This window comes from Rhamphochromis longiceps, linkage group LG7 (genome assembly GCF_057381845.1).
Source record: "Rhamphochromis longiceps isolate RC_006_pf linkage group LG7, R_longiceps_female_GT1.1, whole genome shotgun sequence".
NCBI lineage: Eukaryota > Metazoa > Chordata > Actinopteri > Cichliformes > Cichlidae > Rhamphochromis > Rhamphochromis longiceps.
The window spans coordinates 11,406,173-11,550,351 of record NC_140563.1 but is presented as its reverse complement, the minus strand read 5'-3'; the positions used below and the strand labels follow the sequence as shown (position 1 = coordinate 11,550,351).

Here is a 144,179-nt window from a genome sequence, read left to right as displayed (position 1 = left end):
ACATGTATGATACAGTAGGTGCTATAAAGAGAAAAGCAGTCAAAACACAGCTCATATCTTAAAACTTTATTAGTGGTAAATGTTGCAAATTGATATTATACACAATACTATTTAATTAACTTCTTGACTAACATATAAAACATTAATGCTTAACTGGTTATCTCATAACTTTACGTGGTAGACCATCACATAAAAACTGTGTATTTCCGAGATCTCACAAATGCGAGACCTCATGCTACAAACAGTAAAGTTATTCAGGAAGGAAGGAACACGAAAATCACTAAACTGGAGATACAAGGCTTTTAAAACAGAAGCAGTTTGAAATAATTGGTTAATCAAATACTGGCTGATTATCACTTGAGAACGTAAGCTGCTGTTATAGCTATAAATGACTGTAAATGACCTTCAAGAACAGAAACAACACACTTTAACACTGAATAGCTGTAACGGTAAGCTGAAGCTGAAGTAAGCCTCCACTACATCCGTTTGTGTAGTTTTTACATATCCCCCACTGCTACCACATTACACCTTGAGTTACAGTAATTCAATACACTGTCTGCTGCCTTTGGGGCCACATGTGAGCCACGTCTGGCTCGAGACTGAATGCTGCTACGACTTTCTCTCTTCTTTCTTCTCCCAAACTTTTTCTCTCTGAGTGCATGAAAAAAAAAGTGTGAAGCAAGCGGACTGCCCACTCTTCTCTTTCAAAAGGAAAAGTGAGGGGCTCAAAGAGACACATATCACAAGTGCCTGGTACAACTGCACTGTTGTACTGATGGTCACCGTACAGCTCCACTGGGACAGATGGGATTTAATCTGCTTGGCCGATGGGCACTTCAGCAGCAGTTTCTGGGGGTTAGAGAGCACTTATCACACAATTCCCCTACCCAGACTTTCCCAGCGAGTCCTTGGAGTTAAACCATTGACCCTCTGGTCATTGCTGCTACAATGCTGCTGCCTGAAGTAATCATCATGCATGCTCCATCTATGCAGTCTTTAGCAGCCAAAACAACTCATCTTTCTCTCTCTACAGTTTTGATCACTTTAAACCTAACAGCAATGATTCAAACCAAAAGCATTTACAAATACATTAAGAGCATGCTGGCAGTCAGCCTAAAGAATTCATTGAGACAAATTGATCCCTATCTGTTTAAACTGGCACTATAATCTGTCATTGGCAAATTGAACACAGTGAGCTATCTGGGATCTATTGCCTTTTTAGATAGTGGCCCTTGGGGCAAGCAGACAGAGAGAAAGTGATCCACGCCGCTGAATGAACTCTATGTAAGGTTTTCAATTGAAACATGCATGGCTGCTTATACGAACACACTTTAAAACACACCTTTTTTCCTCACACTCCACATAGCTAAATGCTTTTATACTGCCTGCACGCGTATGCCGTCAACTTGCTTGCACACATACCACATTTATAATAAAGCGCTGTTACTGGAGGTAGTGGAATGCTGTTTTTTGTGACTAAATTAAAATTACATTTACATCAGAAAAACAAGCACAGTAGTCTTTAAACCTTACAAAATCCCTGTTTAGAGCAATATAACCATTAAAATATTCATATCAAAATAAACTACAGTGTACGTCTGGTCAGGATAAAAGCCAAAAAATAAAATAAAATAAAACAAATTCTATATTAATGATATAATTAAGTTAAGTTTGTTTATTTATCATAAAAATGTAAACTTTAAAATATCCCTACATCATGCTACTTTTCTTATGCTGCCTTTTTGTTCTTTGGTCCTGTAATAATGTTGGTAAAAAAAAATAAAAAATTTGAATATTTGGTTTGTTTCTTTTTCCCCTACCCATAATATCACAAAGACCTACCATTCCAAAGAGTCAACCTTTACCGGAGGTAAAAGGTACTGATTGATATTCAGTGCAACAGATGAAAGTCCCATGAAATATGGGACACATCCACCATAATCAAATGAAGGAGAAACAATTTGGAGGTGTTAAGTTTTTTTGGCTCTTTGTTTTGTTTTTATACTAATGTGTGTGTTATGCTTGTAATCTTTTTTTGACGTGCTGCCTTTTTAACTAGAAAATAATCAGCTTATAAGTTATCTGAAATTCTTTCTTCATTTACGATATTTTGATTTAGATTGCGTCAGTGGGCAAAAATATGACCAATATCTCTCTTCGGGGTGTTTTTTAAGTGGCACAGTTTAGTTTCTGTCTTGATTCCACACTGTCATCTAATTCAATCAGACTCTTGAAGTTGATTAGCCTGGTTAACCTTTGCTCCTGCTTGGGTCTGGAAGGGTTAATCAGGCCGGGAACTTGGAGACCTCCGGGTCAGTATCCCTCTATCTGCATGAAGGACTTGGTGGAGGAAGATTAAAGTCAACTTCTTCTTTTTTTTTTTTTTTTTTTTTCATTTTTGACATTTAGCACAAGTGTGAGAGAGCTCTTTGGCCGTCAGCAGTTCAATTTTCTTTTTTTAGATCTTGGTGCGTTTTAAAAGCATTTTTGTAGGAATTTAAAAAAATTTTTTTAACTACATTCGGTTTTTAGTATATGTCTATAACGTTTTGCAGAATATAATCACGTCGGAGCGCACTTCCCAGTTTAACCTGATATTGGAGGGAAAGCTTTTCCTTCGCACGCCCGTAAATCTCAAGAATTGTCTATCTCGCTATCGATTAATTTAACTGCAATCATTCCAATCAGCACATCTCCAGTCCCGTGTTCCAGAGACTGTGCTTTGTTTTACTAACAATAATAAAGTGATTTAGTCCTTTCTCCCTGTCAGAGCATGGGAAATCGTTAAAGATCTAGCTATTTGTCTGTGATCAGTAAATATTTAGTGCAGGCGACATCCTCTGTCTCCTCTTAATCGATACTGATCCCGTTGGGCAGCGCAATTGTTATGTGCATGCAGGCTTGCTGAGCATACACTGCTTTTATCCTCTGCTTGAAAAGGAGAACCAGTACAAATCACACAGGAAACTTTTAAATCCGCGAATTAAGAAAAACTGCAGGACAAGAGTTTTGAAGTGGGGGGTCTAATAGTTAAGCAGTTGTGCTGCTGTGGGAACGTTTATGCGTTAAGAAAATAGTGCGCAAATTTCTGTGCATATTTACGCGTGGTTCATTGGGCAGTCATAATTTATATATAGGCTTTCCTACTATCTGCCTGATGCATACATGCTAAAGGAGTATCTGCTAAAAGGTTAATTACCCTCTTATGTCATTACTGATATTTCTTAATAATAATAATAATAATAATAATAACTCATGTATTAGCATTTTGTAGGATAAAGTTAGAGCATTTATTAAATTATTTATGCTAAATTAATTTTTACGTGTTTAATAATAGCTTGGCTGATATTGCGTCTTGGCTTGCTTTCTCCATATATTTCCTAATATGCAAAATCTCATAAAGATTGCTCGCCATACTTAAAGACAGGTGTCTGTTCTGACTTCACCCCCTCCCTCTCGCCTCAATAGCCCACACAAAGCAGCCGCGTACGAGCGCGTTTTGGCCATATTACTGTAGGAGAGAAAAAGGCGCACAGGATCTCTCTCTCTCTCTCTCTGCCTGCTGTAAAGCTTACTTATCATTTCCAGAGGCAATCAAATGATATTCTGCTCGGACGACACGTCAACTTATATTTCCAGTCTCTCGCCTAACAACACATGACGTGAATCAGTTGTTTGTTTTGGCTCTCCAAAGTTTTTGCATGATCAGACATTGCAATTTTCCAATAAACAGCGTGCTTTTTGTGTCTGATCCCGTCTGTTGGAGAGGAAGCTTTGCCAGCTTCAGTCTGAGCACTGTGTCGAAAAAGAGAAGACTAAATATATTCTGAATAAGAGAGAAGATGCATCCCGCTACGGACGAATCAGCAACATATGCATTTGGTAGGTTTGTTACTATAAGAATACAGCCTCCTGCCTCACTATCACTATCGGGTAACTTTATGAATGGGTGTTTGCAAACTAGTTGGGCTTGATGCGATTCGTCATATAAATTAACGCTGCGATAATAGGCAGAGATGACTGACGGAGTCGTCCGTAGTCAGTGCGCATTGTAGAAGCATCGTATATATGTAGTCTACGTTATGCTCCGTCTGCAGCACACGTCTTTTATTTGAAGAGATGAGCCTATTTAATATGAGATTTAATTGTGAGCAGAAGGATAAAGCATTGCAACATTGCTGATTTATCATAATAAAGCATACAAATCGCATACTTACCATTTGAAGCAAAACTGGGTCCTCGATAAGCCAGTACCTTGCGGGGTATTTTATTTACAGACGTTCCATGTTCACGGGATCTGTAAACAAAACCGACAAAATAGTAATGCAGACAAAATATAATCGGCTAATTTGTTCTAGAATAAAGACACAATTGGTCTATATACCACCGCTGGGACTGCCTGAAGTGGCAAAAAGTAAATCCAACTTTGGCAACTCTCAAAGGTTTGCCGTCCAAGTCATGTAAAACAGAATTTAAACAAACAGTCATCAGTTTAAAATGGTGCTCGTTAGTTTGGTCGATGGGAGAGAGCAGACTGAATCGGTTTCCGTGTCCGACGGCTCCTCTAAATTGAATCTTATTTGAAGCAAAAAGAATTCATACGCTAGGGGGCACCCATATACTGTAATAGATCCTGGGACAATGCATGCATGCTGCTGCTCTCTCTACAGGCTAACACAGTGACCGGGCTGTAGGTTCATCTGGAGGGCTCTGTAAAGTTTTACCTGCAGTTCAAGTTTGATAGCCTCAGGCCACGGTGAAAGTAAATCAGCCCCGTTCAAATACACACAAATATCAATATAATATATTATTATTATTATTATTATTATTAACCATGTGGGCACAGCCATTCTCCCCCTTGTTACAAACACAGCATCGTTTACTTTGTTTCTTATCGTCATTAAAATAAGATGTTTTTATTTTATTTATTTTAGTGAGCAAAAATCCGACAAGTATTAAGGTATCGTTTTTGTGTGGTGTGTCAATACGGGGACTCTGCTTTCACCCTAGCCTTAAAGTGAAGGGCATGGCCTTTGACCTCGAGTGACATTTTAATTGTGCTCCGCATTTAAAGCTGTAGTCGTCTCAAGCTCTGACCACATATACAGACAAAACTGTCTTTGGAGAAATCATGCTTTTGGACCTCCTGACCATGCAGATGATTAATATTTGTGGCTTGCGGGATTTTTTTGTTAGGCAACGGCGAGCTGTGGGATGATTTCACCAGGCGATAGCGACAATTTCACGAGACATGTGGATTGTGATGTGTAGCACCTGGTACGATTGGAAAGCACTAATATGTACTATTAGCCTCGTAGAAATATAGAGGTTTGTTTAAAATGAGAAATAAAGAAATCCAGGTGGCGTTTTCTTCTCTTCTTCTTTAAATGGGGAGCGACCTTATTCAGTGTCTGGTTTTACAGTGTGCATGGAAAGACAAATCGAAGCCTACACTTGTTTTGATTTTTTTATATGCATTTATTATCAATAATAATAAACATGTTATTTGGTCTAGGTAACAGCATCACCAGTCTTAAATTAACGTAGCCCATCACACAGCCTTTTTTTTGTTTCTTTTGTGTGTTGTTTTTTCATTCATTCAGCAGTGGAGTCTGTCTTTATATCCACATACCTAAAGGATCAAGACTGTAATGAACACAGGTCATGCCAAGAAGGTGCATCTGTGTCTCAGGGATAAGAAAAAAAAGAAAAGAGAAAAAAATCCTATCTTCTTTTATATTTCAGCTTGTTATAGGGTTACCGGATATACTGTAGCGCGACATGATGCACTGCATTGAATTATTGATATTTTCCTTTTTTCCCCACTTGAAATTGCTAAAGCTTTACCAGGCTGCATGTGAGTATACCTTATAGTCTGGGTGATTTGAGTGACTATCAGTGAATACTCTCTCCGAAAAGCGTCTCTTTTTAGGACCAAGCGGCCCTCTCGACCTCCATGCTGGCTCTGGCAAGGTACCAAGTAGCACAAGTGCCGACTAGCCAATGGGGTTCAGGGGGAGGTCCCTGAGCTCTGACCAGTCAAACACACTCTCCTTCCTTATATGGCAGCAGATCTCCATGGTAACGTGTGCTAAGTTGCAGCAGTCGTGTCAAAGTTCACTATATAGAGAGCTCAGTGAGCTGATCAGAGAGAAAGCATTCTGCCAGCCCGGCTCCTACCAATCGCAAATCACTTCCTAACCTCCGCCTTTTTAACATATTTGATCACTTTGATTCTCTTCTCCTTTTTCCTATTATTTTTCAGTGCACGGAGGAGGTTTGTAGGTTGTGATCCTTGTTTTTTTTATGTTTTTTGTTTTAGTGCTTTCGCTTTTTTGGGGAAGAGTTGTCTTCATATTCCAAGCTCTCAAAACATTGGCTTCAGCTGCGCGCTTGCTGGCGCTACCTCACAAGGAGAAAAGGAAGAAGACGCAGTTTTTTTCTTTTCTGTTTTTTTACCCAGTTGGTGATTTTCTCCAAGACTTGTGCTGGAACTTGATAGTAGCTGCTACAGTGTGCTCACTAATTGTTTTATGCTGCTGCGAGCACGGTCTTATCAACCTGCTCCATCATCCACTGACTAGCCCATGCTACCTCGGTTGGTTATTTTTGAATATTTAACCCACCTTTTCCCATTGATGGGTGTACTGGATGGCTGACTGTAAGCGCCCCTGGACTTGGCCTTTAAGCGCAAGGCAGCGACTCAGCTCGCCATCGCATCAGTTTTGAAAACGTGCTTCGGCAACGTCTCCAACAGCAATAAATCGACAGTTTTCGGGAGATTCAGACTGGATTCAGCGTAGGCTAGATCTGGCATTTTGTGTGTCCGACTGTTAATCACAGTTTACCGCGTTTCCTTGAGACATTATTCACCGCGACACCAAAACGGCAGACAAAAAGTTTCTTTACGTTGACTGATAGATATGGCAATGGTAGTGTGGAGAGGCTCCCAGGACGATGTGGCTGACACCCAAGGCACCCTTTCCTCGCAAACCCAAGGAGGACTATCTCTTCCCACACCTCAAGCAGGCCAGTTGAATTTGACAGCCTCTCAGGTCGCCCCTCCGACCCCTCAGACTCCGGTCCAAGGACCCCCGAACAACACACAGTCCACGCCGACGAACCAGACGTCGCAGCAGTCGGAGAAACAGCCACAGCACATTGAATGCGTGGTCTGTGGGGATAAATCTAGTGGCAAACACTATGGCCAGTTTACTTGCGAGGGGTGCAAGAGCTTCTTCAAACGGAGCGTACGACGGAACCTCACTTACACATGCCGTGCCAACAGGAATTGTCCAATCGACCAACACCACCGCAATCAGTGTCAGTACTGCCGCCTCAAAAAATGCCTTAAAGTCGGCATGAGACGGGAAGGTATTGGGATTTTTTGTTCTCTTATCCATGTGTGTGTTTGTGCGTTTGTAGGTTTTAGACATCGAACCATATCATGTCGCTCCCACAGCATGTTTCCTTTCCCGACTATTCCCTCCAAGGCTGTGCGGCTGGAGCACGCAATGGAGCCGCTCTCTGCCTGTGGTCGAGACGGGGCTCTCCGGATGTTCCTTTTAGCCATGCATTACAGTGTCTAGCGCCAGTGCGTTATAGCTCTGCATTTGACAAATACGAGCCCACCCGTGGCCAAACTGAAGCTGCCGAATATAATGTGATACCGTGACTGCCGTAGAGATACATCTGTGTTGAATTTATGATACAATAGCCCTCTGCGCTATTATGGCGAGTGGCGAATTAAGAGATAGCGTGTTCTGGCTACATCTCCACATCTTGCCGCTTGCCTTGTTCTCTGTGTCTTAAGCTGGACATTAGCGTGACACTGTGCGTTTAAAAAAAGAACGATCGTGCTCCGTCTAACCCGGAGAAATTATCTGAATTTTAGTCTAAAATAGGCCTTCGTGTATGGGGTAAAACGAGATGAATTGCTAAGTAGGTTAAGGGTTAAACATGCAAGGTCTCCCTTGCCCTCTTTGTGTTCCTTCACAGCCAGCTCATGTTGCTGTTGCTGAATAACAACAATTTAAAGCTAGACATGTGCGAGGCTTGTCTTAATTGTGTTTAAAGCGCATCCCTGTTTGTTTGTTTTTTAAATTTATATATATATATGTATATTCAGTGTACGGTTTCTCACACTACAGCCTCTTTATTATCAAGGCACTGTGTCTTATCTCTTTTTAAACTCGGGTAATAATATGTGTGTGTGTGCGTGTGTGTGCGCGCGCGTGCGTGTGTGTGTTTTGATCCTGCACAGGCTAGTAAACATTTACAGCTTGGCGTTCAGATTTCAGTTTTCTGCACTTTAAAATACTGTACTGTTTAACAGCCACCCTTAATGCTCAGAATGTCTGTGATCATTTGTAGAATTCAGGCTTCAATATCTGTAGTTTCTCTTTTTACTGCAGCCGTGCAAAGGGGACGGGTGCCACCCACACAGCCACACCACGGTCAGTTCGCCTTGACAAATGGAGACCCACTCCACTGCCATTCCTACTTATCCGGATATATCTCTCTTCTGTTGAGAGCGGAGCCCTACCCGACGTCCCGGTATGGCAGTCAGTGCATGCAACCCAACAACATAATGGGTATCGAGAACATTTGTGAACTAGCAGCCAGGATGCTCTTCAGTGCCGTGGAGTGGGCCAGGAATATTCCCTTCTTTCCAGACCTTCAGATCACAGACCAGGTGGCTCTGCTGAGGTTGACGTGGAGTGAGTTATTTGTGCTCAACGCCGCGCAGTGCTCCATGCCCCTGCATGTGGCTCCTCTCCTAGCGGCGGCTGGCCTTCACGCCTCCCCCATGTCTGCGGACAGAGTGGTGGCCTTTATGGACCACATTAGGATCTTCCAAGAACAAGTGGAAAAGCTCAAAGCTTTGCACGTTGACTCTGCTGAATATAGCTGCTTAAAGGCAATTGTGCTCTTCACCACAGGTAAGACAATAGACTGCTCACTCAAGTTCAGTGTGTGTGAATGTCACTAACCTGCACACTGACATCAGCTAAATCAACGCTGACCTAAATATATCAGCACTGGCCAGAGGCTGTTGCTTGTATTAGATGAACGCTGTACTTAAACGTTCACCTATGCTGCCTTCATGGCCAAGGGCTTTCAGACAGACCCTAGGCTACTCAATTATAAAATCACTCGATTGATCAACTGATTTATCAGTCACATGCGCAAGGATAAAATGAAAATGGTGGAATGACCACACCAGATCTATCTTGGTTTAAATGAACAACAAAGCAGAGCAAAGTATGCCCAGACACACACATACACACACACAAAACCCACCGCAAATTAAGCTCGAGTTAAATAAAACTGATAACTCCGCAATAATTGCTCCAGGCATCATAAAATCGAGATATTAGAACTCTTTTGGAGATTCAAATAGCCTGCAGATGAATTTCTACACTTGGGCTTTTCGGCCATTTATCATTGTGTGTATACCCCACGTCTTGTTTGTAGGAAATGACAGATATAAATGATGTCAGGCTACGAGGGGGATGGGAATAGAAAAAGAAAGACAAGCCTAATGTCCCATTTGCACACAGTAAAAGCACTGCCCAGGTTTCAACGCTTCCTTGTCATTTAGGTGGCATACATGTGCTACCATAAAAAAATACATAAATAAATAAATACATAAAAAACACGGACACCCCTATATTTGCAAAAATGAGAGAGTCTAACAGCATTGTGTGATATTGCGCAGTGACAAGAGGGGCGGCTTTAATTTTTATTTGCAGAAATATTCTCTCCGCCTAAGATTCAGGGCGTCTCTGGACTCGCTCGAGAACTGGGTCATGACCTAAACATAACCCAAACTTCCCGGCTATTTTGTTACATTAGCTACACCGTTAAAGGAGAAGAAGAAGAAAAAAAAACACGTAGGGAAGAGATTTACAAGGTTTCACCGACGACTGAATGCATGTCTTTGAAATGATACCATACCTGCAAGCCATCAGTCTTTTTATTTCATTTAGCTGTGGCAATCTTCAAGTGAGCTCATGGTGGCTGGTTAGTTAGCCCTTTCTGAAATAAAATCATAGTTCATGTCATTGAATTTTACTGTCAAGGCTTTATACATCCACGATGGCTTAATTTGTCTCCTCCATACCTGAGTCCCGGAGGCTTGAACGTGAGCTGTGTGTTGTAGCCTGAGTGACACGCCTTTGCTACTTTGGCGGTTTGGTTGTTGTCATGCATCAACTTTACAAACTTACCCAATGTGCGTACAAGCGTTTTTGGCACATCATCAGCTGCCGCCCACATGCAGCAGCATAGATAGTGATTCTGCGTCTCCGATGGTATAGTATGACGGCAGCTCCGTAGGCTATGGGCCCTTTTTTTTTTCTCTCGAGCTAAATCTCTGCTCACTAAAGGTCAGTAGGTCTCCCTGTCTTTCCCTCTCTCCTCCCTCACCCCCACCCCTCTCTACCTCGCACTGCCTCTGACTGTGAAAGACACAGGCCCATCTGAAACACAGTCTTTAACTATGAATATGCTTAATTATTTAGTTCACTTTTAAATGGCTTTATCGGGGAAAATATAGATAATAATAGCGACGAAAGGAGAAACACAGAATTAATATGACGAGGGAAGCAAGGCTCTCATTTTTACCTGCCCCTGTAAGATGGCAAGTCCCCCCCCCCATCCCCTTTTTCATAAATTAAACACACACGCAGATAAGAAAATAAAAATCAAAGTAAATAGTTTAAACAAAATAAACTGGCATGCATGTGGAAGCGTATTTTGGTTAATGGTGCCTTACATTATTTGTTTAGCGTAATGCTATGGTTATTGTATTATTGTCATATAATAATTTGTTATTATTTTTTTTAAATCGATATTTATTAAATCAAGCCTTGAGACCATTCAGCTACACTTTTACATGTAATGTTGAGATTTTAATTCTGCAAATAATTGATTTTTTATTTTTATTTTTTATGTGACAGGCTATCAATTTTCGCTGTAGTGTATCACCACAGTGGGAAAAAGCTCCTAGTGAGAGAAACACTTTAGGTTACACTTTATTAATGTTTATTTGTTTTTCCCCCTCTCAGATGCTTGTGGCCTCTCAGATGTGGCCCATGTGGAAAGTTTGCAGGAGAAGTCCCAGTGCGCCCTGGAGGAATATGTCCGGAGCCAGTATCCCAACCAGCCAACACGGTTTGGGAAGTTGTTACTCCGCTTGCCTTCCCTCCGCACAGTCTCTTCCTCGGTCATAGAACAATTATTTTTCGTCCGATTGGTAGGTAAAACCCCCATTGAAACTCTCATCAGGGATATGTTGCTTTCGGGGAGCAGTTTTAACTGGCCTTACATGCCAATTCAGTAAACCAAGAAGGCGACGAACAAACAAAAGGTAGGGTTGGGGGGCTGCGAGACTACAATGATTATAGCTGCTTTTGTGGAAGGAATAAAAAAAAACCCGGCTGTTACACGGGGCTGGCTTTCATGAAGAAAGACATTGACGTAAATGACTGTGAATTCCCCCCCTACTCAAAAAAAAAAAAAAAAAAAATTGAGACATCCATTGAACTTTCAAAATGGCAGATACATGCTCCCAGTGTTCATGCAGAACAACCTGCTTCGATCCTTTTTTTTAATGAAAGAAAAAAATGAGGGAAAAAAGGGAAAGGGGATTCTGTTGATCCGTGTGAGGAAATTTGAAGTATTAAGTGCATTTAAAAATGAAAATTTGGGTTAAAAGAGAAACTGGAGAAAGGGAAAATACGAAACGTGAATTTTCTTTTCTCAGATGACTTGTCCTGTGTCCATGTATAGCTGTGTTTTGTACTTTCTTTGTTCCTCCTTTCTGGTTCCAAACCGGCCTATGTGATTTCTGTAGTACAGGTGGTGTTATTTTCTAAGACAATGGTTTATTTTGAAAAAGGTGAAATAATGAAAAAAAAGAAAAAAAAAAGTTCTAAAAAGAATTAAAACCACAGCAATAGGAAAATAGGCTTATGATGTAGGCTTAATGCTGCAAACGCACTTATGTTGTTAGGATGACCAATCTGGACAAAAGGGAGTTTTTTTTCTTCTTCTTTTTCTTTTTTGGAGTTCATGTTAAACTTTATGACCCAGCGGAAACACTTCGCTCTTTATTACTATGAAGTTACAGGATCCACTTTTGTTTTCCACTCCTGCTTTTAACTAAAGCTGCATAAGCTCTCTTAAATTTTTAAATTAATTAGTTTGACGCTGACAGACATGAGGGCTTTACACGATTTTAATTATTTGGCGAATAATCTTCCCAGTTTCATCCAGCTCTGAATATTTGGCTTCAGTTCCCCAATTGGATACAATAATAATAATATTTTTTCTTAAAAAGGAAATTTTTAGAAGTTGCCTAGACCTGCTGTTATAAAAGGTATGTAAAATAGGTTGCTCTAAATGCAGTACATGCGCATTTAAGAGCTTTTGCAGAAGCTGAAAACTGTACTGAAAGCATAGTTGGCTTGCTTGAAGAAAAAAAAAGTTGGAGAGGTCAAGGGTCATAAAAGTTTGAAGCCTAGCCAGAGTAGTGTTTAATAGCAGTATTATTACAGCGTCCCTGAAATGTCACCCTTTATTCACTTCAAGCATTAAGTGCCTGACAAGCATGGTGTGATTTCTTATCAAAACGATGTTAAAGTAGGCCTACAACATTTTTTTTTTTTGGGGGGGGGACGACACAATTAGATATGAAACTCCAGTCATGTATTTCACTTGAAAAAACTGATTAGAGGCAGTATTCTTGTAAATATAGGTCAATTCATTTCAACAAGTTTTTTCCTTCATACAAAGTATATGTGATTAAGAAAAATCTGTGGTTGCCATTTTTTTTTCCTTCTCGGTAATACAACGTCTTCAAAATTGAGTGGCAGACTTAGCTAGTAGCACTGAAGGTTATGTTTTTAATGTATATACATATTACTACAAATGTTTTCTTTTTCATGTATATTTAGACTGTGAATGCATGGCCACAGGTCGCTAACCTATTTTACCTTTGATATATAAATGTAAATGTTTTTTCTCTCTTTCTTTCACTCTTTTTTTGGACTGTATAGATATAATCTGTGCATTCAGTACACTAGCCCTTGTATTTAAAGCAACAGAAAAAGAAAAAGAAAAGAAACGACGTTCATTATTAGGCTACAGACTTAAACAGGGTGAGCAGGTTTGGGGACAAAAAAATTTAGAAAAAACCTAAAAAAAAAAAAAAAAAAAAAAAAAAAAAAGGAGCTGATATTTTAACTTTAGTGTTATGGCTCCTTTTGGTCTCTGACAGGTGCCGTGGTGTGCATGCGCGTGTGCGAGAACGTGTGTGTGCGTGCGTGCGCGTGTGTGTGCGTTTGGAAGCTAGCAATTTTGTCCTTGTTTTGAGGCTTTTCTTCAACACACACATACAAAAAAAACACAAAAAAAAAACACCATGTTGTGGTTGAATTAAAAGGGATCACTGATTGAACACTGATCTTTGGCTGTTCGGAGCCACATATGGACCAGAGAATGATACATGATTGTAATTATGAACAGTTTAAACTGACCCACGTTTTTATATAAATATATAAAAATATATGACTGCAGGGTATTGATAACGTATAGATACTTTTTTTATCATTATTATTATTATTATTATTAATTGCAAGTGATATATGTGAGTGTGTGTGAAAGTTTATAGTTGAACACAATTCTTGTTTGTTTGTGTTAGCTTATTGTAAACAAGCATTCTGCTGTAAATTTGTTCTTGGTATTAAATTATAATTTATGAATTTGAAAACACCAGTTTTTCATGGTTTCTTTTTTTAACTTCCCAAACTTTATGTGTGAACTTGTCCTTGTATGGGTGTGCGTGCGCGCGCGCGCGCGCGGGGTGTGTGTGTGGTCGGTTGAAGGTGGTGCTGGTGGTGGTGGACGGGGAAGGGAGGGGGGGGTGACTGGAGTCAATTTGCTGTAGCAGGATGTTGCCCTTTTGCCCTTTGAAAGTGATTAATGAATTACAAAATAATTAATCAATCCGGCAACAGGCCCGCTCAGTACCTTAACCCCCCCCCCCCCCCCCCCCCCCCTTTTTTTTTTTTTTTTTTAATTTCCCTATAAGGTTATACTTCCTAAATCCTGATCTCTAAATTACCAAACTGTTTGGGAAATGATGGATTCAAGGTTGCTGTCTGTTAAAGCCCAGAAATGGAATACCACTTGTAATAAGGCGCAGTGCCTCAACAGATAATAACATTTCATAACAGTAGCCCGCCCTCACACGGGACTGCGACCATAGTGCAGGAAATACCAAACCCTGCCTTCCCACCGCTTTATCTGCGGAATAAAGTTTCACCTTTGTACGCTCGCATAAATATTAATGGGCGGAATTTATATAGGAGCCTGTACATTATGCATAGTATCAAAATAAGATAAATCGTATTGAAAGGGAAACCGCTTTGAATGATTTCATGAATATAGAATTGCTCTCTATCGCTGGCAGTGGTTTAGGTTGTTATGCTCTGCTTTTTATTTTTACTTCCAACCGATTCACCGGGCTTCATCAACACTACCAGAACTTCCTGAACTATAGGCGGCATAATGCACATCATCGTTATCGTTGCTGTTATGTGTGTGAGAAACTCGAGAAGTGGATGTAAAGGTTTACAGTGCCAGCTATTTACACGCACTCTACTCTGACGCTAAAACTGTTTGCCCTATAATTATTATTAATATTGGCTTAGTTGGAAGTTAAATCTGAAGTAGAATTAGCCTTGTTGTGCAGAAGCTTTATCAGGATCGGTATGAAAGCCAACTTCACCACATTTTTTTCCCTGCCGCTGCTGCTGGTGTGTATCTGTGAGTGCGCCTGTGTGGTTGTGTTGCTGTTGATAATGAAGAAAATGATGATTATAATGTGGCGCTGATGGTCTTTTATCACTGGCTTCTTGCTGAAAGCGCTATTTATCCATACAGTGGTGCTTCCCCTGTTTGTCCAACCAAGCTGTCCCTGAGGTATAGCCTACACTGGGGCCAAACTAAGCCCATATTGATAATTAAAGGTGGACATCTCGCTACACGCGATCATCAGTTAATTGGACAGAGTGTTTAAAGTAGAGCAACCCCGGCCACTCAAAAAAAAAAGAAAAAAAACTTTTACCATTCACAGTGTTAGCAGGGGGTGAACACTTTGAGGGATGCAGAATTCACCCACGTATGTCAAAGTAAAGCTTTCGAGTGGGTCTTGACCGGTTGGATTTCGACACTGACCGGATTGATTTGAGGTGACAGAATTTTTTTTTCATGACATATTGGATCTATTGGACTCCATAATTTCTACTTCTGTCCATTTATTAGCATTATGCAGGGGGAAAAAACCAACAAGGTGTAACTTGCTGCGACGTCACTTTTATTTACGTCTGCTTGACGTGCCAACTGTTTGACACGCGAGCTGGTTTTGCCTATAAGCAAAAGTTTAAAGAAAAATCCTGCAGCCTGCTGACGATGCTACGAGGCTGTGGCATGTATACAGAGTCTTTAATGCTCGGTTAGTTTGTTGGGGTTTTACACACAGAAGCTTAGAACTTATTTAGGGCTCACGGGCTATTAGTGGCGCTATTTGTTTAATAAGATAAGGATATGGTTTGCATTCCCTTGCTCTTCCGCTGTCTACTTCACACGAAAGCACACAAGTACATGTCTGCGCAGTTAAGCCACAAATGCACATATGCACATTATTTGTACCTTGGCACTATCACTATGACAAATTATCCCATACTGCATGCGCTTTATTCCATATAGTTTCAGGCACCGCAGCTCATTTACAATGTAGCCTACAAGTCAAAGGCTTAGCAGCTTGGGGCACCTGCCTCATATGTTAACGCACGGGCTTTGAAGACAGAGGAAAAAATAATTAATATTATTATTACTATTAATATTATTAATGTTATTATTAATATTACACATTGACTATAAAGTGGTGATGAAAGCTCAATCAGCAGATGCAAGACTGTTTTTTCCCATTCTGTAGCAGTTTTCTTTATTTTAAATGTTTTATTTTGCGATCATTTCTCCACTTTGTCTTTCGCCATTAAAATAAATTGCCTTTCACTTCTCCTTAAAGCAAACGCCTTCCCTGCACTCTGTCCATAAATGTAAGAAAATTGTGCCATCTACCCGCTGTCCCTGGAACTGTAGCTTCCCAAGACCTCGGAGACCTCGGCTCACTTTAACGCAAACGGAAAGGCGGTCGGCGCTGCACATGCAGGCGCCTCCTCGCGCGTCCATGACAGCAGCTGCCGGCTGCTATTAGGCTGTAACTTTACAAGTAATGTGTGTTTTAAGCACCTGTCATCCACTCTGTATCCCACTGCGTCAGTCTGTGTGAATGGAGCAGATAGTATACGGCCACTGGGCATCTCTTTGCCGGAGAGTCCAAATTCACATGATCCTGAGCGCAGGAGCAGGCACACACACAAACTATTTGGGGGGGGGTCGAAGGTAAAATGTCATAGTTGGGGGATAAGCCTTTTTTTTTCTTTTTGGAAATTCGTGAGACCCACGACTATAATTTACGCCTATAAAGAACCGCGTTCTGCTGTTGACTACATCAGCGAATTTTGTTCCTGGTTATTTAGCATCTATAGAACATGTTATAGAACATGTAGAACATATTTCCCGCACAACTGTAGACCTCCTGGGTTTATTTACTTTTATGAAGATTTGTTTGCAGCACGCCGTTTTTATATTTACGCCGATATTAATCGATAGTACTGAGTTTTGTTCCGCTTAACTTAAACAGAGCGGTTCCTTTCATGAAGTTTTCATAAGTGTTCGGACCGAAAGGAGAGAGAGAAGGGGACGTGCAGAAAGAAGGGCCAGGCAACACTACCAAGACAAAGTTCACTTGAAAAAAAAGAAAGGGGGGGGGAAGGGAAGGGGGGGGGGGGGAGAAAACACTGCTAGACTTTCAAAAGGGGTGCAGCGCTTTGTGGCCGTTAAATAGGGGAGGTAAAGACAATTGCAGCTGATGTAGTCCAGGAGTATGAATATACCCCGTGCTGAATTTATGCCCGTTTCGAGAAGGCTATTTGAGTTTTCTTTTAGCCCAAACACGCTCACAGCTAGTCCATCTCGGTGCCAGCGAAACATTCCCTGCGGTAGTTTGAATATTTACGTGCCAAATGGATCAGAATGCAAACTGATATTTGGCCACCGAGTTTAGCATGAAGACCGTTTACAATATTAAAATGTATTTACGGCCGAGAGAGAACAAACCTTTTCGTTCTTTTTTAAGAGGAGCATGCTGCTGGGTTTCTGTCACACTACTGTGCGCCCGAAACTACAAAGCGGGGAGACCGGCACCTTTTTAAAGCGCACGTTGTAATTTGTCTTAATATAGACGATCACACACAGAGGGGAGGACTTAGAAGAGCGGTGAGCCAGAGGGATGATTTGAAGAGACCGCAAACACTCTGCTGGATATTAGACAGCCCCCCTCAGCCTCCCCAAACCCTAACGCATTACTTCATCATGAGTACTTCATAGGTATTGATCGATATAGGCCTACATCTTGCATTGATTTGTTACTCGGGGTACATAGATACTTTATTAAGATTCCCATTAGGTGCACCGCAGCGGTTGTCAGTCTTCCAGGGGTCGCAGTATTAATGTTACACACTCTTCACTCTGAAATCGTTTGGCGCGGGACCCTGAATGTGCCTACAGCCCACACGTTAACCTGGGGGTTCCCGTGCGTGCGTTTTGGAGGTCCTTGGAGGTGCGCGTGCTTGTGCGTGTAACTACAAAGTGGCTGATTAGGCCTGCGTAATTGGCGATGTCAGTTAACCAGGTTTGTTGACTTAAATCGCACTATTGCGCAAACAGTGGTGTCCGACTTAAGCCAAAAGACGATGAGGAGGAGGAGGATGGCGATACCTGCCGCAGTGATTAGCGTGTATGGAAGACGCTGGACGTAAAATTTTGCATAAATTGCTCAGATAGAAGCTAAATGTTTAATCAATTCTGCATTAATTTGACGGACAGGCCTGCCATGCCTCGCTCGTGTCACTCCACACGCAGCTCTGCCTGTCTTACCCGTCGGTTATGGGGATGTTTTCTGTTTTCCTCCCTGTAAACCTCCCTCACCACGGAACTGTGTGTGTGTGTGTGTGTGTGTGTGTGTGTGTGTGTGTGTGTGTGTGTGTGTGTGTGTGTGTGTGTGTGTGTGTGTGTGTGTGTGTGTGAGAGAGAGAGAGAGAGTGAGCGTCTATGAGTGAGCGTCTATCCCTCTGTGTGTGGATGCGTGTGTTTGCCGAAACTTCAAACGCGCACTTGGCAAAGCTCTCTCAAACTGTGAAATTAATTTGGCGTAATTCTGGTCGATGCTGGTGGTAGACTGAAGGTGCTTTAACAATAAATCTCACACCCTGGGCGTTATCTCTTGTCCAGCCTTCATCTTCATCATCGTCATCATTATCACTGTTATTATCATCACCATTTCCACCACCAACACAGTGATCAGCAGCCTACACGTTCACAAATTCCACAGGTGAAAAAAATAAGCCAAACAAAAATCCTCCAAAAATGTAAATTTGTAGACTCACCTCTGCTGTGGAAATCCTCGAGAACTTCAGCTTCAAGAACGTGAATTCTACTTTTTTGTACCCATTTAACCTAAAACAGGGACTGCTAACATTTTCTATTATTCTTTTATTTTACTTTATGACATTTCTTTCATCGTCCAGGCTATATGTTGCTCTGTCCCTCTCTGTAAACAGCCACGGGAAAGCGGTCGTTGAAAGTGTTTCTGTAGGACGGACTTTGCGTATTTCAACTCGTGTTTAAAAAAAAACAACATAAAAAATACAAATAAAAAATAATAAAATTAAACACCAAGCTCTAAACGGCCAAACATCTACTCGTATATTAGACTGAGTCTCCCGCGGCATTTATTTGACCCGTAGGCCATAATAGCGGCAGATATCGGATTCTTTCTTATTCAAGTGTTTCTTAAAAAACATGAATATAGAAACAAAATAAAATTAAAGTGAATGGTTAAATAAATAAACAAACAAATAAACGATGTTATGTTTACGTCCACGTACCGATGGTTTCTCAGATCCTCAAGAAATCCTTAAGGATTTGTGACTCCTTCCCATTCCCCTTTTTTTTTAAATCATCCTATATTTTCAAAGCTGTTGCGCTTAAATTTAAAGTCGCCTCTTTTTACCTTAACTTTTTAAAGTAGCATTCTCTTTATTCTCAGCTCACCCAAACAATATTGCGACATAAACACTGCGCGTGTGTGAACAAGTCTTCTCTTCGGGCTCTTTCGCTACCAATTCATGGGCTCCCACACCTTTTCGTGTCACGAACACCAGACGCAGTTACGACTTACAGCCCCCGGATCCCCGCTTGATAAGATGTTGTCACGGGGACCCACGTCTGACATTTTCTGAGGCTTGATAGGATTTTTTTTTTTTTTTTTTTAACACAGTCTCCATGTGCTGCAGACTAGCAGATAGCAGCAGGGAAGCTGAAATCCAGGATCAACATCCACGCAGGATGTATACATACATCCTGTAAATGTGCAACTAGAAGCTGAACGTGAATCACGAGAGGAATTAAATTATTTCTCTGATTTCCGAGGACCCCATTTTATCTCCCTCGGCGAACCAGTATAGCTCACGGGACCCCAGTTTGGGAACCAGTGTATATGTCGGACTGTGATCATTTTTTGTTGAATTAGATTACAGTGAAATGACAGCACTTCTCAGATTGCTGAGGACGACTTCACCCCCTCCTTCGGTGACCCCCGCTGGTCCCGGGACGCGCTCCGGGACCCCCTGCACTAATGAACAGCGATAACAGTATAACTGGTGGCCGCCAAAAGACAGCAGCATGCAGGCTGTTGTCATAGCTGGCTATGCACACAGAAATCGGTCAACCTTATGAGGGGACAAACCTTCACCGAGGGTCTCCGCGGAAAGGGGGGGAAATGTGAAGGAGTATCTGCTTGCAACAGCGAGATGGCGCTATTCTGCATGTTTAACATCAGCTGCGCTCCAGTTCTCTCTGTGCCTGTGAAATGCTCCATGTCTACCTGACCACCTTTGATTTCTCTGCAAAATACGCCGAATGAAACTAAATACAGATATCAAAGGGTAAATAATCGGCAGACTCCAGTCGGACAGGTTAAGCATGGAATTCCAGATGTTTTGTTCACATTTATGCTGAAATGTATGCAAATTTCTGAAGAAAAAAAATTCTTATTATTAACTAAATGTCTACTTAAGGGGGAAAAGAAGTATAGAAAGCACAGTAGGTAACAAACCCAGCTACTGTTTGTCAAAGAAACAGTGAAGATCAGGTTTCACATAGTGTTGCGCTATAAGCTCATTACGCCTCTTCCCCGCAGGCTCCAAATTCGCGATGATCGGTGCAGTTTCGATATTTTGTGTTCATTTATTGACAACTGCTTTATGTTGAAATCTGATCTGCATTATGCTTTTTGTGTCCCGTTTATCGAACATTGTGTTACATTTCAAATAAATCTGCTTTAAGTGTCCAGAACACATTTGAAATTTCTAAAAGAAAATAATTGATAATATAATATATAATCTATATATGGCCTTATTTTTTCTACACTCTGGATTTTTTTAAATTTTATGTTATTTATTTACTTATTTTGAACCTTTTTCAATTTGAACTTCAAAGCGCTCTGGGCCTGCTGGCACTAGTCTCTTGTATCTCTCTCTGTTGTTCATTTGCTTCGTAATTATTATTATTATTACAATTTATGGTAAAATATTTATTATGATTTTTATTATTGCGATCCTGTTTGTTTGTTGGATCGGAGGTGCTTCCAGCGGCCTGTGAACGAGCGGCGCTCCTGATATAACAAAGTGTAAAATAACACCATGTGATAGTTCATTCGATATCATTTCTCATCCGGTTGTATTCTCTCTGTTTGAATGACTGAAAACAGGTATATTTTCGCTTAAGCTTCCTTCAGCTTTTTATTTATTTATTTAATTATATTTTTTTTTTCAGTTTTTCCTCCTCTGCACTTCAAAGAGCGGTGGGAGCTGAACTATTTCGATTTTATGAAATTTTGTCTTTTAGCTGATTTTACTTTTAAATTATGAATTGAAACCTTGACCTAAAAACGGTAAACTCCAGCGTCAACACACTGAAATGAAAGATAGTGAAACAAATGCCCCCCGCAGCCTCAAGTAGTCTCAGTAATGAATAACAGTATTAGTTATCATTACTAAAGCCACTGCATTGTACGTACGCACACGTGTAATTTACTTGTGTATCTGCGAAAAATTGGATACAATTAACAAAATAAATAAATAAATCACACTTTCTACTTCTTTAAATTGTTTTAAAAAGTTCGCTTTTGCATCTGAATGTAGGTAAGGCGATAACTGAACGACCTAAATTGAGCCATTTCGTGATGCTGACGTTGTGGACTCAGTCATCAAGCTCCCTGAAGCTTTGGCCAGTCCTCTGAACTCTACAACTACATGTAAACAAGGTGTCAGTTTGGGAATAATCTTTCTTACTTTTTATTGGAAGGAAAATTCAATCTCCCAAGCTTAGATTAAGCAGTTTTTTCCTTTTACTCTCACCCTCTTCTTCTTCTTCGTCCCTTGTCATTGCTGGGGCTGGACTTTGGTGGACAATAATGCGGGAATTGTTGATGCTTTGTGACCCATAAAATTTGAGGGTGGCTATTCTGGCTTTGGTATGTAATTATGCAAAACACTTTGCATAAAGACTTGCTATCCGATCTAATGATAGAGCCTGCAGTCTCATTTCCAGAGAGGGAGACACCAGCAAACCCTACACTCCGAGTGACGGTGGAAAAGCTGCCATAATAAAACCAAGACAAGTGCACATAAGAACACATGCTATTGTTCAGGTAATTTTGTTTTGGTATGGATATTTATAATCTAGCAAAATAGAAGACTGTATTTAAATGTAACTGCCACTTACAGTATGTGTTTCTTTCACATTCATCTCTTTTTCCTTTTTTTTTTTTGCCTTTTGTTTCTTTTTGAGTCCACTGTTCTGTTTTTTATGAAGCTCTTTTAATGTGTGAAATCTTTTGGTTTTTGACTTTTAAAATGTCTTTAAAAGAAAGAATAAAGAAAAGGCAGACAGGAGGAGAAAGTCAAACCCTTTGCAGAATGTGTCTGCTCTGAAGAGCAGGTTCATTGTGATATTGTTCAGCACACTGGTTTTCTTCACACCAGGGGTCTAAAAAAATATCTAAATACAACCTATGTTTCTATAAACACAAATCATGGCAACACTTATTTACTTTTTTTTTTAGATTATTCCCAATAAATATGTAAAACAAAAGAATGAAATAAAATAAAATTTAAAAAATGGATGCAATATTTACATGGATATATTTTTTGTCACAATTTTCAGCCTGTTTATTAAAAGACTGCATACTGCATGTCTTTGAGGTGTGCAGTATACGGGATATTCTGTGTGTATGCACATAATAAACACTTGTGCTGCCTGACAGAGGTGTGAATCTGAGAGCTTTTCTACCAAATGAAGTGCCAGCAGAGAGAGAAATAAAGAGATCTGCAGCTGTCAGGGGTCAGTCAGGCAGAGATTGCTTCTAGAGATCTTTTGAAAAAATCACACGTTTGAAGGCTTAGTACTTTGCTGTCTTCGCATTTCAAGCTCAGATCAGTGGAATCAGAAAAAAAGGGAGAACATGGGTTGGAGAATTCTGATGTTGGGATGGACACCGGACGAGTGCTTTTGGAAGGCAGGAGACAAGTCTTTTACCTGATCCTTTAGAGAGAAGAGGAGAACCCATGTTTTTTTTCTTTCTTTTTTTTGTTCTGACATTAAAACATGTATTCCTCAGTTAAAGCAACAGCGTCTTTAATGTCTGTGGGCGTGCATGTGTGTGTGTGTTTGTGCAAAGGAAATGTAATGTACAAAACGTGCTCTACACACTCCTCTAATTTGCTGTGTGTGTGTCGACAAAGAAGGAGTTACGGAAAACAACTCTGAACTCTGAAGTGTTTTATAATTCACTCACATATTCAGTTTGTTGCTGCTTGAGAACCTTTATAGTTAAAATGTGGAGCACCCCCCTTTTCCAATGTAGAATCTTTTTGGCACTGTTCAGGAACAAGAAACCAAATAAATTACACTGAGATTGTTTCACACATTATTCATTATTTCAAGGATATAATGCGCCACATTTACTGTTACTTTGTTGTGCTTTTTGAGCAACTTTTCTAAATCCTGAGCCAAGCAGGAGCCTTTTTTGCTCTTTCCTGGCTGATATTTTGTGGCGATCACTTACTAATTTTAGGTCTTTTCTTGAATGATCAAACTTTTTTTTTTCCTACAAGAGTTCAGAGGATTCCACAGACACAAAACACATTCTGGAGAGATGAAGTTAAGCGTTTAAGGAAAGAAGGTGAGTTTTTATGATATTAAGAAGTCATTAAAAAAAAAACAGAGAATCGTTATTCCCCATGTGTTTCCTAATAGAGTGGAGGTGGAGCAGTGTCTCGACAACTGTGAAGCCAAGAAAATGTAACTGAATACACACAATTTAATTTCAGGACTTTGAGGTCCGGGTTGCAAATAAAATTTAAAAGAAAATATGTCATGAAGGTTATTGATTATGACTTTTAACGTACTTTTAAGCAGCATTTATCTCTCTCTGTGTCTCTTAGACAAACACACACACACACATATGCACACAAAGCGAGCGTGCTCTGCATCAGAGCAGAGTGTGCTCCAAAGCAAACCCCAGTAGGCAGTTGTAGTAAATTTTGCCAAAGTGTTGAGTCAAGCTATTTCAGCCAATCACTACTCTCACTGCAAAATCCAACAGTGTGAATTTTCCTTTCGCCTCAGACTCCTGCACAGAGCAATGTTCTTAAATAAGGGCAACGTTTTTATTTACAACATAACTTTTGACATAAAGCCCCGTTGAAAGCTGTTGACCTTTTAGAGAGTTTTGTTTAGTGACAAGATTTTAAAAGATCTCTAAACTACTATATTTGGATTTATATCTTTTTAAAGTTTCTGCTATGTTTCTATGATACAACACTAATATCCTGTTTAATACTAGCATCAGAAATCTGACAAATATGCCAACTTGTTCTTTAAACATGTGACAAACTCACCAGCCTGTTGTTTAAACTCGTCAAATAGCGGAGAAGACGAGATTTAGCACTTTGATTCTTACATTGTATGACACTGCTCCCTAAGCAAGGACTAACATTATTTGACAGCCAAGTTTTAAGTGTATTTTGAGACTGGTAAAGCTTTTTTCTCCCCCCCATTTCTGACACACTATAAAGTAAATCTGTTTAAAGATGAAACAAAAGAGAAATGAACCAGAGGGAAACTGCTATGGTGACAGAGAAAAGGAACAAAGTTCAAGTAAGCACATTATGACTGATTATTTGATTAATAATCTTCTTGACTTTGAGTCTTTCAGACAGAAGAGTTTAAAAAACTGTTCTTGAAGAAGCTTTCACCTTGAAGTCCTCACATTTTCAATCACAAGAGAGTTCTGGAGGAACATGTCTGTCTTAACGTGAACCCTAACTCCTGCCTGTGTTTTCTAACCACTTGTTTTTTTAAAATATGCCATGTGATTTCTTTTGCCTGCAACTTGAGGAAGGCAAAATATGCAAATCCCATCAGATTTATAACACTCTGCGCATTTCAGTTGTATGTGCTTCTGCTGTGGTGTATTATTATTTTCAAGGGTTCTCAGCAGGACATAAAAGGATCATAAGTTATTCTTCCACCTGACAAAAATATTTCTTTTTCCCTCCGTTTCAAAGATGGACCCAAGTAAATGTGATAATGACGTGATTTATTATCATCTGAATGGATGACGGTGAGCTGATTGGTTTCGACGGAGCTTCATGCAATGCTGCATATGGAACAAAATATAAATTGACGGGGGGATGCTTACGATGAAGTGGAAAAAAAAGTCTTTCATGTGACAGCGTAGTGTGCTCATTAAATCATTTGCAAACAAACATTTTCATTCAGGCGACTATAGGAAAAGCCCTCTGAAAGTGGGCTGAAAGTGGAAACGAGAGCAGAGTCCTGGCGCCTGACAGAAAAGCTCTTCAGTGAACTCTGAAGTTTGATTTTTCCCCAGAGATAGTTTTCTTACTTTCTATTTTTTTTAACTAAACAAACACTTACCAATTCTTCAATGGGATTTTTCCCTTGAACAGTTGGCATACTGGTACTTCTTTTTCTCTTTCTTTAAAGGTTGTCCTGAATCGGGATCCGCCGGTTTTGACTGAAAGACCTCTGATTGGCCTGGTGTTAAAGAGCTCTGATCTGGGCCATGACAGCTTAGTCCAATCAGCCTGTTCAACATGCTGGTTTGACTGTCACTTTCAATTTTCACATGACCCCTTGGTCCTAGAATGGGGGATAAGTGGCAGAAAGTAGGGCTGAAAGCTCATATTATTGGTCTGCCAGCTTCACTCATCTGAAAGTAATGCAAACCACAGTTCATATTTATTCTCTGACCTTATGCTCAAACAGGGAATCTACTGTATCTGCATGTTGGATGCTAAGAAAAAGGCCAAAATGGCAAAAAAATAAAGAAACAAAGGAAAGAAAAGTCAAAATTCATATGATTTCCTCACTAACTATCCTGTGAAAAGAAACAACTGTGCCTTTTAGGCTAAAGAGCAAAACTACATCTTTGTACTTCATGTATTAGGAGAACAGCAGGTGCATGAGCAATCCATAGTCCATATTTTTTCACCTTTCACTTAACACAATGGAAACAAAAAAACATGAAAAACACAGTGTCTGTTGCTGCACATTCACAGCTGATAATATTCTCAATATTCCTCCCGAAATGTTTTTATCTGAGCTATATTTATGCTCATGTAGGTCATAATAGAAGAGCGCTATCAGTGTTGCTGGATGTGGTCATTATCAGACATGGTGCTAGACAGAAGGGAGGGGTTCATTGTTCACTGTGTGCTGCCTGCCCAATGACTGAATAAGGTGTGTTCATTGTTCATTCTCTCTGTGCGATAGCCACAGGCTCCAGTTTTACACCAGTGTTGTTACTGTGCTTAACTATCACACAGCAAATAATCTGGTGACTTTAAAATACTGTAATTTTTTTTTAAAGGGGACATAAATGAGAGAAACTGACATCACCTCCCACCACGGAAACGTTCACAATATTTTGTCATTTACCGAAAGGCTGTAAATGAATGATGGAGTTTGGTTTAAAAACATGTTCCCTTATCAAACTGAGGTCACTAGACATATCAAATATTTCCATGAAGAAAGAAGAAAATGTCAAAAGGTGCACGTTAAAGGCACCGTTTCTCTCTTCTTCTTTTTTGCTCTTTTTTTATATGCTAGTGTTATCTCATTTTGTGATATCACTTGTCATAACTCCAGCAGTAAACATGTAGAGTTGGGTGCTGTAGCAGTAAAGGTTGTTGTCTTTTCTGTATAATCCTCACTTCTTGTCCCCTGCCTGCCCTCCTAATCCCTTGGCATGTGTTGGTGACATCACATGGCTACTGGCTCTAAATTCCCCCTGCAACTGTCATTAACTCTGTGAACAAATGAATAATGACTGGGAGACTCGCTGGCTCCCACCACTGACCTTGGGTATTATTAGAGTGACCTCTCTTTGGCTTGACCAAAAAAAAAAAAAAAAAAACCTTTTTGATATCATTGCTGAAAGTACACTAGGAATGATGGCCTATCTGCCGGGGGGTGGTGGTGGTGGTGGTGTAGTCGACAACCACCACTGTCGTGTAAACCTATACTTTCCTCCCACTGCTGTTTCATGAATACTTAATTAGAGCACACAGCCTGAAATACCCGACTTGCAAGTTGCCTGACCTCTCTTTACCAACAATGCACAATATTTGGGTTTAGCCGGGTGACATGGTCAGATGACATGTTTCACTGTAAAGGAGGGCCTTTTGGGAATCTTGTGGCAGTTAGCTGTGTGATATCATCTGTGCAGACAGTCAGGTGTGGCTGTGGGAGGAAGCATCTCCATATGTCACAAAACTGGTGCTCATAAGAACATGCTGGAAATCGCATGCTGATAATGATCACAGCCTGCAGAGAGATGAGTGAGGTTTTATTGTCAGCTGTAGAGGTGTAAAGTAATACAGTGCATTTACTCAGTTGCTGCATTTGAGTACTGCATTGTACTCAAATGAGTACTGCGCAGCTTATTTTTAATTGGCAATTAATAGCTAAAGATTAGGATTTGATATAGCAATGCTGCATTTTTACAGGTTTGACTAGTCAGCATATGCAGCCTGTATTTTCAAATTTCACTCTAAATGACTTAAAATTTAAAAGAAACACAATCACATTATTATCGTTATTATTAAAGAATTAACATGGATCTGAAATTATTTATTTATTTACATATAATGGCTATTTTTAATATCAGTTTGCCAAAAGGCAACTTTAGTATCAATGTATTCCAATGTAAATATATTATTTGGTAACAGTAACACCTGCAAGAGGAGTACTTTTACTTCATGAACATTTAGATATTAATGCTTTTATTGCATGATACCTTAAACTTATTATTGCTACTTATACTATGTTATTATTAATATTACACTTATTTTATCTTTGTTGGTTTATAGATTTAGATGATATTTATAGATTTTATAGATTTGAATATTATCCATGCATAATATAATAAAACATTGAATCTGCAACAATATTATAATGACAGTGTATACAGTGATAACATATTTTATCAGACTTTTATTCAATTATTTATTTATTTTTACAGTTCAGTATTTGTACTTGTTTCCAGTGAATAGGCTTCTTTCACAGCTGAAGTAACTTTTCACAGACGCATTTGCTAAACTCCACTCTGAAAAACAACAATAACAAAAAAGTACATGGCTCATTACAGCACAGCTCAAAGAATAACTGTGTTTTTAAGGCACATCTAATAAACTCATCTGTATGTTAACGCCAACTTCATCTGAGTCCTAATCAAGCACTGAGATCAGCGTATGAAAGAATAAATGGATGAAATGAAGCTGGCATGGTGTTAATCTTAACGGTAGTTATGGAGAAGGCGTCCCTGTATGGACAATGACAAATACATATCGAAGCTGCAGCTATTTAGGGATCGTACAGAACGAATAAATACCTGAGATGAAAGGTAGACACAGAGACTGGCTGATGTAATCAGTGCTGCCACAACGAGGGCTCTCCATCATTGCAATCTGTAGATTGCAATAAAAGTTCCCAGAATTGCACTGAGCAACCCAATCTAAACCAATGGACAATCACAGCCTCTGATCTCAGTCCCAATTGAGACATATCCCAGCTGAATGTCCCAGAAATTAGACCTACTTGGTGTGTTCATGATCCCGAGATGGACAGATAGAGCAGGTGTCTTCCCCCCTGTCTCTCTCTCTCTCTTTCAAACACACACACACACACACACACACACACACACACACACACACACACACACACACACACACACACACACACACACACATGCGCGTCAGTCGATAAGCTTCAGAAAAAGGTTTGTTATTTACATCACTTTATGCTGGTACAATTTTACACGGCATTGCAAAAGCCAGAGGGGGCAAAGTGAATCGCAATTAAAGGGTGACAATTAGTCGTTTGGTTATGCTGAAGTCACTAAAGCCGCACGACAGAGCAGCACGACCTCTGGCAGCGGAAAACAGCAGAGTGGGGAATGAAGGGGCGACAGAGAGGAGAGCCCCGCTTGTTCACTTGGGATGCTGATGTTGTCGGCTACAGAGAGCGTCAAAGCGCCGAGTCTATGATGTTACACGGGGCTGGTAAAAGAACCGTGTCCCGTGAGTTTTGGGACCGGCACACCAAATGAAAAAAAAAAAAATCAGTTAAAATAGTGGGAGAAAAAAAACTTTCAAAAGCGCATTCTGTTGATTTTTCATTGTGTGATGACAATAATCTAAATATATAAAAACACACTGAACGACTAGATGCTTGTAGACAAAGCAGCATTAATTTCTATCGTTTAAACAATCCCTCATCAGGCTCTCAGTAGTTACCTCCCTGGTCATTTAATTTTTGGATGCGTCACCATTTAAAGCTGTGTGCACGTAAACATTTTACGCAGGTGCATCACCGCAATGTTAATGAATAATCTCTCATTTATCCCCTCTTCGCGTTTAGAAATGTACAGCCTAGATCGAATTAAATACTACTACTACTACTACTACTAATAATAATAATAATAATAACAATGATACATAATAATTGCCCTACGTTTTAATATTTTGTTTTTATTTTTCATTTGAAATAAAATAAAAGGATAAATAATAATGAAACAATTCCCAGCGCACGGAAATTATTTATTTCTTTATATATTTTTTAAAACCTCACGCGGTTCTTAAACGGAGCCAGATTCTGTCTGGAAACGAGTTTTGAAACGCGGCGTATTTGGAAGCAGAAAACAGCAGGTTTAATGTCCGCCCAGCACCTGTCATGACTTGGATGTTGTTGACGAGCAGGAGGTGGAACAAGAAGAAGATCTGAGTGACAAAAAAGGACGCGGGAAGATGTGAAGGAGTGAGAGATAAATGTGTATGGATCCGACCTTTCACAGAAAGTTTAAATGTGCTGGGCCAAGACCACGTGTGACCAAGGTGGCCAAGATGATAGAAATCATCATTAGAGCGGTAATTATAGTATAGTTTATGGCTGGCTGCCTTTGCCAAAAACAGTAATTGGAGCACACCTCTTCTTTTAAGCGGAGAAAGCGTTCAGCTTGGAGGATGGAGGCAGTTGTGAAAGCAATGACGGATACTATTGTCCAAAATTTGACCCTCTATTAACATCTCTTGGCAGAATCTGGATTCTGTCACCATGGAAGAAGACAAAAGTCATTTTCTCAACATACCAAATCCCCTCTTTTTAAATGCCTCCCCCACCAATAAATTGGTGGAGGCCAGCCCAGAAGCTCTTCCTTTAACACTCTCCACGCTACCACCTCTCCATCCTCCCTTTTGTTTTGCAGGTGTCTCCAATTACCTGCTAATTTGCCACTAATCTTGGCACGATTCTTAATAAACATGTTTATCCCCCCCCTATAAAACAAAAGTTGCTGAAAATCTGAGCGCACACTGACAATAGCACTGACATTCTCCCCCGCCTTGTCATTAAACAATGTGGCGATTTATTAATTTCAGTGTAAAAGTATTGCAACCCAAGAGAGAAGTGAAGAGTGTCGGTGTTAGAGATGGATGCAGGTTGTCGGGTGGCATTTCATTATGAATTTCCTTGGTGAAAGATGAGTGCCAGGGAGCAGTCAATTCAACACAGACACGAAGAGAGAAAGAGTGTTGCTAAGAGACAGGGATGCTGCACAACTTCCATCAGGAGCTTGACTCTGACCTTATATGCAAATTAGCTTCTGCCAAATCTTTTGTGTGAAAGCAACTGCGGCGTCACAGCTACCTGGCCTAAAAATGCTTTAATATCTAGACTCCTCTTAGAATGCAAAATGCACTTTGGAAAGTGGAGCAGTGCAATAAATAAAGACCCAGGCGCACTTGTTGGGGTTTTAATGGGGTCTAAATGAAGAGTACAAAAGAAGGATGAGGGCTGCTATGAACCTTTACTTGAATTGCTCTGTGTAGAATCAAAGGCTTTCTTCCCCTTTAGAAATAATGCTCTGGGAAGGGATATTCAAGAGCTGACATGTTTTCCAAAATTGCCCAGTGCATGAAATTTCAGCTACATCTACTGCATATTAAATTTAACTGGCTTTAAACTGTCCTGTAAACATTTGTTATTTACCTTTCTTCCTAAAGCTACCTGATGAAGCAGGAGATTTTGCAGGTGGCGTCTAGAAGCGACATGGATTATTCACACATGACACATCAATACTGCACAGTTTTCTTGACCTGTAAGTCATTTAACACAAGAATGATAATGATGCTGAGGGCGGGGAGGTGGGTGGAGGTGGTCGGACAGGGCAAATAGGTTGTGACCTGCGAAAAGGGGCTGTATCAGGTTGGAGCATTTTATTTGAAGTGGACACTGATAATGGCCTTTTAGACATGCCAGGTTTGATCTTTCACCACTCAGAAGAGAGCGTAAATCAATAATCGGAGTGAGCAGTGATATGAGGTTACTGTATGAGCAACTAGTAAGCAGACGACAGCATCTGCACATGGCTTAATTGGCTGGACATTTAATGGGGTCAACATGAGAAAGAAATACAGATTCACTTATCAATAGGGAAATGTTTTGGGGGGTTCTGTCATGGAGCGCTTCAAATCAAAACCATTGTGCATCGATTGTACGTTTTAATGTTTGGTCTTTACGCACGAAATAAACACTTTTGGAAATTTAGAAATTATGATCACAGCCAGCTCTTCACAGATTAACTTGCGGGAGCAATGAACACAACTTCAAGGCGCAAGCATAAAATAGCCATTTTAATCAAAGCTAAGTGAAATATAGATCCCTCTCCTCCTGGGGTTCTTCACATTATGCAGAGATACAGACAGAAAGAGAGTGGGAGGGAGAGAGAGAGAGGAATAAAGAGAGGAAACGGAGAGAGAGAGAGTCCAATACACTACTGTGTTCAAAGCCAACCTTGTCAATAGTACTCACAGTGGGCTAGGGGAGTGTAATAGCACTTCCCTGATTCTACATTGATATCATATAATCCAGTGTGCCCTGTTTCAGTATCATATTTATCTAACCTGCTGGGGGACAGGGTAAGGGGGACAGTGTCCCTGCTGCTAGGAGCAGACACATTACACACTGCCTCGTGTATTCTTATTGATTACTCCCAACCCACAGCCCAGGGACCATAATTTAACTCAGCAGGCACTACAGTTAATACTGGAATTCAAACATTCCATCTACACTTCAAGAGACAAAAACAATTGACACTTTAAAAATGTGCAGGGCCTCTCTAAATGGGATCTGAAGGGAATGGATCTCCATTTTCTGGTCTGTTTTTTTTTTTTTTCTTTTCCTCTCTCCTACTTCAGTCTCCTGCCTGCACCACTACAGCATTGTTTCTGAGCAGAACTGTGAGCAAACAGCTTTAAATGAATTGCAGTGAGTCAAGGAAACTGGTAATCAAGAAGGACATGAAAAGATACATACATTCTTTTTCTTTTCTTTTCTTTTCTTTTCTTTTTTTTTTTTTTTTTTACAAAAATGTTCTTTTAATGCTTCAAATATCTGGAAAAAAGCATTGATAATAAAAAGCCAAAAAAAAAAAAAAAGCAAAACAACGACAAAAAGAGCATTTTCTAACTCCAGATAAAAAAAATAAATTCCTCTGGTAAAGTTTGAACACTGAAAAAAAAATGACGAGATAACAAAAAGCACTATTGACATGACGTATGAGGGTGGTGTGCCCTGCTCAGGAAACCACAGGTACCAGCAGTGGCAGGAAAAGGAAGCTGCCTAGTTTAATAAGAGTGTTTGAAATGTAAACATAAGCATAACATTGAAGCTAAAGTAATTAAACCCTTGCGAGGTTATGCAGGAGAAGAAAAAATCTTTTGCAGGACTCTTTGTTGGTGACCAAGTATGGGGATGTGGACTAAATCTATGTTGTTGCTGATCATTTTTAAAGCATACTGAAAGAACCTGTCTCTGTAAAATGTTGAGCCAGGAATGAACACTATTCATTCGAAGGACATTCCTTCATTTGCTGTTTTTGATGATGGTGGTGCAGGCACATTTCTAACTCGCTGCTCCCATAGGTGTTCAGTTAAGTTGAGATGTGGTCACTATGAAGGCCATATGAGTCACATCATTTTCATACTCATCAAACCATTCAGTGACCCCTAATGCCCTATGGATGGGTGCATTGTTACATTAGAAGAGACCCCTCCCATCATGATAGAAATGTTTCATCACAGCATAAAGGTGATCATTCGGAACAACTTTGTATTGATTTCTAGTGACCGTCCTCTCTACGGGGGCAAGTGGACCAAAATCATGCCAGCAAAAGGCTCCCAGCAGCATATCAGAGCCACCAGATCTCCTTAGCGTAGGGGTCAAGGGTTTAGATGTATGAAAAATTATTTGTTGTCCTTTTTACCATCTATTGAAACCAAGTAACAAGCAAAAAAAAGCAACAAAAACAAAATTATTGGTAATCCTGTAAGATAGATTATCCCATCAATAACTATTTCATAAACAAATCTACAAATTCAGAAAAAGTGAGACCTCAGTTTCTTTCAAACCGAGGTCTCATTTTGATTCGGAAAACGATCAAGCCTTAGAAATAGACAAATCTAACATAGACTGTCACACTTTTTTAAAGCTAAAATGAGCATCACAGGGGATTAATATGCATTAATTAAATTGACTCTGTTTCCTTTAATGAGAGGGAACGGATTTGATGTTAATGCTGTTGATCTCACAGAGGCTTGAATCTACCTAATTAACCAGTATTTCTGTAACACACTAAAATAATCAATAATGAAAAAAAAAAGAAAAAGAAATTTCATCACTACCATGGATACAGATACCTGAAACACATGAAATGCTACCTCACCTCGTCAAAAACAGGCTTTTCAGTTTGGAAATGTTTCTTTTATTTCTTTTCTATTCACTCCCTTTCTTTTTTCATCTGGTGCAATAATTAAAATGACTGCTTTATCTCAGGTTTTAGTCATAGTGTGGCAGCACTCACTGTTGCATCTGTGTGCTGTGCAGAGATAGAGAGTCTGTGGAGGGCCAGGGAGCAGGCTCCAGAGATCCATCCATCTCAATCTGAGGCTACAGCTGACACCTTACAAAGAGGTACAATTAATAAGGGCATTATCCAGCAGTAGGCAACAATAGAGTCCTAAAGCAGAGACACCAACCTCAGGAGGCCCAGGGAGGAGAAAAAGGGAGAGTGTGTGTTTATGGGTGGGGGAAGGGAAAGCCAAAGTGCTTCAAAATGGGATGCATTACAAGCGACGTCTTCGGAACATGAATTACAATCTATTAAAACTGAGGTTTATGATGGATGATAGAGGCTATTTTGTGTGCTAAATGGGTCACATTAATTTTACTGCTCTAAAATCTTACATTTACCGAAGTTTAAATGATGAAAAGTCATTCATATTTTCAATACATCAAGTTGCTTAAGCTATGAAATTCCAGACTGGCAGAGCCGAATCTGAAAAACAAAACAAAAATGATTATTAGCTCTTTGTTTCACGACTGCTGTTTAATTTATGAAATGGTCATCATGAAATCTGAGCTATCAAATGCAGCATAACTGATAATGGAGCTCTCATGAAAGTGTCCTGTTAGTGCAGGTTGAGTGCAGCTCTGTGGTTCACAGGGGAGAGGGCGGGGACAACGCTGCACTGACATTTACAGCAATCCAGGAGTTGTTTGTGGTCACTGGACTGGAGACAAACGCTGAACCCCAAAGGTCAGAGGCTGGGGCTAAATTTCATCCACAGTGGAGGTCCCTCTGTTGGAAAAGACAAACAGAGAAAACAGCTGAGGTGTGAAGTGTTCCTGGTGTCGGGGGGATCAATCAATCGTCATGTATAAACACAAAAAGGAACACCAAAGGACTACAGACCTGCCTAAATGTTGGTACAAAAAGTGTTTAACGTCGTAAAAAGAACAATAAACACATGCAGATCAATACAAGATGACGGGTGAAATAATAATCAGAGAACGTATTCTTAAATAACTCTTAAGGCTGCTCCAGTTTTTAAAAGGAGTCAAGAGTTCCCCCCCACAGTGATCTTTTTATATTTTCCTGCTCATTCCATGGGGAAAGGATGAGCTTGGTTATGGATTAACGCTGTGATCAATAACAAGATAGGAGCCCGGCTCTCTAAGCTCAAGAAAATTAATTCGAAATGCAGTCAAACTCTTATCGACCCGCAGCCAGGGGTTGCTTTCATTGCAGGTAGTTGATAATCCACCAATATTGTGATGAGCAGCTAATCTCTCATTTGAAATATGACCTCCGCCGCACATAATAAAAGTTAAGACTGGCCATGCATTTGTTGTCCATACAGCACGGTCCCCTGGCTTTTTTGTCAGTGGTGAGATTTTGTGATCTATTCCAGGAGTTTGAGTTAATCTTCGCTTTAGAGTTTGAGTCAATTAAACCAACTTAAAACATCTTGATTAGTAGCTGCTCTGAATTAATTATATGTAAATGGCGTATAACAGCTTTCAGATAAGATTTGATTTTTTCAACATTCTTTTTTTTTGACATACTAAAACTCATTTAAGAGAAGCTTTAAAAAAGCTTTAAATAAAAGCTTGGCATGTGGAAATGCTTATGAAAATGATCATGGGTTAACTTTTGCATACTTTTTTTTTTTTATTAAAACACACCAAACAAATTAAGGGTTTGCTAAACATACAGCATTAGAGGTCTGAAAGAGTCCATCTTCAAACTCAAAAAGCAAATTTAATCAACTCTCATAAATTTAACTTTTGCAGGTTTAAATTCTTTCAAAACATTTCACATAGGTGATGAGAATCGCAATTTGTAATAATGTCCTAAATGTCATCAAACATCAATTTACTGGAGTAGCAAAAATGTTCCAGCAGAAAAGAAATCACTCTAGTCTTCTAGATTTTCTTCCAATTTCCGTTTACTTTCATTTACTTGGGCAATAATAGGAACAGCAGATAATGGCGATGAAGATGAAGGCTATTTAAATGTTGTGTTAATTATTATGCATCAAAGACAATTAATATTCAGTCTTCCTTTTCAATCAACAAATCAAAAGTTGTCCCTCCATGACACGGGGCAGCTCTTGTGATGTATCTTGGTCACCTCCAGCCAACATTATGCACAAACCTTAATCACTGAAGAGCCCGAGGAAAAGTGGTGTTATGCAAGTTTCAAATCAGAAGCCCAACAAAGCAGGTTAATTGATGATCAACATAGTCTGACTTTAATGAGGCCACGTTGCCCATGGCCAGGCCCAGTCCAGGGTATACGGGACTTTCTCCTGACTGCTCCACTTTCTTTGATCTTGTTTGCTTTCTCCACTGCTGGGACTGTCATTGTTGGTTTTAATTACTTCACCACCAAATGGTACAGATAAAAGATAGGTGTCTGTAATTAATAAAATCTCCATAAATTTGAATCACTAACCAGTCTCATTAGCTTCTGCCTTTTGTTTTGACTGAAGTTCTCATGTCATCTTTTTCCAGCTCTAACTATACAGAATAATATTACTTAGCCGAAGAAATCACTTGATATGCACCATATTTTCTGATAATCAAATTCACTGTAGGTAATTAAATGCAGCACATACTGTAGTCCTCCTGCAATGATTGAGGTCAGCCTGAAGGAAATGGCAATTGTTGTATTAAACCAATATAACACTCGAAAGTCTTTTCAATTAGTCATTTCTGAGGAACACTGGATGTCGATTTTAGTCAAGCTCAAAAACATAATCAAATTGTTGAAGAACTCATCTTTGATCATGTGTAATCAGGATCAGGGCTGTGTGATGCATCCCTGGGCCACAAACTAAATGAGTTGCAATGCTGCTGGCACTTACTGCTTTGGATGGCAGTCAGCTTGGCAGTCACAGAGCTGCAGTGTATTCACATGATAAAAAAAGCACAGTTACACAGAGGGGCATTTTGGGGGGAAAACACCTGTTGTTTTGGTGACTTTGAATACGTTAGCATTCTGATCAGATATGTGTTTTTAATGTAATCCCCCACACCCCCGCCTTTTCTTTTAAAGTTATTTCTTTTTCACAACTTGAACAACAATCTCTCAGCAAAAAAGAAAACAAAAACTTTATTCTTGAAGAGTTTAACACATTTCAAACACAATTTTGATTACACATACATCATTTTTTCAGGCTCACACCATTAAAAACAGACTTTATATTCAGTCATTCGGTCCATATTAATAATTCATTGCATTACAACATAAAGCACCTGTATTTTAAATATAATAAAGACATCCTTCCGTAAACGTACTTTTTCTGTTTACCTGCAGCGTAAAAATAAAGCTATTCTCAATTATAGCACATCAGGTCAGACACAGGGAAGCAAGTCTTTGTTGCTTTGTGACAGTGCTCTATAATCTTGTAGAGAACAGCCTATCATTACCAGGCAGTGTGGTAATAGACTGACATGGATGCTATGGGGAGCAATTGATTCCACACATCAATCAGTAGGGAAACTCGCCTTAACGATTGCAGAGAAGTGGCTTGTTTGTCCTCAACATCGCGATAAATGCTAACACGAAGTGGTGCACAATATCTGCAGCTGAAAGCAGGGGCAGTTACTCATCATAAGAAATTCATTAGTCAACCCCTACTTTTCCCAGGTCCTTCTTCTGATATTGTCAAGCAATGTTTAATACCTTAAAATGTGCACTGATGTTCCCCAGCTTAGATAAAATGACAAAAAAGTGGCTACCAGCAACAAAGGAGTGATCTTAGTTTACATTTCAGACCATTAATCATGCATATCAGTGATTTTTTTTTTAAAGCCTACAACACCGGATTTAGTAATCCTTGTTAATAAGCTATGTTTCAAGTCTACTGATGATAAAATAAACTACTAAAGAGATATTTTTAATATTAAATTTTATGATTCATTTTTAGTATATTCACTAATCCACAGATTTCTTTTTTGGACCTCAGATAATTTGCTTTTTTCTACTAACAAACAAAACTTTTGCCTTTTTAAAAAAATAAAAATAATACTCTATGTCTTTATCGGTGCCAGTTAGTATAAAAGTCACAGCTGGATGCAGAGAATATACTATGTTCTACTCTAAAAGAGAAGGGTCCCACCTGATTAAGAAGGGCAGGGGAAAGACTTTGGCAGGCCAATGGGAGAGGTCAAGGATAGACCAACCAGCTTCACTCCCCCACCACATCATTTTTGTATGACAGCACCACCCTAAGGTTGAAGTTCACTGAGACTTTTCATGAACAGAGCGCTTAGCGTCAAACACAAGATTAAAGCGGGGGTGTCGCATCTTGGCAGGACCAAATGAAAATATCAACTGCTAAGCCCCCCTCTGAAAAGCCAAGGGACAGGTATCTAATATTAGAGAGTAAGCCTAGTTAGCAAAGGCAGCCTGCTGCTTTCCACATTCTCAGTGGTGGTCAAAAGGCCAGCCTGGCTTTGGAATTGCTTTATTGGTGAAATATATTACAGTAGAGGCCTGCAGAACTACCTTATTAAGGAGGCAGAGAAGAGATGCCCTTGTGACATATAGCAGGAACTGAGGACATTTCCATATTACAAGACAAGAAAAAAAAACCCTCTGCTTTTCACAATTTAGAAAAAAATACAAATATAACCGAGGATTATTTCACTAAAATACAAACAGTCTGATACCGCAAAATAAAACTGAAATCAAGTATGGGATAAAAACTCAAAAAGGCACCAAGTATAGTAACATTACACCCGAAATTGATCATTTTAAAATGTTAATGTTTCACGAAAGTGCTGTGAGTGTCCTGTGAAATGTAAGTTTTATATTTTAAAGCTTAGACAAGCTATCTGAGCAGTGGTAACTCTTATAGCATATTCTGGATCTGAGGGAACACATTTTAGAAAGAAGCCATTTTGTTGTACACAAATGACTTGTTTTCGTCCCTCGCAGAGTAGCAACAGAAGCTGGTGCTTCAGCTCTTTAAGTGGCTTGGAAACATAAAAGAGGCTTATCTGCCCCTCTCATTTCTTCTGCCACACAATCAGATGACCTGAGGAGATCTAAAGAGAAACAAAGCCATCCAAAACTCTATCTATCTATCTATCTATCTATCTATCTATCTATCTATCTATCTATCTATCTATCTATCTATCTATCTATCTATCTATCTATCTATCTATCTATCTATCTATCTATCTATTATTTTCAAAATGTCAAAAAGTTTCAGTTTCTTCAATTTCTTTTTGTATTTCATTTCAAACAGACAAATTGTCCAAAAATAAAGCAACGTCACATTTAAATAACAAGAAGGCAAAGCTCATGACCTAAGTTCACCCATCCTGAAATGAAGACATACACAAATTCATCAGTCTGAAAACACAACTGTGCGGTTATAATAAGTGAAATCAATTCACTTATATATATTCATATATATGAATTCTTTAATTTACACCTTCCCACGTGTTTACTATTAAAATTGCTTATTACGGGTATTACTTTTGTTTTATCAAAATTAAAATAAAGAATAAACACACATTGTAAAATATTTAAATTATTTAAATGGATGGTGAGATTAAAGCATATATAATTAGTTTTAAATGAAATTTAGAAAAGTATGCCCCACGTACCATTCCTTCTTTTTGACATTGTAGGTAAATAAACAGCTTAAAGATATTTTCTCCATATGATCCTTGCCAACGCCTATTTTTTTTTTTTCTGTTACATCGCACTATTAATAATCAGAAACTCTAGTAAGACATGAAGCTGATCTCGAGGCTTTTCTATAATCCCTCCCCTGGAAGTGGTCTTTACTGGAAGGCTAGTTTGTGATGGGCTCACCCAGTAGCACAATGTTGCATTGGGATACAGCATTCAGCTTAAGCCAACTTATCAACTACATTCAAAGCACATCCATTGAGCTATGTGGGGAGACTTTTTGCCGATCTATTAAAAATACTCTTATCTGTATTTAGCATATGCTGTGTATGTCAGTGCTGGCAGCTTTAGACGGATTTACACTCAAAACACCTCAAGGTATTCTTGAGCTGAAACTACTGATAACATTCTGAAAGTTCTGCAGACAAGCAGGTTTTACAAATAGATAAATTCATTCAGCACGCTGCTATATCGTATATTTACTTATTGTTATTTTTTGGTGGACAATAACTGTTTTTAAATACCATTTTGCCCTTTATTTCTTTAGTGTTTTTTTATTTTTATTTTTAAGAATCATTCTTTTCCTTCCACCTGCATATAAATAAAAGCTCTTTTAAATATTTATTTATTGCTTGATCACACAAATACAACAATTTACAAAGTTAACAGAACAAGGAAATAACTTTTTGTAAGGTCATCTTGTTTTTTTTACTTTTGATAATAATAACAGTTTATTAAATATTTTTTTTAAGTTGATCTTTATTTTGTTGGGTAAAGTGAGAGAAGAGCAAAATTGTTTCTTGTAGAGAAACAAACAGTCAAACAAGGCGGTCAGTATAAAAGAATTGCTGTTGCTAGTTAACAAGAACTTTTTGGAATCCAGCAGCAAATAATGTGGAAATAATCCACGCATCAGGCTTTCGGTGCGTTTCAGTGGGAAGTCCTTCAGAGGAAACACTGGGGCTGCAGAAAGCCTCACATTCTCTCTTTCTTTCACTTTTCTTTCTTTGCAGCAGACAAGGCTTATTTGTACTGCGGGATAATTACTATTAGACATAGGCAAGCTCATGTTTACTTTAACTAAGATGTAATTACAGCAAAAATTTGTTGAAATTTTAAAAATACACAAACTGATTTAGGGCTTTCTCGGGCAGTAAGGAGAAAAAGAACATTTATTTTTCCAAATCTAAACATATGCGAGGGGAATTTATTTATTCACAGAATTATCATGGCTTAACTTGCTGTTCTGATATTTATCCATAGATTTTTGTTGTTCTGGAATATGTTTAAAATATTAATATGTTGGGGTTTTTTTTCAATTGCAGGCAAACCTTTATTTAACTCTGCTCTCTGGGCAGTAGAGGTTTGGCCTTTGAAGCGATTGAGAAAGAGCACCGTTATTCATGCTGCATTCAGTGCTGAGAACTGAGACTCCAAAAACAGCAGTATCCTCTCATACCTGTTGAGAACACTTTCATCCTTAATGGGCTCATTAGCCACATTGTTAATTGAGTGCTATTCAGGCCAACATCAAAGCTAATAATAATTGTTTACTTACTTACTTACTTCACTAAAATGGACCCAACTGTAGCATAATGCTGCTCTCTTGGAAGCTATATGTTCATAAAGGGACATATATTTATGAATAAACTGGGGGAAAAAATGGGACACTCATCATTAACAGTCTCCCTTCACACTTCACACACACAGAGAGACACACACACAGAGAATGCTGAGCCTTTTGTGGACGTTTTATATAACAAAGCTGCTTCAGTTTGACTGAAAAAAAGAAAAACGAACACACAAAAAAGTTAATTTAAAATTTACAGCTTTTGCATTTGAAACCTGTCACTGCCTTAAAAGTTTTCAATAGTTTGTTTTAATTATTTTTTTTATTTGTTTTTACTTTTTGTATAAAACCCCCCCCCCAAAACAAATGCATTATGGTTACGAAAAATAGACAAAGAACAAATAAATGTTCAGTGTAATTATGCAGCAACACTGGCACTAATAATTCTACAAGTACTACAAACAACTGCAATAATAATAATAATAATAACAATAATTATAATAGTAATTTATTTTTTTATTTATATATAAGAACATATATTTTATTTTTGAGTTCTTGTCCTGTAAGTTTTCTCCTCCCACGCGCTGCTGCCATATTAGTGGATAATAGGATTCGAAAATGGAAGCTAACTCATTGGAATTAAATTTATCAGCATGTGCTCAGAGGTAATAAGCTGTCAGTTATAAAATGAAGATTTGTATTTAGATATATGATAGGAAGAAAAATGAATAGGCAAAATAAATGAAGCTGCTTTACAACTAAATTACTTATTTGGAGCCAACAGACCACGAAGAGAATTATGATGATGACAATGATTATTGCAGATAATATTTTCCCTATGGAGGTGAAGATAGCAAATATGAAAAAAAAAAAGTCATGCAGGTCCATAAAGAGTTAACAGGAGGGAATGTTTGCAGAAATGTTCTGATAGAAGGAACCAAACCTTGAGGCATTATCAAACATTATAATGGAGGAAATCTAATTAGCACTAAGGAGGGATGTTGCTGTTGAAAACCAGACTCGGAAAAGTGCTGACTGACTCACAAATGTTTATATATAGAGATATAATAAGCAGCAAAGATTGCTAATTTTTAAACCTTCTGACAATCACACATAGTGCTAATTATATACATTTGTGGAAATGCTTGTAAAACAGTCTCACTTTAAATACGATTACAGCCCAGTGGGGAATCTGAATATCCATTTCAAACTGAAATTTTCATCATAGCAGGATTTCTATTTTTAAAAGGCTGAGCTGATGAAAGCTGGTCTAAGCTACACCTAGGCTTGGGGCTAAAGCAGCTGCATTTCAATTGATTAGGTAGCCATGCATGATGAAAGTTTTAATAAATGACACCATAGTCAAAACATTTCAAAGAAAACAATCCCTGCTGTATGCCAGCATACTGCAAATATGCCAGAAACCACATGGGAGAATTAGATGAGAGGAAAGTGAACACAACTGGGTAACACATAGGCAAATTCAAACACACTGAATTTAACAATATATGACAGTAAGTGTCTTATTATTGCTTATTTTTGTCTGGTTTCCCCACCAACTAATTTGTAGTTTGCGTAAGATGTCATTCTGCTATTTTTTAGGTGACTTGACAGCCGTGAATTGTTATTATTTATCTGTGCTGTGTTTTAAAGAAACTATTTTTACCAGAACAAAGACATTTGGAGAATTATAGGTAAGAATTATAAATATGTTTATGAAAAGAAACAAGCATCAAGGTTGGAAAAATCTATCTACAAAAACAAAAGTACTGAAAGCTGCTGGAGGTTTTAATATTTTAACATATATATATATATATATATATATATATATATATATATATATATATATATATATATATATATATATATATATATATATATATATATATATATATATATATATATATATATCACTTATTGAGAGAGAGAGGGAGATGTGATAGATATGTTTTTTTTCATCTGAGGAGCCTGGTGAAAACAAGCAAAGAAAAGTGTATTAAAAATGTCGTGTCTATAGGGCTCATGTCTGATGTCTGTCAAATCATTAAAAAGGAGAGGCACTGTTATCGAATGCTCGGGATCAGCAATAGTGGTGGCACATCACTGAGATGAGGTATGTCTTCCATGGGGGCAACTTGAAGGCCTTTTGTGAATTTATAGAGTGCGATAAAATCAGCTTCATATTTCTCTGCGAAATCGGCTGATGAAAGAAGCCTGGGAGAGAATTACATGGCAAGAGTTTTGTCACCAGACTCATAGGCTTTATAGGCTGGGAATTGAAAAGGTAATGAGAAAAGCCATGCTGCAGTTTGGCTGTGTTTAATAAGTCATCATGCCGCTATCTATTGTTAGTCGCGCAGACCCCACCAAGATTGTGTTTTCACCATACTTAATACTCTGCAGCTAGCGGGCATTTCAATGGATATAATACATCCAGCGCGGAGGAGAAAGCTAGCAGCTTATAGCACAGACACCATTACACAGAGTCGTGTGATAACAGTGAACAAAGAACAAAGTCTAAAAAATGAGACTGTTCTCCAGTTGCTTCTCTTCTTGAAGAATATGTGATTGCAATTAAGATAGATAGCTTTACCCCCCCCCCCCCCAAAAAAAAGGCAAATTCTGGGATGGGCTAATTACACGCACAACTTACAAGTATAATTCTCCCTTTCTGCACAATGGAGTTTGTGTCTGTGCATGTGTGCAAACACACAGAATTCGGGTTGCAGTCTACAACAAGATAAAGAGTGAGGTAAATGCTGTCCTCAGGATACTGAGGATGATACTTGGCAGATGTATTTTTCTCCTTTTTAAAATTTGTTCATCTCATAACTCATCAAACAAATTTCCACCATCCCAGTGATCTCTTTATTCTTCTCACAGATTTTCTGTCTCTTAGTAAACTCGGCACACAGGAGGATAACAAAAAAAAAAAAAAGCAGCCTGAAGGAAAATGAATTTAAATTTGAGCTGATGATGAATGGATGAACTGATTTTCTGGCAAGAATTAAAGCTTTGTAACGACACTTGACACAGACTGGATAAAAGGAAGAGTAAGACTAAAAAAAATTAAAAATGATAGGACTACTTTTTACAGTTTGTGTAATTACTGTGTGACATATAATGGGGCATATTTTCCATTTTGACAGCACACTCTACAGCCATCTTTTGTCTTTATGTCACTGCCTCTGGGTATGCATGAAAACAAGACTATTACTACACTCAAACCTGGCCAGACTGTTTGTTGTGCAGTTGTAAACTGCCATTTACTCACATGAGCAGACTTGTTTTAAGAGACAGGCTTGTCATATGCTCTGATCAACGAGAGTCAGTGTGAGGGATTTCTGGAGCGTGCAGAGTTTTTAACATGGAAATTGGCTTTGAACCCCATCTGCACAGGTCGGCACATCTTTGGGCAAAGCTCTGGTACTGCTGACAGGGAAAATGAACCATCAATTCTTTATAATGTGGCCTGATTATTATCCTACTTACCCCCCCCCCCCCCCCCCCCCCACACACACACAAAATTAAACTGCAAATGTCTGCACTCTATAAAATCTGCAAACTCAGAGAAAGAGAAGAACTTATGTCTTCTCGCTCTTTTTTTTTTGAAAAAAAAAACATTCAAATTGAAGCACCATCAACACTGCAATTTCAAACTAAAATAACCTCATCAACTAAACACTTTTAGAAAAGTGCTTGGTGGTTTTACTAACACACTTCAACACGTTTTCCAGCATACAAAAATCCATCATATCCATCTGATATCTGAAAAGAATGCACCTCTACATCTGAAATAAAATATTCAAGCGAATTAAATGTTTTATATAGGTTTAAGGTAAGGCGCAAATGTTACTTTAACATAAAATTCTGGAACTATGAAATGATTAAAAGTATCCTACCTGTGTAGAAATGTTGATTTCCAAATCAAATCAAAACCAAAGGAAACGAAAATAAAGGTTTTTACTGTATATGTTAGGTTCTTAACAAGTGAAATGGGAGTCTGACTGTGAAATGTGATACAAACCAGAGCAAAGTTTGAATGAAGCATGTTCAGCAACTTTGGGAAGGGATCTGTCAACGGCCAATCTGAGATGTCTTTATTTGACATGACTGGTTTTGTTAGGTCTCTTGCGCCAGTCCAGCCTGCCGGTGTCCCTTTCACCCCTAAAAGCAGCTGGGCCCTGACCTCTGCAGCACTGGCCCTCAAAGCCGAGCTCTTTTCAGCTCAGGCATATAGGGAACCTCCCCATTCCCTCCCACAAGCAACATCCCATTCAGCTGCAGAGATAACTTTATTCATCTTGTGCATCATTGTATCCAGTTGAATGCAGATACTATGCAGACACTTGAGTGAATTGAACTAGCAAGCGTGCATGTGTTAAGGACAGGAAAGAAGGGGAGGTGTTATGTCTTAATTTCTTCATTTTGACAGAAAATTCATGCGTGGGTTCACTTTGAAAAGCCACCTTCAGCCGTTTCATTTCAGTGTGAGTGCTTGGAGCATACCTGAGGTATCAGATTTTTAGGAAGACGTGTTAAGATGACATTTTAGCACTTAAAATATGCAATCATGCCAAGAAATTTAAATAAATTCTGGAAATTACACCAGTGTCTGCAGATGATTTCTCTCCGTTACTGGTGCTAATTTACATGAAAGTGCTAAACAGCTATTTTTTTCTCTCTTTTTTTAAATTGGTAAACTCTGGACAGACAGCTGGCAGGGACAGTTGAGCTTATGTTCACCTGCCTAACACCAAAACAGCACCAGGACCACCCTGCTTTTCTCTCATCATTCATATTCAAGCCAGGGCCTCTTGACAAGTCTGCTGATCTCACTCAATGTTTTGTGATTTGGACAATACGTTTTTCACTGTGTGGGCAAAAATGCTGAGGCCATCACACTTCTTGAAGCCAGTCTTGTGAGACTCAACTGAGGCAGAAGGTCTCAATTCTTCCTCCTCTGTGAGAGTTATCTCTGTCTAACGCTGTGGTCAGATAGAGCATGGGATTCTCGGTTTCCATACTAATGTGGTAAAAAAACCAAACCCCAAAACATACAATTTACGTATAACTTCTGATTGAACATAAAGATTCAAATTTAAACAATTTGCTTCTCTCCTGAAAGTTTCTCATTTTAAAGCTAATATTTTCTTTTTTCTTTTATATAGAATTTGACAGAATTTCAGCAAAACATCTAAATACAAAATCCTCACCGTAACATTTTATTTATAATGCTGTTCTTTGTATAACATTATTATACAAAATACAGCATTGAGTGAACTTTTTTTTTACAAATAGAAGTGGCTTGGCTGCCCAAATAGACGTGCATTTATCATTACACCGTTTGATATTAGACATAGTTTTTCAGCTGTTTCATCACTTGTTTACAAGTCAACAAATATAAAGATAATATAAATAAATACCACAAACTTTAGGCTTTTCACACCACTTTCAATCTGTGGTTTAATACGACGTAAAACGCAGTGGCACTCAAAAATATGATTCTCAATAAAAAGCGTGAATATTTGTGATGTAGCCAGTGGTAAAAATCCTTTTGGGGATTTCGATATCTAAAAGAGAGAGGTTTATACATTAGCGCTGTAGTTGCAAAACACTGTTGATATTCAAATGATTATTGTGCAAAATCTGGGATAAGCTTCTGTGTGAGAGCTCTTCTAAGTGCCTACAACTATTGCTAATTCCCCTCACCATTGTGGGCCGGACAAAGGCCTTAATCCCATTTCACTTTTGCAGAAGGCTGGGGCTATTTTCCCTCTCATAAACCAACAACACTCCCCCAAGCCAGAGCTGAGAGGTTCTGAGAAAGGGGCCAGTGTGTGCATACTTCAAGGCTTTTTTGTCCAGCTTGGCTAGTGCTCTGCATAAACTTTTAAGTGGTCCCAGTAGGCCTCAAACACCTTTTGGCAGAAAAAATAAGCTACCACAAACTGTAAAAAGGAAACCAAACACTCTCTTAACCTGGACAATACAAAAGAAAATATATGAAGTCTTTTATAACTCAGATTGGGTCTGGGCTGCAAAGAGTTAACACGCTTTTTTCAGGCGCTATAGTAAAGGAACTTTCATTCTTCTGAAAGCAGCTCTCTTTCTCTGCATTGTAAATCCTTTAATACATTATTTATAACATGGTGGTCCACTATCAAAGAAAGTGGAGTAGAACAGGATTCAGTTCTTGTACTTTGTAGTATAGCTCTAGTTCGCAGTGAAAATAAATCCACTTCTCTGACTTTGACATAATATTTTCTCTTTGTTATTGAACCTACTTTAATTCTACCTTTTAAATTTATGATTTAATTAAAACAAGAGACACTTTAAGGGATTTTGTCCATTCCAATTATAATTTCATCACAGAACCCTCACTGCAAATATGAAAAAAAATATCAAGACATACAATAACTTTGATTTTTATTGAACTCTGCAGTATGTCATTTTTGAATTTTATGTCATATTTGATGAATAATTTAAGTCTGATTATCACTTAATTTCCCTTTTGAAAACAGGGATGATGAATGTAACATATATATGTAAAGACTGTCTTTTTTAATATTAAATTGCATTTTCTTAACAACAACAAGAGCAGAATATGTGCAAATGCGAGTTCGTGAATATATGCATGACTGGCGAAGCTGCCTGGAACTGAGAGCAATGCCACTAGCTCAGTTGTTTAGTAAGTAAGTGATGGCTTTATTCAGCTGCTGTGTCATGCAGTGCATGTGAACCAGCATGCAGACCAGCATGTGGCCTGTGTTGGCTCATGTTAGGTGTGTAGTTGGAGGGTTTACTCGCACTTAAAAAGGAGGGGCACAGCAAATACAAATCAGCCAGGAATTTTCTTCGACAGCCAGACAAACCATTCTCCTTTAATCTTAATCAATTAGACACCCATGAAGTGCAAACAAATCACAAACCTGTCAGCATACACAATACAGTGTAAAGAATCTGCAAATTACATGCAGTGTAGACAAGCTGTACCCCTTCCTACAACGCTGCTGGGTTGAGTTCCCTAAAAAGCTTCACATCACTCAGCTCATATTTGTGCCACTGACTTACAGTATAATAAAGAGAATCTCTTTGCTAAGATGCCCACCGGAGTCCAGAACTGTTAGTTTAATATCCACTGGGATCCACTGGGGTTAGTGTAGCCTTTCACATACAATACTCAGTCCTGGAAAGTGATACGTCTTTGCTTGATGTTAATGGTTTATAACATCCCATGATAGCTAAATTTATCTCTGGAAAACCTGGCCTAATGATATTTCCCTTGCTCAAGTTGACAAAGAGAAAATCCATGGTTAAAGTACTATTGAATTTTCACACCTGCATACAGGGAGTCATGTATCACATTGTTTCGACTCTTAACTGCACAAAAGTACACCTGAGGGTTTTCTTACTGCTCGGGGGTGGAGTGTTGGGGGTCAAGAAAACCCACCATACCTATTTCTTGGTTAACATTTACACTGGTTGACAAGTAAAGAGAAACACAAAGCTTGAACATTTGTCAAAGCCATATATGAGATAATATTCCTTTGCTAATTTATGTGTTAATGACAATTATTTCATTTATGATATGTTAATTGTAACTTTGTGATATTAAATAATTGTGAAAAACTGGTTGGTACAGCCATTAAACATAGTGTGATTAGTAACATTGTTTCTTATTACTATAGCGACTTTTTTTTTAAAGAAGGAACAGCTGTTGAATAGATACAATGTTGTGACAAACTGCTACTCAAAGCATACTACCAGTAACCTGTAAGTATTTAAAGAGGAAGATGACAACTGGTAATATGAGGATAATCTACTCAAAAATGGTACATTGTGTTTCAGATATAGCCAAGTGCAAATTTGATTTAGTTCCATCAAATATGCAGACATTTTAGTGGGTTGTTTGAAGATTTTATTTGTTAACCACTACCGCATGTTTCAGCTGACTAACCTTATCCATGTAGTTATTTTTTGAGCACTTCCTCTCCATAACCTAAACCAAGTAGCTTCGGTTGTCTAAACCTAACCAAACCTTAACCATACTGTACTTGTCATAAGCAGATGTTGTAGGAATAATCAAGTGGAAAATGTTGGCAGCAAATGCTCAAAAATGTTGTCACGAGCGTAATCTGGGTTTCCGAGAAATCATCCAATATCAGCGGCCTGTCTGGTGAGTGGGTTGTGTAAAAATGATCTTTGCAACCAACATGTTGTGAGTTTCCCCACAGTAAATGTCCTGGCAGTAGGATCTGGCACAAGAATCATTTGCAGGGTGTCCTGATTCAGTTACTAATATCCATTCAACTGAATGCTGTCTGTGGTTGCAAAATCTAATTTAACCCATTTATCCAGCTTCGAATGTAATGATCACAGAATCTACTCACATACTCAGTAAGCCTGTATGTATGCTTTTGCTGAAATCGCTGTGTTTCTTTTTGTAGTATTAGTGTGGCATTGCATTTAACCACTTTTGATCCTCTTCTGGCTACAGATTTATAGTTTTCCTTCAATGAGTTTCAAAGTGCGTTTTGGCACCTGTCATAAAAAGTAGAAATTGAAAAATATAGTGTTTAATGTCAGCTTCTTAGACAAACTTTTTTTAATCCTCTATCACAGCTTCTTTAGAATGATATATTCATTGAATCAAGAAAAGAGTATTTTCTTTATTTGGAAAGAAATACCAATTTAGAAAGCAAACATTATACAGAATGGCTTTCATGCTTGTAGTGTATGAAAACTTTAAAAGAAGCATCTATAAGAGCAAGATATTAGTAGCATTTATAGTTGTAATAGCATTATTAGCAATAATACATTTATTAGTTATGTAAAATCATCAAAAGATCTTTTTTTTAATCAAAAACTAAAACCCCTCTCTTAGGAGGCAATGAAGAAGCGTCCTGTTCAGATATCCATACCACCTCAGCTGGCGCCTTTCGATGAAGAACAGTACTGGCTGTGGTCTTAGCACATCCTGTGGGACCAAGATCCACACTAACTCTAAGGCTGAGCTCAGAGACCCTTTGGAGAAAACTCATTTCTGTTGCTTCTTTCAGTCAGTATTCACACCAAAGGTGAGTGTAGGCACATAGATTAAACTGTAACTTGACAGCTTTTAAATTTACGCCCACCTCTTTCTTCACCACAGCAAACTGTTACACCATCCAAACCAATGTGCCTGTCAATTTCTTGTTGCACTCTACCCTCACTTGTGAACAAGACCTCGGGATACTTGAACTTCTCCACTTTGGGCAGGAACGTATTTATCCATGACCAGGCATCAGTACTCCACCCTTTTCTAGCTGAGAACCATGGCCTCAGATTTGGATGTGCTTATTCTCCACCCAGCTACAAACCACCTCAGTGTAATCTAGGAGCCACTGCCTCATGGAGCCAAAAGAAGCACGTCATCTGCAAAGAGCAGGACAAAATCATTTGTACCTCTGGAGTTTGCAGTCAGTAGGATGAAGGTAAAACTGAGTTTGAACTAGTTTGAAGTAGTCTGAACTGTGAGGTGTGCTCTAGTAGTATGGAATTCCAGGTCGATTATCACAGTCCATTAGGTTGTAGTGAATGTTGAACTTTAGAGTAGCCCCTTATTTCTAATCCATTGTGATGAGGGTGAGGAGGATTTCCATTTTGGGAAGCTCAGGATAGAACCCTTTCTTTTTGCAGATGATGTGGTTCTCTTATCTTCATGACGCTATGAACTTCAGCATGCAATGAAGTGGTTTGCAGCCAAGTGTTAAACAGCTAGGATGGAAATCGCACATCCAAGTCTGAAGCCATGGTTCTCTGTTTGAGAGAGAGGTTGCCCTAACTGAAGGAGTCATAGCATCTTGGGATCTTATGCACAAGTAATGAGAAAGTGGAGCGTGAGTTCAATTGGCAGACTGGTGAGGCATCAGTAGTAATGAAGGAATGGTTTCAAACTGTTGTAGTGAAGAAAGGCACTGAGCCATCTGCGTTCGAACCCTGTGATCCTGAGATCAAGGCCCTGAATACAAGTCGCCGAAATGAGTTTTTTCTGAAGGGTGGCTGGGCTCAGCAACACACAGGGTGATGAACTCAGACATCCAGAGAAATCTCAAAGCCATTTCAAAAGGAGTGGCAGCTGAGGTGGTTGGGGCATCTGGTAAGCATCTCTCCTGGATGCCTACCCATGGAGATTTTCTGGGCATGCCAAACTGGGAGGAGATCCTGGGCTATACCCAAAACCCATTAGAGAGATTATGTATCTCATCTAACCTGGGAAAGTCTCAGGATCCCCCACGAGGAAGTGGAAAGTATTTATTAGGAGAATATCTGGATATATACCTGAATATTTGGAATATCCTGCTTAGCCTGCTGACACTGTAACAAAACTTTCAATAAAGAGGAAAACTGTGGCTGGATGGATGGATGGACCACCAGAGGAATTTTTGCCATGTAATGCATGTATAGAACTGTGGATGCAAATCCTGAGAGACTAAGTTTAATCAACTGCTAGCCAGACACTCAAAACAGAAATGCAGGAAACTGGTGACCCAGCTGAAGCCAGTCCTAAGAATTGCATGGTAATTATTTGCTATAGTTAATGTGACTTTATGGACTAATGCACTAATAATGCAGAAGCTGGGATTTATTCATATGTATCAGATACATTTATCAAATTACTTCAGTCATAGGCAAAAAAAACACAAAAACAAAACATTACTTGACTAACAACACTACACTAGCAAAGCACTGTTAACACGAATGCATGTCTGCATATGCACAATGAACTCCTCCTTAAGGAACCTAGTCTCTGGACACTGAAAAAATGGTCACTGTTACTATGGTTAGCGACCTGTCCTGGGCGTGCATCTCGTATTATGGTAGCTGGAATAGGCTCCAGGCCAAACACGACCCTGGTAAGGGGAAGAGAATGGATGGATGTTAACTATGGTAACCATTGTAATATAGAAATATTGCTTTAATAGTGTTGCAAATAGTTTTTAGACAGCGGCAAGTCTACCTTTAAACGAACAGTTTTGTATTAGGATCATATATATATATTAAATACATATAATATAATGTCTATAACACGGTATCATAACACATCAAGTGTAAACTGTGTCATTGATATATGGTGAGATGTGAGACCACTGAGGTCAGTAAAAATAACATTTATTTACTGTGTTAATCTGGCTCTTACCATCACACAAGACTAAATGTGCACTAGAGCTAAACTTGGGCACAGCTGTACTAATACTGTACTAAATACAGGAACCAATAAAGCAACACATTGGTTTATACTTCTTATACTCCTCAAGAACATTATCAGAGCACGTGACCATCACAGTATATGGAGTATGGAGAAGAAATCAGTTGGGGAAACTGGACGGCGCAGTAGAAGGGCATCACTCCAGCCCTACAAAATGACCTCAGTAGTGTTCACACTTAGTACATGTGACAGATTTACACAATATGTGACAGTAAGGTTTTGAACTTCACTATTTAACAAGGTCCTTTAGCAAGGTCTGATGTGTGATTTAAGTGCTCCCTTAATTCTTCTGACCAATGTATTTATTCCTTTAAACAAGAAAACTAGATGAAAAATATGAGCATGATGAAGGTGATTATAATCAATCTCCAGTAGAACGTGAATGTGCTTCAAAATATCGACCAACTGTTAAGATAACTGCGCATAGATACAAGTTTTGGGCTGACCAGCCCACCACTTGGCTGACTCTCATGTGTCCATAAAGCTGCATTTGACCTGTTTTATTAGCCTTTGACAGAAAGAGTGTGCTTACATTTTTCTTTTCTTTACCGCCAAAGAAAGATGGAGCCAGTGGACTAGCAAAGGTTTGCTAATTAAATATCTACAGTCATCAGTGATCATCTGCAGCCATTTTTGCCTGCTCACCAAAAAGACTTTAGAAAACACAAAGACAAACATGCAATGGTCAATGATGATTGACCATTGCATGATTTACATATATAATTAGTTATTATTTAGCCGGAGTTTATAGGGTTATGCAAATAAATGTTGTCCTACAGTATTTTATTCAACAAACAGCACAAATATGCTTGATGATACAGTACACTGTTGAAAGCTTCGTGTACCATTTTTAAAGAAGCAAACATAACATGAGGTGACAAATTAACTTGTCACTGGTGGAAATTACTCATACTGTAGTTATGAACATATTAAAATGCTTTTAACTTGCAAAAGCAATCCACATCCACTCAACACATATTGGAAGATAATTAATGAAAAGACAAAACAGACAAAAGTTCAGTTATCCCTGAAAGGTGACAACATCAAAAACAGAGCATCTGGCAACTCACAACACGAAAATCAGCTGTGTCTCTGAAAGAATCTGTTACTGACGAATATTTGAGGTGTTAAATGACATACTTTAATGGTTTTCAGTAAGTAAATAGAACCCCTGAAGGAAACAGATATTATAAAAGGCTGGCACATTTATTCACAAGTTTGTATTTCAAACTATTCCATATCCAAACTTACACTAAGCTACTGTAATTCACTACTTTTGTATATCTCACATTTTGTAAAGCCTGCTAAGGGACTTTCTGCTCTTGATTTTGAAGAGAATATAGTGTGTGTAGTTTCCATTTCTTCACTGACTGATGACTAACAAGGCATTTGCTTTATTGGCAGCTACTAACCTAAACACCAGCCTTTGCAGTGGATGTGCTAGCAGTATTTAGTATTTATTTATTTATTGTCATTGTCAAGAACAATGAAATTGCGTTTGGGGCTTCCATACAACCCAAAAAAAAAAGAAGAAAATAATAAATACCCCTTAAAACCCAAGTGTACATATTTAACCCAGTGTGACTCCAATGCAATAAGACAATCCTTAGCAATAATGTTCGTAGAAATTCAGACAAAGACCTGAGAAACATGACAAAATACAACAATGCAACCCATTCAATATTATTGTACTGTGAGATATGATATCAGATATGATAGTTATCTATTTAAGAAAGAGGGGGGGGGGGGGGGGGGGGCAGGAGGGGGAAGAGAATAAAGATATGATGCACCAATGCAGACCAGTTCATTGCTATTAAGAAGTTGGATATGGTTATTGTCCGTGAGAGGGGGGCAGAGAGTTCAGGAGCCTCACAGCCTGTGGATACAGGCTGTTGGCCAGTCTGGATGTTCTGGCCTGTATAGACCTGTACCTTCTCCCTGAGGGCAGCAGATGGAAAAGGTGGCGCGCAGGGTGATGTTGGTCCCGCAGGATACTGTGCACCCTCCTCAGACAGCGAGTGGGGAAGATATTACTGATCTCTGGCAGACTTATACCACCAAAAGTGCAAAAGTGTAGGAGCTCCGGGCCGCTGCGTCTGTGCGCGCCGCCATCTTGTTGTTAGTGCAACTTTTCCGTGAACAATCAGAAACCAGCAGTCTACAACACTGAGGAGTTATGTCAGGTCAGGAGGACAGCAAGGAGAAAGCCCATTTGCTATCATTCATTTGGGTTTTGTACTGTAAATATTTCCCCTGGTCTGTCAAGGTCTACTTTAACATCCCCCGAGGTGTGTGTTAGAGAACATGACCTCCAGTGGAAGTGACTTCCCACTCACCTTAAATACCTGCTGAAGTCCCTGCAAAAGAATATCATGGGTTCGTACATCCAGAACATTTTATGTACCATATGCAGACATTGCAAGCATGTAGTGTGTCATTTTATGAAAAAAATAATAATATGCAGCAATACAGTGCAAAAAAATCTCAGCATTTAATATGTACTTGGGTTTATAACCCCAAGCTGCCCCCTGCAACTTCTTCCCTCTTCCCTAGAATGACATTTAAGTTGAAGAGTTGTCCTTTTTGACAGAGCAATGTCAATATATTGGCAGAAGTGCTGGGGATGCTATATTAACCTCCTAAGACACGAACTCTTCCACGGCATGCATTTTTAATTTATCTTTGACATTAGGGCTGATTGGCACCTGATGAATGTAAAAACAAAGAATTACCAGTTTTTTGTTGTTGTTTTTTTACCTAATTTTTGTTCTTGAGAAAATAATATCCACATATGAGGATATTTGTTTAAAATTGCAATAGAACAGTGGCAGTATAATGTCCTCATAAGTGGATATCAGGCACTTGTAGAGCAAAATTTTGTATTTTGGTCTAGACAACCCAAAATGTGATGTCCACATATGTGGACACCAGGTCCTAGGAGGTTAAAGCACAGGTTTACTACTTCGGTTGGGTTAGTGGCCAAATAATCTTTTTTGAATGCATTATGTAACTAACATCAAAATAAAGTTAAGATTTGCGTTTTTTTATTCATTTCACAAAGCAAAAAGTAACATCTAAACAAAGTTTTAATTAAGTGTTTTTAACATTACTTATTTAATGTCTAATTTAAAATAAGAAAATCTTATCACTTGCATAAAGCAAACCACATCTTTTGCATATAACTATTTCCGTTTTTGTTTTAGAAGTAAACGTGTCAAAAATGTTGTGTACCCACAAAGAAAGCACAAAGGAACCTGCCTGGGTGGTTTTTCCCAGGCTTTTGGTGACCGTTGAGTTACGTATGGACGGTGTATGTTGAACATGACTCCCAAAAGAAAAGCAATAGAGAATGTAACATTACAGGAACAGGTTTGATGATGAAAAGAACATAATATATTTAAAAATCAAAGGAACCCTGAATGCTAATTAATGTTTTTTAATATAGAGATATTAATAATTGTTGTATGTGTGATGATGTTTGTGCAAAGTTTCATTCAGATTGGTTCACCTATTAAGCAGAAGATAGGGTAAATATGGACTCAAATCTTTGTAGTAATATTATATAAAAAATATTCCATTTTATTTTTAACTGTGAGAATACTGTAGTGATGTTTCTAAGTTTTGGGATGCATAATACTTCTATTATAATCTATTTAAACCTGCATTAGGCAATGCCATTTGATTTAGACTGAAGTCTAAATAAGTACATAAGGAAGTAAGTTAAGTTTATTACTCCTGTTTCACAGCTTGGACGTGTCAAACACAGCGCTTCTTAACTGCTATTTAGAAGGAAATGGTAGTTTTTAAAAATAACAAAAACTGAACCCACATCACAAAGTTAGCAGCATTTTGGTGAAGAAAGTCAAACATTCTGCAATCCAAGATCCAGGTATTTCCACATTTTTCAGGTAGCTGTATGTCATAATATCAGCCATGTCAGTGTATCTGTCAGCTTGTTTTGGAATTATTTTGCTCCCTAGTGGAAAAACTGTTATTATATGGCAAAATGGAGGGTCAGTCACAGCAAGAGGGTCCCGCTCCTTGTGCTTGCACAGGTTTTTTCTGGGATCTCCTGTTTCTCTGGCCACCAAATAGACAACAGATTAAGGTTGCCTATCCTGGCTCAGGGCACACTTGGAGAAATTCAAAATTGCAAGAGGTTTGTTAGACAGTTAACTAAAATAAAAGCCTAACAAAAAAAGTTGGACTGATTTCTTTAAAACGATGGGGTGCCTCAAACGAGCAGCATGTCACCACTTCCTCTTCAACAAGATAGTCTTCATCTTTTCTGCTAAGTCCTTTTCCTGCTATATTTAGGAACCTCTCTCAACAACTCAACATAAGGAGACACTCTGAGTAACATGAACAAGACAAAGCAAGAGGGTGTAGCAATGCTGCTTGAAGAGAGGCTACTTTGGGAGAGCGATGATAAGATCTTGTGGTGTAGTTACTACTTAGATAAGGATAAGAAGCTTAAAAACTAGCTGGCAGGACACAAACAGTAAGTAGACTGTAAGTGCCCTTACTATTATGTGAAGTCCACTCTTCTTTGTGTACTTTTGTTTTGCCCTTAGAAATATTAGATGTGGCTGAATCATTTAGCTTCTAACTATATTTAATTTCTATTTTAATTTCTATTTTCTTCAAATGGTGAAAATGTTTCATCTGGAAATGTGAAAGTGCACTACGGCACAAGTCCAAGAAACTAACTCTCCTGAACTCATTTTTTAATTTATATCATTTAGTATATAAATAAATACACATGTGGAAACGTGCGAAGACATTTGCTATGATTTGCTGTAAATATCTCTGCAGATATACTGCAATGTAATGATTATACATTCTGTACATGTAAAAGTAGTTTTTGTTTTTAGATATTATGGCAGTAGCAAAATAAATATATAAAATAAATTCGTCTTTGCCTTAAATATTAGATAATTGCTTCAGAATTTTGTTCCATTAATAAAGAAGGATTTAGTCCCAGTTGCTTATTGGTTTTGTTAAGGTCTTAGTTGTAACATCCAGGTGATCATTAAATAAAATCTCTTATCAGTTGCTCACTTGTGGAGGAATTAAGCAGTACTTTGGTAAAGAACATTTTCACCTCAGAGTTTAATTAATATTAAAGAAGTGGCAAAACAATAGCCCCACTGCATTTGAAATCTTAACCCCAGGTGCCCTCATTTGGAGCGCCTAGCATATCTCCATGCTGCACCAGTCTAATCTATGGCATGTCAGCGTGACCAGGTGAAAAGTGGCGTTAATTCTATATTGGAGCTGGGCATGTGTTGAGAGCAGCAGAGACAGGTAGAGCATGCCATGGGAGTCAGCGTGTGACCTGACAGGGATTGGCAGGCAGAGTGTTAATTGGATAGGTGCGCCAGCCCATTTGTGTTGGCCATCCCATCGCAGAAGACATTGTACCTAGTTCTTGACTCCCAAGACAAGCTGTTGTTCTCTTCGTAGGCATGCTCTGAATATAGCCAATGAAATTATTTGTTTCATGACTGTCATGTGACTTTGCTCAGACAAAGACAGGGGGATGGGAAAGACAATGCATCACCCAGTTGAACCTGAGCACTGATATTATTTGGTAAGAGTGTGCGAGTGCAATTATTTCTGTACAGAAATAAGAAGTAAATTATAAAAGTACTCAGGAAGTGAGATTTGTCTGCCGAACACAATACTGCAAGGATACAGAAATGTTTCTGAGGCACTAATTTGTGATTAGTTGGTCAATAAATGCATTTGTGGTGTCCATAACTAGAACTTTATTCAATTTGAAAGTATTATTGTATCCACAGGCTGTTTTGCAATCATTTATGTAGAAGACAAAAGACTGGCTATTTTGCAACTTGTTAATGGCAAGTTGGTGGCTGTATTATATTTGACAACGTAGTAACAAATAAATAAAAAATTGTTTAAGCCTAAACGAATTAGCAGACTTATTAAAGTTAGCTCTTTTCTTAAGCTAATATTGGTTCAGCAAAACATTTGTGTTATATTTTTCTTTTTCTTTTATTTTCTTGTATAGCTCATGAATGTCTTGAGAGAAATCTTTAAAAGAAAATGGTTCACATCACTCTCACTTTCTTCATATATGTGCTAAACCTCTTTGTAATTGATAGGAATGTATACTGGAAAAAAATTCCTTTGGTCTAATCAAGGCGCTTTCTGTTTGTGATCACTCTGGTTGATGTTGTTTTATAATGATTAGTCTATTGGCCTTGATTTAAAGTAAAGAAATAAGAAACTTGTCATCATTTATCAAATCCTATATTCTAGGTGAACACAGCAGGAAGCTGCGCCGAACTACAAAAGCAATTTAATATCACAACTTTGCAATCGGTTTATCCTTCAGACCACGTACCATTAGATTCTCTCAGATTTTCTGATATAACAGTATTTCATAAACTTCCCAATTTGCCTGCCAAAGTTGTCTGTGAAATTACAGCTAGTGAATATATGATGTCCAATAGGGTCATAAACTGCATGTGACAACCACATGTTGAAAAGTCCTTTGTAGTATAATGCAACCTATTCTGTCAGGTGTGAGCTACTGAGCTACTGAACAGTGGTTTAATTAAACACAGAGCACACGTCCGAGTTATCACAGTAAATAGTTGTGGATTGTATATTTGTTAATCATGATTAATGTTCCTAAATTTCTATGGAATTACAAATGAAAAATTACTAAAATAAGTACTGGCAAAATGGAATTCAAGAGCTTAAATTACCTGGTTCTGTTAACTATAGCATGTCTGCAATGGGTAAACAAAGTCTTATTAATTTTTAAGATATCTGTAGCCCGGAAGGGGGATTTCACAGTGGTTGCAGAAATAAACATCTATTTATGATGAAACACTGAATTAAAAAGAGGCTCGACTTTTTCCATTGACTTACAACTTCCCCAAAATCCACAAAAATCAAAATACATAGAAAAATGACAGTTTTGTAAGCAAAAAATTAATTTATGATAGCTGTGTAGTATTATATACTTTAGTAGATTAAGAAATATACAAACAAAAAAAGAAACAAGCTGCAGTTCATGCTTAAACAGTTAAGCAGTTGCAAAAATTAAACATGTGCTATCAATGTGTTTTTTAACATCAGAAATTGTAACTGCATTGCATTTTTGGTTTATGAGTGCAACTGTGAGATTTCACATTGCGATGCTGTATGAATCAGTGACTTCAGTCTGCTTTTATTTGAATATGAATGGTTCTAATACAGCAAAGGGTATACACAACCCTCAATTTAACCTTAGCCATTGTGTTCGATGCAGACAGGCCTTACTATTGTTCAAGATGCTGCATCTTATTTTTTTAATAAGGAAAAGGATTAAATTAAAACCCATGCAATCCAAATGAAATAGGGATTTTTGGATGCATTCATACAAAATGTGTCTGGAAAAGATAATTCCACTTAATGGAAGCATTTAAAGAAGTTGGCTGATGCATCTGCTGAAACTTGGATTACATTGTGTATGTGTGTGTGTCTGTGTGTGTGTTTTTCTTTTCTTTGTGCCATCATAAATTATATTAAGGGCAAAAACTCAACATTAACATAAATGTTTACCACAATTTCTGCCTTGTTATTATTAACTATTTTTTATTATTATTTCATTAAATATGATACGGATTAGTACATTCTTTGTCACTTATTTATCTTTATTGGGTCCTTTATTTACCATCCTCTGTCAATATATAGATTTTTCCCACTCTGCGACAGGGGCTGGTGTTAACTGTCAGATTTCCTGGTGATATCTCAATTAAGACAAAAAAAAAAAAAAAAGGAAAGTCTATTGTTTAGGGGGGTGTGAACGGATATTTCCATGCTGCAGGCTTTAAAATGGGAACAAGAATGTGTTCGGTCAGCTTGAACAGCGCAGGACGATTTTGGGGAGGACTCCTCCTTTGTGACACATGCTGCATAGACATAATGAATTATATTATAATTACAAAGCACAGTCTGTAGAAGTGGACAATATAGATATTTGGCTAGGGGGTGGAGTGTGCTGCTCCACAGAGACTGAGCCACTCCAGACTGCATTTCTATTCAGATCACTTTAACTTAGACAAATCTCAATATCAATGAATGAGGCTTTGTTCAGGAAATAAAAACATTTGAACAAGGACGCCTCATCTTCTCATACACTGGCGGGATGTAAGCAATTTTAAACACTCCGTAAAGAAACCCCCACTAAGTTCAACTTTCTCGAAAAGTACTCGCTTTGTCTTTACATAGAAATAACGACACGCAGAAATGACATACGGAAATGCAAACATATATAACACTCATTTAGTAAATAAACGTTAGCGGGGAGATGGTTCACCAGAGAAGATTGATTTGTATTGTGTGATGGCGAAGGCACTATATATTGTGGAGAAACTGGGCAAAGCAGAGCAAGTAGAAAAACAGAGGGGAGGGAAGCTGGCAGTGACTGAGAAGATGAGGATTTGACGGCAAGGTGACAAAGAGTTCAAACAAAATGAGGCTTGTAGATTAGCAGCACTCCCCTCAGTGACAGGTGTCATCTCTTGGGGCAGTCTGTCACTCTGCCTGCTGCCACTCTTTATATAATATGAGGAGGGAGAGAAGGAAAGAGAGGAGGAGAGGCAACAACACTTGCACCTCAAAAGCCATGGCCTAGCCTGCTCTACCTGCCAGCAACCAAGATTAAAGTCTAAGTGCCCGAGAGAGAGAGAGAGAGAGTAATGAAATGAACAAAAATAAGCAAATGTTTATTTACCCCACTGCCTATTTTGCTTTAATGATTTCAGCACGAAAAGCCTCTGCAGAAACATCTCACAGTAAGTCTGTGGGAAATAATCAAATGGTATATATAATCCGATGTATATATAGGGAGATATGTTTTATATAAATATTTATTCGTAATGTGATAAAAATGTCTGGGTCTATAAGTTATTTAATGATTTATCTAAAAAAGAAATGTTTTCTAAATACACAGCAAGATTAATAAACTATATACTAAATATCAAATCAAATCAAATCACTTTTTATTGTCACATCACATGTGCAGGCACACTGGCACAGCACATGCGAGTGAAATTCTTGTGTGCGAGCCCCACAAGCAACAGAGATGTGCAAACACAACAACACAAACGAGCAAAATACAAGAATGGCCAACCTGAAACTAATAAATATATGTACAATATATAATAGTGTATGCATTTCTGGATGTGTATACTAAATATTTTCCTACGTGTGTGTGTGTGTGTGTGTGTGTGTGTGTGTGTGTGTGTGTGTGTGTGTGTGTGTGTGTGTGTGTGTGTGTGTGTGTGTGTGTGTGTGTGTATACACATTTTTACAAATTAAATAGTAAAAAAATAAAATAAAATAATAATAATAATAATAATAATAAAATATATAAAATATACAGAGTTGAATATGTGCAAAACAAGTGGCATTTATATACAGTGTGGAGTGCATAATGTTGAAGTTCCAGTAGTGAAGCTGAGGTGTCTATGACGTGTTCAGCAGTCTGATGGCCTGGTGGAAGAAGCTGTAATACACTCCCACTGCCAAAGAGAGGGAGAGAGGCTGAGGGCAGTACTTACCAGTAAATATTTACTACCACCCAGAACAGGCAACACGGGGAGAGAGCGCAAAACACAGTGACACAGAGAGAGAGAGCGAGAGAGAGCGACACAAAGAGAGAGAGTATTGTTCTTTTGTAAAGAGTCAGTTGAGTTTCACCCAAACCTTTAACAAGTCTGTCATACAGGAAGGTATTAACTAAAGCTCAGAGGGAGCCAGCTCCCGTCATCCTGGTGACATGCAGACTGAGACCTGCTGCTCTCTGCCCAGGACTCCAGCCATCTGCTCCACAGATTGCACTGAAACACACACAGCAAGTGCTGCTGCCACCCCTCTGGGTGAGAGAGTCACCAGAGGGTCAGCTACTTCTCCAGGACTTTCTCCCTTATATGTTTTGACTGCTCTTACGTGCATATGTTGATTAGAGTCACCAAGCAGCCTCACTAATGACATTATAATCTGCAAAGACTGACAAACTGAGAATCCACAGTAAGTCTAACAGGCAGCCACACTACACAAAAAGAGGAAATGAGAAAAGGGGGGGGAAAGCAGGAGACATATTCTGATGTTTGTTTTTGACAGATGAGGGATGCCCCCTATTGACTTTGTCAGGAAGGATAGAAACGGGGGTAGAGAGAGTAAAACCAGTGAGCAGTAGCGACTGTGAAGAGGGAAAAAAATAATGGAGTGCCAGTGTTCCCTTAGCAGGAAAAGGGCCCTTAAGATATCATGTATGGACAAAGGAAAGACTAAGACTGCCAATATACATTAAGGTTTTAAAATATTCATTGCATAGGTTGGAAGGGATAGAAGGTTATGTGAGTATTTGGCGCCCTCCCAAATGGAAAATTCTCTCTGAATAACAATCAGGTCGTACAGAATCAGACGCATAATGAAAATGAAGACGAGCGGTTGCTGGTTATGGCGACACAGAGTAATTTTCCAAAGCCTTGAAGAGAATCAATTAGAAGTTGATCAAAAATAATTACGAGTCTTGAGATACAACTTAAAGCTTTAAGTCGCATTCTGAATTCCTTTTCTTTTTGATTCTCTGTTTTACGTTTAGCTTAAATGAATTTCCCTGATACTACAATTTCACACACTTGCAGCATGACGGCATCTGTGCCCTGTGCATTGAAAAACAAGTCGTACGCCTCACAGTGCCTCTCTGGTCTGTGAACCGGTGTCCGTTGGGGAAATCGACCACCCTGGGCACAGTTGTGCTGGAGTGAGTAATGAGGCAAGCTTTCCATGATGGCTGATACAGCCTCCCATTAACAGCCATGCTTCAGGGTATTCTCTGTTTCTGTGTTGTGGAATGGAAATGAGATCTGATAGAGCCATGTATAATTTGTTGTCACATCAAAGTGACACTTATTAGCTTTATTTCCTTATCATTGTTACATCTACAGTACCTCTGGGTAAATATTTCTGAAGAGCAGACTGGTGCTAGCTTGCTTTTGTTACGTGCTGCTGTGTGCCTCTAAGTATAGCAGTAGTCACTAACTTTCATGGAGCAGATCTTTAACAGCTGGTTGTAGAAATGTGTGTCTTCTATTGATGTTTCCACAATGGACACAATGAACAATGGACGTTAGACTACAAATAGATTTTCTGAAAGTACACATCCACTTCTGTTGGATCTTAAGGAATAGTTTGGGCATTTCTTTTCTTACGGGAGAGAAAACATTGATGTCACTTTCATTATTCCTGTGCATGTCATTTCATTCCACCGCCAAGGCTGATAATCTTATTAGTAACATCATTGTACACTATATGAAAGTAATTTTTTTTGCTGCCCTTTTTTAATATATATTTTATTCATCACTCATTGCTCTCACGCAGACACGCACATGAGAAACACACACATTTTTCCATTAATCTCCCAGCTATTCTGAAGTGGATTATTTTGAATTCATCCAACATCCCTCTTCGTATCTTTGTGACTTTGAATTGGGATATTGCTGGATCGACCACTATCAGAGCAGAATTATTCCCCCAAGTCCTACAGAGAGCTGAGCATTGAAGGGCTATATTTCAACCATTGCATCTATAGATATGCAGCATTATAACTCATGAGTGGCACCTCATTTCACACAGCCTAATGGCTTGACACGGAGCACACTGGGGATCCAGGCAGGGGAGCTTCCCCTCATTTTTTTGGTCCAAGTTTTATGAGAGACAAGGATTAGGGTTGATTGAAAGTCAGAGTGAGCTGCTTGCATAGGACTGCACTGTTGCAAGGCTTTTCATGAAATTTGCCTCATTGATAATTTGCATTCTTTAAGAATACACAGGCATCCCACTTCATTTCACTTTCATTTATGTTTCAACAAATTCCACAGGCTCAACTTGCCAGGCCAAATAAAAGCCTGCCAAGTCAAAGATCAGTTCAGATGTGAGTCTCTCCCTCCCTCCAAAAAAAAAGAAAAAAAGAAGAGAAAGAAATTGTGCTGCAGCAGCCTTGAGATATTTAACTGATTTAGATAGAGAAGCGCAAACACTGAGGCACAGTCTACTCTTCAGTGAACTTATCTTGCACGCCTGGATGTGACAGACAGTGTAGCCCTCCAGCTTAGTTGTCATACACCGGCGACCAGTCAGAGCTCGTCAGGTTGGATGATTGTATAATTGTGTTGTGACACCTTGAACCCGCCAGTGGTATATAACCATGTTAATTTTCTGATAGCACACCGTGGGCCGGTAAAAATCAGAGTTATGATGGGTGTAATTTGTGCCTCTGACGGCAGACTGAAAGGAGCGGGTCATCAGCAGGATAAATACAAATTAAAATTGATGCAGGTCTCATTTCTGCTTGACCAGTTTGTGTTGGGAGGCTGCAGAGAGCTAGGAATGGTGCACTTGCCATTTGTGCCATTTGGTCTTCCATTTCAATTCAGGGCCTGAAGGCAAAAAATAAAATGTACCTGCCCGAAAGATGTGCTGCAGCATCACAGACGCGATAATAAAACTCTGAAGGCTGGAAATACGGCAGCGTTTACATCTCACGAACTTGAGTTTTACAAAGAGTTGTAAAACAGATAAAGTTTCTAATTTCTAAAATAAATAAAAAGCGTAAAAGAAGGTAAAGACATACTAATGGTGGATTTTTATTTTCCCAATATAAACAGAGAGACCAGACATTGTTCATGTTAATGCTTAAAACATGAAAATAAAAATAAATGAGTGATGGCTTCATTTTTAATTCCGTGTTAGCTGTTTGCCCTGGGTGCACGCGCGGATGAGCATGTGTGTGCGTACAGGTGTGTATGTATGTAATATGTCCAGCAAAAGCAAAGTGGCATCCTCCTGAACTCCTGTCACAGCTTCTCTGACTGTGAGTTCAAGAGCTCTTCATTACAGTCTCTGCGCATCTGAGAGAAAGAGAAACAATGCTCAGAGCCCACTGCACATAACCTTTCCATTCAATCAGCAGTTCAAACTGTGTCCCGCAACTGCAAATCATTCTGTTTCTACCGAGTCAAGTGTAGCACTGAGTCAAAAAGCCTCCCATCAAAACTGGATAAAAATATCTTTGTATTGTATTGCCCGACACGCAGGAAGCTACAACACAATTCTGATACATAACTCATTGCATCGGAATAATTGTTATCATCACTATACTCAGATATACAATACCATTTGATTGGTTATATCTGATCAAAAGGAAATACAGACACTAGTGATTACATTTAAAGTTGTATGCATTAGCCATCACCATCTGTGGAATATGTATATTTATGAAAATAAGCGGTGAAACTAGCCTGACAGTACGATGTAGACGTCAAACAAAGGCTCGTCAGTAATGTTTTATACAAATCCACTGATATAATAATTATACTATCCCCAGTCCTTAGTGGAGGTTGATTGTTCTTGCTGTGAGCTAACACACTTAATTGTAGTATGCAAATGAGAGCAATTACAAAGCTTTTAGGTGAAGAGATGACAGCTGAGGTTGGTTTTATTGGGGGCCTCACCCAAACAGTTGTCATGGAAACTACATAGAATAACTGTCAAATGGATATAATCTCATGATATGTCCAGAAATTGCCTCCTCTCTACTTTGTGTTCATGAATCGCTCCATATGAAAAGGAGATTCTTTGATTACTGAACAAATTGTCAATTTGTGTTGCGCAAAAATGAAAAGAGGGCTCATTTGAGAAAAAGAAAATGCTGGATTGGGTTCAATTTCCAAACTGACGCTTCATAAAGATGTAAAATATACTCACACAGAGTCGGAAAAGCTTTGAGGCTTTCAATAATTAGCCAGATGTATAAAAAAATAATAATTCCTGACATTTATTTTTAGTCAGAATGTAAATCGGTTTAAACTGTGAATTGAGAGCCTTGAACAAACAGGCCTTGACTTAACATATGTAACAGACAGACTATATATATATATATATATATATATGTGTGTGTGTGTGTGTGTGTGTGTGTGTGTGTGTGTGTGTGTGTGTGTGTGTGTGTGTGTGTGTGTGTGTGTGTGTGTATGAGACTTGTATTTATTGTAGATCAATCAGGATTACAGACAGTCCACACTCAAGCAAAACTGAACAGGATTTATTCAGGCAAGTACTTACTGTCAGTGGAACCGCCCAGAGTCACTTTTCATACAGTTGCTAACATGACATGACTAATAATGGCACTGATTATTGTCATTGTCTATGATATGAAATAGGTCGCTATCTTTCCAGTTAAAATTATCATTGCCTTTTCTCACAATAAATCGTTTTTTAAAGCACACTCATAATGCTGTTTGATGAAGTTGCATGTATTTTTTAAATCTATACTTTTGATAGTAAGTTTTTTTTTTGTAGGCCTGAATGAGGCTTTTACTGTTTACTGTCATTGTTTATCCCACGTTACAATCACTCCTGCTATCATGCAAAGTTGTGGTCAAATTTTCTGCAACAAACTACCCGAGTACAACTGCTCTTGTGGAGGCTTTCATGAATTAAATATGAGTTGTGCCTGAGAATGAGATGTTATAGAGGTAAATGACAAAAGGCAGCCCGTAATTGAGGTGGTGGCAACACAGGCCTACTGAACTAATCCCTGACTCAGTCATGTGACTGGGTGTTCACCAATAGCGGCGGTTCTATTTACCACAAAGCCAAGGCAGCTGGGAAAATTGATTTCTCATCTGAGCTGTATTTGATAGCCTTCGAAATAAAAAATTGAAATGAACTAACCTACGCCCCATCATTACAAAAGAGCAAATTAAACTGTGCCACGGTGGTTCCTCCGAGCACTAGAAGCCTGTGAAGGGGACAAATTCAAAGATCCAAGCTCTTCTCAGCCCTTGACTTTGTCTTGTGTCTCGCGTCCAGCATCGTATTGAAAACAACAGCAACAAAAGAAACGTGTTTTCCTCTTGTTTGTTTTTTTTAAAGTTGCGAACACTGGCACATTTTGAAAGTACAATTCCTAAAACATTTTATAGATAATTTTCTTGAGTGTAAAGAATTAGGATGTAATTAAAATAAAATACGGTGTTTTTTTTTAGTTTTATTTCTGAATGTCTGTTTGATTAAAACATCTGCCAAAATTATTAGCTCTTCCAAAAGAAGGTTTCAAAATAGAGGAAAAATCAAGAATGCTTTAGTGTAAATTTGTCATTAAAGCAAAATAAAATTGCAAACTAATTTGGAATTAAATATAGACACTTGTTTAACTGCCAAGCTACGAAGAGTGTCTCAGTTGCTTTTATTATTACAACAATGTAAACAGCAATTTAGCAAGCATTTAGGAGTAGTACTGCTTCGTGAGAGTGAGTGAAAGTGGACAAGATGTGAAGTGAAACAAAGTAGCCGCTTGTGTTGACAAGCGACATGCCGAAACAGATGTTCCTGCAGGTGGACGTGAAGATCAATAGGCGGTGGAGAGCAGCTAGATAGTTACCTGAGCTGCTGGAACTTGTAGCAGATGTTAAGCAGACTGATGCCCTGGAAGGCTGATCAATGGACAGGAGGCAGATGGAGGAGAACATGGAGGAGTGCTGGGAGGCGCTGTTAGCAGAGAGGAACATAAAATAATAGGAGTCACATTTGATATGCAGATGGGCGCCTGTCCACAACATTAACCCATCAATGGGAAAATAAAAAGCTTCAACTTTGGGGGAAACTTCAACTTCATCCAAAATTCTGCTCCCTCCATAGGTTGGGTGTCATAGTAATTACCGGCAAATTTACCCCTTCAAAGTCAGAATCCTGATAGGGTGATTATTGGTCCCATATAATAATTCTGGCCATGTAGGGTTAGGGCAGCATGATGGCCAATAACGGGGGAGAGAAATGAGATTCAGCAGTTTTGCTGGGCTAAAAAACTTGCCTAATTAGAAGTGGTAAGAGACAGTGTCAGGCTGCAATCTAAAATACTATCACCTTTACCTTGCATTAGTCAATTAAATACACAATGAAAATCCCAAAGTAACTCTTGCCCATCACTAGTGCTTATAACTAGCACATTATCCAACCTATTTTTTTTCTTCTTGTTTATTCTTATTTGATAAATTAAAAAGGAAAGTATTTTTCAGATGTAATAAATGCAGGAAACATAATTCAAAGTAGTCATTTGACAGCTTGAACACATCACATAATTCACACTGAATTTATGGCACAATGCTTTTCCTTGCAGTGGAAAATTGCTTTCTCTCAGCTTTGATCGTGGAAATTCAAGTCAAGCTACTAACAAGTGCAGCGTCTTTCCTCCAGCTCTGTACACCTGCGTGAGCACATACACGGACCCACAGAAACACATGCTTACAGTACGCACAAAGAAGACGCACACACGCACACACACAGATCTTCTGACATCCAGTGTCCCAGTGGCCTTGCTGTCCGAGAAGCAACTTGAACTAGGCGATAACCTGATAGACTTTATCTTGTCTTTCCTGGATTTCACTGAAGCCTGAAGAAGACACTTCAACTGCGCAGCATCCCCCCAGAGTCTTAACCTTCCCCTCATCTCTACTCGCCGGCACCGGTGCCTGAGAGCTGTCAGCGGCCTGTTGCTTATTGATGTTTCTGCATGTTTTATGTCTTTCTGCGATATGACGGCCCTGACACAGTGCTGATTTCAATCAGCTTGCCACATACCGCAGAGAGTGACAGCTAGGGAAAGTAAGAAGGACAAAAAAAAAAAAAAAGAATTGGTAGGGATGTCATTGGCTTAGATCAGCTCCGGCCTTGTCTCTGACCGAGGATTCTCCTCCCTTCTAATGAAAATGTTTCATTCACATCTCACATCTCATGCCTCCCTTGCTGATGAATTCAATAGGAGAAAAAAGAGAAACGAATAGTGAGGGATAGAAATTCAGCTTTTGTCAGATGGAGGAGGCAAGAAGAGAGGATGACCCCAGAGCCAAAGGTTTTGACACTGCATCAATCCCTTTAGGGGTGAGGCCTGCTGGACTAGCTCTGGCTGAAGATTACTTCAGCACATCTGAGGGATGGCTGCTCTATCTATTTCACACATTCTATGCAGAAGAGAGCCTTGTATACTTTGGATCCTGAGCTGCCCTGTAAATTAGGTCTGAGATCATTCCATGGAATGAGGGGAGCTATCCAAGGCAATTCAACTCCAAACCATTGACAGAGAGCTTACCGAATCCCTGAAAAAAAGGAGACACACATCTACTCCCTCTTTCTCTTTATGATACCAAATAGAATGTACCGTGGGTAATCCCAATAAGGCTCTTTACTTGCAAATTCAAGTATATGCACACATGTACCGATAAGACGCTCCCACACAGCTTTCTCACACACGTGGTATTGAAAAGCATTCGTCAATTCTACTCTGCTGTTTGGTGCTTTGTCCCAAAGTGAAGCAGTGTCTTGGATTTATTTGGCAGCGCGCAGCTAAAATATAAAATGTTGTAAATTATCATTAGGATTTCAAGAATTCAGACTGCAAAGGAAAATATTTTTGGCATACAATAGTAGTTTTTAGGTGTTTTTTGTTCATGCACAGACACACATATATATGTATAAATATATATACAAATTACAAATAATTATACTCTATTTAGGAATCATTTAAAATGTTTTTCTTGCTTTCTTCCTATATTTGAATCTAATATTAAAGAAGAAATAAAAATCTCCAGGATCTCCTATTCTTCTCAAGCTTATGTTTGTCTCAATCAGATAAAGCACAATTTATTCACTTCAGTTTTCACTGAGAGATATCAAATTAATAGCTGCAGTCTAGGTGCTTTCAGCATGTGGCGATATTTCACATTCATTATTTTTTTTGAACACAATTACTGCGGCCATAATGAGATTCAAAACAAAGACTAAATTAGCTGTCATTAAATTATTTCAATTTCCTTACTCTAATAGAAGATTGTGACAGGTGTCATAGTTGCCGTTGTGTTTGGCATCGCAACATGTTATAACGGATAATTGATCCATCAAAAAACATCAAGCCAAAGCAATAACTGGCTTGAGTCTGGCGTACTGAACATGCAGAAAATCGAATTTAACCCCATGTTGACTAAGACGCTCCCTTGCTCTGTCGATCAAGCATGTCTTTCGTTGACAGCTCTGTTCGCATGTTGTTAAATAATCTAAAGGGAAAAAAGAAACATGAAAGAAAAAGCAGTCTCAGAGGAGCTGTCACAGAGAAAGGAAAATGCCATGGGGGGTGAGGAATGCCTTCAGTCGCACAGCTTTTCACATTTTAATTTCAGTCTGCGGGACTGACTCATGGTAGCGCCTGAGTGAGTGGGTCCTGGGAGTCAGGGCTCACACTGACCCCAGAGCATAGACTAGCCCAGAGAGATGTCAGCTGAGAGCTCCTGAGGATCACCAGGCTGCCAAGCGCTTTGAAAGCTGCTGCCAATTCAGCCTAAGTTTCAGCTGAATGGTCGCTACAGAGAAGGGGAGCGACAGCAATAAAAACAGGTTGCAAAAGGAAGAGAATTTGCTTTCAAAATGTATTTGGCCTTTGACCTTGCATCCAACCCTGTGGCCTGTGTCTTTGAAGCTGAGCATATTTTTTGAGAGACACTGAAAGAGGGGAGGGTTTTAGGGGTGGACTTGGGGCCTGTCAGTATAAATATATTAATAATCTGACAGCTTCATCTGCTTTTGAGGGTTAGACTTGACAGCTCCACAATGGCCTGCGCTGTAGTCCTTCTCGTACATGTCTAGCTTTCCTGTCTGAACAACACAGAGAGTTTATTAAGACATCACACTCCTGTGAAGTATTGATTTTACACCGGTCTCTGTCACTTACTGTATTAGACAATGCAGGAGCTCCAAAATAAACTATGACAGCTGCATGTAACCTGCTGAATATGTTTGCGAGAACTGCTCAGTTCAGGGAAAATTGCGCTTTATTTTGTTGTACATCTTTAATCTGATATCTCCTGGCCAAGTTCTGTGATCAAACATAAACACACACAACAGGAAAAAAAAGCTTTGATTTTCTTTTAAAAGGGATTTTTTTTGACAGTGACATAAAACGGGAGAAATGCATTAGAGGGAAAAAAATGTTGCAATTAAGTTTCTGCATTTCACAAAAAGGAGCAATTGCTATGTTGAACAAAGGAGGGGGATGTGCATCTGCCTGTGGAAATGCGCACCGCCTCTCAGACAGTGGGTCTGTCCGTAGAGAGACAGAGGGAGAGAGGGGTCAGAGGGAGCACAGGTAATTGAGGTGTCCCCTCCCCTCCCTTTTTTTCCAGGGTTTCTCACCCCATCCTTTCACCCCCCACCCTAGCCACACAGCGGGCACAATTACGTTCCCCATCACCCCACCAGCTGGCCCCCGTGATCCCACACTTCTTACTAAACGCGACTCCATTGGCCCTTTCCCTCTTAACCTCTCAGCACCCGCTCCAGGGGAATGGTAAGGCTGCACACAGAACTGGGAAAAACTCAAGACAGTTCTACTACTTTTAACAAAACAAAAAAAGCGTGGAGAAGTTGAGTTAACTGCATGTGCATTGAGAATTAAACGCGGTTTACGGCAAGTGTGCGGAAACTGACATCTGAGTGTCTGAATCTACACACTGCAGCTCTGAAGAATAATTTAACTGCATGAGTGACTGGACTGAAATCAAGCGCCAATATGATATTGTGTCGTTAGCGTATGTAGATTAAAAAAAAAAAACTCTGACGGTGTTGTGATATTTATTTTGCATTTTAAACGAGAACAGCATTCATATGAATTTGAATGAAACTGATCATTTCCACTTTCAACGAGGAATCGCCTGTCTGATATCAAGTACGTTAACAATTTTAATCAAACTCTAATAGCTATCAACATGAATGTTAATTGAGTGGCTTGAAATAGATTTCAACATCCGAGTGTCAGTCTGATCACATTTCTCAAACACGCTCCGAGTGTCTCTTGATAGACAGTGTTTTCACTCCATCCCTTCACATTAATGAGTGGGAAGTCTCTCCTGTGCATTATTACCTGAAATAATACCATATGGTAATATGTAAACAACATCTGCATATTCATGTCATAACTTCATCTGTTTAATTAGTTCCAGCAAAGCAGTTTACCCTCTGAGGCCCTCCCTGTCAGAGCAGTGATGGTAGAGCCGTGCCCCGCTGTCGGTCCTGACAGTCCTCCATTGTTCAGTTGACGCCGCTGCCCTGTCTGTTTAATGCCAGGTGCATCTTTACAGGCCACAGATCAGGTGAAGTGAGTTGGGGAGCTTCTTTCACTCTGACGCCAAGCCTGACACATCCCTCTTTAGCATGGCGACCCACCAGTTATTTGAGGACATTCGTTTTTACTTGTTAGCGCAGTTTGGTTAAACGCCAAACTTTCACGAAAAGACACAATCTCTTATATGTGTCGCCCACTGTAACAATACTACCGTCAATATGTGTGGTGAAGCGCATCTGTTGTCACTCTACACTACAGCATTGTTAAACAGAGTGTGATACAGAGAGCTCGGGTCAATCACATGCATAAAATAATATCAGATGCTGTTTAATATTATTATTTCATCTTTTCAGATTTATCCCCTGGCATAGATCGGGCCTATAGAAAACTGCCAAGAGGTGTAATTCACGCAAACATATGCTTCACGAATAGGTGGTCTTTGATATGTAACACTGCTTCACAACGTTGGTAGGCATGTTTCATTTGGCAACCACTATTTTTGTAAGTAAAGAAAACCATGTTAGAGCCAAAAGAACTCACGATATTTTAAAATATTTGTTCCTTCCATTCAATAAAATATTCCCCCACACAAATAAATAATAAGTAAACAAAAAAAACACACACAGAGCAATGTGGTATGAAAAGCTTGAGTGGGTATTCTCTAATTAAATTCTCCTTCATCAGGCGCTCGTTTGTGCACAAGCATTAATACTTTTGACCCCATGTAGCCTGAACACTAACATGCCTGAGGAAGGAAAAAGAGGAAGGAAATGAAAGAGAAAAACATGAGGGAATATCTTATTAGGGAAGTCAGGCATGTTTTGGCCCTCGCTTCTTGATGGCTGCTCTTGGTGTCGCGACCTACTGGCGTCTAGCTAATACGGCAGTGTACGCCGTGCCATTGTTCTCAATCAATAACTAATTATCAAAGTACTGGCTCCGACTCGTATTGTCCTCTTTGCTTGGAGCCCCTTGTTGTGGACTGAAAGACAGAAAGGGGAAAAAAGGGGAAAGGAGGGTGGCTTTTGGCTGCACAGTGATGCTGCCGCCACAACATCCTCGCATGCCTTTCAAGATATACTGTGCCGTCAGTTTGAATTACCATTCCCTACTAATTGATATGAATTAGAACAGAAGAATTATTGTTGCTGGTGAATGTCATAACGATATCCTCAAAGTAATCATGTGAGACAAAAAGAGAACAGCACAAAAAACACAAGCAGACCAAATATGAAAAGACAAATTAAGCCGACTCCTGCTAGGGACTTTGCAAACGAGGCCTTAGACAATGGAGAAAGAAAATTAGACTGCTACCAATCTGTATGTTTCATTATTTCAATCTTGTTTGCAACTATGAACCATGATTTAAATTCACCAGAATGGATTTCTTTTTCCCAGGCACACTACACTCAGTCGTGCCTTATTTGTGGGCCATATCTTAACTATCAACAGGTTCCAATGCAGCACCCTGACCACTGATACAATGTCCTTTTATCACCTTGTCATTGTTAGCTGTTTTTTTACAAATGAGCTGACAGAAATAGAGGAACTCTGTAATTTGTAGTTGGCAACTTGGAATGGATTGTGTGGTGGTGCCTACTTGTCTCTGTGCTTGCTATTAGAGTACAAGTCCTGTCATCCCACGTGGCAGCACAGTTCACTTCTCTGCAGTACTGTTGGTCCTAGTGGCACCAGGTCTGGGGGCTGAGGCCCCCCAGGAACCCAAGGGGTGGCTGGTGCCCCAGTGGCAGGCAGGGGTCAGCCCAGTAAAAGTGCCGCCCTCAGGACAGTGAGTCTAATCCCACAGCAAGAGCATGGCAGCTGTAACAGCCCATCCGTTCAGCCTGTGTAATGATATCACTTGCACTGGATCTGATGTCTGACCTCATTACCAGAGTTTAATTGTGTTGCTCACAGAGTTTCAGTTCTTCCTTTCTCTGCCCTCTTTTTTGTTTTGGACAGCTCCCCAAAAGAATTTCTGTGTTGCTCACAAAACAAAATTAATATCGTACACATTTGTAGCTGTTGACAACAAAAAACCAAACAAATTATATAAATAGATAAATTAAATTAAATTTCAATAACTACTCAAATGATCATTTAAAAGACTATAATCATCTAAAAGAAGATTCTAAAAATAGAAAAAACACTCATTATCAAATTTATTCCAACTTTTTAAAAAATCATAATTTGTAAACAATATATTTTTACATCTCCTCAAAGGTAAAAGCAAAATTGAATAAAAAGTGACTCAAATGCCAATTCATTTGAAAGTAACACAAATTTAAAGATGCATTGCACTGTTTATTATTTATTTTAAGATGACAGGTGGTTATTGATTGGGTAATAATATCAAACAGAAAAGCGAGTATTAAAGCAGCAGTTCATTAACACCTTTTAAATATACCTGGTCCTTATCACATTGTGTTTATTACACATGAGTGTGAAAAAGCTCCACTACATATGTAAATGACATTGCTGTTGTTCACACTTTTAATTAGGAAATTTGTTTTTACCATTACACAACTAAAGGTAATGTTTAAAAACTGACATTTTTACCTTTATATTTTTCATATTGAGGTTTTCACCACTGGGATTGATGTTAACCTACATGTTCTGGACGACTCCTGGGGACCGGGCATTATATCTCAGGGGAAATATTGCTTTTCTATCATTGCTGGCTGTTTTGATGTATAAATCCAGAAAAACCATCCCTGACCCAACTTGTTATGAGCCATCCAACCTGAGAGCAAGCCATAACCTGCAGTGCACCATGAAGGAAATAACTCTCTTTCATGCCATGATACCGCATGAAATATGAATAATGAAAACAGAGTTGTGTTGTTAATAGGAAGAATAACTGTGTTGCAAATAGCAGCTCTGTGCCTTTGCTAGCAGCATCCTTTTCCCTCCCACACAGCTCAAGAGGTAGAGTCATCTTAGTTTCCTTCTCAGTGTCCAAACTGCAGCCCTTCATAACCTGCACACCGCTAGGAAGCTAACACTAGGTCATGAGGAACAGGCCACCACTGTTAATAGGGTTGCTCTTTGAAAACATCACAACACAAGTAAACAGGGCACTCCATTGTGTATTAAGTGCAGTGAAAGTTTGACTAAAAGAATCATGATGGGTAAAGGTTACAGACAGACGATATGTTTGTGCAAACAGCAGTCTGCGTGCAGAGACACAGCAAAAGATGCTGTGCTGTATTGAAAATGCCTCATTACTACCCATCCCATTTTCTTAGGCTCATATAGTGTAGCTATGTGCCCTTGAAAACAGTCCCCAATTAATTCTTTGCAACGTGCATGTGGCTAGATTTTCCCAATATTCTCATCATGAAAGAGCAATTATAATTCCATGATTCATATGCGCAATCCATTTGAAGCAGCTAGCCTTGCCTATTGTCAGTTGTCAGAGAAGAGGATAAACCATGAAAAGGCCTAATCCTACTCTGGGCAGCAGGCTTTAATGAGCAGCCTGTCTCAGGCGGAGCCATGTGATACCCTGGCTGGGGCCAGACCAGTGCAACGTGGAGGTCAGCTCCTAATGGAGGGCTCCATGGCTTCCCCTCTGAAGAAGGGTGGAGCCCACTTACGTTGACCTGTTAAGTCAAGTTGTTCTCCTCTGACCTACCAAAAGATGCCTGGATGTGGGAGATTGTCAGTAAAGCTACAGTACAAACAGCCATGCTGCCTGCAGGCAGTGCGGCTCACTAGAAATGAAAGAAGGAAAAGAAAATGCCAGCTCGGAACAGGAGAGTGGAGCCTGTGAAAGATGTAAATTCAAAGCAAAAGCAGTAGAACTTTAACCTATGGGCTATTATGTGGCAAGTGAAATAGAGCTGCCGCTTGGAATTAAGGGACAATGGGGAGTTCAGGCCAGGGGCATTTAACCAATGGACATCTAGTGTATCAGATCCCAATCTTAATGACATCAGTGACCGAAGCTTTGCAGAAACTCTGATCTCTGGTGGCATAAAGAAAGGGTCATGGCCAGAGGGGATTAGTAAAATATATGGAAAAACTGGAAAAAAATAAAGTAAAAAGAAAGGATAATGAAAAGAGGTTATGAAAAATGGAGGGAATATTATTGCCGGACTTCTCTGAGATGCAGAGGGGAAGAAAAAGCTGTGCAAATAGTCATGGGGATTGCAAAGTCAATAATACGTGCTATCTTCACAGGCAGAAAGCTAAAATCAACAAGAATCCATATTGAGGGTGAATGCCAGAGTTTTTCAAAATGTCAGTGCAGTGTGTTTGCAGAAGGGCAGGAATGACAGATGAAGAGCAGGGAGGTGAGTGGCAGGGACACAAGGACAGGCAGACTCTGTGCTGATGAGGTCTTGGACACAGAGACCAGGCAAAGTGCATCACCAGGCCAACAGAGCATTCTGCCTCAGCCTGCTCCCTACAGAAAAGCCAAGAGGAGTCAGCAGTGCTACTGGTATCTAATGGGAACCATCCACTTAAAATTCACAGGTTAACAAGACAGTAGGCACCCTGGATTGCAAAAATGGCAGCAGGAGCGATTTGTGGAAACACTTTAAATTGACAATTTTAGCAATGATAAAATTACTTTTTCATTCTTAGTGCAGTCCTATAAAACACAATGCTTTGTAATACCAGGCAAAACACAGCAACTGAAAAGTGAGTGATTGTGGAGGAAGTGCAGTTTTTTTTTGTGAATATAAGCACTTAAAGTTGAGCCATTTTATGGATATAGATATTTTCCATTTTCGACTCTTGACAAAAATGCAGCGAAATAGGGTGGCCATTTTTTTTTCTTTTCGATTTCTGTCTCGTAAATCCTTTTCAAACACAATTCCCATTCTTCTTTTGAGGTCTTTTGAGTCATTATAAATGTTTTCTCTCTCCCTCCATTTCTATCTGTCTGTCTCCCTCTCCCTAGCTTTGGTTTTCTTGAATAAAATAAGTGCAGATTTGCTGGAAATCAGTGGCTTTTGTGTGTGGCTGCAGGAGCATGGTGAAATGTTTGGACACTAATACCCATTCATTTCGGTAGCGCCATAAATAAAAGCTGCCAGCTATGCGGCTGCCGTGAAGTGGTATTCTTTGGTGCCCAGCGGGATGTCCTGTTCACATTAGCGCAGCAGGGAAAACTGGCCGGAACAGCCAGACAACTAAATCAAGACATTGTCAACTTCTGACAAAATTGCTATGGGGGGAGAACCAGTTTTAAGAGTGGTTGTGCATGTCTGGTTGTATGCATGTTGCAATGTGTGTGCCTCTGTGTGAGTGTGTCTGTCTGTGTTTTCAAGACACAGAGAAAAACAGAGAGGGAGCGCAAAAGAATGAGTGAACAGGAGAGGCACAGGGGGAAGAGATGGCTTTTCAAAATTTAGTATATCCTGAAAAATAATTCCTGACTGAGCAACACCATGGGGTTGACATGAATGAGGAAGTGTTGCTAAAATGGAGATGACGAGGCTTAGCTTTAGAAATAAAACCTAAACCTCCACAAACACTCATCCCCTGTTGTGTTTTTATCTCAATCTGTGGAAAAAGAAAAGAAAAACCTCTGTCAGTGTCAATTTTCCAATATGGCTGAACGTTGTGCAAGCTATCGTGATATGACGGAAAATACTACAGACAAAAACAAAAACACACACATAGTGTGCAAAGTGTTCTCACTACTGAGTTTGAATGAGGCAACAAGGTATGTATGTGCAGACTTTAATAAGCACCTCCCAAAGGAAAAAAAAAAAAGGCAAAAGTCAGAGGGCCAGGTTGGGACAAACAGCGCACATGTGGCAGAATGTCATAAAGCATGCTCCTTTAAGCAGTCCCAGCCCTGGGCTAGATTTGTAGGTGGTCGATTGCCTGGTCTTTACAGAGGTTAACTCTTCGGGTGTGCTAAAAGCTTCAGGTTTGAAATTGAGTCCTATCATCAGTGGAGGCCTTAGTGACAACAAGACTCAGATAATGGCAACTTTGACCTCAGTTAAGTACAAGCACAGCAAGAGCGCTTGGATGTGCTGCCCAAAACATTGTACGGGGAGAAGAGAAATACTGCGCCAGGGCCACAGCTGGGACATACCATGCCCGTGGGCCTGCCATTTTGATTAGGGGTAAATAAGCCTTTTAACGTGGTTAGATTGAAAGGGAAAAAAAGAAAAAAGACAGGGTGGAGTCTCTATTCATATCCCCTTTCCTTATAAAGCCTAGTTGACAACACAGTGGTTCAACACTTCCCTGGTGAAATGAACCATTGCGGTGCATGTCAGGGGCCTTATGTGTACTCTGCCTTATTATTAGGAAAAGAATGAAATGAGGTTTGGCAGTGCCACCGTGAGGTTATGGCTGGATTTTGTGTATCTCGAGGCAACCTGGAGCCCATCCAGACTGGCCCTCTTTTGGAGTTCTGTGAACTGGAGATGAGAGGAGTGCTCCCTCTTCCTGCAGGCTCTAAGTTAGAGTCCTTGCTATAGGGTTCAGTGGACCTTGAGAAAACACCACTGAATCCGTCACCATCATCTCTCCTGGGACAAAGCTAGCTGGCCACTTCTGAAGCTCCAGTGACCCAAGGCTTGAACCCTGCTGCTCTCCATTCCCTGCCTTACGCAGCCACTGGGAATCTCCGACCTCAAGTTCATCAGGAATCACACACTTGCGTGGCAGAATCAAAAGCACTGCTGGCTCTGTCATGTTTTTTAAACTGTGTTGTGCCCTCCACTGGCTCTGTGCAAATTCACGAAACAAAAATACTGATAAGTGCATTTTCTTTGTTTAACAATTCTTCATTTTCGAGAAGACAAAGCTATTGTCAAAGGAGTGACTTTGTTTTTAAATATTGTGGAATCTCCACATCAAAAACATAACTTGGCAAATAAAAACAGTTATGATATTGTAATAGCTTTCTTGCAGCATGCGAGCCCAGATGGCTCTTAATTGGTTGGCAAAGGGAGCAAGAGGTCTTTTTTTTTTTTTTTGAGGGATGAGTGTGCGATTGTTGCTGCTGAATTGTCGCTGTGAAAGGCTGGCTGCGTGATGTGGAGATGGAACAGTGTGAGCAGAGGTCACACAAAGCAGCCACCAACCTTGTACGTGGGGGGTAGCTGGGGGTGTATGGTGTGCGACTGCTGGGGGAGGAAAATGGAAGACAGCTTACGACAGAAAAGCAAAGACATATAAGAGGGGGAGGGCGTACAGAAAATCTACTCAGAGTGAGAAACTCATTAAGATTTCTTTTTAATTTATTTGAGTAGTTTATCAAAGGCACTTCCATCATACTGTAATGTTGCTCAGGCATGATAAATCTACCTGGGAGATTGTGCCTGAAGTGCACAAAATATTTCTTTATGTAACATCATAAAATACCTGTTTCTAAAGGAAAGTTAAGTGCTATGATTTATAAACCATAAAGCTGATATTTAACTGAAAAAGAAGAAAGGCAAAGTTTGCTGTGAAACGGTGAAGCAGAAAAAATTACTGGTTGGAAAAATATACGCTTAAATTTGATGCCAACAGCACATTTAAATGAAAATGGTACAGCGGCATCAAAAGACAAAAGAAAAGTAAATAGAAATTAAAATAACACACCTTGTAGAATATCTTATAGCTGATTAGGTTAAGTGGCAACAGGTCAGTACCAGATTTGTATCTAAAAGGAGAATACAAGAGAAGACTGGGTCTTTCAGAAGTAAACGTGAGAAAGAGGTTTACCATTTTGTGAAAAGGTGTGTGGGCATAGTTGCACCATGTACAAGACACTCAATGCACAAAATGCAGAGAAATCTCTGCACACAAGGGACAAGACTGAAAGCCAATATTAAATGGCAGTGATCCTGAGGGCCTCGGTTGGTATTGCATTAAAAACACATACGATTTATTATTGGAAAGCTCTGTGTGGAAACATTTCCAAAAGTCACTGCCAGTCATTGCATCCACAAGGTAAGAAGAAGAAAAAAAGCCGTTAAAGAATGTAATCCATAACCAGTGTTGTCTTCTGTGGGCCCAAGATCATTTTAGATGGTCTAAGGTAAAGTAAAAAGATATATGTAAAGGCAACATTATTGCTAAATGATATTTAGACATATTGTTTGAGGAACATATGTGACATTTAAGTCTTTTTTCAGATAAGACCTCGTTTATCTTAGCAGTAAGACGGCAAACTGCATTTTGCACATATTAAAACTGCAGCAGGACAATAATAAGATATTAATTGCAGCTTGCAGTATGTACCTAGGATGAAGCCAGAGCACAAAAGTCTCTGATATAATTAAAATTCCTCTTCAAAGGCATTCAAACTTTCCAGTAAATTTAAAACAACATTAGCAGGAATGAACAGCAGCTCAGTTTAAATGACTGTGTACTGGAAAAACTGTATCTTTTGTTTTCTCCAATGTCCTGAATAATTTATATATAATATGTGATTTTCTCATTCTTTATTTATTTGTCACATGTAGTTATAGCTAGTACAACATACAGTGAAATGCCCAGAGCTCTTTTGCATACTGTTACAGTCCTGCTGTTTGGAGTAATCAAAGAAGTTCTCCCACTACCCCCATTCCTACATTAAAACATTCCACGTGGGTAAAATAAATTTGGTTTAGCTGTCTTGGCTTAAATAAAACCCTGCTAGGTCTTAATGCTCGGAGAGAAGAGACATAACCATGAAAGATAAAGACCTAACACTTGTGCAACACCTTCCAACAGGATGTCTTTATGAGCAAGGGGCAAAATTAAACCGTGGGAAAATGGCAGGCCATGGAAGAGGTTGCTGTAGACATCAAATCAACAGCAGTCCAATACAGGATCCCATTATCAATGACACTATATGGTTGCCCCCAGCCAAAAGTCTCCTACACTGGAGAAGTTAAGGTGTTGCTTGATTCATTAGTGCCTGTGTCTGAGTTGAGGTGATGGCTCCCTCATTGTCCTGAGAGGGGTGAAAACTGGAATGTCTTTTCTTCCTGTCAACACTGTGTCACTTTAATTTCTTTTTCTGACGCCCAGTCTTGACACCTGGAAAGGTTTGACCGAGCATGGTAGTAAGGGATCATAGGAGACTCCTATTTAAAGGGAGTGGTTGACACTGTTGACATTTCATTCTTGTTCTTCCTTGCAGCCTCACCTTTTTTGTGTAAGAATAGAAAAACGCATCGCGTGAAAGGTAGATAAGTTGTTCATTGTTTGAAAGCCCAGATAATGATCAGTCATAACTCAGATGTTCTTTGAAAATTTGGCCAGACACCGGCACTATCATCTGCATGTTAGAAATGATCACAGATGGCCAGCGGAGGGATTTTAGATATTAAAATAACTTGCAGTAATTTAAATTAAAGATGCAATCTCACCCACCGTAATATTAATGCAACTCATAAGGAGACTTCAGGCAAACTAACTGATTGAAATACACTAAAGTACAACTAAACAAAATTGTTAAAGGAATGACGCTGGTGCACATTATTGCCTGGTATTTTTGTGTTGAAGTATTTACAGTATGAAGTCACCCATAATACACTGTTAGAATATAATAGCTGTCGATGGATACACAGTGCTAATAATGTAATGCGCCCCTCCCTAAGGGAGCTGATCTCCTCATCTGGGTCGCGGTGAGTATTAAAAGGGTTAAGGGTGCACAGTAAATTTATTGTGGGTCTACCAGTACCAATGGGCTAGAGCACTAATGGATGACCTTGGGGTTTGGCTGTTCCAGACTTGAGGAGATCATGTCTCACCACCACCCTACCACCAGGATGACCCTGGTCCTCTCTGCCCCTGGCCTCAACCTTTAACTCACTGATCTTTGACCAAATTATTAAGCAGACACCTGCTTTCCGGTGTATGGTCAGAGTGGGGGAAGAACTCATTCTGGGCACTCTAATTTGATGTAGATGCGTGTTGCAACAGTATAAATCTCACTAAAGATAATCCCATCTGTTAGACTTCCCTGCAGTGTAGCTTCCACCGATGCCTGTATGCAGTGTAATCAGTTTACTGTTTATACTGGTTAATATCACTTAAAATATTAATTAGCCTTGATAATCTGTTTTGTTCAAACTCATGAAAACACTATTGATTTAAGGCCAGATTATCACCAAACGATATTGCATATAATTTATAAGGACATAAACTTGGAGCAGCACCAGTAAATGACATCATGTTCATGTGATATATACAGATTTACAACTTTCAGGCACTTTTCTCCCTATTTTTGTTTCATTTTAAACACTTATTTTCTTTTATAATATACTTTATCAAGGGAAGCTATATGTATAATTTGTACATAAACAAGTATTAAAACATTAAATATTTTCTAAAGATTTTCATTAACAGTATTAATATTCAATTTCATTACAAATCTATATTTTTTATGCTCAGCAAACTAACACAATTAGACATTCATACTACACATGCGCACACACTAACGCTGACAGAATATTTTGTGAATAAATCAACTATAAAATATAGTTCTCCGTCAAGGGCACCGTAGTACAGGGACCAGCCCCAAAGACTGCTATGGACCTGTGGGACCAGAATGTGTCAAATATGAGGGGGAAAAAGAAAGAAAAAAATGCTGCCATTAAGGTATAGCTTGGAAATGACTCTGACCTGGGTCTGCCATCTTGCATTGTCCCACCATCTGCACAAATGTGAACTTTGCCTTTAAATCCTGGCTTCTCAATTAACATGTCCAGCTGGGTGGAGAATTCCGTCAGCTCCCTAATATCATTACTGCCACACCAGACTGTGATATAAATATTAAAAAAGTGCCCAGAGCTCTTTGCTTGCTATGCGAGCGCTTCTGCTTTTTGGGTTATAATGACGTGCAGCCATGCAGCAGGGTAACCGTAGAACGCATGTTCTTATTAGGGTTTCTGTAGACCACAAGACAGAGAGTATAATGTCTTAGACTGTATTTCTTTGTTTTTCTTTACCTTTTACTCACACAATGAAACACCTACATGGTAAAATAGCACATCCTGCAATCCTCTAAAATGGTACAGGCTCAAGCCTCTTTGAGATATTTCAGTGGTCACAAAGAGCATTTGAAAGCATCAAGTCTTCTTCCAAAATGCAAGCTGTGTGGTCTTTGTGATAGCCCCATTACACCATGAAGGACTCTTACTTTAGGCTGTATATCTGTGTGTCTCTGTCTGTGTTTTCTTGTATGGGTAACTGTACTTTCTAGGAAAAAAAGATCTTAAGAGGAAGTCTTTGAATGTAGGACATTGGCGCTGTAGCGGTTAATCTTCCCCCACGGCTTTACAGACGGCTGTGGATTTAGGAGTTGGCATCATAACTGACCAGTGCTGTTTGATTAGATAACAGGGGATCTACTGCAGGCATCAATGGTCCACTGTGCTGAAATGAAACAGTGTGCCCGTTCACCCGTTCCTGCTTAGAACACGATGGGGGTAATTCTTCAGCAGTCTGATGCCACAAGCTGCCAAGCAGCGTTCACCACAGCGAAACCACGATCACGGCGATGCTATGGATAACACCACCTTGTACCAGATGTTGGGAATTGGCTGTCACCGTTGCTGTTATGGGTTGTGCCCTGCAGCTCTCCTTGAGACTCACAGGACTCCGGGTGTTGATGAGCTGCCAAAAGAGGCATGAAAAGATACTTAGGTTTAAAAGAAAGGGTAACTATAGTGAGACAAGTCTGCCAGCATCCTGTAGTGACCATGTTTTTTGGGCTTTTAAGGCAAAGACACAGATTTATGCTAAGTGACAAAATAAAAATTGTTTTGTCTACATTTGATGTTAAGTCCTGCTACTCATTGAAACAAACTCAAAGGTGTTATAATGAGTATCCATAGCTGCTGCAAATGCTGCAAAGCTAGATTTGCTGTACATAAACACTAAATTAGTTCCCACTTACATTGCTATCTGACAAAGAGGTTGTAAATAAACCCCAGGACATAATGCTTCTGTTGTACACCTTATGCTTTCACTATTGTGATTGTGGACTGAAATAAACTCTTTTGATTAGTAAGTGAATTTGTAACAGAATTTCATGTCTCACTGTTAAAATGCTACAAATGCATGACATTAATATTACCACACTCACCACTTTTTAATAAAAGTTCTCTTGAGGCTCGTCAGACCAGCAGCAGGACCGACTGGTTAAGCTCGACCCTTGCTGTTCTGTAGCGGAGGGCCTTTGTCCCCTAAAACTAAATACACTCTGAGTGCATGTGGGTGGATGTCACTTCAGATACAGATGCATTTGGGGTCTGCATGGGGGGAAATAATGTGCAACAATGATATCTTTGATCATTGCTAGAACTCCCCAACACAGGAACTGTGTCGAGTGTGGTTATCATCAGCCCATTTCTATTCCCCCAGCACAAATCATTTCATGGCTCCTTCATCCCATGTGCCAGAACTGGGTTTCAAAAGCAATTTCAGCTGAAAAATAAGGTGCTTTTCTTCAATTTTCAAGCCATTTGTATCAGGGTTAGTGTTGTTTACCTAGCTAGTACACTGGTATTTACATACCTCTTTAAAGAAAAAAATAGCCTGGTATGATTTATGGACTGCAGCAAGAGCGCAATTTTCTGTTGTACACCTAATCTGAGAGGGTATAGAGAAAGGTCACATTGGCCATACAAATACCATGGCCCTTCCACAGAGAGTGGGTGGATATTCATTCTCTTTAAAAAAATGTCAGTTAGGTCTGATTTATGATATGCAGAGCTCTACAACACCTTTGGTTTCAGCCTTACGTCTGGGTCGATGTAATAGAGAGAATAAGAAAATTGAATAATTTTTCCTAAACTACTGTCTTTGATAACACGTTGGGTATACAGTACATCTAACAATAATGTAGCATTTCTTGCCTCTTGCTTTTCTTGTGGTTTTTCTTTGTATCACACTGAAAATAAGAGCACTGAAAGCAGTAAATGGCACTGTTATAATTACAAAGAACAAAACAGAACGAGAAACAAAGAGAGATGCTGTCAGGTGTTAGGATCAATGCCATGTTTCAGAGAGGTAACCTTTAGCCTCCCCCTTGACTTCTGTGTGATATGATACCATGAGACTGATAGAGGTAGAAAATACATTTTCACGTACTTAGCGAACATGATACCATTGTGAGGGCTTCTTTTCCCCCCCTAATTTCCCAAACACATCTTCCCTTTATCTTGTCTTGTGTGAATTTGGTCTGGATAACAGGAAAGAATAAACCCTTTCAGTCTCTCTTGTGATTTATCAAAAATGATTCCTCGAAAAAATAAAATCACGCATTGAGTGATGTTAGGCGCCTTTAAAGTAAAGTATCCATTAAAACCTGACACTGTCAGGTGTGTCTTCATTAATATTAATATGAACTTTGTATCCCATGGTATAGCGTGGCAGGGATGACTGTTTCGTCTGGAGAGAATAACAGGAAGATTCCCACAAAGGTCAGCCAATTCACAGAAATGCTGAAACACTAAGCAAAATAATAAAGGGCATCGCAATCAACATATCATTCTGGGACAAGCCAGTGAGTTGAAATGATTACAGCCAAGACAAACGTAAGGCTGACAGTTGTGGCTCCTGCAAGTGCTTGCTGAGAAAAAGAGACAAGAAGAATAACTGCTGTGCATTCTTTTAGCTATGGGTATAAAAAAATGTTGGGTGAGATCACTTGTTCCACTATGAAACACTGTCTGCCTTACATGCTAAATGTTTGTGCTAGATGTGTCTCTGGGTTTATAGAAGTACTTTGTGACTATGGCACATATCACTGTGCCCAAGTGGATCTCTGTAATATAAAAAGGAAAAGTATAGGGTGTCAGTTTTGCGATTCCATTTCATGTTCTGCGTTATATGCTCATTATTTACAGTGTGCTCACTTCTCGCATGGATGGACCAATTTAAGGGGAAGCAGAGGATCAAGTTCAGTCCTAATGACAACCTTTCACTGACCTCTCCAGAGAAAACAAATGGAGCCCCAAGGTGATGTTTCAATATCACTAACTACTTGGGTGTCCTAGGGAAAGGAACAGATGTAGCCCTGAGGACGAGGAAGGGGTGAGGTGCAGGTCAAGGTCACCATACGCCAAGGTTAGGGTCAGATAAGCATGGCTGACTTGGGGTCTTCACAAGCCCACAGGCCATAAAAGGGAGGCGTGGACAAAGACTCAAGAGCTATGGATCAAGTGTTATTCCACTGAGGGCCGGAGAGGCGGGTGAGGGCAGGAGAAATGTGCAAGGTTCATACAGTTACACTGTCTCTTTGCTTGCTTTGTATTATTTTTTGGGAAGTGCTTGATAAATAACTAACTGGAGAAAATGACAGGTCTCTGCATGAGCAATGCAAATGAGCGATATAAGGTTATGAGATAACTGTTAGACTGTTAGACTACGCTTGTGCCTGATGTTTTGATGCAATTTTCAGGAAAAACTATTTTATAGTAAGTTTAAGGTAAGACAGTTCCTAATTAATACAGCACTAGCAGGACTTCAAAAGAAAATGCAACAAAACTAAGTGCATAACTTACAATGCAAATTTATACGTATGTATACTGTCTTACAACCACAATGAAATAATCTCTAATTGGAAAAATCTAAATGAATTACTCCAGGTTATTTGTTAAGACTATGAAATGTCAGAGTATGCCATTAGTTGCAGTGGGAGATCCCATGGTATTTGGATGGAATAAATTAGCTCTAGCACATTTATTTTGACTTAATTAATAAGATAACCTAAGTGATTTATTTGATTCCCGAGACTGTATGGCACAATAATAACCTACAGTACGAGGTAAATTTGCTAAATGTGTTCAACTAGAGAAGGACAACAGGAACAGAGTGAGACTGCAATTACTGTCATATTCATGGGGAGGAGGATGCTAATAGGAAGATTTTCTGCTCCAGATCAGATCAAATGAAACTGTATCCTGGTGGGTTGTGCTTTCTTTAATTAGAAGTGCAAGTAGTTTGATAAACTCTTAAAGATTGTGGTTCCTCTGGTTGTCAGCTAATTACATGCCTGCTCATTCTGCTGAAACACTATGCAGTTCATATTTCTTTTCCATATGTTATACTACACTCAGAAAAATAAAGGTGCCAACTGGAACCAAAAGTGGTTCTTTAGACTGATGCCATAGAAGAACCTTTTTTGGTGCCACAAAGAACCTTTCAAACAATGGTTCTTTGAAGAACCATTTCTTTCAGTGGTTCATTGAAGAACCATTAAAGGTGCCCCAAAGAACCATCAAGAAATGGTTCTTTGGGGCACCTTTAATGGTTTTTCAAAGAACCTTTTTAAAAATGGTTCTTCAAATGGTTCTTTAAAAGAACCATTTTAAAGAACCTTTTTTGAGTGGTTCTTTAAAAAACCATTTTAAATCTTTCAAAATAAAATGCATCATAAATTGAATTTGAGCAGGGTAAAATAAATACGAGCACAGCATAGACATATATTAATGGTTTATTGTCATTTTGTAGTTCCCAAAAGACAAAAAGGCATTTTAACCCTCAGCACAACATCACTACTAATACATGTCACATATTAGTGTTTTAAACAGTAATAATTAAATATATTGGCTATACTATAAATAAATGTATATATATATATATATATATATATATAAATACTATATCTACAGATAACACAACAAATAATACATGTATTGTTTAATTAATAAAACATCAGAAAGTGATAAAACACGTTAGAAATAGCTTCATAACAGACCAATAAATCAACACATTTTCATCAGCAGATGTTTGCATGTTCAGTAAAAACATTTCAACAACAAGTTTATGATTAAAATGATCAATGAACTTCAGCCTTACGCTCTGTAATGTACTTTTCATGTTGTACTCATGGCCCTTTGTTAGTCCAGTTTAGGACAATGTCTCTGACGTATGTTTCATATCAAATATATGTCATATCAAAACAAGCCCACACCTGCAGTTGTTTCAGTTTTTCACTGGTGTTTCCTGTCAGCTGGTCAACCTCACTCAGGCGGACATCCATATCAGCCAACCAAACGACAAGTTCCTCCCTTTGTGCTTCAAATCCCTCCCACTCTGAGACAAGGAGCTGAAAGAGAGAGAAAAGAGTCAATTATAAAGAAGAGAGAAAAGTGAAACCCTCCTCAGAAGGTCTGACTCGCATACCTGCAGTTGACCTGTGATGGACTCCAGTTTGGCGTTCACGTCATCCCTCGCCGATGCCAGCAGCAGAGTCTGCAGGGTGCCCTGGAAGAGCTGAGTTAATGTTCGACTCCTCCTGGTCAGGCTCTCCAGCTGGATGACCCGAGGTCTCCCCTCTCGCCGCTGCCTCTGAACACACAAACACAAATTGCATCTGAAGCAGGAGGTGCAGATTTTTTTTGCTATTCTTTTCTAAATCCAGGCTTGATCACGTGGAGGTATTTGGAAAATTGTTTTGGCCAGTGGACGACTGTTGTCTTGCAGAAAGTCAAATCAATCAAACATATGCGATACACAATCAATTCACAAGAACACATTGTAAAAAATAAGTCCAGTTCTTGCCTGATTTCAAGTGAAATCTGCATCAAAACAGGGTGACAGAAGTAAAACGAGTGCACAAAGCCTCACTTTGTACAAGCCTGCTATTACAGTTCTCCTCTATGCAGACGACTTTCCTGTTTTCAAGGCACAACTTGGATCTGCTGTACGAATCTTATGGATACACACTAAATGAAATAATAGTGTGCATGACTCCAGATTCTGATCCCTCATCCTAATATGGTCCCAACATAGCAACAGCAATAATGCAAATGCTGAGGCTTCAAAATACAAAGTCCATAAACCAATGGCTGACATGGGTTTTATCATAAGGGTGATAAATATACAGATTTCAGTCTGTCTTAGAGATTTGATTTTCATTTACCTGCAGATGCACTATACGTACCTGCTCCATGGTTTTTCACAACATTTTGCATATCACTATTTAATACAGGAAGTACGTGAACTAAAACATGTCATCGGTCTTTGTGAGAGGACCATATTAATGAAACAAACCTCAATGACATCATAGGGATCCCTAAAGATGCTCCTGCTGCTTCTCTTCCTCCTCATCCTAAGCTTCCTTCTTCTTGTCCTCGCCTTCCATCCAATTGTAATTCAATCTAATTGTGTTTCTGCCCCTCCTCTTCCTCATTTTGTTGGAGCTGTGAACACAGTTAATGTGAATCTGGATTAATTTGTGCAAACAAGAAAAATCTACAGCTTTTTGGTCAGAGGTGCTCTTGTGATTTAAGCCGGGTAGAGTAGATTTATGTGTTGATGCTACCTGCTTCAGCTCTGGCTGCTGAGTGATATTTACACCCTGGCTGGATTACAAACTTTAACCATGTGCTGAACTTTGGCCCAGCGTTGATACCTCTTGTTAGTATAACGACCTCTTCTTAGCTTGTATGTATGATGGTGGATAAATGAAATATACAAAAAAATTTAACTATATTACAAAAGAACATCTATCTTGGAAACATCAAATGACCGGAGCATAACTTGTCAACTAGTCCGAAACTAAGTTATGCAGGAACAGTCAAAGACACACCTTCTCATGTTTGAAACCATTGTTTGAAAGGTTCTTTGTGGCACCAAAACAGGTTCTTCTATGGCATCAGTCTAAAGAACCACTTTCTATTCATTTCTATATAATTCGATTAGACAATGAAGAGTTATCTAATCTAATTATTCATTCAAAACTCTTATGCATAGCTGTATTTTATACAGCTCATACAGAATTCAAAGTACAGGTTCATGTGAGTATTTAATGTACGGCTCAGATCTACAGACTTTCAGAGTTTCTAGAGCAGACACAGAGCTCACGTCATAACAGGCTTCAGGCGCCATTTTAGTGACTTTAACAATATATTAAATTTTAATTTCGGTCTAGCTGACATTAGGTTATGTACGCAGCACGCAATTGAACCACATATTTTAGAAGCCAAAGGTTCAAATTAGCTGGGAGCAGCTTCACTTAATTATAACAGTGGTTTTGTTAGGAAAACTGTTTCTGTATACCGGATACTAAATTGCGCTGACCTCAACGGCTAACGTATCTAGCTAATCGCTACTGTTAGCACAACATTAACAGCAAGCTACAATGACGAGTAACAAAAACAAAACAGTAATAAGGTTTTAATGGAAATATTTTACATTTTCTAACAGTCCCAGAATCCACAGCTTCAAAGTCCAGCAGGTACTGAAGACTGTTATCCGCCTCGCTGTCACCGTCCGTGAGTTTTTTTCCCCGAAAGGTCAAGGCCCGCCGCTCGCACACTCTGTCTGCGCATGCGCATCCCAACGACTGACCCCCTAAGTCCGCTCCCGGGAGGTTATAGTATGACGTGTTCTGACGTCACTCTCTCTCCCTGTCATTTATTTGGCTCGAAACACATATTAACAAATTGCTCAGTGATGAACAACTACTCAGATCATTTACCTAAGTTGTGATTTGTCAAAACGAAGTGTGTGTTTATTACACTGACATTCTGTTCTGCAATTGTTATTTACTTGTATCTTATAATTTGACTTTACATACTGCTGGGTGGTTTGTAAAGTTTACAATAATTAGTATTATCATTATGCTGTATTTTCAAAAATATATAATAATCTCAAAAGTAATGCCTTGGAGTAGAAAATGGTAATGCTTTATTAAAATTTAAAACTAAAGTAAAGTATTTGAATGTGTGTATTGTGTCTACTGTTTGTTAACTCACCATATTCATAATGTGTTTGTGGGGTTAGGGGTGTGTGTGTGTGTGTGTGTGGGGAGGGGGGGTTAGGGTCTTTAGGCTTTGGCCCCCACCCTGCCACCAGTATATTTTTAAGCAAATATTTCTAACTTTTATTTGAATATTCAGTTTCCTACCATCTTCTCTTAAAGGGTAATTGCCAGGTAACCTGCCCTCCCCCTTCGCACACACATGCACACAAAGAAAACACACAGTATAATTCACAGCCTCATTATAGTGAATAAATATTTATGCCATTTACACCATCAAACTTAGATTGCTAAGGATGAAGAACCTTTTGTTCTTTAAAGAACCATTTGTAATAGCTGAAGAACCATCCACAAAATAAAAAGGTTCTTTGACGTATGATGGTTCTTTAAAGAACCATGAAGCCATCTGAAGAACCATTTAAGAACCATAATTTTTCTGAGTGTACAATGCAATAACAATACTGTGCGGCGCAGTTATTGTACGGCTAAAGAAAATCAATCCTAATTTATCAGAAATAATTCAAATAAGAAGTCTTAGATAATGAAGAGTGCTGGATCTTCTATTCATTTATTATTCAGTTTTAAGGTGAAAAACAAGGCCTGACCTTTCATATAATGAAGAGATTAAAGAGGGTTCTAAACAGGAGGAAACGAAACACCAGTGACACTCAAAGGCTTTTGGAGAAATACAAGACATTTCAGATGAAAGAGAAGCACTGTATTTTTGCATCATTAGCTATGCAAAGAAAACAATACTTTAAACAATCAAGGCCTTTATTATTCAGAAATATATAAATAATTATTTTCTTGATGATGTTGTTGGACAAGAAATTAAGAGACAGAGGAACTGAAAAGTGGAACCTAAGTTGATAGTATGTCATCAAAACATCAAGTGTGGCGATTTTTAGCAAGTATTTTATAAAGTATAATAATTTGAGAAAATAAACTGAAGGCTGAAGGCTACATATGACAGGACAGGCCATCCAATAAATAATAAAGGTATTAGTTTCACGAGCTTTTACGGGGAAGGGATTCTCTATATGACCATAATTTAACAGGTTTTTAAACACTAAAAGGTTTTTTACACATTATCTCTTCTTTCAAGTGCTATTAATTTTTTCTTTTCAAGAGTAGCACTACATTTTAAAATAATATTATATGTATATCTGTTTAATATATCCTATAGTATCTCTTGTGGGTTAGCTGCTTTTAGATTCAATATTATATTCTGTATTCTGATATTGTAACAGAGAAAAAGTAAGTACATTTTATTGATAATAAACATAATGCCAAACTATTAGACAACTATATAATTGTTATTAAAGATCCATTATTTTAGCTGGTTACTTTAATTATCAGTGACTGGATAATAGAATGTCATTGTGTGTGGATCCACTGTGTTACTGAGATACCATCATATATACAGTATGCTAAGTAAAATTGGTGTTATGAGTTCATAACTGTTTTCTCATTATGTGTTTTGTCAGTGTTGTAAATGCCTTCTTTATTATACAGCGGTTTTAATGAGATCATCAGAAAAGTTCCTGACAGGGAGTATATTAACATCACGCATGTCAACCAACTGTTGTTGCCCAATGTGACAACCTACTGTTGGCAAAAGTTAACATGTCACCTGCAAAACAAGGACAGGAGTAAGATGTAAGAAATAGGTGACACCACGGAGAGCAGGGGGAGCAAGAGAGAGAGAGAGAGAGAGAGAGAGAGAGAAGGCTTAACAGGCGATAGAGGAGAGAGAAAAAGCAATGACTCCACAAAGGTCACTCCTTTTTTGTAGTCAATAATTGACATTTAAACACACATTTCAAACGTCACTGATAAAATTACGCAAGATAATGGAGAGCGAGCTGCTTACACTGGCATGCAATTATAACCGTAATGAGATGCAAAAATGCTAATGTCTTTGTGCATGCTACAGCTTCCTTTTGTGGGGTGCTGCGGCGTCTGTGGTGGATGATGGATGCCACACTGGTGGTGGTAGACAGAATGGTGACATGTGGGAGTGGGAGCAAGCACAGAACAGAACTGGGGCAAATATGCCACACACCCTCACATGAGTAAATCCCACACCCGCCCTTTCTAATGCTTCCTTGAATGTTCTCCAGGTTCATACAGTACATTAACTGTTTCAGCTATTTTTCTATTAATGGGGGGGGGGAACACGGTTTACAGGCAGGTTATGTGTGTTTTTTGAAATACAGTAATATTGATATAAACTTTATTTTAAGATTTAAAGTGAAATAAACGTCCTTATGGGATTATGCACACATCATTAAGCCAAACATTTGTCTCTTGTATAATGAATTGAAACCCTTTGGGAAAATTGCTCTCTCTGGCCAAAATAACATATAAACACCACCTTAGCATTTTTTTCTTTCCATTTCATGTCCCTATACTGACAGCTGAATTTGCTGTAGATTTATTAAGATGCTTTCCTAAAGTTCCAAATGTCAAAATTTCTATTTTTTCCTTCATTAAAAAATTAAGGGCTATATTCAGATGCAGCAGTTGAGACCATTATAAAGTCTAAATAAACCACACCAATGCTTGTTCCCTTAGCTCATGGACAGCATTAAATAAAAGTAAGTAAAGTAAGCAAACACTAAGCGCATACTCCTGTAAGCTTCCTCCCTCATTTTTAGGTTCATCCTTTCCAGACCTATCGCCCACCCCTCTACCTCTGAGGCTGATAAGAATGGGACACAAAACATGCTAGCAGTCATGCTGTTTGTTAGAAGCAATTAATTTCTCCAAGGCCTTCATTCCATTCAGGGTAAGCTTTTGTGCTCTAAATCCTACTATTCTGAGCTTCTCTTGTGCCACGTAGGAGGGTATGAGAGAGTGGAGGATCGGAAAAGAGAGGGAGAGCCCGAGACAGAAGCTTTGGATGACAGATTATCTTGGGCCAGTTAAGCATGTAATTGCTCAAATGAGTTAAAATCCCTTCAAATATCTGTCTCTGCACCTCATCACACCACTTCATACACTCAAATATTTGACAATTCACAAAGATAAACCTAAAAGGAGTCTTCAAAAGCCAGTTGCCAAGATATTTTTCAGCTAAAGGAATATTATTGAACAGATGAGTTGGGAATAGGAAAAAAAAAAAAATTGTCATGCAGTCTTTCAAATGTTGACTGACTTTCCACAAACTTTATTTCTGTGGGCTAACCAGGGCAAAACAAAGAAATAGTTTCTATCACCTTATACAGTGATGCCAAGATTGAAGCTTGGATGGAGCTTTGCCATCAATGGCATCTAGAACAATAATATTAAAGATCAAGGAGCACACGGGATGTGTCTTACATAAAGAGATGGTGGGATTGTTAAACAGAGTAGTACACATTTAGATCTGGAGAATGTGGTGGATCGTCTTGCCAGGCCTTTTTCACATGGCTACTGAAGCTCCCTCTAGGGCATGGATGTGAACTGGACTGCTTTCTTTTTAAAATTGTAATCATTAGTCTAAGGCAGCTTTACAACGCATTATTTCACATTATAAATATATTTTAGAACGTATTGTCTACTGCATTTAAATGTAATTTGACAGTACTGACTTGCAATGATTTCTTATTTTGGTACAAAAAATAATTTGTGATTATTACAAGTGTGCAATTTTTGGAAAATGTGTTTTGGGTAAAACAAAGACTGTTTTTGTGTGCGTGATGGAAAAAATAAATGTAATGAGCATGATGGGCTAGGAAAAGATGGAGACTTTTTGCCAGGTGTATTTGGCCCTTGCCAAATGCCACCCTCAGAGCAGAGAGGGTGTCCTGCATTGCTTCCTCGAATGAATGCTAATGAGGGCGTGTGTGTATGTCTGAATGTTATTCACACCACATCAAACTGGGCCTGCAAAGAGGTGCAAAACTGGAGCTGGCAGCCTCCCAAACCAAAACAACCTGGAAGAATGTCAGACATTACATGTGCCTAGGATATAGTACATGCATGGATTATTGTAGAGAACGAAATTATAAAGCCTATATTAACAGAGGCTCAGCTGTCATAAAAAAGGTGGAGCTCTCTCTAGGAAAACTGTTAATGTTCATCGAAAATGCTAGCCTTTGTTTTGCAAAGCTAAATATCACAATAAATAACAAACGGAAATATGTAAAAAGCCTTTCCACAAGAGAATTTACAAAATGGTCAAATCTGTCATAAATTAAAGGAGGGGGCAGTATAGCTGGCAATATGATGAGAGTTTCAATAAAACTTTTACCAATGCACAATGCAGAAGAATCAAAGATGGATTGAGAAACCAATTACAATCATTCAGGATGGTCTAGTTTGCTAAGGTGAGACACCCTCTGGATTGGCTTCACATTTGCTGAGAGCTGATGGGCAGACAAGGTCACTGGATGTACAAGCTCTCATTTAAAACATAGACATGAGAGCAGAACTGGGGTTAGTTGGGTCTATCAGAGCTGTCAATCAATTAATGACAATTATTGAGCAAGGACGCCCGTGGGAGGAGGGAGAGGGAATGAGTATGACCATGGGGGAACAACACAGGGAAAGGGACGAATTATGGAGATTGGAAAATAATGACCGAAACTGAATGATATTACCAGCCCACACATGCAGATCACTTACTTCTCCAACAAGTGGAAAGTGTATCAACTGAGCACCATGAGAAGCATTTCTTTTATCAATCAAACTGCCAGAGAAGAAGATATTCAATAAGTTCTTAGAATGATAAATAAATCTGTGATTTTATTATGCCTAACTTTATTATGTGAGGTGTCAAAGAAGACATGAATTATTTCGTAAACAATATGCCTGTTTTCACCACACATATAGAAAGTTAGTATACAAAATCACTTGCATGTCCCACACTAGGAAGGTACTGGTGCCACTGCTGTGCTCATACAAATGAGTACAGGACAGAGTCATGCTCAGTCTAAACTGGGAGAGAAAAAAAGGAGGGAGGGAAAAGCATTTTGTAATTCTCCAGCTGGCAGGCTTTAATTTTCCACCATTCTAATTAAAATGCAAATTAAATTTATAATTAGCAACCACAGTATCCGAGAAACCACCTTGTGTGCAGCCCAAACATATGGGGCAACCAGCGGTGGGCAGTACTATCTCTAGGAGACAACAGAGGTGGGTGGCTGGACCGGAGAGTCGAGGACGAAACTACTGATCACGGCTGGGCTGATGACACGAGGGTAGCACTGTGCTTTAACCTGCTCCTCTCAGCTGGGAGCCCTCTAAGCTCTCCAAGTACAGTGAGGCAGGGGAGCGCAGCGCACTTTACTCTGCTGTCACTGCCCATGTCACAGGTCAGTGCATGTGTCACCTAGGCTAGGCACGAGTGCAATGACCAGCACTGCTGGGATCAGCTCCTCTGGATCGAAAGGTGTCTGACCAAAATTAACCTTTGCTGACTCTCAGATAATTAATTTTTCAGTGACGGCAACTCTTTGTAAACACAACACCCCAACATTTTTTTTACACAGAGTTGCGCAGGCTGTTGCTCAGTCGTTCTGCCATTATAGTGCGAAAATTTATCCGAGCCTTACTATATGCTTTCACAGCTTGTGATGGTTTTGACAGAATATATTAGAAGACTAAAATGAGAAAACCGCACATAGAAGTGTAAAAGCCACACTTTTTTTCACAGTTGTCTTTGATCCTAATGGGAACAAAGAAGTTTCTTAACAATTATCAGGAGCAGAAATTTCATTGGGGACAAAAGTGTAAAAGATGCCGCTGACTGTCTTTTGTTGTCCAAGTTAAGTTAAAGCCAGGTCACACTGGGTCAAAGTAATGCTTTCTAAGAGGTTCCTTGCTTTTCTCCCAACACAGCTGAAACAGTACCATCAATCATCCATCAGTTGTCACAGCCTGAAGCTAAGGTCAGAAGAAATCCATGTCAACACAAAAGGCCATATCTTACCATGAGCTTTTGCTCAGCTGGACAGTCTGCTGGTGACACTATGTCAAGAGACTGCTATCCTACTCTATAGTCCTTCTCTGTGACTGACTTAGTCAATGAGAAGGTCTCATATGACCTCTTCAACACCCCTATCCCTTTTGTCACCTGAGTTGGACCACCAACTTCCATTACGCAGTTAAGTGTCTCGACTACAAGACAGATTTATCTAGGAAGCTGTCAGCTGAGTTAACTCGCAAAGCTTTGGGTAGACAATTGGACTTGGCCCTGTGTCACGAATGACACTGTTCTCGCTTACATGCTGCTCTGTAAATGACACTTTTTGCTGTGCAGAGTCAAGCATTAGCACAATGTCATCTGTAATCTTGTGGTGTAGGAGCCATTAAGAGATGCAATACTGATATCTATGTATGTCCATGAGGTCATTGTTTTAAAGACAACATAACAACCTAGTATGTATTCGATTGTGAATTTTCAGGTTTCTGTTTTTGACTTTCCTTTGGATCAAACATGTGCTAGGCTGATAGTCAGAGCACTGAATAAGCACTTTAATTTACCACATTGTGAGGATATGACATATCTTCACGCGTCTGACTGGGCTGACAAGACGGACACAAAAGAAACCTTTCTGTGAAAATATCCTAACTGCAGTGGTAGACAAAAAAGTCAAAATGATATATGGCTTCACCAAATTGACAGTCACTGTTGGACAAAACATAGTTTCTAAATATAATCCTCCATTGTTTTCTCGCCTTTAAGAAATGTTCTTGCTAGCTGTTTAGTTTTGCCACCTGTTGTCTTGTTAATCATGCTGTGAAGATACTCATAAATCATAACATTCTTCAATTAATCAAGTTGTCAGCTTCTAGGTGAGGGGTCATGCATGGAAGAGACAGAGGTCATCGGTGCGGTGTGAAAGGGTCATGGTTGTGTGGCATCTCTTATTCTTGGGAAGTGTCAGTAGAGGAGCCAGCGGAACAAAGGAGAAATCAAAGTCCAAGGGACACGAGAAAAGGGGGTGGGGGAAGTGGCAGGGAAACCTAACCACGTCTACAGAAAAGAGGCAGGGAGCAAAGCATAAAGCCAGTCAAATTGACCTGTCATTACATCAAGAGAGCCGTGCCAAGCCGCTACATTATCACGCTCACCATACCCTTTTAGATGACAGAGTTCCTGCAACTTACCAGGTTCCTGCAGCACTCTATTTGCATAATTAACAAGTCATTCATGTGTCATTCATATGACTTCTATTCATTTCTAGGAGACTTCAGATTAAATAGCATGCACTGAATCTGGTAATTTCGACTGAGTGTCACACGATTATTACTCTAGAAATACAAATTAGTCTTTATTAGTTAAACAACTCTATCAATGATGTGTCCATCCACTTCAGGATAAACGATAAAGACATACGTAGAAAAAAACAGCACAGAACATTGTAATGTATGTTTGTTATTTGCATTTCTGTTTCTGGGATGTGTGTCTTTGGAAATGTCTTTATAGGGACAAGGGAACGCAGGATCAAAGATGGTGGTCCTTTAGAAGTCCACGGATTTCAAAATGCCCACTGGCAGAAGGGGCACTGTCACACAGAAATGTCTGGTTAAACAGAAAAGAGCTAAAAAACCTTGAAATATTCAGGTCCACATTGTTAACAGCAATATGACAAAACTAAAAGATATTGCACTCAAATGGGTACTTGAAAGTTAGGAACAGGTGCACACTATAGAAACATTGTTTGTTTTTTTTGTTTTGGGGTTTTGTTTAATGAAAGATCATATCTGCTTAATATTTCTGATGGGATGGTTGACATGAAGATATTTTAACCCTTTCACACGTAGTGGTCACTACAGTGGATAGCTATTCAAAGGTTGTTTTCATGTATTTGTCTCAGTGTTGATGGTATACTTGCACATAAACCACTACATTGGGCACTGAAGTGTCACTCCATACCCTGCCGGCAGGGACATGTAAAAAAACTCTTTGAAAAGTAGAGTAAAGTTTAAAAAATGAAGTTCAATTTTTTTTTTCATGCCTAAAGATGAATAAAAATACTTTAGAAAAAAATCTGGATTGAGGTTGTCATAATTCATGCATGAAAGGGTTAACTACTTTATACAGCACAGTATGGATCTGACATTTTGGATTTAGAAAATCCAGAAAGTACCCTGGACCTACAGTTATAACATAAATCTAGTGTAGTAAAAAAGTACAGTATTTAGTTCCTTTCAGTACCTTTCCATGACTCATTTTTTTATTCCTATGTTTTTATAAAACACTGTCAGTTAGGTTCAAATCCAGAAAACTGGCTGCATAATTTAGAAGCGCTATTTGATTCAAGGATATCTCTATAATATAGCCTCGCCATACATCTTATAGTCAACTCTGGTGGTTTACCTCTTTCACATTGCTGTAGGCCATTACAGAAAAAGCTCCATGAACATCAGCAAGCCACATGAAGCTTAGTACACGCAGGTTTGAGGTCTATAAATAAGCAAAGTGTTATACAACAGTTGCATTTATCTCCGTTTGAATTTGGAGCAGTGCTACCTTTGGTCAGCAACAGTGCATTTTTTTTATACACAATAAACGTGACTGATTATTTCCAAGCAAGAAAACTATTAGCAGAATAAACGTGCCCTCTTCTCAACTCTCTTTCTCATGAAGGTGAATGAAAAGCTACATTTATTCTGACTGGAAATTATTCTTAACATTACTTTCTCACAATTTTCGCCATTTAATTTTAATAAAAGCATGCCATTTGCAGATACATGCCAATCTTTCCTTGTGGTACACATCTTAAAAGCACAGAAGAAGTACTTTAACCCAACACCATTTAGCACATGAGGTCACTCATTGCTGATAATTACAACATCTGTAATTTCCTGTCTCGATGTGCTATACATCAAGCTTGAACTTTACAGAGCTTGATGTGTCAATCTGCTCTATGTATTTCCCTTTGCATTAGTGAATTTGAATGACATTTAAGTCTCACGAATGTTGCTACCAGCCTGTCACTGCCCACTCATCCACCAGCTTAGAATTTGCAAGTGATTTTAGTCATCGATTACTAAGTGGAAGCCTCCTGCAAGTGTACTCGGGGATATTTAAAAGATCTTTAATGAGTTCGTGTTACCACTTAAGTCAATCACTGCTCTTTTTTTAATGGGGGATAATTGTGTCACAATTTGAGCAAGCCACATTTCTCACAAATCCGAGCATGCTCGTGCTCTGATTTGTGATTTATGTAGAAATGCTTCTTTTTACCCTCCAAAATAACTCATTTAAATGTTACAGATCTTTGCAATTTTCGAGAGGAAAAAAAATGTTATGCAGTGCTTTATACATTCAAGCAATCCAAAACATTTATGCACTACTGCCAATTGTGCTTTTTTAACTGTTTGATTAAATGCTTTAATCAATCACAATCCCAGCCTGTGTATTAATCACTTCATCAAGCAGTTGATGCATTAGGTTTTTAATGGACTCCATTTATTCTGATTTCTCCTCTCTTCATCTTATCGAAAGGGCACTCCCAATCTGGACAGATAAAAAGGGGGATGTGAGAATGGCTGCCTATAGTGGCAAGAGCTCAAACAAGCCAGTCCCTTAACTTCCTTACAATCATTCTGTTCAGACTTAACCAATTTATTAGTGGCAATATGTGTCCTGAGCAATGGCTAGGTAAACCACATAGCTTAGCTTAGATAAACAGGCGCCCATTCATTTGTCTCCTCACCTGACACCATGGTGATGTATGATCCTAATAAGATTAATATCCCCTGGATTTATTCCCTCTTAGTGCCTTTGGGCATCCTTTAATGTGCCTCCTAAATGATCTAAGATGGGGGTTTTTTTTTCTGTGTTGGGAGAACTGACACTAGAAATATAACTGTTTGGGTAAATACTTCAATTCATGCTGATTGTAACACTTCAGATGTAAATGATGGCGCTAACAACAGTTTATTGCACGGAGACAAGGCAGTCTATTCTTACACTTGAGCTGTGAATGAACATTCTTCCCTCCAGTGGAAGAGCTGAAAACAAATTTCTAAAACAGAAGCTTCTCTCGCAATTACATTTCAAGTTTCTGTTGTATTCAATAACGCATTAAAGTAGTCATTGAACCATCGTGTTCTGGTCAGAAATGACCACAATTAGCAAACAATCCATCTCCTTTTAAGCCCCCTCCCATCCAACCCCGCCATCACCCAACCACTGTCGCCTTTAGTTTGGATTCATGCGCAGACTTTCTGTCTCTTCCATATCTCCCCCCCCCCCGTCTGCCCTTCAGCTTCTCCTCTTCTCTCCATTGTGCGCTAAAAAGCTATTGTCTGCATCACCTGAAACTCTGTTCGCTGTTACGAGGCAGTGGTGAAAAACATGAGAGTGCACAGGTTTGGAACGCTGAATAGAAAATTGTACTTAAGTGGTCTTCTCTTGCCCATCACCTCTACCCTCTACCCTCCTCCACATGAGAAGGGCTGCTGGGGTGGGCTGGAAGGGGAAGCCAGCAGGGCAATAGCAAACTTGAAAGCAGCCAACATTTGCAGCACTCTTGAAAAACAAGCATTTCACACCTGAAGCCTTTCATGCAGGGCCTCGAGGCATCCCCTTCAAGGCATTTAATTGGCTATTGCTTCAGAGCTCGTTCAGTGTGCCCATTATGGTGAGGCGACAGGCAGCCAAGTATGTCGAATGAAAAGGGTCCTTCTCCCAGATGGGCCTAGTGGTATTAAAAACTACCCGATCACTTCTTGTTGACTGGCAGAGGTAATTCAGATGTATGCATATCTACAAATACTTACAATGAAAAGAGTAAACTAGAAGAAAAAGAAAAAAGACTGGCCTTCATGAGTCCGTCCTTCCAAACTCTGTTACAAAGACTGTTAGACTATGCAGACATTATGCTGTGATACTGACGTACATATAATATAAAGCACTGCACATACAACCAATAGCTCCAACTTTAGCTCACCCGTTAATCAATAATGACATTTGACCCAACTGTGAAACGTTCTCTTACTGTCAACTGGTGAAAATGTAAAATAAATAAATAAATAAAACACCCTGCAGCATGCCTCTACACATCAGGCACTTTGATCATTTAAAGTTCCAGTTGAAACGAAGACATTTGTGGCTTCTCTAAACATATATTTCATGCTTTAATCCCAGCCCTGGGACACAAAGCTCTAGGATATATGATGTTCCACTTTTGTTTGGCAGTTCTAACTTAAAAATATAGTCTTCTTCCTTCCCTGTGCCATCTGCCATCTGAAGTTTCACCCATATCAGCCTGAGGCATTGGAGCCCTCAGTGGAAATGTTTTTGAGGGCACCCTGACTCCCCATGGATGGACAGCCTTGGGGGAACCAGATAAAGTAGGTGTTTAGTCTCTGGGCTGCTGATGAGGAAGGGATTGGCTTTTAGCTGGGTTCGGGCTCATGGGAAATCTGGCGTGCAAACTAATTACGTTGTGCTGCCAAACTGCCTGTGATTACAAAATGGAGAGGCGGCGAAGGTGGAGCTAAGACTTTATCAATTGCCCTACTATTTCTTTTTTAGAAGAAAACAGCTAAAGTTAATGAGATTATTTAACAAGATCTTCTTTGTGTAGAATGACTTGTATTTTATTTAAAAAAATAACAACTGTAACAGACCGATCGATGAAAAGATGCTCAATAAATGAATGAACGACAATAAAACTACTCCACTGTCAAAATCTTTTGACATGAAAGTTGTATCATCTGAAAATTCTGAATTCTCAGGATGGTTCAGCACCAGCAAATATCTAATTACTTCTTCCATGTTTCCCCACCTGCCAGTCACACTTTTGGAGAAAGCCACTTAAAAACAGGTTAGCTCACAAATTATCTGCTATATTTGTATTAACGCCTCAGCTGGTGGCATAGACAGCCCCCGAAGATCCGCACCAGGCAAATCATTAAAGGTACACTGAGTTACTAGTTCACCTCCCTCATCATGGACCAAACTGAAATTCAGGCTCAGCATCTGAATATTTGTGCAGTTTTGTTAAAATGATATTTGACTTGTGTTACTTACTTCTTATAGCTGTTATAAGGTTCAATATCCAACATTTGTGACGCTCTATGTTGCCATGTGGACATTATCACTGTATTGCATGTGCAGATGCAAACTTTAGGCCATGTCAAAAAAAGACATGATGGTGGGGTTTTTTTTTGAAGTTTTACAGTGAGTGTGTGCAGACCAGCTTTCCATAAAAGAAATCCCTGTGTTGTCTCTTGGAAGCTTGCAATAAAGCATAGCAAGGATGCCTATAATGGGAAATAAATCTTCTATGCTCCTGCCATTATTTTTATTACATTATGTTTCATTACATATGAATGTGCTTAGCAGATGTCTCAAAGCATTGTGACTTACATAACTTACATTCTAGCTCATAACCCACTTATACAGTGGGACATGTCACCAGCTCAGATGAAGAACATTTGTCAAGGACGGAAAGACTGAAGCAATAACATCCTTTAAAATAACTTCACGTTTCCCCCTTTCTCCTCGCTCATTCACTTGCTCACCCTTTTCCCTCTGACAAAGGATTTGGCATCTTGTGGGTTAAAAGAAACAGGCTGATTTTATAAGAGGACAGTAGGCACAGTCATGGATCTAATCATCAAGGGTGGGGTGGGGTGGGGTGGGGGGATGGAGGTAACATCAGTCAGTGACATGGAGCAACATGATATCAGACACAGAATAGATCACTGTCTGTGTGGTATACATAGCACCACTCTTCCTGAGACCTCATCCTTCAAAGGGGCAAACTGGTTGTGGTTAGGGAACTGAACTTGGGACAAGAGGGCTACAGGTTCAATATCTCCAGTCAGACACTGAGCAAGATACTTAACCTGAGCTGCCTCAATGAACAGCCCGACTAATAAATAGATGGCATATAAAATGTCAGCACAGCACTGACAGATAGTTGCACTGCAATAATAACAACAATACAGAGCTCCTATAGAGGAGAAAATATTTCTTTATACACTGCAAAAAGCACTAGCGTTATTAATGAAGGCTTAATAAATGCCATTTATTTATTGTGCTGCTTTTTCTTTCTTAATTTATATTTCATTATATTTACGTCATGTCATTTGTAGTTAACATTTCAAGCTTTTATTCTTCTCTTGCTACTAAAATGTAGAATTTCTGTGTGTGTGTGTTTTTTGTGTGTGTGTGTCATTTTAGGTTATATGTCTTATTTGATTCTCTGAAGCACTCTGATCTGCATTGAAAAAAGTACTCTGCTTCATTTTCAGCTATTGTTATTATCATGCAAACTGCCTGCGTTGCGTGATGGCTAAACCCTTAAGTAAGGTATAGTCTCTTTTCTTACACGGCTCTCGAGTATCTGTCCAATGCTCACAGAGCAAGGTAGGAAAATCAATAAACCAACAGGACAGCTAGCCTCAGAGGAATTCACTTTGGATTAAGAATAGAGGAAAAAAAGAGAGCAGAATGCAATGCTGAAATTGCATTATGACATTATCAAAATCCTCATTGATTACTGATGTGTAAAAATAAAAGGTAATCCTACAAGTAGTAATTGAAACGAAATCCAGAAGCTCAGTGTTCGACTGGGAATGATAGCCAATGACATGACATTAAGCAACGTGAGACAAGGGGCAGTGGTTTAAGTGATCTGGCAGGCAGTACGATGCCCTCCTGTCAGGATCGATCAGTCCTGCTGAAATTTAGAGCAACACTCTAAATTGGTCTTAATGGTGTGTTTCATCCTCCAGTCTCCTCCACACATTGACTGGAAGCCAGTGTCCTTCATCACGCCAGGTTCCTGCCCTCCCTTTCAATCTGGGCATACCACTGATCTCTGCTCTCTGTGGAGAAGGAGCAAATCAGGCCCAGAGCACCCACAGCATCGCGTGGCTTACATCCCACCTCCAATAGTCAGGGAGTTTCCCCTTTCAAGGCAATAAAAAAAAGACTTCAAAACAAACCCGAGCTCCTACTGGGTGCCAAGCAATTTTCTGATCTGGTCAAAATCCACTTCTTGCGTATGTGAATTATCAAATGGCAGCAAATAGCATATATAGAGTCACCAATGTGAACAAACTGGATGGTACAGGGGTGGCTTCTGCCTCAGCCTTTAATGGGGCAGACCTATAAAGGGGCACGAGAAAAAAAGGGAACCGGAAAAAAAAACCCTCTATGCCCCGTTTTCCACTCTCTTGGAAAGTAATCTGCTTACATCATTAGGCTAAGCTTGCTGAAACAAATTACCAGATGTTGTGTTCTTTTTTCTGTCGTCTTTTTGTCAGCATTTTAAAATACTCTCCTCTGTTTTTCCTCACTAGCGCCCCCACCTCTCTAACACCTCTGCACAATAAGGCCATTTGCAAATAACAACAATTGGAAAAAGAAACGTCCCTCCCGCTATTCACAACCCCTGTCTGGTTCTGTTCATGTCCTTCCATTTTCGGGCGATCCAGTCATGTAGCGGCTAATGACCTGAGAGCAGCGAAGAAGAAGAATGAAGCGAAGCAACTGAGGTCCCCCACCCGCAGTTGCACGTGGTAGGGATTTTTGAGGGTCTAGTTTAGCTTATCACATTAAAACCCATTCAGAGATAAAGACATGTCCCAGTTCTTATTATAACTGTGTAGCATGCTGAGCGTGCAAACACATATTTCAATCCGCTTTCCTTTTAGATATTTCTAAGAGCAGATGTAACATTAACTCCAAAGTCAATAGAGAAGAATTAGGCTATGTGTACAATGCCCTTGAAATATTGTTAAATTACAATTTTGATGCATAATAACGATGTAAATAATAGCTTGCGGTACTGTTTAAAATATATGTAAATACAAATACAATATCTAACAGTGTTTTACTCCTAATATTAAATAAAATAGAAGTGTCCAAGATGACTAATAAATTCTAAGATCTTTTAGGATTATTGAATTTTTTTTAACTGTTATTATTATTATTAATATTATTATTATTATATTGATATCACAGATCAATTAGGATTCTCTAAATCTAAAATTTAATTTGGTATTCCTTTCTGCAATTCCTGCAAATTAAATTTAAGCTTGTCATTTAGTGTAAACATCTGCCTTTTCAGCGTGGTGGCAACGGTTGTAAACTGGAAAATTCAGTGTCAACAGTACAACCTCGCCTTAGATTGATTGTGTGAGACTTTTAGAGATAGCAGTGTGCAACAAAGCAGACATACTGTCCATCTGGCCCTGACATTATTTTCTTGACACATAAAAGAATACATAAACAGATATATAGTTTAAAATCAAATTGCTTGTGTATTTACCTCTTATCAACAGCCAGGCAGCAATTGTGATTCATAGCAGTCATTTAAGTGATAATGCACTCATTCACTACACTAACAAACGCATAGCTCCTGGTTATCAGTGTGTCAGCGTCGTTGTAATGCTAGTCGCCAAACAGGAGGCAGAAAACTCAAGATGGCGTTGATTGATAAATTGACAGGTTAATTTTCGGACGGATAATGAGACCCTGAAAGGTGGTTGAGAGAAGTCTCTGGCCCTTTGCTCTACCTTGCATGCAGTGCCATCTATCTATTAACGCTAGAACTGCAACTAAGAGCAGGTGTCTCAGGCCCTGCCAAATGTTTGTACTTTCCGGGTTAAATGCTTTATATCTTCTTTTTCTTTTTATCAAAACTCAGGAAAAAAATAGCAGTAATTTCACATAAAATTTCAACTACAACATTTAATTATTAAATAAGTTTATACTATTACATATAAGGCTCAAAACATTTTAACATCTGATTGTGCAAACAAATATGATTCAGAACTGATCTACATTTTATCTACAGCTGAGTCTGTTATTAAAACTAATTTTAGAAACTTTTATAAAAGGTTTTTTTCTCCTTTTCCATAGCGGATCATTTTTGCAGCTACTTTGTGACATATGTTGGACAATAACATACATTATGATTTTGGAGAATACTGTCATTTTCTACAATTGCAATTAGCAAAATTGTGTCTAGTTCTAAAGAAATAACTAGGCAGTCCAACTTGGAACTTAATTAGAGGGCAAACTGTTAGAGCAGTAGCGAAGGTTTAACTAGAGGTTAGAAAGGTTTCTATATCTTACACACATTTCTACCACTTGTCATTGCAATGTCCAACTCAGCAAGCACTCTAATTAAGTCTTCACCAAAGTTACACTGCAGCTACTCCTCATGAATCAGCGTACAGTGTAATGCAAATCAAATGCCCTTATTTTACTTTGAGCCCTAATGCTCATTATTTCTATTTTGCCTGATGTACTTATTTGTCAATTTGCATGCATCTTTATTTAATAAAGGGGAGATGTGTGGAAGTAATTTCATATTGTGAGATTGGGGAAATCGTTTACCAACATGTCAGGATGACAGTGACAAGATGGAATTATTAAACATGACTATGAACCAAAAGAATTTATTTTTCATAAAAACAAGAATTCCCAAGAAAAGTGCATAAAATTACTTAATTGAATTAAAAAATAGTAATTATGGTAAGTGAATGCAATTATTTGCATAATTGCTTCTATATTTTCATATAACAGTAAAGGAAGATGGCACTTTTTCCCTTATCTGCACTAGTCTCTTTTATCTCTTTTAGATATGCCTTGAATTGCTCTTAAACAAACTAATTATTTTTGCCAAAAAGCAAAATCTTTCAAATTTATCATCCAGCAATTAATCGAAAAACTCTTTCACCTTTCAAATGACATAGATGTGTCTATATTGCCTTCTTAATATTTTTTTGTCCTATCAAAATAGGATTTTCCCATTTTATGTTCCCTAAGTAAATGTTATATTCTGTCCTTGAAATGAACACAGAACAATTTACAAAGCACAACAACAAAGAATAAATCATGGACGTGACCATAGTCATGACACTCTGCGCTCCAATATTTAACAAGAAAATAGAAATAAGCATAATAATACATGTTCCTAAACAATAATAATTACAATATAATAATTAATATATTCTCCTAAGTCAGTTACACTGCGGTCGTCTTTGCATTGTATTCAAACATGAAAATAAGGTGTTGCTATGCTCTTGTGAAAACTCACACGCACCAATTTGTAATGCAAAGGCTCAATGCAAATCAAACCAAAACTAATTTAACGCCAGCAAAAGTATGAAAGGACCCAAACAAACTGCAGAACAATTTGAAAATCGGGTATGCACGTCTACAATACGGCTCCGCAGCCATTTTCTTAACGTGCGTTTTGTCTTGTATTATTGAAATCGAGCGCAATTGTGATGAGAAGAATTATGGCTTAGGGACTCATTGTATTGCTGTAAATGCTGTTGATTACCAATAACCACATGGTCACAACCAAGGGTGCCTCACTCCGCCCATTCATTTGAACAGTGTTCTGAGCTCTGACAGACACCACAAGAACGAAAGGAAGGGTGCAGAGGACACATCTTGGGGGATTCACCCCATCTGAGACTCCAAAGCGCCCAACAGCTTGATCCTGTGTCACTCTGAGGGCATGGCTTGGCTTTCCCTTGATTTGCTTTTGAAATCTAAACGTTTAATTGTGGTCAATGAAAAGGGTTCAAGCAAATGAATGGTTGAAGAATATGAGCGGAGGGAGGGGCTATTTCTGAGTGTCAGGCTGTAAAATGAGTATACATAAAAAGCAGGAGACAGAGAGAAAAAAATCAAGAGGGAATAATGAAATTAGGGATGGGGCGAGGGAAAAAGAGAAAGCAAGGGCTGGAGAACTTGAGGCACTGACCCCTATCGTCCATGGTGAAAAGCAAGAGATTAGAAAGTGTTTCATGCTAATTTCCATGGAGATTTCTGTAATTTCTCAAAAATTACTTCTTCCTGCTTTGATTTGTCCATACTGCCGGGCCCCCTGCTAGTGTTGTCGGGGTGGTCTACTCTATCATGACTCTGCTCTCGTGGGCCCCTCGATGGCCCCTCGCTGCGGCCAGCCGTCTTGAGATTACTGAAGCAGCGCTGACGTCTCTATCAGCTCACGCCACTGTCATGCCCTCTCCCAACCCCCTACCATTCACCGATCCCATTCCCTCAGCCCAGCTTCCTTTCTGCCCACCCACCACCAACCTGCCCTTAGTGCAAACTCTCACAGATCTGTCAGATGATGGCTTCATTGGTTCGCATGGCTCTCTGCAAACTCATACCGGTCTTTTTACACTCCCTCCTTCCTTCCACCCAGCCCTCCAAGAAACCTGCACCTCAAGAAAAATCTCTATCCCTCCCTCCTATTGTACACTGCTTCACCTATTGCTATCCCTCAGCCTTCTTTCTCTCTGCCTCATCCAGGTTTATGCTTCTCCCTGCCACATCAAAGGAGAACCAGGGGTCACGGAGCCACAGGCATGGAATATAAATGCAGCCAACTGCGTGGCAGTATGGGAAATCAATCCTCTAAAGATAGCTCCATACACTTCATGAACCCATCATCAGACTCTGATACATATAGTAACATATAGGAATTTGTGTGGCCTTTTGTGCAGTGTATACTGCACAGTACGTGTGTCTCAAAACACCTACTGCTTGCTGTTATGTACTATTTCAGCTCACATTTTCTTAAGAACTTTAGTTTTCCTTGTTTTTAACAGAACGTACGATATGCAGCATGCACTACAGTATATAATGAAGTGTATGAATGAATTCCAAGTAAAACTATATTCCTTAAATATGCCTTCGTGAAGTGTCGATACAATTTGCAGATTTTATGTTTATTGCTAACACGACTTTGAATCTGCCTTTGTGAGAGTCTGCATGTGTGAGGGGGCTGGTGAAGAGAAAAACGGCCGAGAATAACACCGCAGCAGAAATATGTAAACAACTTTAGTTGGAGGCCCTGAGCTGGAGATTCAAGCCAGCATTCACAGGTAATGTTTTCTGTAATATCAGATATTTGCTTTAAGCACCCGTGATGCAGTCAGGCTGCCTAGTGGGTGATGGTAAGATATCTGGCTAAAGATAAAAAAGAAAAAAAAGAAAAAGAAAACATGACACAGAGGAGCAGCAACATCATTGTTATGAATTCAAAGAGTCTTGAGGGATGAATGGGAAAACTAGTGTGATTGCCAGACGCTGAGAACTGCAGCAGGGTTGGATGGCTCCGTGTGGGGGTGACTGGCTCTGGTTGCTTAGCATTAGTATTAGATAAACACTCTGTCGGAAGATGTCAACGTCTCCATTAATGCCAGAGTTGCCACACAGGCTGTGCTTGAGTGACACAGTGTTTTGTGGACTGTGACAGGGGTTGTAAAAGCGAACTCTCTCTGGCTACATCTCCGAGCCTGGTGGAGCCAAATCTTGGCGACATCTGGGAGCGCAAACACTTTTGACACTATGAGGAAATTATATGTTGGTACTCTCATTCTCACCTAGGGAAGAGCATTAAAATTAAATGAGAATGAAATAACAATTGAAAAGATGTTTTAATTGCACGGACTTAAATGTGAATGTTTACTTAGTTCGGCTTTAATATTTTAATTTTGAGTTTGAGGCTTATTCTGAGTTATAAGTGGGGGAGAAAAAGGCTTAAAAACAAACTTTGCTCACTTATCACTCTGTACCAACCACAAACAGATTAGCCTCATCTGGAAGTGTGGTTACCCCAAAAGGCTTTTCCAAAGTCTTTACAAACCACAATATGGAAGCTGTGTAATCAGCACAAGTCTAATGCACTTAAAGCCTGCCACAAGTACACATATTCACCCACACAATGCGCAGGATATGGGTTTTTCCATGCTTTCACAAAATGGGCCAAGGCATTTTCCAGTTAGTAATTATACACACACAATACTATTCCAGTCAGAAATATTGTGCAATTTTTGCTGTAAAAGTTGTAGAATTGATGAGGAGTATGTCTACTTACACAAAACGAAGAAATTACAATGTCTGTAAAACTAACACTGAAAAAAAATGTACAACCACGCATACAGCATGAATGCAAACGACCTTACAAGCATGAGCATGCAGGGCCACTGTGAAAGTATTCAAAGACCATTTCGTTCTCCAGACTCGAAGGATTTTCTCAACATTGCAACCACACAAAAAAAAAAGTGGAAGCAAAACAATACAAACAATATGAAAACGTTCAGCCTCACAAAACTCTGTACAGAATTAAACTGCCTTGAGCTCAATAATTCTGACCATGTAGGCGCTGCTGAGTTGTTCTGCAGGCTTGAGGGTTGGACAGTGTAGTGTACTCTTCCCCCTAATGCCCTGTCCATTGATCTTTCCCGTAACTACAGCTCCCCACAGAAACCCACACAATCTGTGCAGAGGAGTGCTCCTAGGCACCCCCCACTTCAAAAGGTGCATATTTACTCTTAGAAATTTAGAGAAAGTGCAGCTGTGGATGCATCCTCCAACCTCAATCAATGATAGGGCTGGTCCTCCTGACCCCCCCAACCCCACCCCCCGCTGGCTAATAAAGTGCTTCTTAGGCTTGGTGGTTTCCCTGGAAGCCTTATGGGGTTGGTTCAAACTAGCACTTAGGTTTGTTTCCATCGTCTCTTCTCGAAAATTGATTTTTAGAGAAATACTTATCTTGTTGCTCAACAAAGTTCCAGAGTGAATTAATGCAGACAGTTTTTTTTTCTTTCTTGTCCTCTATTTTTCTCATCAAACATAATAACTGAATTTGAAAAATACGAATATCAGACATTTCTGCAGGGCCAAACTGGAAAATAAAGTTGAACTGCACGATCATGGCTTTCCGATGCAATCTACATGTTTTTTAAGAGCAGAAAACTTGAAACACTTTGGATGCCATATCAAAAAGTGCCTTTTGTTTTTTTAAGGAACCTGTCACACTAGTCTCCAACAAATCTATAGTGTCCTAAAAACATGCCTAGAATAAAATACCTTGATTTTTAAATGATATCAAAAGAATAGACTGCTGAAATGTCTTTATATAGCATTTTCACAGAATCTCTGTAAGAAATATGTGGACTTAACATGTCCTGCTTTCCAGTCTTTGACAAAAGTATTTCATGCTGCGACGCACATTATCATAATTGTCATTTCCAATCTTCAAAAACAAATGTGTATTAAGACAGTGGCTAAAATAGGCCTTCTGCTCAAAATCAGACAATCAAAATCTTTTGTAATTAGCAAGCAATATTATAATTACCAATGATTCAAGCTACTCCATGCTGCTTCTGCCCCCCAACCCTTCTGCAACAATTAGAAAAATATATGTCAGCTGTGATTTTTCCTTTATTTCACTTAAATGTGAGACTCCAAAGTGGCGCAGTGGGGGATTTATTCAAAAACAATGACATTTTCAACTCCTCCTTGGAAGAACTGCATTTATTCTCCACTCAGCGGGAAAGACGAAGTTTTAAGTGACTGGACTAAAGGTCTGAAGCGTTTTGCATATCTGCACAACACCACAGAAACTCGATGACAATGTAGTATTCATTGTGTAGAAATTATAATTTTTAGAGTAGCAAAAAAAAGGGTAAAAGTTTTACATGAGAAATAATTTCTCCTAACTTTGAATTTATAACTGCATTTGTATGACGAGCACAGCAGCCTGACAAATTGTGACCTTACAACTACACTGTCTGACATTCATCATTTGATCATCACCCTGTAGGTAAATGCCTACCGAACCCAACTTTTCTTTATGGTGTTGATTGCATTCTTCAAGTCTGCCACAACAGTGTTAGCTCTGAAAGAGTGAAAAAAAAAAACTTGTTTCAATGTCATTAATCCTAACTTGTTTGGACTCCTCACATTGACTCTCCCACACATCTCTTTTTCTCCCCTTTTTTTTTCTCTGTCTTCACATACTACTGCTCTCACTCTCTCTGCCTCGCTAACATGTTGACAGCAGTTTGTTAGTAGGTATCAGTTTTCAGTGAACAGGCTGAGAGGGAGAGAGGGATGTGGTAATCATCTCTATCTCCGGCTGCTTGGCAGCGTTCCCCTCGGCATGCTGGCAGACACTTGCCATTGAGCGGCTGTCAGGCAGAAAGGGTGTGGGATGTGGGCTCAAGCTACACAGGTCACGGTCATTTCTTTCCAAAAGCCACTGAAGCTAAAACCTTAAGTGGCATTTGAGCTACCTGCACTGTCAGTTCTGACACTCGCAACACTAACAAGGAGACCACCGGTAGAGAGTCAAACTCGATTATGCCTCCCTGGTGGTTTTCCTTAATATAGCTAAGCTACTGCCAGACTTGTTTTCCTAACAGCACAACATTAAGGGATTGTTCTGCAGATGTGCGAGGTATCATTTATCGGTTTATCTAAAAAGAGTAACAAATACATTTCTCCAATGAATTAGATTAACTGATTTAAAAAGTGTGTAAATTTCTACGTAATCTCTATATGATGAAAACAGTATTTTTTTTTATATATTGTGATATACTTTCTATATTGTTGAATTTTTAATAGTTGTCAATTTTGCCTGATTCTGTATTTATTTTATGTGACAGCATTAGTTTACTTGTTTAGTTATGTATGCAGATATGCATGGCTTTTAAATTCAACTGTATGTAGTGTGTAATTATGGTAAAACTGGTGGGCTGCTTCATTTACAGCATAATAAAAAATAAAATTAAAAATGATTTTTAATTATACTTCAAAAATCTGTCTTTTGTTCCTTCAGGATGCTCTTTTCGTACACAACAGGATTATACTCATTTTTCTCCTTATAATAGCTACTCTGCTTTAATTCAAAAAAGTCTTTAGGTCACAAACCCGAGGACCATATTTTTATTCTGAATTATTTGCAAACATTACTAATCAGCAAAAGAACCACCATCAAGTTCCAGAGAAAGGTTAAAACTTTAAACAAAATTGCGTGGAAAAGTATCCTGACTTCCACAGCTGCAAAATGAATTGCGCTTGACAAGCTGCAGTCTCTAAGAACCTGAACCTGTGATCTTTAGAGTGATAGCCTCAAGTTCATAGCAACAAATACCCTCAATCACTCAGGGAGATCCTAAGTCTCTCTGTTGGCCAATTACTGCTTTTCAAAAGCCTGCGGCACCCAGGAAACTTTGACTCCTGGAAATAAAGACCAATCTGAGAGAGAAACATTGCAGCTATTAAAATCTTTATAATTCTGTAAATCACAAGTGATTTGTTTTGCCCCATGGCTTGTTCCGATACATCCTTGCTGCTATTGCAAAGGGCACGGGGTGACTGCAATTGAGGAGAGCAAGCTTATTTTTACAACTAAGCTTAGAAAAAAGGGATGCCTTTTTTCTTCTTCTTTTGGAGTGCAGAAGGCAAAGATCTCCTCTGTGTCATAATTGCCTGAAGTTAGAGAGTAAAGGCTCTGGACTCCTGATGTTAGTGTGGGCCTTTCATCAGGGGGGTTGGAGTCAGAGGTGCTTTAAAAAGATCAGGCACTCTGGAGAATCAGACTCTGTTTTTATTTATGTAATAAAGGCATTTTAAAGAGAGAAAGAGAGAAATTAGCATCACTTATCTGTTGATGCCTTATCCCAGGGTGATGCTGTCATTGTTTAGGATACTGTTTTTGTTGATGATTAAGGCTCCCATTATTCAAAGCAGATTTACATTTTCTCAATTATTTCATTTGTGAACTTCAATATTAAGTATGCTATACTGATTAATTTTGAGGATGGATTCTGAAATTAGCCTGCTTATTCAAACAAAGTGGAAGCCAAAAGTGGTAGAGAGGATCATGCAATTATGAGTAAAATCACTCCAATTAAACAGTGCCATGTTAACTTTTAGAGAGCACACACTCGACATAATATAATTACAAATTGGGATGGAAAAATGGAAAAGAAAACACCAACATTATGGAATGAAGCATTTACAGTTGATGGATTCTCAAAAGGCTCTTCTATCCTCTGGTGCTCTGGGTTAAGAATGGCACTCCTCTGCTGCTGCAACGCTCTCCCTCCCAATCGCCACGCTCCCCATTCAGCAGCGCAAGGCCCCTCTGGTACTAGACAAGAGCCCTGACTGAGGACGCTTTGATACTTCAGCCTTTAATCACCAGAGTATCCTTATAGCACCAAGCTGATGGAAGAATGGGTCATAGGAAGGATGTCCCAACCATAAATCAGACTACAGGGGTGACAGCACACAAAATAGGTGAATTGTCCTTGGGTTCCCAATGCTGGCGGCATCCCTTGTGTCCCCAAGTCACACAACCCTTTTTATTATTTGGGAGCGAGTCAAACGGATGCCCTACCAGCCATTCTGCCCTCCCCCTTGTGTTTTCCCCCTAGTCTTCGAGGTTGGACCCTGCTATGAACTGTTTCCAGAGTCAGTTACTGGTGTAATTGAAAGTGCTTTGTCATCGCTTTGAGCCAAACACTGATGGATGTGAAGTTGAATGAGGTTTGGGTTTTAGTTATACGAGTGAGCCTGCGTAAGATTTATCACCAAAGGCTTAAGAGGCTACAAGGGACCATTAAAGCACCACCAGCATCTACATCACAGTGAACTGTTCATTATTATTCATTAAAACAGAATACCTTTAATATGTCTAGTTTCCCATGTGGAAAAAAAACACACACACACACATATAAATGCTGGAGAATAGAAAATATTCAGCTGCCAGGTTTTACAGTAAAGCAAGTCTGATGCATTTGAATGGGTTTTTTTTGAAAGGGTTTGTAAAATACTAAAATGCCCTTGGAATTTGAAAAAATCAGAGTTTAAAAAAAATAAACTTTTTTTGTCTTTATGTGTATTGTTTTTAATCAATGCCCTTAATTTTGCCCTTTTAAAACTCAGTATAGAGAAATGAATAGCGCATATTTTCTTAAATTGTGCTATAAATAATGCTTATAATAATAGTGTTAAACTATACATCTGCTAAACCCACTAGGGGTTTTTATATCTTTTCGGAATTAGGGTGGCCTATGGAAAACCTATGAAACCATTTAATTTCAATTCCGAGTCGACATGCACATGCAAAGCGTGGGAGGTGTGCTAGTTCTCATTGTCTCCCACTTATTATAGGCTGCCCCCAGCTGCCTGGGCTGTGAGGGCCTGGATTCTGGCTCACATCCAGCATTGCTCTGATCTGGGCCTCTTTGTGATTTGAGGAGTATAGAGCTTTGCTGGGCTGCTGTCCTAGAGCCATGTTGGAATGCAAGAGCAGTGTTGGAGGTGCAGAGGGAAGTGACCTCACTGTGTGATGCGAGCAAGAGTATGGGGCAAGAGTTACACATTGAGGTTGGCTGGATTATAAATAAAGTAGCGTGTGGATTCTGTGCTGCAGCCGGAAAACAGGAAAGGTGAATACAAGTGCTCACAGCACAGTTGTAAATGGTGCCCTATCCGAATATTGGCTCAAGGCTGCCAAGACAACATGGTCAAATAAAATAATACTGTTAAATTTAAGTTACGGTTTTGCTTTTCAATTGTTTATGTATGAGTTTTCTACAGTATGACTGTGTTTGCGATCATTATTGTCTGCTATCCTAAACAATATTTCTTAGCAATGGTTGCACATGGAAGGAACTGGATGCTTGTGTTTCTACATTCTTCTTCTGTTGCGCTGATGTTGTTCTGCTGAGTAAAAAGCTAAATAAGTAAGCAAATTTTATTTCTGTAGCACCAAATGCTTTACACTAAATAAACAGGTTCCTAAACATGTTCACGCTATCTGTGCTTTTTCATTTTTGTATTTCAAAATATTTTTAAAAATACAATATTGAAAAACTTAAATAAATTATTATAAAGCAAATAAACTTATTTTTTATTAATTGTGTTAATATGCCTACTTTGTACAAGACCAATTATGTGAATTGCTAGCTACATGTTAGGGGATACTCATGACTGACCTTTGAGGGGCCTGTGTTCACATGGGCCGCCTTGTGGAGCTGAGGAGGAGCAGGGCGAAACAAAAGACCAAGACCCTGCCAAAGGCATAAATACCTGGGAGGAGAGACAAAGACAGCTTCACTTCAACAGGATTCACAGTGTCCAGGATAAACAGTGCATACCTGCATGCACCACCAGTGAGTGAAACTTAACATGACCCTCAGGACATCCCAGCGCTGTTTAAAATGTGGATGGGATGCTTTTGTACTTCTGTGGTTGTTCTGGACCATTTGTATAAGTTTATCAGCACCAGATGGATTCTTTTTCCTGTGTTTTTAGTTGCGCTTATGGCTTAAAAATCAATATCTTAGAAACAAAATTAAACATACTCACACTTGCAATATAGATACTTAAAAAGTGCAATTTTCTAAATTAACTATTTCATAATGCTAAGTGTAGACAAATCTTTTAAGAAGTAATCAATAGATATGCAGTTGCCTCTGGAAAAATTAGCATGGTAAATTAACATTAACTCGCAGATGGTTGGATATGGGGCATCGCAGTGGCTCCAAACAAACAATTGATTAACTTGTAAAATCCCATTGCCCAGCTGTTATTCAGGCTGTTTACCATAAATAAAAGAGGGGGAGTAGAGAAAAGATCCAGATGCTTTGATTGTAGCAGAAAGGCAATATGTCATTGTTCTCAACTAACACTGATGGATGCTGCTTTAAATGGGCATTGGTTTTACTTAAACATGACAAAGTGAGGGATGACACACCACTGGTCAAAAAGGTCTGGAGGTCCAGCAACGCCTCAGCACTTCCTTTTTTTTTCCAGCCAAGACAACCTCTTGTTCATGTATCAGCTGCCAATAAAGAGAAGATGTTGTTGGGAAAGGCATTCAAGTTTATTTGTTTTGCTGTGTGTTCACGCTGAACTTGAGAAATGGAAAAATGATGACAACAGCCTATATCAAGAGAACAGCCAGGACCAGTTCATAAACTACTTTCTTTTACTCATTCCCAGATATTTACTGGTTTGGTTTTGTTTCTTTTTTTCTCTGTTTTGTCCATGTTGGCTCACTAGAGCCTTTAATCAGAGTAGTTGACTTGGGTACAATTATAATTCATTACAAAGTTATCATTAATTGTTAAACCCCTCTGCATATTGGAATGCATTCCAAAATTTAACAAAGAACATTTTGTGAAACCCTAGAAAAATATGCAGAATCACTTAGCAATAAAGTAGTAATCACTGTGTTTTTAAAAATAACCATATAAATTGGCAGTAAACTAAAGAAAGTCTGGAGATCAGGTAAAATCATTATATGCAGATATATATGTTTAGTTATATAGCATGACTTAAAAATGTGAAAAACTTGCTGTGCTTTTAAACATTGCTTTCAATGGACAGATGTACCTCAACCAGACTTCAGAGTGATGTCAGATGGTAAATGGTCCAGTAAAGTCTCTTTTCACTGGCATATAAAATGCATATCAGCTGGTCTGCCAGCTGCAGAAGATCAAATACAGGTTCTCAGAACAGGATGACATCAGAAAACTGGAAGGAAAAAGACCAGCCTTTCTTTGCATGGTAAACTTGTACATCAGACTTTAGAAGTCATGTAGTTTCCCAGACAGAAGGAGGTGAAGGAGAACTGAAAGCAAACCTTTGGGACATTTTAAGTACAGACTTCTGCAACTAATCATCCACTGTCAAAAACGACTGAGATACAATGCAGGCAGAAGTTTTTAGGTCAACTGTTCACATAGGATATAATGTTAATATGATCTGGTATTAATATGCACCAATGCATTTCATAGCAACAATGTGACATGCACAAAAAGTGATAAACATGTAATGCATTTGTCTTCCTCAATGCTTTCATTGCTTCAGCATATGTTTGTTACCCTAAGTTTCCCAAAAATGGATATCTATCATCTTTTCAGTGCAGTAGCTGACGTTAGCGTTTTGCTAACGTCAGCTACTGCACTGTTTGTATTAAACAACAGCTCTCTGCAGAGGAACAGAAGCGTGTAAGCAAGATTAATGAGTTAAGAAGTTAAGTAGAGCCTGACAGAGTTTTCAGTGTTGCCTCTTTAGGTAAGCTTTCTTGTCATTCCTTTCAGTAGTCTTAAAGGCGGCCAATCCATAACTGATATTGTTTCTTTGTGTTTCTTTTTCCTATCCAGATATGTTTTTACTGCACTGGCAGAATGTTTGAGATCATTGTTAAGCTGAAAAATAAAGTTGCTGCAAATCAACCCTTTCCAGATGGTGTTATATGGGGGATCAAAATCACACGATACCTTTCTGTGTTCATTAATCAATCAGTTTTGACATGATCCCCAACACCATTGGCTGAAATACAGCCCCAAACCATAACAGTGCCACAACTGTGTTTTCATAAAAAAGTTTTACAAAGGAGGCCAAGAGAAATTTAGTTTCATCACTCTCCGAGACCTCTTGCTACCCATTTTCTGTCTATGTCTTGTGTTATCTGGCACACTTCTCCCTGTTTTACTTACTTAAAAATATCTTCTTGACAGTCATCGTTTCACTAAGACCCTGTCTGACAAGGCTTCGGCAAACTGTACATGGATTAGGTAATGGCCAAGACGTATCTCTCAGGTCATATGTCAGGGGTTTTTTTCTTATTTATACATATAAAAGTTGTAACTGTATGACAAAGTTGGGAAGAAAAAGTGATTGTACTTTTTCCATATATCACTTTCAGTTACCTGCTATAGGCAGTCTTTAGTCCTGCCACCTCTTCTTTTGTCCAGAGTTTCTAGTTTTTGCCAGTTTTCTATTTACACACTGAACACAGTGGAGTATCTGCCAATTTTGGAGGAACCACTTGTTGGGCAAAAATATTTTATGCCTGTCAAAATGTGTTACCATTGGCATTTTTCATAGATTGAACAAATCTTTTTAAGTAGTCAAAGTAACTAAAGATACAGAAGTAGTAGTTTGAAACTGGCTCTTTGCTAAGTTGCCTGTTGTGTGCAGACACCAAACATATTCATTCTTTGAGTGAGGTGCTTTTTCATGGTTCGATGAGTCATAGGCCAGTGTTAAGTGACTGAAAAACATTCATCCCGAAAATTGTTACACTACATACCTAGCATAAAAAATAGAGAAAAAGCAGCCAATGTACAAACGAAAACTTTGAAAGAAAGCCCCAGAAAGCCAGGAGACACATTGTTTAAGACCACTTAAAGAAATGAGAGGTGTCTTGAGTCTTTTGCACCATGCTTTACCTTTGCCCTGGACAAAGGTACAGTAAGTGACTAGAATCAACATTTTTTCACTCATTTTTTTCCCAATGACATGCTCCAAGGAAGGTCCAGGCTCTCAAGGTACCAAGGGTTACACAACAGCTTACACAACCTACTGGACATATGAATAACACTGAAAGCAAGTCTTGAAGTAAAGTTACCATAGCACAAACTGCCTGCATGTATTGTAACAGAAATATAGAGACACCAGTAAATATATATATATATATATATATATATATATATATATATATATATATATATATATATATATATATATATATATATATATATATATATACACTCTCGCCCCTGCAGGCCGTCTATCCTCCAAGCTCAGGTCCTCTACCAGAGGCCTGGGAGCTTCAGGGTTCTACAAAGTATTTTGGCTGCACTCTTCTGGACTGAGATCTCCAATGTTGTTCCTGGGATCCACTCTGATTATCACTTGGACCACTGTTACCTTCACCCTCCACATATTTTTGAGCGCTTCTTTGAGCCCTTGGTACTTCTCAAGCATCTCGTCTTCCTTCTTCCTGATGTTGCTGTCATACAGAATTGCTACATCTATCACTACGGCCGTCTTCTTCTATTTGTCTACCACCACTATGTCCAGTTGGTTAGCCACTACCATTTCGTCCGACTGTATCTGAAAGTCCCACAGGATCTCAGCTTAACCACATATATTGCACTCATAACTAGGAAATCAGCTTTGTATCTCAAAGCAACTTCATACCCAAAGTTAGCTAAAGACCAATCAAAAGGCAATCTGTCAACAAGCAAAAATCAGACGACAATTGCTATTACAGCCATCTTGGTGCTCAACAGCAGAACGTCTGATGAACTTAACCAGCAACTCCTTACTTATACAAATTTGGCTTTTCTGACCTCAGTGGATTTTTGTGTGGCAGTGATGTAAACGTATAATATAGGGTTATCTCAGTGGCATCACAGCTGTCACAGCCAGCTGTGGTGATGCTGGATGTGGTGATGCTGACATCAGCAACCTTGAAATCTTCAGTCAGAAAATGATTTGATGTGAAATTAAATCAGTAGTAATTATTGAGTTTGTAGAATTAAAACAAGACTGACATTGCACTCCTTATTTGGCAACGTATAACACAACACTTACTCTATGCAGTATTTTATTATAGCCTTCTAAATACTAGACCTAGGCCCATTTACTTTAACATGGACAATTAAAAATGTGATTTATGATATTTTTCTTTGAACGTGTAATGCACAGTTGCTTTATGTAGACTTGCTGGCAGAAACAGCCGAGTATAGTTCATATGAAGTAAAGGAGAGTCAAAAGAGGAAACAATTAAGTATGTGCAGAGCAAACAATTATTTGCTTGGAGTTGTATGCTTCTATATTATGTTTCTGTATACATACTGCATATGCATATGTAATGTATATGTGTGTCTGTATATAGCAGTGTGTCTATTTGTTAAGTAAAACAAAAAACCTTCCATTTATGTGTTTGCCTGGCCAACAAAGCTGCACATGAAGTTGTTGTTCTTTATAAAGAAACACAAAATTCTAAAATACAACATCCATCCATCCATCCGCTTATCCTTTTCTGGGTCGCGGGGGGCACTGGAGCCTATCCCAGCTGTCATAGGGCGAAAGGCGGGGTACAACCTGGACAGGTCGCCAGTCTGTCGCAGGGCTAACACATAGGGACAGACAACCATTCACACCTAGTGGCAATTTGAATTATCCAATTAACCTATCCCCACAAGCTGCATGTCTTTGGACGGTGGGAGGAAGCCGGAGTACCCGGAGAGAACCCACGCAAACACGGGGAGAACATGCAAACTCCACACAGAAAGACCCCAGCCTGATGGTGGAATTGAACTCAGGACCTTCTTGCTGTGCGGCAACAGTGCTAACCACCGTGCCACCGTGCTGCCATAAAATACATACATATGTTTTATAATTTACAAGATATCCACAATCAATAAAGCTTCAAGGTAGACACCTAGTACTATTGTTATAAATTAAATAACCACCCAAATGTGAAAGAAGTTACAGACTTACTGTGAGTGGTCTCTTTTTTGGATGGCCTCTGGTCTTTTGGATAGAATGTCTCATTATTTCCATTCATCACTCTTTTTTTTCTAGTAGACAATTTATGATTAAATTCTAATCAGTTCATCCTTGAGCCCTTGGACACTTGTGGCCAAATTTAAAGAGATTTCCTCATTTTATTATCCCAAGCATTCCTGGGATATTGCATTCACACAAACGGGATGGACAGAGCCCAAAAATATAATGCCTTTCTTAGCAATCACCTGTCCTTGGTGGGGATAAGAATAGATGGGACTCAAGATCCAGTTTTAGCTAAAAAGCAACATTTTTTAATAAATACCAGCAGGTCAAACAGCACTGAAACGTTTGGAAATCTAAATGAATTATATGTTTTGTTTTGTTTTTCTGTTTCTTCTCAGTAATCAGACTTCAGGTAATACAATAGTCATGCTGACAATGAAAACATGTGTAGGTTTGTATTTTCCAAACAGAAAACTGACCAAGAATAAATAAGAAAATCAATAAAGAATTGGACCTATAACCAAAATCAATGAAGACACTGGGATCAATATGCTATCAGTCTATATGGGCAGCTATAACAAACCTACCTAAAACAAACTAATAACAAAGTGAGCCATTAAATTAGATGATGATTTTCTGTGACTTACATTCAAATTAAATCAATTTCATTTGATTTAAGTTTTTTTGGCAAACATCAAAAGAAAAAGGCAAGCCATTGCTTGAAATATAGAATTTGGCATTGCTCTTCAAAGTCAAACCCACACTACACAAGTGCAGGACACAAAAGTCCAAAAATGCTCTTCTAGGGAAAAAGTTTACAAAAAAACAAATCAATCAAGATGCAATTGTGACCTGTCAAAGAATTTACAGATTTATTAATACTTGATGTCAGCCCAGATGCTGAGATGTGTGGATTTGGAAAGTTTTTGTGGGTTTTCTTTGGGAGCTCTGGTTTCTCCTCCAAATAAATAACATTTCATGTTAATGCTGTCATCGACCCATTTTATGATTAAACATTGTTCCAAAAAGTTTGAAAAAGTACTTACAGACCATTTTATACTAATGCCTGATGGAGTTTCAGTGAATCTGAAAAAAGTATTGCACTTAGTTCCATCCAAGGAAAGACAATAAAAAAAACTATGAATAAAAACAAAATTCATATAACGTCTCACTTTTATGTATTTAATGTTGAACTTGTTAAATTTGTTAAATTTAAAATTCAAAGTCTTCCAGGGAGAAAGAGAACAATGAAATATAGCTACTTATTGTGAGAAAATATCCTTTTACTGACAGGTTTTCAATGTGGAGATCCAATATGATTCCAGTCAGTGAGACAGTATGTCAGATCAGCATGTTTTTTGTGATGTTGCTTTTACTTCTCTAATGTGAATCCATGTGGCCAGACTGCTCGCAGACTTGGCCACTGGCTGAAGCCAATTTTCTGAGTTAGGCAGCAGAACACAAGACTCCCCACTTGGAAAAAAGAGAAAAAAAACAGTGGAGGAGTTTTAGCAGTCAGCCCTCAGACAGGAAGACTCTAGAGGAAACACCAGAAAGCCATTAACTAACCACAGAATTATGGTGATCTATTTGCTGGAATGGGCTACAGATAGCTAATGAACAAGCCCCCCCACCCCCCGATCACACACACACGCATACACACACTGCATATACACACAGAGAAGCAATGCTGAGAGAGCTCTTACTTGTACAAAACAGCATGACAGATCAATGCCTGATTCCTAAATCAAAAGGTTATTTTCTGTCTCACTGGGATTCCACTTACTATCCCCCCTATATCTAAGACACTCCCATACCCATTTAAACCAAACAAGTCCACCCCCAAACAACACACGCACACACACACATCTCCTAATTAAGAGCGAGGCGGTGCAGCTTTTTTGTGTCTGTGGTTATGCTTGCAATGTTAGTGTCTGGAGTGTGAAAACAGATCTGATGGACTGGTGCCCTCAGTTCTCCCTGATCAGGCTCCAGCAGGTATCCCCCATGATTGACAGCTCACAGGTCATCCGCCCATCTCTCAGTCTGTTAGAGGGTGGGCGGTAAAGAGATTTGGAATGCCTGGGACCCTGATTGCTTTATTGCTCGCCTGTCAGAACCATTGTACAGCTCTGTATTATTAGGGCTTGCCATCTCTCACCGTCTGGTAGGTGTCGCGTCTCAGCTCTGCATAAAGAATCACCACTCCATTCAAAACCCTCTTTCTTTTTGGCTGAAAGGAAGAAAGCACAGATTTTTCCACAGAATCTCCTGTACTGGTTTGTCAGATAATACAACACAAGTGTCTCCAGGGAATGGTTTGGATGGCGCTGCTTTACACTCAAATGAAGAAGATTTGAGATTCCATTTGGCAATAATTTATCACAGTGATACCAACAATAGTCTATAACACTACACTGAAATTACTCTGATGTTCCTGATTATGTATCTAATCATGCTGAATTTTTACTACTCTAGTGTGCACATCCCTGAAACCGAAGAAGATAGCAAGTTTCTCTATTATGCATTCCTCTTTTGTGATGTTTTATTCTATAAACCACAAAAAGGAACCAAAATATCTTTCTTAAATAGAGTGGCAAAAGTTAAAAAGCAATGATCAATTTAAAAGACAATTATATATAAATTGTGCAACACATATAAAAACTGGTTTATCATATCATTCATTTTTAAATAAATAATGCCTAAAGTTACAAAATCCAGCTTTTCAATTGTGAATGTGGACAATGTGTGTGGGGTTTCTTTTGTTATAAATTTTCATTGAAATTAGTATATTATTGAGTTTTCTGGTCTAAGAAAATCAATAATCAACAATTTCAACAGATTCTAGAATTCACTTTTTAAAGAGTTAATTCATCAATAATAAGATCGGCATGTTTAATCAATAATGAAGTTAAAGCTCCATCTCCACTAAGAAAAACTGATTTATTTATTACATTTTGAGAGTGCCCTAGTATTTTGATGATGATATGGTGTAGATTCCGTATAATAAAAATGTTCCAGACTAAACTGTTGGGTTGTACTGTGTCCAGACGTGCATTCTATTGGAATTTGTTTAATATTGCAGTTTAAATATAACAAATTGAATTTTCAATCAAAATGTTTAATCATAAATCGCCAAATTTAAGTTTATTAAATTTTCACATATAAAAATCTTATATAAAATCTTAAGGTAAAGGTAATACAGGGGAAAGAAATGGTTTGAAAAGTATACTTCACTAGCTTTGATTCCCATTGGAACAAAGAACCTCATCCAAAGCTAAAATGGCCCAGTGAACAATGTCTTTACACAAATCCCTAGCTGATTTTTTTTTTCATGTTATTCCCCAGACCGCGATGACACACTGGCAGGTTGTTGAAGGTCATCAAAGCTATGCCTCCCGCCCCCCCGAAGCCCAGGTGATGGCCAGACTACATCCCCAAGTGATCTTGCTCCTCCAGGCCACAGCAGAAACAAGCCCACTGGGGTACCACGTCACTGTTTCCATGGAGATGAGGTGACAGGCTGGCCGCGGCGCAGACTCACACCTTTATGGTCAGCGACTCAGCGTCTCTGAGGAGACTTCGCTGTCTAACAGCAGTTGCACACAAGTTGCGGTTGCCCCCACTCCCACCCCAAAACCATTCATTGTCTCTTTTTGTTGTCGTTTTTAAAGCCAGTCCATGCGCAACATGGGACACCCTTCCTCTAACAGTCCAACCCTTCTTGCCCTGGCAGTGCTACCCTTGTGAGCCCTGCTGGGAACAGTGGTGAGATGTTAGATTAGACCTGCAAGTCTGGGCAGGGCCTAAGAGGGAATGCAATGTGAAGGGACTGCCCATTCCGTCTATGGCTCATGCTCCATTGTGGTTTTATATGGGGGTGTGAAAATATCATTCCCCAGTGCTGTCTCCTTTAAGAGCCTCTCACAATTGGCTGCTGACGAAAACTGGCTTGACTAGCTCAGTTCAGTATCCCTGTTGATCTATGTTATCACATCTCATTACACCGACTATATCTGACAGACAGTTGAATAGCAGATGCATACTTTCAAATCTATCCATCACTGACAAGCAGCTTTCATGCCAGTGATCATATTGATTTTTAAAGCGAGACTGTTCTTCATTCTGTATGTGTGTCCTAATCTGAGAAATGAATGATAACCTCTTCATCACTCTACCCCCTGAGTGTTCTTACTGGAAGCCATATTGATTTTGTTAGTCTGAGAGTCCTTGCATTGCATGGCCTTTACCTCAGGGACAAATCTAATTGTTTATCTCTGGACAGACTTCTGCCTTTACTCCCTTCTGTCTCATTATGTGCCAAGATTTGTCAAGTCAAGTCTCTCCACACTCTCAAATCGCGCTTTACAACATGTCGTTCGGCAGAACACTACAGATGGCTTACTTATCAACAGACCCTCCCACATGGAATGCCACAAACATGACAGCACAACACACTTGCAAAAATATACACAAACTGACATACAATGTAATCACACTCTGGAGACACGATTACACATACTGACACACAAAACATGAGTCACATTTTTTAAGAAACACTGATTTTTGAGATCATTGTGTAAGCTTTCTGGTGAAAATTGTAGACATTTTTTATTATTTTGAGGACTGCAATACACTTAAAAATAGTTGTAAGAATATTTCTAAATCTTTATTTTATCATGAATTATTTCCTCATGTCTAGTGAATCATACCAGAGGTGGCTCATAGTAGAATAAACCACCGATTAAAATGAAAAGCTTTAATAACTCATCTGCAAATGCTATCTTTACCAGCCTGGTCAGGTCACTGACCAAAGCTGAATTACAATAGCATTCCTCTACTTTATTATAGCAAACACAGTCCTTTACAGATCCAAGTTCTTTTTTTAAATAAGGAGTGTAACTCAGTGCATTGTGCCAGACTACTTCAGCTGCACTTACAAATGAATGAATGAATCACTGAAGCTACTGATTTACTACAGTGTGAATTCTGCTCAATATATTCACTGCAAAAGTCCTGTTGTATGATGTGTGTGAGTTATCAGGAACGAGAGAATGACAAATGCCTTGCACAACGATGCCAAAACCATTGCAAGAGTCAGTACAGTGCATTCAGAAGGTAGATTTAACCACTTGATTAGATGCATACATAATGCAATCTCATCAGTACAGTCATGGATAGAATGTAAATAGTAAGCAGGTGAACCAAATAATTATGGTTTATATACATACTGTATATTGATTTGATTTCCTACTACCTACTCAACTAAAACATGTTTAAAAAATAAATGACTTTATCAAGTTCAACATCCCAAAATCATGCAAAATTTTAAGATTCTAACCAGTCTACTTGGCATTATAACACTTTTCAAATTAGTAACCCTAACTCTTCCATAAGGACTATAATATGAAAGGTTAATCAAATCTGATAAGGGTTAATGGCTTAGGATGAATAACTATACTCTTTCAGCTGCCAACAATTAAAAGCCTCGTCAACATAGGAAGACAATAATTCAGTACAACTTGAAAAACCTGAGTCTGTACAGTTAATAAACCAACTTGAATGAACATGAGGACAAAATATTTTTGTTAATATAAAGACTTTTCTTTCCGATGACCTTTCTCGCTAGCTCTCCAAACTCTTTTAGGCCATTGGAAGCCCTTGGTCAGGCTTTATCAGTGAGTTAACTCCAACGAAGTAGGCTAGATCAATAAGCCCACTCTCAGAAAGGAGCCAGAGCAGAGAGTTAGAGGCGCGGGGGAGAGAGATAGACGCAAGAGGCAGGGAGCAATCAGAGAGCTATGGATGTGTGCCTTCAGGAGTGGATCGATGCACTGACAGGAGCCCTGCTTTGTTCTCACACAGTGCTCAGATGTTAGGCATGCTTAACATGATTGCTTAAAGGTTTTTGTTTGCCTACTTGTGTTTTTGTTTGTCATTTGTCTACTTATAGTATATCATGCTGTCCCTTTTACAATGTAGACAGATCGTTAGGGTTGTTATCCTATGTCCCGTTGTTTTTTTTTTGTTATTGTTTTTTTCACAAAGTACGTCAAGATATGATTTTTTTTTTCAGCTAGACTTTTAGTAAGCATTTCATTCTGTCAAATTTCTGCAAAATTTCTACAAATGCTTAAGACATGGATAGCAACTAGTCCTTAAGTAACAAATACAAATATTTCAAATATGCTTCTGAATTAACAAACAAACAAGCAAAATTGTGTATTCAGACATATTTTGGCATCCACAATTTTCAGCTATGAAAACTATTTCTTTTTGCAAAATTTGGCTCTTACATCCTTGTCATTTCTCTAGATCAAGGGGTTGTCTTATTATTGCTAAATTGCTTTTTTCATCTTTCATCTCTACATATGGTCGTCCAAAGCATGTTAAATAATTTGCCATACTAAATGCTACGCCAGCAACTGCTTCTAACAAAAACCTGGGTGTGCCTCCTTCGTCACAGAAACGTGTTAACCGCAAAGGACAAGTAGGTGTCAATAGATCTGCTCTCAGAGCGCATGGGCCGTTGAAACGCATGAGCTCTTTTCCAAGGCTTAATAAGATAGCACAGATGTGCCCTTGTCTCAGCCCAGCCCTACGTCTCATTGTACTTTGGCCTCCCAACCCTGCCATTGCAAGACCTCTATAGCACTGGCTGCATGAGAGGGTCTCATTAGGACAGACAAACGAAAACCGAGGGTCAAGGTATATAAAGGTAGCCACAGTTAAGGATCCTGCCTCTAAGATTAGATGGACGCTTCACCACATCCTAGGGCCACCCTGCAGACCTCTGGCCCTCCCAATCATGACCTCCAATATCCACCATTATTTGATGAAGCAGAGCTTGATAATTATTTTGCGTGGATGAAGAAGGGGGCACAGTGTGAAAGGAGTGTCTCATTCTAAGGGAAAGGATAGTAGGGGATGACAGAAAAAAACTAACAAAAAAAAAGATCAAAAGCAGGCCTTTCGCTTTTCATGCCTCAGAGGCTCCAAAGAGGATAAAGAACAATTGGGTCCTGGGTATCCTGTCCTCTCTGGCAATTAGACTCAGCTGATGAAGTGAAAGGGATGAATGGCAGGGTTCAAGGCCTTCTCTAGGATTCACACAACAGGATGTGTTTTTACCTTCTTCTCCTTTATCTTCAGCTCCCTTTAGAGCGGCAGAAATGCAGTTGAAATATTTCTAGATGAAGACAATGTAATTCAAGGTGCCAAATCTTAATCATAGGAACTGTTGAGACTCAAGAGGTGTGAGTCGAGTGAAAGGGCCAAGAGAGACGTGCATGTAATCGTACGTTCATGTACACATTTTTTTAAGGTCACAAAGACCATTATCTGTTTCAGTGAAAAAATAATGTGAGTGGATATAAATGTAGGATAATCAAGCCTGTGATATGAAATTTAAAAGCTTAAGAGAGTATCTCACAATTAGTATATCTAGTTTTGTTTTAATCTGCCTTTTTTCAAACCACATGACATTTCTTTAACATGATATAGTCACATACCCCTAACCAGTCGTGTTAGATACAACTACACAGCAAACAATAATTCTGTTTTTACTTTGCTTCATTATAACTGTGAATTAAGACAAAACATTTTAACTCAAATAGGCTTTTAATTACTAGGAAGGGTTGCAGGAAGTGTAGAGTTTATATTGTTGTTTCCCATGTGGGCTTGTCAGGGACATTTCGGGATTGAGCTAGGTTTATACACTGTTATGTCTAGTCTGTCAAGCTAAATTCTTCATGTTTTTTCCACCATCTGTACAGTTCAGTTTTGTGTGCTGTTCATTATTTACATTTGTGTTAGATTAGTGACGCTGTGACACCATGAGTGCAGTGGGTTGCTTGTCTGATGATACAAATTGCAAAAAAAAAACCTAAAACTTCAGGTCATTTTGGTTGGTCCTTTGGCCAGGTATGACGAGTGGGAATGGAAGCATAATTCAAATATTCACATATATTGAAAACACCTCCGAAAACTGTTTACTGAGGTAACGAATGAAGTGATGTTTATTTTCATTTTCTCACTGTTTTCTTGTGTCTTCTTATTACGACTTCACTGACTTCTTAACACGAACAAAGTATGGCTGTTTGACTTTATGCAGCAACTCATGCCTGCTGGCTATGACAATAACATCCAGTTTGAAGACACCATCTTAGGGGGCTATTTGCACTTTACATACTTTCCATATATACTGTTTAGTGACAAGCCTGTGTTAGCATACACAGTTGTCTTCAGAATGATGCTCTCCTAATTGTTAAATCCATGCCGAGATAGTCAAGCTGCTGACTTTTTAATCAAGACTCAGAGAATACCCACAACTGCAGAAAGAAATAATTAACATGGCAAACAGGATAGGGTCAAAACAAGGCTTTGCATTAACCTAGGACAACTGGTAATAGAAGAAACACTCAGTTGCTAACTAGAATTGTAACATGTCACTAGCACTTTTGAAAAAGCACAGTATGGTCCCACTTTAGGTCAAAAGGAAATTAAAAAAAATTTGAATATAGAAACTAGAAACTGTTATTATGAGTAGATGACACACTGGAAAAATGACCAGAGAAATGCTAAAATTAAAGTTGATTTGTAAATTGTTTTAAAAAGCAAAGCAAATCTCCCCATTGTAATTTTTTTTAAAGTTATTGAACAGTTAATAGAAGTAGAAAAATACATTTTTAGTCCAAAAAAAATTAGACTACTGAGAGGAAAATGTTATACTCTACATCCAGAGGCAAAAAGAAAACTCTAAATTCACATATTAGATTAAAAAAATAAGTCAATTAGCTTGCAGTATATTATCTAAATATGTGAAGGATACCCTTTCAAAAGGTCCATGTCAAATTCTTGACAGTTATACAAAATATATTAAACTTTAAACTTGGCCTGGCATTAAAATCCAAGCCAGATTCTCTAATGTGTAGGAAGAGGTATTAACCTGATACACAAAGTATGCTAAATGTTACATTTTGTCTTAATGACTGTTTTTGCATTAGTGAATCTGGTTTCAGTGCACTGAATTTTTTAGTTTTGGAGACGGAAGATGAAATGGGAAATATGCACGAAAAAACATTTTATGTGATTTGGATAAGGGCAAAGTTCTAGTGTTGTACTTTGAAGGCTACTGGATCCATTTCAGAGGAAAGTAAGTGAAATTAAGAAGAAAAAAATGCTGGGCACCATGTGTTAAGATGCTACTTGGAAGATGCTAAGCAGATACAGTCATGCCCCATGATATTCATATGCTGTATTTTCCACAAAATTGCACCCACACTGCTACTTTAATCTGAATACATAAACTTACAAACCACTTGCTGCCATTAGGTTATCATAGATTTCATTGAAAATTCCTTACAGTGCCCATGCCAGTAAATGGATCCCGTCTCTTAACTATACTGCTACACTGCACTAAAACCTTAAGATGATTAGTGATATTCTTTTTTTTTTTTTTTTTTTCTCTTAGATTAGTGATATTCTTAAAACCTAGCCCACTGATAATGTGTTTAAAGAAGCGATACGGCTTTTCCAAGCTTTGAGTTCAAAGTCTGAGAAGCATGGGGTCAGAGTGCCAATGGGCTAAACAAAGAGTAGCCAAAATGGGCTTTGGGGGATTTCAAACTCAGGCCCCTGAACCCCTTTGATCAAAACATAGCTACCGCTATAGAAATACTAAGTATCGAGTGCATGGAACTGTGCTGGTAGCAAAGAATCATGAGTTTGGCTTGTTGAATAAGAAGGTACAAAGTATGCTGGATATGTCACGAATATTATTATATAATAAAAAGACTTTAAGAACTATGAAAATACAATTTTTGTATGTAATGGTAGGTAGATTCTCAAATTATGTTATATAATGGCTTCCAAAGCTGCTATATTTTCAAACAGGATAGATGCAAGGGATGCTGTTGAACCTAGTATATTTGTTTAGATGTTTTATATTTCACTTTTATTATCAATCATCACTTTTAGATATGATTTTAGACAAGATTTCTTTCAAATTTATATATAAAACTAATTACACATAAAGATTAATCAGGTGGTAAGCAGACTTTTCTTCCCCATCTGTTTTAAGGGTGGTATGGGCTAACTCACAAATATTCAGCTGGCTAATTAGTTCTACTTTGACTCTCAGTGAATGCCAGTGTACTTAATGAAATAAACAAGAATAAAAATGACTGAAACTCAAACTTGAACAGATTTTCCCATCTTGAACAGCCCTGAGCAATTAAGCAGGTATGTTTTCATATTATTCTAATATTAAATCAATTACACCCAAGAGAATGTGACTGTGTCGGTTATCACGAAACTGTCAATGAGGCTAACAATATAGTATCAACAAATGTACAGTGAAATTGATGTCTTTTTTCTTAATTTAAGGAAAAGAATGTCATGAAGGGAATATTTATTATATGTAAGATATCTAAAGTTGTTAAATGAAAAAAGAAATGCGTATAATGTCAAACTGCACTTAATAAAAAAAGAAAACTTAATTTTATGTGATTATTAGCATCCTTCAGTACAACACCTCTGGGTATCAACAACAACAACAGATTAGTCTGGGAGAAAACCATATTGGCAAATGGAATATATGATGGAGAAGATAATTGCATTGTGAGAATTTCAATTAGCCTATGTAGGTCTTTGAATATTTCCTTATGGCACTGGTGGTTAGCTCATATTTAAACAGTTATCGCTGTGTTTCACAGTCCATTACGAATGTTTTCAAAAGGTCCATAGTGAATGATGTAGTGTCTAGTACTTTCAGATAGACCTTATACTACTCCAACTTAGGAACATACAACTGCAATATAAACCACAACATATGTTGCACATCTGAGAGAGGGGCAGTTATGGTTTGTTACAATCAGAGTACTGCAGGCAAAGATTAAAAAAAAGATTAGAGTCTACAAATGAATCTTTCCCTCATTGTTGTCTACCCTAGCTGTGGATTAAATCACTGTTTGGTATGTAACGCCATATAACAACGCTATAAATTTGGTTTTCATTAATTTTCCAACTTACCTCAAATAATTTGCTTCTTTGATTATGTCGCTATCAAACGATTTCATCAAATGCTTGGGTCTAAAACGTTGTAGAGCACAAAATTAAGCAACAAATTTTGTTTTTTCCTAGCACACAATACAAACCAGAGGTTTAATTTAGTATAAGACAAAAAAAACAGTATAACTATCTTAATAGTGAAGCTAAACTAATCAGTTTTGGGCATTATAACTTGAAAATAACATTTAGTGATTAATTGACTATTAATGGCCATGATATAAAGAAAACACACATTTTATTTATTAATAATATGCATGAAACTCAAACAAAGGTAAATAGTTTTGAAGATTATGATGAATATCATATAACTTTACACCCCAGATTTAAGTCAGGAAAGGTTAACACTTTCTCAACAGGAATCTTCATTGCTTTATTTTTTAAGCTGACACAAACAATATAGCCAATATAGCCAATAGAAAAAGACAAACTTACTGCTATATTTTCTATTTATTCCACCCTGAAAAAGCCAATTACTGCATTAAAACATTATTTTTCTGCATGAAAGATATCTTCCTTTATAACAATGAACAAAATTTCATTTTATTATTTAATCTATTAGAACTGGTTGATGCCTCCTGATGACACAAATAGATGGGATGCACAAAATGTAATAGGCATCTTGTTTTAATTGTTCAAATTTTCTCTCTTTTTTTAAGGTGACAGGGCCATTACTCCAAAGTCACCACTTATCGGCAGTATCACCGAGGATTAATGGTTTCACTTCTGCTAGTAAGAAATGTTTAAGTTGTCCTGATTATCAGTGCAAGAAAAAGAATAATGGTTATTTGTCATTGTGTTAAGCAGTGGGAGAGACTAATCTAACAAAACACCGAGTTAAGAACACCATTAACCCTTTCTAGTGAAGCTGAGTGGGATGTGAGTTGGATTGTGCCCAACAGTGAAGCCCAGTGTCTAAAATAAATGCTTGTCTTTGTAAGAGCTGTGTCAATCTGACTCAGAGGTGCATTATCCATGAGCAGTTTATGCTATAGCAACTATAGTTACTCTGGCTTCCATACTGAGCTTAACATTTTCTACATTATTCACTATTTTTGGACTGTAATCACACTTTTATTGTGTAGGAGACAGGTTTGTTTTTATAATACTGCATAAGAAAAAAGAAAAGCTAATGGGACAACATCTACTTCCTTAAAGTTAATAACAGCCAGTCAGTCAAAGATACACAAACAAAAAAGGAAATTTCATAATGTTACAGTAAATATTACATTCATAACCCCATTGCAGAACACAAACTAAATATGGCAGTAAGTGAAAGATAACATTATAATGGTAAATGTTCAGACATTGAATTTAGTTTAGGACTTATACTTGTTCGCACCAGAACAATTACCACCAATATCTGGCATACTACCGATTTAACACATTTGTCTCATAAAGGATTTTTTTTCCAGTGGTAGAGTCCCTGAAGCTTTTGTACTGGTGGTGCTGCTCCAGTAATCGCCTACATTATTTTCCTTGTCTGTCACCTTTATAGTATCTATTAGCCACTCTCTACTATCTGTTTGTGGGGCATTTTCTCTTCCTTTTTTCCCATGAATGTTTTATATATTGGAGGGAGAATGATTGTTCTTTGCAATGAGGCTAGCACGTGGCCTCAGTAAGACAAATTGCTCCAGAACGTCTAAATGGCAGTCAATGATAACTCATTGTAAGGAGAGTAAGTGACTTCCAATGGAGTGGATAGGGGACAGAGAATAATGGCAGAGCACAGGTGAAAAATAGATGTTTGGCTCAGTGTAATTACTCCATTAGGGGGCTCTCTGTTAATCTACCAAGCCACAGCAAGTGTTTTTACAGCGATGAGGAGGTGACAGGCGAAAATGACTGCAACTGGACAGAGAGGAGCCGCGCTGCCTCCCCAGTCACAACACACTCTATGAAGTGTTTACTAATGGACAAATGTACTCCCAGTCTGTGCTCTATGCGGCATGCCATATGAGCTACTCCAGTCAGAAGTTCATATAGTGATAGATGTATTGATGAAGCTCCTCAATGAGCTGACATATTAATTACCTGCAGTATGGTCCCATGCATGCAGAGTGCTTTAACCTTCACTGTCTCTGTTTTGTGCTGAAGGATGGATCAGCTGTGTGCCTGTTAAATATGAAAATCTGGGTTAGAACAAAAAAGGGACAAAGGAAAACCCACCCGCTGGAAATCAACACCCCCATTCTGCTGATTTTCCAGACAAACATAATGATAACAATTTTTTGACCATTTGGTGTCTGCTGCTTCCGCCTGTGGCAATCTAGACAAAAGAAGCCTGGAAAAAAAATGCTCCAATATGGTCTTAAGAGTTTATTCTGACCATACAATCTGTTTTCTTAAGTCAACTTTTAAAACACTGCTACGAGCAGTGCCCACAGCATTATCAGTGAAGCTCAGATTGACCTGGTATTCACCTTTATACCATTTCCCATCTGTTTAGGTTCCACCCTAGAATTCATCCCAGTTGGCTGTAGGCCCACTTTGCATTGGGCTTTCTCCGTGAAACCCTGAACAAAACCCTGTAGGAGCTAGACTTTCTGTTCGGCCTATTTCAGAGGAAGATTTCAGCTTGCATCCCAGGATTTCAGCACCTGACTTTTTCCAAGTGCTTTCCAATGTAAAAAAAAAACAACAACAAAAAAAACAACAACAACAAAAAAAACATAAAGACGAAAGCGGAAAAATTTAACCATTTGTTTCAGCGCAACTTTAAATTTAACTCAAATAAGTCGAATATCCCTGCACCTCAACAGCAGTAACTATGGGTTTATATAGTGAGAGGAAAACTGCCTGGAAACAAGCTGGTTACATTAGCCGACAACGAGTTTATTCGAATTTCTTTAAACGCATCTATTTTCATTCAAGTTACATTAGAGGCTACATCCTTGATTATAGCTGTTCTCCTTACTGCAGCTTATTAGATAGGAGGGACCGACCTTCAACTTGATGAGAAAAAAATAAAAATAAAAAATAAAGCTATCAGCAGGCAGGAATGGCTCAAAACACACACAAAGGCACCAATACAAGGCGTCCAGCTGGACAATTTTCTCTGCCCCAAAAGCTACAGGTAGCGGTTAGGGGACTTCAAATGGTAAGGACAGTGAGAGGTGCCATTATCACTCAGTGATGAAAACGAGCACGGTGACCCGATTAAAGCGAGAATTTCTGGGTCATGGTCTTGTTTTTCAATGCTTAATTTGTCTATCGATAGTGACACGGTCCGCGGCTTGCACCTACCTGTAATATTATCTTTCTAAAAGTCGTGGTTCAGACAGGGCCCTTGTCACTGTAACCCAACACGGAGTGAGTGAGCGGATTAGCCCGCAGCGTGTAGCGGGGGGGAAGAGCAGGCTGCCTGCCTGTGCTGTGCAAGTTGCGGGCTGCGGCGCCACTCAGTGGACGCTCCGGTTTCAAGAGCTCCTGCTTCACCGTGGGTTCTCAGTCACTGCAGTCTGCTGTGCGTGAACGATACAAAGTGTTTCTCGAGTTTTTAAACCATACATAGATAGATAGATAGATAGATAGATAGATAGATAGATAGATAGATAGATAGATAGATAGATAGATAGATAGATAGATAGATAGATAGATAGATAGATAGATAGATAGATAGATAGATAGATAGATAGATAGCAAAACCTTCTTTAATACTTCTATTGAAGACAAGTAATGATAAGTAATAGCTGGACCTACATACAGCCACATAAGATATGCATAACAAATGCAAGCGTTGCTTTCTGTCTTACATTGCACAAGAGTATTGGGAATACTATGGACCTACACTTTAGCCTTCACCTGAGCTGAAACTAGGTATAGCTTGTTTAGGTGGCCTTTGGTGTGTGATGTATGGTAACAAATAACAGTTCACAGTGTCTGTGGTCTAGCCTTCTCAGGGCTCCCTTTGCATCAGACACAGTCCCCTTCATCTCATGCTAATGTAGTGCAAAAAAGATATCCAGCTTTAAAGACATGGCAGTGAGTTTAAAAAAAGGCTGTGCTTAGTGTTTGAAGTCATAAATGTGACAGAAGACTTCAAGAGAAAAGACCCAAGACTGGCAGTCTAAAGATGAGTGAGAGGCGGACAGGGAACATGTTTTTTTCCCATCCAGAGGGATATTCTGTGGCCAAGCTTGATTATTAGAGATGAAGGACAAGCTGAGAGGATGTGGGATTGTTAAATTCTTGAATCCTTTCACTAAAGAGCCCCCTCCTATAACATTCTTCCGCGCTCCATTTCTGTGCATTTATGGCGCACCCTTGATTTTGTTCCCTTTTCTTTTTCAGGCCGAATGAAATTCAGATTCCTTGATGATATGCAAAAAGCAGAAGAGAAATATGGAAATATAATTTGAAGCTGGGCTGGCATTTAAAAATAAAACTGCAATATACATTTACAGTGTTTATATTCGAAAACCAAATAATACTGCTACAAAATGACCGAATTTCCTGTTTGACTAGAAATTATAGGCTCCCCCCCCCCCCCCCCCCCCCCCAAAAAAAAAAAAAAAAAAAATTAATCACTACACTGTATATGTAGAGAGCACTTCAGCTGTCTATGGTGTTATGTGAAACCCTGGCTGTGGATTCAAAACCTTCTTTCCCCTTTCTGTGAGAGGCTGTGCTTCATTTGATGCCCTGTCCATTATTGCCAGCATATTTGAAAAGTGCTAAGCCTTGAAACGAGTCCCATATTATTTCAGGCCGGACTGAATATTTCACGGCAGGAGGCAGAAAATGAGACCTTCCCTCAAGAGACTGCCTGCAGTGCATTCTACTTGGTGCAGCAATCGGAAGGTCTCATACTGTGCAAAACACACTTGAACAAACAATTATATATTTATCCACCACACTTGTGAGATTTTTTTAAATTTCTTTATTTTTCCTATCCACTTGGTTGTACCGAAAATTAGGAGGGGGGGGATGCAAGTAAACTGTATATATGGAGTTTCCTTTAGTTTTGGGCTTGCAGCTATCGGTATCAGCACCTTCACCAGGGACAGTGAGTATTCACCAACCCTTAGAATAAGGTGTTTTATCACCACCTCAGGAGCAGAAACACATTCTAGGGAAAGAGGAGCTTCCTTTGAGTTGCATCCAGAGTAAACTGCAGCAGGCTAAAAAAAAAAAAATAAATAAATAAATATAAGCTAACCAGATTGATACCTGAATCCCCTCTGCCTTCTTTAAATCCTATCTCGTTCTTGTGAGATTAATCTGTGTTCTGGCGCATGATTTCATGAATGTGTAACAGACTCTTCTGTGGACAGTTGTCTCTCTCTTTGACTGATTCACGAGAGTTAGATAGCGGCATAGCGTTCTGAAATGTTTGCCGGCAGAATATTCATGAGTTAGGAGTGGCAGAATGAGGAAAGTTCCCGAGAAAGCTGTAACACTTACTAGTAAAAAAGAACTCAAGAACATATGTAGGTGTGTTATAGTCACCCACTCAATTTGCCCTCTGCACATTTATACATTATTACTGTTTGAGTCATTCCTGGATTATTCTACTTGGCAAGCACCAATAATACTATGTATGTAGATATGCATTAGGGCATTATGGTAACAAAAAAAAGCTGTTTCTGTGGAGATGTGTTCTTTTATCTGGTAACATATATAAATACATACACATATATTCCCCTTTGACATTTGATTTTATCATCTACCTTCAAATTATAAAATTGTGGTCGGCCACAAATGACATCTATTCAAATTTAAAGTTGACATATAAAATGTGCTTCAATTTTATACCATAATAGTGAACAAACTACTCAATTTGCACCTAAAAGTAGATTTGCTACAGGAAAAAAGTCAGACAACAAAGCTTTGCTTAATCATTAAAACTTCAGCTGCCAGTGACCTTTGGGAAGGATCCATATCTCTGTTCCTGGAAGAAATGATGTGAATGGCAAGCAGTTGTGTCCTTTGTGTTTTGGGAAGATATTGAGTGTTTGAAGTGTTAACCCTGACACTACGCCTTTGGGGCGAGCAGGCGAAGGAAACATGTCACACAATAGGATGGGACTTGGATCTTTGCTTCCCCTATCCTGACCTCTGACCGTTATTGGTTTTAAGGGTTGCTGCAACCCCAGCTCCTTAGGGGCAGTGTCGGCCTCTATCATATCAACCCAATATGTAGAAATAGTACCACTACTAGCTAATAATTTGTACTTTATGTAAAATAGTCTCACTGCCATTTTAATTATTTCTTTTTGTTTAAATGTATCATAAATTCAATATGTTGGTGTGATGTTATAAAGGATGTTATGTTACCATTGCAACTGCTGTTAACAAATTTCTGAACAGCGGTATAATGATTTTTTCAACCCAGTAGGACTGCAAAATTATAATTTCGATCCTCGCTTCAAGGTTTTTTTCATTCAGCCTGTTTATAATATCCTCATTGTGGCTTCAAAAGTCTTGGCTGTCTATTAGGTATTTGCTGTCATGGAAATGACCTTTGTTAATGAATCTTTGAATTTTGGTTGACAATGTTTTTGTGTGATCTCTGCATGTTATATGCCTCCAGTAGCTTCGCTGACATAATCCGCTGGGGCCACACATAAAACAGTGTGCCATCTGCACCTGGAGCATGGCTATCAGCTCTTTTTTTTCCCCCTCACACTGCTTTTGCTTGAGCCTTCTCCTGCCTGTGTGTAGCCTGACCCTGCTCTTCCCGTTCCAGGCTACAGAAGCCAAACCAAAGGCAGCTTTCAAGGGGGACTGTCTGCTCAAATCAAGTCAGAGGCCTTTTTAGAATTGGTTCAGAGATCATAGCAAGTAGAAGTCAGGGAAGAGGATGACCCTCTCCTCGAGGCTTGATCGGATCTTGGCCCAGTCAAACCCAGCAGGGCTCAGTCTCTGGACAGCTTCGTCTCTGCAGGCTTTGACTCTGTGATAGTGCGAATGAAAGAGGGCACCAAGAGAGCAGCAGTTCTGATGTGTCAGGCTCAATGTCCTGGCAGTCTCGCAGAGCAAAGTGGGCAAAGCAAAGGACACAGCCAGCAGGCACGGGGCCAGAAGAAGACCCCTATATTGTGTGACATGTCATCTAATGGCTGTCTTCCTCTTTTAAATCCATGCATCTGAGATAAGTTGGGGCCAGTGACAAAGGTCACGATGTACAAGACAAATAAGCAAATGTAAGAAGGCTCTTTAATGACCCAAATAAACATATTGTTAACATTTTATAGTCAAATATTAACAGTAAAATACCACATTGTTAACAGATAGAAAAATTATTACTTCCCCTTATTAGTATCCATTAGCATCTGTTGATTTTTCATAGACATGTCTTATCTCAATCAGTAATTCAAATTATGTTTTTCCCCTTTTTACACTCCAAATAATGCCTGGTGTTCAGCAACATCTTTTTGGGATGAAAAAGTAAATTCTGAGATTTTGTCCTGCAGTCACTCACTTGGTTTATTGTTGAACAACAATGTCAGATGTCAGAAAACGTTTGAATTCTGCTCACTGTAAACATGGCTACACATTGGGATGGAGAGAGCTAGTTGTGTCTTGTTGACACAGGATTATTCACCCTGTGTTTCTGACCCTTCTCTACTTGACTTGGGCTCCCCTCACTCCCACCTCCACAGATCTCAGCATTCATTAAGATTACGTATTTACTTTAAGCCTGCCGCCTCTTTGCATAATGGCAAGCAGGTTCCCTGGCCGGCACAGTGTGTTTCAAGTGCTTGGTGAGGATACGACTGAATTTTAAACACGATGTGTCTTGCTTCGAAGTTGACCTTGCACAAAAAGCCCAGTGATCTCATTCTTCGCTTCAGTTGAAAGCTGCTGATTCTCTCTGTTACAGTGTTGCTCCTGTAAGAAAGGAACTCTGTATGGCCCGCATATCACTGCAGGCCACTTCTGCATACTCCCTCCACTTTCTCTTTTCAGCAAAATGGGAGGGCAGGGAAAATGGCATAATTCATAATTCTTTGATATGGAAATCTAGGTTAATTTCGCTCTCCAAAGGGAGTAATTTACCAACAGAGAATAATGTCCAGCTAAATGCAGGAAAGGAGATCAGCCATTTTCAACTTCAGCAGGGAAAAACTTATCTGAAGTTATTATTGTACAAAGATGAAAAACACGATAAAACTATCATTTACATTTGGAGCCTGATGATCATGTATCTCGCAGTATATAGTGTTAGATGTCATGGTTCCTTGTGTCAACCACAGTCATTTCCCACAAGGCGATGGCAGTAAGAGGATACCCAGCTCCCACTAGATGTAACTTTATCTCAGACTTACTTAAGGTCAGTGAACTCACAGGTCAGCAGAGGTCACAGAGGAAACCCCTATACACTGAGTACACATGATTCTGTCCAAATGGATTACATTAAATAGTCTTGAGCTTCAGCATAGCTTTCAGCAGCTTGACTTATCTGTGAGAACACAAAGGAAATACAGCCTATGAGGCAAAACTTTGTAACATTTTTTAACTTTTTCAGAATATCCTTCCTGGCAACCTGTCCAGGGTCCACCACACCCCTATATACCTAACGCTAAGGAAATTGTATGCATGTATGGATTGAATATCCTTAATAAAAGTTATTTTTTTATGTTGGTGTTGTAAAGCTACAGTAGCCAAAGCCCCAGTAATAAGGAAAAGACTTTTATGAAGTGCTCTTCGAGCTAATATCATCATGCTGGTACCATTTCATCCATAGCTTTATGTGACTGAAAGCATTTATTATACTGACACCAAACAGTTACTTTGATACTGTGCCTGTCAGTCAGAGGCATTGCCAAGCTGTCCAATGCGACTTGGGGTTATGAAGGTTAATACTGGCTAGTACTCAAAATTCAAATCATGACAGGATGGGTTCATTGATGAATGACTGATAGTTGACCCCATATTTCACTTGTCACTGTGTCCACTAAAGATTTCTCGGACAAGGTTTGTATGAAGAGGCTTGCAGCTTAACCCTCAGTTGTCTTCGTTTTCCCTCACTCGCCTCAGCTGATGACTCTGTTACTTATCGTGACTCACTGTCAAATCTGATTAAAACTGGATTTCCTTTACAGTGCTGCAAAACTCAGGGATTTAAGACGTATGTAAGTGTACGTCTGTGTGTTGAAAACAAAGGCACTGATTTCACAAATCCGATATTATAGACAATATAATCCCGCAGTTTTTAACACAGTAATGAAGCAAATACTGAAAATCAAGACAAGCAATTAGAGCTGGTAAAAGGTTCATTAATCTAACCAAACCTTTGTCTGTTGTTTAAATATCTTTTTTATTACATAATAGCAAAGAGGATTATGAGTAATTTTGAAGAATTGTGAATCTATTCTTTACTTGATGGCAATAAGTATCATTACTTTCCATAAGATTATCCAAGTATAAGATTGTTTAACTGTTTGGTTAATCATGACATTTATAAATTCATAGTTTTATTGGGTCCTCACAGCATGTCTAACCAGTAAATTATCAACAATGTTACACCATTTGTTTAGGCCATTCACAGTTCTAAACCAGTCTATGTTATCATCTAGTGCTACTTTTCCCCAATACTCAACTGAGTCTTAACAGTCATTGTTTTGTTTTAACAGCCAATCCATTTGGACAGAATAATGCGTACTCAGTGTATAGGAGTCTTTGCATTATTTGGTACAGCACGACTCAGCACAGAGTGCCAGACTCTCTTTGTAGGGCAGCTAAGTTCATTTTGTGTCATGAGGGTTGAGCTATAAAGACGCAATAGGCTAGTGGGGTGTTGTTGAGCCACTGTTTCCTTTTATATGCCTGAAACAATATGGTAGCCTAAATCATAAACAAAGGGGTGTGCTTTCAACTTGACATGAACATATCACCGCACAATTAGTGTACAATATTATCAATCTGACTGCTAAATGCAATAAGCTAATGAATTTTCTAATCTCTGGCAAAGTCGGTGCTACTATAACTATCCCGCATTGCTTCATTACGTGTTATTACAAATGTACAGCTCAGCAGGTTGTATATATAAACTGTATTCCCTGAGAATGTGTATTGCTCTTGTCTATCGCACAAATTTCCCCGCCGTGGGATCAATAAAGTCTTGTCTTATCTTTTCTTATAATTGTAGTGATCAAGGTTTAAAGAAAGCCACTTTGTTATACTGAGACACTAAACAGTTCTGGTTTTAAGCTAACCAATACCTTACTAAACCATCAATCACACTTCAAGGTAAATGCCTTTGCTCTGGAGCAGGTTGTGTTAAGAGAACGTAGCAAATGGAATATTTTCACAAATTCTTTTATACTGACAGTTTGATCGAATGGCAAAATATAATCTTAACTGAGGGAGTATGTTTTTTAATTGCAAACCTGTGTACACTGATACACTAGCAGTTAAGTTACCAACAAATGGTATGTCTGGTGTCTCCACCAGACATACCATTTGTTGGTACAAATTTGCATACATTCATCTGGTGATGAATGTACAGAATCTACAGAACATCCACAAAGCTTGATAAAATACTTTACTGTCAAATCTGTTTATGGTAAATGGTCTGGTATTCTACTCTACTTGAGGGCTCAAAGCACTCCATACAACATGTCTCATTCATACAAGCACTTTTTTTGGCTGCTTCTAAGTTTTCTATCTAATTTTCAAACTCTGATAAACACATCCAGGTTCAGTATCTTGCCCAAGGATACTTTTGCATACAGGTTGGAACAGCCAGGGATTTGACCACCAACCTTCCAATTGGTAGATGAAGTGGTAGAGAATGTACACTACTGGCACTGTATAACACAAAAAACTAAGTAGCCTGTTGTAGCATATTTGATAGAGATTATTTAATAAGTAGAGTTCATTTTACTTTGATTTAGATAAAAGCCGGTGTGATTTCCACAACTTTTTCATTACAGGACCATATCAGGTTCGAATGTTCTTCTTGAATATCACATTTAAACGCCACGAGTTTAAAGTTCACAAGTTTAAGCATTTCACTGAGTTTGACTGAAGAAAGCAGCACCCATTCAGTCCATGTTGTGTGGAAGATGAGTCAAATGAATGGTTTAATAGGAGTATAC

The 144,179-nt window shown here is 38.9% G+C and overlaps 2 protein-coding genes and 1 long non-coding RNA gene across 6 annotated transcripts; 1 reads left to right on the top strand and 2 right to left on the bottom strand.

Annotated features, from left to right (window-relative positions):
* Positions 1-6,087: 6,087 nt before the first annotated feature.
* Positions 6,088-13,780, top strand: nr2f2 (nuclear receptor subfamily 2, group F, member 2). Of its 2 annotated transcripts, none has more exons than XM_085412154.1 (3): positions 6,088-7,374; positions 8,397-8,942; positions 11,073-13,780. In XM_085412154.1, the coding sequence occupies exons 1-3, from the start codon at positions 6,924-6,926 to the stop codon at positions 11,345-11,347; spliced, it is 1,272 nt and encodes a 423-aa protein (XP_085268280.1). In that variant the 5' UTR covers positions 6,088-6,923; the 3' UTR covers positions 11,348-13,780. The 2 variants fall into 2 exon arrangements, with proteins under 2 accessions (XP_085268280.1, XP_085268281.1); XM_085412155.1 differs by having other exon boundaries at positions 6,090-7,374; positions 8,415-8,942.
* Positions 13,781-27,746: 13,966 nt separating this feature from the next.
* LOC146664836 (uncharacterized) lies at positions 27,747-45,005 on the bottom strand. The gene is made up of 3 exons (XR_014912527.1): positions 44,807-45,005; positions 33,704-34,480; positions 27,747-27,892 (listed from the first exon to the last, which is right to left on the bottom strand). It is a non-coding gene; the product is annotated as an uncharacterized LOC146664836 (long non-coding RNA).
* Positions 45,006-87,914: 42,909 nt separating this feature from the next.
* LOC146664835 (uncharacterized) lies at positions 87,915-136,433 on the bottom strand. Of its 3 annotated transcripts, XM_085411063.1 has the most exons (6): positions 136,378-136,433; positions 135,166-135,246; positions 116,742-116,835; positions 89,306-89,454; positions 88,436-88,600; positions 87,915-88,358 (listed from the first exon to the last, which is right to left on the bottom strand). In XM_085411063.1, exons 4-6 carry the CDS (start codon positions 89,360-89,362, stop codon positions 88,191-88,193), a joined length of 390 nt encoding a protein of 129 aa, XP_085267189.1. In that variant the 5' UTR covers positions 89,363-89,454; positions 116,742-116,835; positions 135,166-135,246; positions 136,378-136,433; the 3' UTR covers positions 87,915-88,190. The 3 variants fall into 3 exon arrangements, with proteins under 3 accessions (XP_085267189.1, XP_085267188.1, XP_085267190.1); XM_085411062.1 differs by lacking the exon at positions 89,306-89,454; XM_085411064.1 differs by lacking the exons at positions 116,742-116,835; positions 135,166-135,246; positions 136,378-136,433 and adding an exon at positions 90,449-90,596.
* Positions 136,434-144,179: the final 7,746 nt, after the last annotated feature.

What these genes read in the sequence shown, in the direction of transcription:
- LOC146664835 (XM_085411062.1), bottom strand. An exon ending in TGAACACAGGCCCCTCAAAG is followed by an intron (nt 88,601 to 116,741) that starts GTCAGTCATGAG and finishes TTGTGTGTTCAG; the next exon opens with AGGCAGCGGCGAGAGGGGAG. An exon ending in CCATCACAGGTCAACTGCAG is followed by an intron (nt 88,359 to 88,435) that starts GTATGCGAGTCA and finishes TCTCTCTTTCAG; the next exon opens with CTCCTTGTCTCAGAGTGGGA.
- nr2f2 (XM_085412154.1), top strand. Translation starts at nt 6,924, where the DNA reads ATGGCAATGGTAGTGTGGAGAGGCTCCCAGGACGATGTGGCTGACACC. An exon ending in AGTCGGCATGAGACGGGAAG is followed by an intron (nt 7,375 to 8,396) that starts GTATTGGGATTT and finishes CAATATCTGTAG; the next exon opens with TTTCTCTTTTTACTGCAGCC. An exon ending in AATTGTGCTCTTCACCACAG is followed by an intron (nt 8,943 to 11,072) that starts GTAAGACAATAG and finishes TCCCCCTCTCAG; the next exon opens with ATGCTTGTGGCCTCTCAGAT.